The sequence below is a fragment of the Triplophysa rosa genome, linkage group LG8, assembly GCF_024868665.1.
Source record: "Triplophysa rosa linkage group LG8, Trosa_1v2, whole genome shotgun sequence".
Taxonomy (NCBI): domain Eukaryota; kingdom Metazoa; phylum Chordata; class Actinopteri; order Cypriniformes; family Nemacheilidae; genus Triplophysa; species Triplophysa rosa.
Genome location: NC_079897.1, coordinates 18,237,341 through 18,379,075, shown reverse-complemented (window position 1 = coordinate 18,379,075; position 141,735 = coordinate 18,237,341). Strand labels below are relative to the sequence as shown.

Genomic DNA, 141,735 nt, shown 5'->3' with positions numbered 1-141,735 from the left:
GACAGTTTAGTGCTCTGAAAAATTCTGATTCATGAGTGAACTGTTCTGTTTGTGTGAATGTTAACACTCACGGTATTCATTAGAGCTCTTTTGCTTTAGTAAAGCGACGAACGAGCGCGGCGGGGTGTCTACAGCAGCCGCAACAACTGCTTGTTTGCCCTGATGGGATGAAGTGCCCCCCCGGGTGAAATCAATCAATTCACTTTTCTTCATTTAGCAGACACTTTCATCAAAATGACTTACTAATCAGAAATGTGTTATCTGATTGTTGTGTGGATTCGTAGATGCTGTCTGTTTGTTTTACTTAATCTGTTTTTGGTACTACATCGATAATAACTGTGATTCTTTTAAGCAGTCAAATATTTCTCGGGTTGCCTTTTTACCATATGACATATTGAAATAATATCGACATGATACTGAACATATTGAAATATTAGAATGTTGTCAGTATTGAGCTAACAATAACATCCGTTTATTACAACATTCTTTTTTTAGCTAGAGAGGAATAGAAAAATGTTTAAATGTTGTGTAGCTGGCAACTTTCATATATTTACCTTATGCATATACAGCCGCGGAAAAATTAAGAGACCATTTTGTAAAATGGTCATTTTTGTTTCATTCTGTGAACTGCTAACGATATTTCTCCCAAATTTCATATAAAATTTGTATCACAGTTTTCAATTCAATTTTATTTATATAGCGCTTTTCACAATGTGCATTGTTCCAAAGCAGCTTTACGGGAGAAAATAAGAAAAACTGAAAAACACAAAAAAAAGGTAAAACATCGCACAGTGCATGGTGTTTATAGAACAAGCAAGATTATTCTAGTAAATAAGTAAGGAATAATTGACGACGGGCCGTTCAATTATCGAAAGTTAATGCACACCCCGAGGTGGTAATGCGGCCACGACGCTATATTTCTACATTTGACGCTATAGTATCTATATTTGATTTGTTTTCGTCTTATTTAACACCCCTGTCGTATAAGAAAAGCATTAAGAGAAAAAAGTGACTCGGAGGTTTCTGTGCCAGCTGCGGTTCTCGCAGTGGCATAGAAAGCTTCCTGCTGTGTGTTTTAAGTCCTGTTTACCCATTCCACAGGCGAATTTAAGATGTTGTTGTTGTTATTTTTGTGCTTCGTTTTTATCTTTAACCCACTGATTGTGTCATGTAGTTTGCTGTTACCTTTGATATATGCTTTAGTTTTTCGTCTGAACAGTCCTGTACAGTGCTCTCGCCATTGTTGTTCAAATGTTCATGCTGTCCATAAATATTAATAGTTATTTCTTCTCAGACAATAGAATTTGCCTGTCACTTTGTCTGTTGTTAGATACGTATTCACTGGTGGACAGTAGGCTACATTTAAGTTAAACTTGGCGAAGTGATATGGAACTGTAATGCGGTCAGCAGACCTGGAACACCTTCATAGGTGTGCATTTACCGAAAGTTAATGCATACCCATAGAAAGTTTGTCAGCCAATCAGATTGAAGCATTCAACAGCCCCGCAGTATAATATCTAATAAATGCAGTCTCCCGGTGGTTTATTTAGCATATTTTGCGTTAAGTGAATGCTTGGCTGAAGAGATGTGTCTTTAATCTAGATTTAAATTGGGAGAGTGTGTCTGACCCTCGAATAGTATCGGGAAGGCTATTCCAGAGTTTAGGTGCTACGCATGAGAAAGCTCGGGTAGAGATCCTTTGGTGGATTTAGTTATTCTAGGTGTTATCAAAAGTCTGGAGTTTTGAGATCTTAGAGAGCGTGATGGGTTGTAGTGTGGTAGAAGCTCTGTTATGTAGGTAGGGGCTAAACCGTTTAAGGCTTTATAAATAATTAAAAGAACTTCAAAGTCCATACGATACTTAATGGGTAACCAGTGAAGGCTTGATAACATTGGGGTTATGTGATCGTATTTTCTGGACCTGGTTAGAACTCTGGCAGCTGCATTCTGAACTAACTGTAGTTTGTTTATTGATGATGCAGGACAACCACTAAGCAGTGCATTACAGTAGTCAAGTCTTGAGATCACAAATGCATGAATAAGCTTCTCTGCATCAGCCACACATAAAATATTTCGTAATTTGGCAACATTTCTTAGGTGGAAGAAGGTTGTTTTTGTGACATTTGAGATGTGACTTTTAAATGACAGGTTGCTGTCTAATATAACGCCTAGGTTTTTAACTGTATTTGTTGGAGTAACAGTGCAGCCTTCAACTTGCAGGTTATAATCCGAAATATTTGTCTTTGGTCCGATAAGTAATATTTTTGTTTTATTAGAATTTAAAAGAAGGAAATTACAAGACATCCAATGTTTTATATCTTTGATGCACTCTGCCAATTTGGATAGTTGGAAGGAATCATCTGGTCTTGATGAGATATATAGCTGAGTATCATCTGCATAACAGTGGAAGCTAATTCCATGTTTTCTAATAATGTTTCCAAGGGGCAGCATGTATTGGAGAATAGCAAGGGTCGTAAAACCGATCCCTGAGGTAATCCATAATTTACTTGCGTTAGATTTGATGATTCCCCATTTAAATGGACAAATTGATGTCTGTCTGATAAGTAAGATCTGAACCATTGTAGTGCCTGTCCCTGAATACCGGTATAATTGTGTAAGTGATCTAGAAGTATTTTATGGTCTACAGTATCGAACGCAGCACTAAGGTCTAGCAGGACTAGGAGTGAGATGTTACCTTTATCTGATGCTATAAGCAGGTCGTTTGTAATTTTAACGAGCGCAGTTTCAGTACTATGATGCGGTCTAAAGCTTGACTGTAATTTTTCGTGTATGTCATTATTTTGTAAGAAAGAGCACAACTGAGTGGACACTACTTTTTCTAGTATTTTACACAGGTAAGGGAGATTTGAAATCGGTCTAGTTTCCTAGTTCATTGGGGTCTAAGTTTGGTTTCTTGATAAGAGGCTTAATGACGGCCAGTTTAAAGGGTCCTGGTACATGGCTTAGATTAATTGACGAGTTGATAATGTTATAAATGGGCTCAATTGCAACGGGTAATAACTCTTTTAATAATTTAGTTGGTATGGGGTCTAATAAGCAAGTTGTAGGTTTAGATGCTGCAATAAGTTTAATTAAATCTTCTTGTTTCATAGGTGAAAAACACTGTAGCTTTTCTTTTGGGGCGATGGTTGGTACTAATTCATAGGACAGACTTGGAGTTTTGTCTGTATGTTTTCAACTTTCTCTGTGAAAAAATTCATGAATTCATTGCTACCAAGGTGCGGCGGAATACCCAGGTCAGGTGATGTCTGTTTATTTGTTAATTTAGCAACTGTACTAAATAAAAACCTTGGATTGTTTTTGTTAGTTTCTATGAGGTTACGGAGGTGCTCAGCCTTTGCTGCTTTTAGTGCCTTTTTATAACAGTTTGCACTCTCTTTCCACGCAATTTTAAAGACCTCTAATCGGGTTTGTTTCCATTTGCGCTCCAGTTTACGTATTTCTCTTTTAAGGGTGCGAGTGGTGCTATTGTACCATGGTGCTACGTTTTTCTCATTAATCTTTTTTGACTTCATAGGTGCGGCAGCTTCTAATGTATTAGAGATAATAGTGCCCAATTTGCTGGTCATGTCATCGAGTGATTCTGTATTTATTGGTATGGATTAAACGAGTCAGATCTGACAAGCTCTTTGCGAAACTATCTGTAGTAGTCGAGGTAATTGTTCTACCCTGTCGATAGCGAGTTAAACGGCTGATTTCTGCAGTGCGCAGTGTACATGTTATAAGATAGTGATCAGTGACATCGTCGCTTTGAGGTATAATATTTATATTGGTTAGATCGGCTCCGTGAGATATAATCAAGTTTAGTGTATGATTAAATCGATGAGTGGGTCCATTGATGTGTTGTGTTACTCCAAAAGAGTGTAGTAGCTCTGTAAATGCCACTGCTAATGCATCGTTAGCACTATCTACGTGGATATTAAAATCTCTGACAATTAGTACTTTATCAACGTTAACCAATAGGTCCGATAAGAAGTCCGCAAACTCTTTCAGAAAAAAGTGTAGGGACCAGGGGTCTATACACAGTAGCCAATGTAAAAGAAAGCAATGGTTTTTTACTTTAATTTGGAACAATTATTTTCAACGCAAGCGCGTACACTCATTTAAACTGTATAATTTGGTTTAAGCCAGGTTTCGGTAAGGCAAAGTAAATCAAAACTGTTGTCTGTGATCATTTCATTTACAATACAGTAACTGCCTTTGAATCTAATATTAAGTAGGCCGAACTTTATGAGTTGGTTTTGGTCGTTTATTACATTGTCTTCAGGTCAGAGTTTTGCCTAAATTATTATTTTGTAGTATTATTCGGGGGACAGAAAGGGTCTCTATACATTTGGAAGCAGTAACATTTATAACAGATGAGTGGGAGGAACACAGACTATGGTTAAAGTTTTGACTTACCGGTGGGAGACGTAGTCAAACGGTGCGTAGCGTCTTTGAGATGTTGTCAGACAGAAGATCTGCTCCGATGCTGCTGGGGTGCAGGCCATCGGGGCGGAAGAGCCTAGGTCGCTCCCAGAACAGATCAAAATTATTAACAAAGAGCAGCTTCTGTTCAATACACCATGACATCAACCATTTATTTAGTGCAAATAGTCTACTGAACTTTTCATTCCCTCGTCGGTAGGTAGGAAGTGGCCCTGATACGATGATCCTCGTTGTGGGCGATGCGTTGCGTACCTTCTCGATCAGACTCCTGAAGTCCCTCAGTTGTCATGCGTCTTTCATGTGAGCTGTTGAATGACTTTGTGTCACTCCTGAGGTTTGATTTTGACTGGAATGACCACAATACATCTAGAAATGCTGCTTAAATGAAAATTTGGAATGGTCTCTTGTTTTTTCATGGCTGTATGTCCTAAACAATGCTGTTCAACATGCACAAACCCCTTACGAAAATTAACCATATTAATGTAGTAACAATGTTTTTTTGGTGTATTGGCAATGGCTACCATTGAAAAAACCATGGTTAGTTTTTGTAAGGGATGTCCAGGGAAGCATGATTTACCCACTTATGATTGGTCTGTGGGATTTACTCTAATGACAACATGGACTGGTACAAACGAGAAATAATAGACTACTTAAATGAAACAACGGTGTAAAAGTGAACTATAAAATTACTCATCTGTAGACTTTTTAAGTCTCAGCATCAGTTCAGTTGCTGAGAGTGGGTTGATCTGATTCAGAAAGGCAATAAAACCTCTGTTGAGCCATGTGCACAAACGTTTTCATTACAGCCCATTTCCCCCCAACACTCGGGATCATTTAGCCATTAAGTCTTTAATATTTAAGTCTGTACGTGCCTCACTCAGAAGTCTAGGGTGCACTTCATATAAACTCAAATAAACTAATATATTACTGTGAATTACAGTCAAATAAATTGCTGACTTTTTACATAAAAACAGGGGGAAAAACTTGATTGCCACTCCAACCGTTTCCAAAAGAAATTTCTAGAAGGTAGAAAAAGGCAATGGAAAACGGCTGCTTCTTTTTGAAGCTTTCTTCGTGACAGTAATGATAGCCCTTTACCCCATCAAGAAAAAAATCTAATATTGAAGAGAAAAAAACAGTTCTGAGTCATGGTAATGCTTTTGAAGTGCTTTTGCTTTAGAGAAAATACACTGGTCAACCTCTGCTTTTCATTTTGTTCAGAACTGGCCAATCAGGTGGTGTCACAATTAAAATCAATCTTCCATTAAGAACAAGTGGCTGTGTCTGTCTGAAGCTTCTACCTGTGGGCCCTCATTTCAGCTCGGCTCTGAAAAAGATCCATCTTTATTAGTCCTTCACACTGCTAAATCAATGGAAACCCTCTTTCATAAGGGAACTGAATGCGGGCAGACTCGGGTTCTCACGTCTCTGCACTTTAAGGCCTCACCTATATCACCCTGAAAACTCGCTTTATACAAGTAGAGTGGTTCGAATGGAGGTCTAAGAAAGTCCTGAAATGGTTAGAAAAGCTAATGAAATGTAGGTTATTGGACAGTACAATAAAGGTTTTATAGGATTTAAACCTTGCTCACGCCGTGATTTTATCATTGGAGTAGGCGTCCCTGCCACTCAATGCCCTTAGTTTGGCCATCGCAAATGAGGTGTATTGCCGGTAAAAATAAGATATCATTCTTTTTGTACGGCGAATTAGTTTTTGCTAATTTGCATTTTGCTGGGGAATGTGTTTGTGTATAAATTCCAGCGTTTTCCTGGCTCAAAATGAGGCAGAGGTGGTGCCATCCTGATCTTGTACACACACACGTAGGCCTACCGTACCTTTAAGTGGCTTAACCAAAGTGACTTTGACATATTAAAAGTTCTAATAAAATTAGCTAGGGTCTAGCTGCAGCCGATGGGGCGAGTGGAGCTCCACTCTCGAACAGGAAATATGTCACCTCCACTCAATAATAAAGAAGGGGCAAAATGGCGTTGCTGAGCTCTCCGAAGTTCAAACTTTAACTCGGGTAATCCCTACACTACTTGCAGACTGACGCTGTCTTAACGTGCAATGCAAGCACAACGCATATGGCTTCTGTGAAATTACGCAAAAAGGATGAATAAACACAATGGATTTATATTTTTGACGATCAATATTTATTTCTCGCCAATGTTATCTGGTGTTGCAAGAATTTCTTTAAAATACAGGTTTAGAAAATCCGATTTTTTTATATAATCCACCGAAGTACTGAAAACCCTGATGTTACACCTAAACATGTTGGTTGCGACTCGCCATTAAAAGGACAGAAGAAGAACGTTCGTTGATCGTTATTTACTGTTACTTGCAGTTGATGTGTTTTGTAAATATAGTTTGTTTTTTACTAAAAAAAAAATTTTTTAAACTTAATTTGTGGAAATTATTCAACATTTTACTGTGGTTGTTTTGTATGTTATTTTGCTTTAAATATAAAGTTCCTAAATTATTTGTGTTCACATTTTTCATTTTTATAAAAATTAATTTAATTGATGTTTCATTTATTGTTCACTATTATAATGTTTACTTTCTAAATACAAACCTGGAAGCAATGTCTGGATTTAGTAACATTAAAGGTATTTAATAACATTTAAACAATAATTTTGTAGCATTAAAACATTACAAGTATTTATTGACATTAAAACAGCGCCGTTTCATGAATTACTTCTGGGTTGAGGTCAGAACTAGGTGACGTATATCCGCTTAGGGCTTCAAGTGGAGGTGACGTATTTCCGCTTTTGAGTGAAGCTCCACTCGCCCCATCGGCTGCTGCCAACCCCTGTTGCTTATATTCGCTAGTGACTAAATTGTTCAATAGTTTAAATGAATCGGTTCAAATGAGTCATTCGTGTGCGAGTCGTTCTGAACGCAATGTGCATCCATACTGGCGAACTCGCTGTGTACAGTATACGCTGATTCAACGATCCAACTGCACAGCTAAAAACATTACAATGATGTACGTCATGTTAATTTTAAGAAATTTCAAGAAATTAAACGTACAGTTGGGGACACAAATATTACCCCCCTTTGTAAATATGAGTGGCCAAAGACTCTCCAAAGATCACAGATGGAGAGTTTAATTTTGGGGTCAGAAAGCATTTAATAAAAATAAAGGAAAACTGCACCTCCATCACCACAAGTTTTTTTTGGGACACTGTTCAAGAAACAAATCTTCTGCTCTCATGCAAAAATAAACTCCACCATATTAATTTGCCATACTGGAACTTCAACCAGGACTGGGTTCTATGGCCATATGAAATGAAAAAGAGTTTTTTTGGCTTGTTTTTTTGACTTGTTGTAGCTGCAATACACTCTCAGTCTGAATAGGGCTTTAGAAAAACAGTAAGTTCCATGGTGGAGTCACAGTCTAATGCCTAAATTGCAAAAGCTGACTTTCTAAACCAGACAAAGAGTCCAATGTTGGGTCACCCAGCTCCCATTGTTGACTAAAGCAATCTGTCTCATCTCAATAGCCGTCAAGAGTAAATCTCAGGACTCCACAAACAGAACACACCCAACCTCTCTGCACATCCCAAAAGCCCCACTGTAAATATGGCTTTTTCACAATTGCAGATGTCATACAGGGAGAAAATATTACACGAGTCTGATCTTGAGCATGGCTCGTGAGCGTGCCACAGTTTCCACCATAGACTTGCTCTATAGTAAACAATGAGAGAGATAATACAACTATCTGTGCCGGAGTGTTTGAGCCCTGCAGGAGCAGGAGTAATTTGCAGGTTCTGCAAACGTAGCCCCAGGGAGCTTCTGACTGGACAGTGCTTTGAAGTGCCTCGCATTGGGGTCTAATCCATAAACATGAGCTGTGTTTGCTTTCAAGTAAATCAGCGAGAGAAATGGGCACATGCTCTGAAGTGTTTGCCGCTGTGCTGGCGTTTGTCGGTACATGTTGCGTTTGATGGCCACAGGTCGCAGTGTTGCCTCTAATAATGTCATTTTCCCCAAAGAGAACAGAATCATCTCCATACTTGGCACGGCTTCGGTTGCTCTTGACTAAATGTCAACCGAGTTGAACCGCATTACGGTTTTTCCCACTCTACAATCTCCTCGCAAGGTCAGGGAAGACTGTCTTCTTATAATGAAGTCTCCTTGAGATGAAATGAGCTCATATGTTGTTCTCGCCGGCGTCTGACCGCAATGTTTTACAGTGTTGTTAATCTATTTCACACCCTTGTTTCATTTTCTCTCTCGCTTTAAAGCGTACAGTAGCACTATACTTGGAGCTGTATGCTCCACTGAAAGTCATAGAAGTCAATAAGCACTGTTTTGATCAACAATGTGGGTCCATTCATGTGTATGTTGAGCGTGCGTCTAGCTGTCCGTCAAATTACTCAAGCAGTTAAACGTACTTGGCATCTGTCACAAACATTTGAGTCGAGTCCTTCTGAACACCATGTTCTGATGCTTCCCCCTCAGGTTAATAAGCAGGTTGTGGTGTTCACAGTATGCTGTTGTTTGATTGCAAACAGCTGGATACGTCTCCATCGTGCGGGGACCTCCATCATCGATTGACATTTGCAACCCGGCGAGTCCGAGACAGCTGTCACACCACGTTATGGATACGGCCGCAGGGTTTGACAATCCGAGTTAAGTGGTGCAAATGTGTAAGGTGGCGACTGTCACCGCGAGTCTGGTCTTTAATTAGCCTGGCCCATCAGCGTGTGCCCACGCTGAATTATTTATCCTTGTGAGACATTTACACGCAGGGTAGATTCATTTAAATGACACGGAGAGGGCAGTGACCGCATCTGTGGGAATGGTGAGGTTATCCTCTACCTAGTATTTGCTGCGACCTGATCCTTTGGTGTGTCACTTTTGCCGCGTTTCCACTGAGTGGTACGGTTCAGTACGGTTCACTACGGTACACAATTTTTTCTGTTTCCACTGTGAATGGTACCAAAATAGCGAACCGTACCGTACCACTTTTTTGGGACCCTTTCGTAAGGGTACCTAGCACAGTAGTACCAATAGTACCGGAACCTAATGGGTGGAGCTAGTCTCACTGCAGAATGCTGATTGGTTTACAGAGAATCGTCACTTGCGCGTGCTACAAGGGGAACCAAAGAGTATACATACCAAGAGGCGAAACTCAATAGAACGTTTCATTGCGACTACTGCGCCCTGAGTTTCCGCCATTTTGGGGTGAAAGCGACTCTGCTTTCTGCTGTGGCGATGGCAATATCAGCTGCTTTGTTTAAAAAATAAAACATTAAAGCTGAAATTCAACCTGAATGATGATAATACATGACGACAAAAGCCTTGGCTCGCTAGAAACCTTGTCAGATATCAAGCATTTTCACCCCAAAATGGCAGCCGCGCTGTTTTCTCTCAAAGTTGCGCCTCTTGGTATCTACAGTATACTCTTTGGGGGAATGGTAAAACAGGAAGCGCCATTGTCATTTACAGATTGCTTTGTTGCGTGAGAATGACGTCGATCGCTACTTTCCGGCGTACACCAAGCCTACCTGTTGTCAGTGGAAACGCAAGCCTGATAATGGTTACCCGTAACGAAGCGTACCATACTGTACTGTAAAAAAAACGATGCATCCTTTTTACACACGTCAGAGTTTCTTTTCATATGGGTGGATGTATCCGCGAATGTGGCGTTTTGACAGATTTAGTCATGGTAAAGATTGTTTTGATGGGTTACAGTGTGAGTTTGTGTAAATACTGCATGTCTTCTAGTCGGAAATATTTGAGATCTTTATTTTAGATCTTTCAAGGGCTTTAATGTCTTTATGGAGATACAGTTCTGCACTAATACTGCATACATATCTTTAATATAACGTCTGATTATAAACTCATCCCTCGCTACCTCTTTGTGCTTTAATTTAAGTCTTCAGCTCTACTGTTTTCTCCCCTCCAGCTTTCTCTCTCATACACACACATCTCCCCTCATCACATGCCTCAGCTACCATTATTATCTTTATCTATCTTCCTTCCCTTCAACTTCGAAACCCCCCTGCACGTACCGATACATTATATCTGTTATACTATGTACACTGAAGAGAAGATTCAGTACATTGAGCAGAAAAATGTTCTACATTTAATGACTTAGTAAACTTGAAAACATTAAGCATTATAAGGTATTAGTCAAGTCAAGCATATTAAAGCTCTAATGTATTTTAAATAAAATTTGTTTATTATATTGTAGCTTCTAATACAAAATGCTACAGATATAAAGCCGCAGAAAAAAACAAGAGACCGTTTCAAAATTATTTTAAATTTTTCTGAATTTACTATTTATTTTAGGGCTGTCTGTCACATTGCTGTTGGATGACTTTGTCACTCCTGAGGTTTGATTTTGTTGAAATTCAACAGACACTGGAATGACCACAATACATCTAGAAAATTTTTGAATGGTCTCTTATTACTCTTTTTTTCCATGGCTTTATCTCAAGGCAGTGAGTCAAAGGTCCAGCAACACAACTGTGTTTCCACTTTTAACTGGCTTGCATAAAGCCCAAAGCTGAACCCCACTGAATGTCTCTGGGATAATTTCGAATGGCATCGGCCAGCAAGGCCCCCAGCATCAGTGCCTGACCTCACTGCGGCTCTTGAATCTGAATGGGAGCAAATCACTGCAGCTGTTTTAGCATCACAGGGAGAATCACTTACATGTAAGTGTGTTATATTGGTGTCCACATACTTTTGGCCATGAAGTTAGGAGGTTTCTGACATCACAAATGATATTAACTTGATGTGTTGTCTAAAGGCTGGTAGAAAGATTTTAATCTATTAAAAATGTAAATATTTACTTGTGCTGATGGTGTTCATATTCCTGGAATGCACTGGGTCATGAATAATCAAATGTGGCTGTATTGTTTGTCTGTTCGTCATTGTTATTTACACGTTTTGTTGTCACTTGTTGTTTTGTGATATCTGGAGCTGGAAGACATTTTAAAATGACCAGGTTGGTGATGTGTTGTCGTGTTTCTCGTACCAAATGTTGAGCTCTGTGTGTTTGTGTCAGAACTAGAAAATCTGTTGAACTCTGTCTCACTTTGCAAGAAACTGTTGTCGTATGAAATTAAAGGGCAGAAGATTATTTTGTTAGAAAAGTATTCAACCAGAACATAATGTAGATTGATAGAACCCATTTGTAGTTATAGCTTACTTTTGTTCAATGTATAGTTCACCCCAGTAGCGTAGCCACGAGGGGGCCTGAGGGGACCTAAGCCCCCTCATTTACATGTAGGGCCCCCTCAGATCTTTGATTGCTTAAAATAAAAAATAAGGAATTGTTGATTTGTTACTCTGGTTGATCGACCAATCAGTGCTCCCCACTGTTTTCAAAGTTATTGGTTTAATTATGTCACGTGTTGTGCGTAGCATCTTTTGTGCCAAGAGTTTAATTTATATGCTGTGATGGCGGGTGCACACTAGTCTGTTTTTATATATATTACGAAAAGATGAGCAAGAAGAAAATGAGTAGACTGCTAAAGATAACGATTACACTGCATATGACTTGTAGTGTCGAAAGACTTTTCTCAACAGAAACTTTTCTCACCCTCGAACACTCCGCATTGTCATGTAAAAGGTAAGCAAATGGTTTTTGACTGGTAGCCGCCGAGCTACTGTGGTTCAATGCTGATCCTTACGACCCCCCGCTCTGCACATTTTCTTTGCTTCTCTTACCGCTTCAGAGGTTTGCGAAGTAGACATAAAAGGCATTGAAGTGCACGAACCGTGACTACTACGCAAATCTCATGATTGAGGTTAAATAACACTTCAAATTTCCATAGTAAGTTTTGTCCCTGTGTGAAGACGCTGCAGACAATCGTGTAGCGCAAATTCGTGTTCTGAACTGAAGTTTAGTTATAGAAAAATATAAATGGCTATATACATATACGTAATGGCCCCCTCATTTACTGACAGGCCCCCTCAAAAACAAAATTCTGGCTACGCCACTGGTTCACCCCCCCCCAAAAAAACTCTCATTTATTCACTCTCATGTCAAATCAAATGACTTTCTTTCTTCTGCAGAACACAAAAGAAGATATTTTGAAGAGGAAAACAAACAACACTGGCCCATATTGCCTTCCAAAAAAACCCTGAGACATGAATGAACAAATTATGACAGAATTTTCATTTTTGTGTGAACTATCCCTTTAAGTATAATTACTTGTCATCATTTACTCACCCTCAGGTTGTGCCAAACCTGTATAAAATTATTTGTTCTGCTAAACAGGAAGGAAGATTTTCGGAAGAATATCAGTAACCAAACAGATCTCATCCCCCATTAACTGCCATAGTAGGGAACATAAATACTATGGGAGTCAATGGGGGATGACATCTGTTTGGTTACTGACATTCTTCCAAATATCTTCTGTTGTGTTCAGCAGAACAAAGAAATGGTTTGGAACAATCAGAGGTATGATGAGTACAGTAAATGATGACAGAATTGAACTATCCCTTTAAAATCTCAAAAGTCTTAATATAGATGTAATGGATTGCTTTATTTTTGGCTTAATTTTATACCTGTAAAACTGACTGCATGCCAACATGCAAATCCAACCACACGTTTAATTGCTGTTTGCTCGGCTGCACACTGAGATTAAATAAAGACTCACACATGTTCCTTAAGCTTCAGCAAATCAACCTCAATTTCTTCCTCTATCTTATTTTTTGTTCTGTTCGCTTGCCCCGTCCTCCCTTTTCCCTCGTCCTTTACAACATTCCATTTGCATGTTCTGCGAGAGGGTTTATTGAAGTCTAACCCTGTGAATTTCCTCATTAAGCCTCAACAGCAGTCGTGAAGTTTACTGTACCTCACTGTTCCTTTAAATTCTTCCTTTACGCATCCTGATTTGATTCCCTCCTCCACTCCTCCTTTCTCCCTGTATCGTGTTGTTTTGTCCCCTGATGTTTTCAGGGTTAATAAATAATTTTTGTGCTGATACCATTTCTCCCAAATTTCTCTCTCTCACTGGCCCTGTTTATTGAGATCGAGGAGGCTGCTGGGGCCCCAGAGCCCTGAAGTGTGGTGTAACAGAGAGAGATGCAGTAAATCAAACTGAAGGGAAAATAGCACCCCTTTATTTAGTGTGCCCTCCTCTCCAGGTCTGTCTGTCCTTCACCTCTGTCCAGGAGGGGGAAGGAGGGAGATGATGGGGGTGAGAGAGGGCGGAGCTGTGTGGGGCAGCTGGGGTAAAATATTACACGCAAACAGAATAATAGGTACAAAGTAGGGATGTAACGATTCACTCAGCTCACGATGCGATGCGAGTCACGATTCTGATCTCACGATGCGATTTATTCACGATTTACTCACGATTTATTTTTACAAAATGAGTTGAAACAAATTAGAAATGAACAACTTCCCTTGCATTATTTCTTAAATGCTTCACGTTTCTTTGTATAATAAAATAATGTTTTATTTCAAATAACAAAACTAAACTGCAATTTTATAACAAATTAATAATAGAAAAAGTCTCTTTAATATAAACAAACTAATTCTGTTTGAGCTTTTCTTGGATTTTTTGCATTTAAGAAATATCAGCATGTCCACGTTTAGATTTGCAGTGAAAATAGCGGCCCCTGCTGTTCAAAAAATGTATTGCGAGTCAGTTCACACCTCAACCGATTTGAATCGTCACTCATTATAACCGGCTAAATTATTTTATATTTATAAAATAAATTTTCAACCGGTTCACGGTGAATCGTTACATCCCTAGCACAAAGCATGATATGACACAGGTCAACATGTCATGAATGCATTAATAATAGACATATGTACATCTTAACCAGCTATGCCATTTTAATCTTCTATTTTTCATTTATTATGTAATTTAATTGTGCTCCAGTTTAATGCTTCTTTGGTGTTTAATTGTTCATTGTATCTCATTATAGGGTTGGCACACATTCAAGCGTTATGTCATTTGACATTTGTTTCCAGGTGTCAGGCCTCTCTCATCTTTAGGCCTCTGGCAGTTAAAGGCCCTAGGGCACTTGCCTCATCGGCCTGGCCCATGATCCATTCCCTGTGTGTGTATTTAAAATTATGTTAGTGTGCTTCAGCGGTCTTGTTCATTGTGTCCTTCCGCCTCTGTCATTGTGTTGGTCCGAGGGACGTGAATTTGTGCGCGTGTGTGTGTGGCTTGTTCTCTTGTCCTCTAACGCAGTGGTTCTCAAACTTTTTCATTGTAAGGCCCCCTTTGTGTTAAGTGCATCGCTTTGCGGCCCCCCCATATAAAGACGTATAATCTTAAACTTAGAATTTTTATTAAACCAAAAACATTCAGTTATACAATGCTGGAACCTCAATTCTTTTGGTTGGTGGTGTCATTTTTCTGATGTTTGATTGCAAAAAATATATGATAAATTTCTATATTTCATAAAATGCCACAAATCTGTGGTCCCCCTGGATCCATCTTGGGGCCCCCAGTTTGAGAACCACTGCTCTAACGGTGTGCAGAACTGGAAGGCCTGCAGCGGCAGCAGTGACACAGGAATTTACATATGTTAACAAAGAGAAAAAATGATTCACTTCAGAACAGCCAGCAAAAAGAACAACCTCACATAAGTTTGGCATCGGGCCAAAAAAACTAATTCAGCGCTAGATGGCGGGCCAGAGCATAGCCAAAGGATAATTTAAGAAATTAATTGATGAAAAATGCAAAAACAATAGCCTACTTTTAAAAATGTAGTTATTATATAATTATATATAATTACATAATAGTTATTTAATTATTTAACGTAGCCTATTTTTTACACTCCTCACGTACTAAAATGCATTTTTTTGCCTGCTGTAGGTACGCTATTACGCTGTGTGCAGAGTGATGTTAACATTTAAGCTAGCTAATATGACAATGAAATGTACTAAATGGGTTTAGTTTTCACAGATATGAATGTACGCAATTTCAGCAATAAATATGTAAATTTTTCTAAAAGGAAACAAATTAGTTTTTTAATACACCATATTTCTTGACGGCTATTTTAGAAGTGTGTCTAGCGATCGACAGACTCCTTAGAGTATATTTCAGAAGTTTTCAAATTAAAAGCTCTTAATTAATTTCAAAATAAAACATTGCTGCAAAAACATTATCGTACTTTTATTTTGTAGGCAAATTCACTAAATACGTGAGCTGCAGCTATCGATTATTTTAGTAATCGAGTATTCTACTGATTTTCCATCGATTAATCGGGTATAGACATGTGCCCGGTTAACCGCGGTTACCACCAAATCCTGCTGAAACCGAGCTGGCTGCGATAATGCAAGGTATCGTTTATTTTATTGATGCGTAGCTTGTCCGTGAAGCACGGCTCTGGGATCAGTAGAAATGCTGCTCGATCTAAAAGCAGTGCGAGTTTGAGTCGCTTATATCGTGCATTTGAAAAAGCAACACCCGTCAAACATGATCATTATAAATATACTTTATTATCATAAAAATCCCATGAGGAGGCTTGAGGATCGGTGATAAAAACATGTCCTTAGGCATTTCCTACTACTACTACGTGTGTTATGGTCTTCTTCTGCAGTGCGTATTTGGAGTTTCTGCACGAGAGCGTCCTCTGGCTTTCGGATGCAGCAGCATTTTACCATACTTCACTCACAAGTTGTGCATAAATCACGTGATATATATTTTCGGTTAACCGGGCATATGTCTAATCGGGTATTCGGATAATAAGTTCTTTTTCTTTATTAAAGAAAATTTATTAAAGAAAATAAGACAGGTCTCTTAAAATGAGTAAAACAACTAATTTGTTTCCTTTTTAGAACAATTAAAGTTTTTATTGCTGAAATTGCATTCATTAATATCTGTGAAAACTAAACCCATTTAGTACATTCCATTGCCATATTAAATTCAAAATGCAATATAATACTAATAATATAAATAAGAAACATGATTAAAAATAGAAAGAATAATTTCAAAGGTAAACGACTAACTTCAGCTGATGCATTTAGTTTATATAAATTAGTTTGTTTCTTTTTTTACTATTAAATAGTAATACATAGCCAATGACTTTTATTTTGGCAGGTTGTCGGAAGACGCTTATTTTTTAGTATGTCTGTTTCTTCACTCAAACAATAACATGTTCATGAAATAAACTCTCAGAGCAACTCTGGAGGTGAAGTTCATGTCCTCATTCAGCGCAGACGCAGACAAATGTATGAGCATCACGCATGTAGTACGTTAAACTGTGCAGTTCATTCACGCAGACACGCAGAACAGACAGATGGCATGTGTAAATAACAGGATTCGGTGTCCACAAGTCCGCATCTAGTTTGATGGACTCAATGCAGCCGGAAAACAAGTTTCACTCGCAAAATAGACTAAAACTAAGTAAAATAGCAGTTCACCATTTCAAGCTATCACTCATTTATCAGCATGAGAAATACATGTGAGCGTGTGAACAGACTTAAATGCGTGTGTCTCACGGTGAATGCGTGAGACTTGAGAGCCCTGTAACATGAATAGAGTTTAGCGGACTGTGCGTCAGTTATAACGGTCCGTGGGGAAGCACAGTGCTCCGTGGGTACTGTAGTTAAATGGATTAAACTAAGCTTCGAGGCAACAAAATTGGCCTCAATGATTTTTTGTATTTGAATAACTCGATTTACTCGAGGAATCGTTTCAGCCCTAATTGTGACAGATCTATTTCAGAACCAGCTGCGGGCAAAATAATGCTGCTGGCGCGGGTTACAGACCCATATATAAATAGCTGCATTTTGTTGTGTTTATTTATTTTCGTTGGCACATATTATCGCTCGCCATCCCACCTTTGTCCCTGAATATCATTTCATATCTGATAGGTGCAACAAGAGTTATAAAAAAATTACTAATAAAATACAGTTAGAAAGATCCACAATGAAATGATGGAGACAGACTCATGTCACATCACTCAGTGTCCCTCATGCTGTGGCAGACAGGCACATAATGTGCTGCTATCACACAGCAGTCTTTGTGTCCCTATAATAAGAAGGGCAATTTTTTGGTGTTAAGTAAATGGGCAAATGTGCTGTGTGTGTTTGTGTGTTTTATGGTTATTTTATGCATTCTGTCAGAAAGTGCAGGCCTCTATTTGATCTCAATGTGGACACAACCTTTCTTCCCGTGTAAACCATGTTTTTCTGTGCCTGTTGGTGTGGCAATTTTGTGAGTGTGTACCTGTTCAAGGTTTTTCTGCCATTTTGTATTCTTGTTTTAAGGCCACGATTTTACTCTGGTCTTGTGTTTGAGTTGATATAATTCAGTTTCATTTTTCTTGTAATTTGGTTGAATCTAATTAGTTTGACAGTATTGTTCTTGCCCGGAGCATCAGTGTAATGAGGGTCAGGAGATGTTGGTGAAACATCACAACTAAAACTCTTGGACCAGATGAGAGAGAGGACTTAAAACATAAAAGTTATAAACACATAAAATCCGCTTTGGACGTCACAATCGGAGCGAAATCTGAACGGCTCGATTTCTCACATGCTTGCAGGGAAAGGCACACCAAAACAAACTTACTGGGTTCTTATTTTTCACATTTTCTGGGTTGCTAGATGCACCAGGGACCTGATTATAGCACTTCAACACAGAAAAAGTGGGGTCTTCATCTGATGTCTCCTTTAAATGTCTTAAACACTAATTTACGCTCTCTCTCTCACACACACGCACACACGCATACACACACACTCTCACCCACCCAAACAGAACTGATTCGCTTCATCTAATCACGAATTTAAAAACATGACCGTGATTTCTGTATTTCAGAACGTCTAATCTCCACTGATGTCACAGCCCATTACAAATAAAGTGTTCGAGGAATTAAAGCAGCATGTTAATATTGAAGGAGCTTCAGTAGGAGGATTATTTAAAGTTATGTGATTACGTCTTTCACAGCTCTCACGCAGCTTGGCGACATGTTAACCTTCAGCTCACACGATGTTAACTTAAAACCGTTTGAGGCTATTTCACACTTTTGCTTACTTCAGCCAAAGCAGAGAAGTAGGTTGAAATTATAGGAGCATTTCATGAATGAGAGATTTAAAAATCAACTCAGACCTATCTCTGAGGACACACAAATTATACATATTCAAAAACATACACGGCTGGAACATTTAGTTACATAGTACTAGGCAAATCCCCTGGCGCACATACTGTATATACAAGGATTGCCACACTTTATTTAATACTACAATATTGACTCAGGTTTGAGGTGCAGTATCAGCCTCTGGTGCCTCTGGAATGATACTATATTGATACCTTAAAGCAGGGGTCTGCGGCCCATAGGGGGTCTGCAGTGGAACTGAAAGGGGTCCGCTAATGACTGTTTACTCACAGGCAACTTTTTGTTAAAAATGTAAAGCTGTCTCCCTTCCGATAAAAGTACGCATGAAAGGAGTTGCGTGCAAATAAAGTGAATTCTCATATGTTTCTAAACTTCTGTTCAAATTTGTTAATGCTGTAAAGCGCTAATTTGACAGCCAAGTGACACCACAACACTTCTGCATTGTAAACTCTGACAGAACTATCGTACGTGTTTAAAATCAATGAAACGCGCACTGTGTAGTGTTGATGGTGCTCGTCAAACAAGTTTCCCCGAAAATAACGCGGACTCATTGCATCATGATGCTCTCCTTAATCTGATATGATGCTCTGCAAAACTGAAAATGTTTGATGCTGCAAATCCCTTAAAATAATCAAGCAATCTATATTAAAAGCAAAAATAATACACAGAAAAGTATTTAGCCTATGTGCAACAATAACATAATAGTGCTAATGTAATGTCTTAACATAATATTGCTGTGACAATAGGGTTGTTTCTATTTAAATAGCTCCGTTTACACATTTAGTATAAGGGGATCCCTGCTCCATGCATCACTCATCTAAGGGGTCCTTGCCCCGAAAAACGTTGAAGACCCCTACCTTAAAGGGACAGTTCACCCAAGATAAAAAAAGTTTTTTAAATCAATTCCTCATCCTCGAGTTGTTCCAAATGTGTATAAATGTCTTTTTTCCAATGAACACAGAGAAAGAAATTTGGAAGAATGCTTGTAACCAAACAGTTTTTGGCCACCATTGACTACCATAGTAGAAAAAAATACAATAGTAGTATACTGTTTTGCTTTCTTGGAAGTTCCACCTACTATGGAAGTCAATGGTGGCCAAGAAATGTTTAGTTGCGAGCATTCTTCCAAATATCTTTCTCTGTGTTCATCAGAACAAAGACATTTTTACAGATTTGGAACAACCGGAGGGTGAGTAAATGAAGACAGAATTTTTACTTTTGGGTCCCTTTAGGCCCGATTCACAATTCGCGTCTTTTCAGGCGCGTGGAAATAGGGGGCGACGCGGTTGCGACACGGTCGCGACACGCTCTTTTTTTCAGGCGCGTCGGCGCCGCATCGAGATGAAAAAATCTCAACTTTTCAGAAAGCCGCAAGCTTTCACAACCGCAGGTGTGACAAGAACCACATAGACATGCTCAATGAAGATGGAGACACAGATGATTACAGCATAACTAAATCTAGTAGCAGAGTTATTGCAAGGTATTTTCAGTGCATATAATCCATATATCCTTTGTTTATACCTCCTCGTCTCAACAGCTATCGTGGCCCATGGTTGCTTAGCAACGACAGATGCCAGGAGAGCGCAAAGTCCAGGCACTTTGGAAAAAAAGGAGAACGCAGTGCAGCTTGCATTTTCCACACGGTTTTAGACACGAAATGTGAATCGGGCCTTATGCTAAAAAAGCAACTAGGACTGGCAATAGATGTAAAGACTTAACAATTTGCAGTATATGTAATAATAAAACATAGTAGTATATATAATACATAAAATGAAAAAAAAAAATTTTACTCACTTTTTTAAAATATGTAGCAAAAATGTTTTGCCATGTTGTGTGATAGCCGCAACATTTTATATTGTGAGCTTCTATGATCATTAAATGCCACTCTACAAGTGACTTTTCTGTGACAAATTTGGCAATTACAGATTTATACGCCAACACATCAGCTGCCGTAATTTGTAAAATAATAAGATAGTGGCTAGATAGTAGTACCCCTATGCCACATGATACCAGCATGATTCCTATAATATTCACTGTCTGTACTGTTACCAAGAATGTTGCTGGACATTGTCCAAGAACTGAAAATAGGAACATACTATATAATCAAATCCACTCTAAGTACAACTATACAACACAATTGCGAAAGTATGGATAGTAATATCAAACCTAAAAGAAAGAAGCAAAAAGTTGTTGGAACTTCCTCAACACACATACACAATCTGTACTTTATTCAGTTCCTGTACACCCCACTGTCACTTCTGTCGGGTGCTTTGATGGAGTGTGAACATGCCTTACTCAAACAAAGGTGACTCTACCCTTTCATGTGGCTCTCTCTCTCTCACTCCCTCTGCCTCTGTCAGCATACATTTCTCAACAGAGGAGCATCTCTGTACTTTAATCTCTCTCTCTCTCTCTCTCTCTCTCTCTCTCTCTCTCTCTCTCTCTCTCTNAATAAGTGTTTATATTTTTGTATGTGGATGTGTGGATGCATGAAAGTGTGTGTGTTCATGTGTGTGAGGCAGATGGTGTGGCACGGCAGCTTTGCCAATCTTTCAAATATATTCAGTGTTGTGCTCCATCTGTGTGTGCTAGACCCTGACCCTGCATGCCAAATCTTAACTTGACCCCACATGACCCCAAATGACCCCGATCCATGCTTTGGTCAGAATTATCTATCTTAAATATTCTCTCTCTCTCTCTCTCTCTCTCTCTCTCTCATTCCCCCACCTCAGGCTCGATCACACCCACTGGAGTTTATTTCTGCTCCTGTAGATTTGAGCCCCTCTGCTCTGATATCTCTCTGGATTTCTGTGTCCGTCTCTCTCCATCCCCGCTTTCTTTCCACATGAAGAATCTGAAGCACCTTGTTCCATATAATCATTTCTAGGGTCCTCAGGAATCCATTGTTCTGTTTTCCCCACGTTCACTTTTTTCTGTGTCATATTTCACGTTTTTTTCTGTTAATTTAAGAAATGACATGAAATTTCAAAGCGAGCGCTAAAAGCGGATCGCTGTCGAGGAACACTCTTGCTTTTGACAACTTCTGAGGGCATTGTAATACGGACTTGGCATTTCTCATGAGTAATGAACCATCCTGCGAACAACAAAAACTCCAGCTGTGAGCCAGTAATGTGTTGTGCCAGTGGTGTACCGATGAATCATAAAGATTTGTGTATATATCTCAGTATATACAGTATATACATAAAGACAAACACGCTCTAGTAATAGATGCTCAGTATGTCTACGTGGGTTTGAGTTGGAGAGCTTTTAGTGGTTTGGTGTTGAGAGAGGTGTTATTCTAAGGGAAACATTGTACTGGACATCAGCGCAGTGAGTATTTTACCATATATGGCATGAGTCAAGACATCTCTCCCTCTTTCTTTTTCATCCATTAGTGAAAAGTAGGACAGTTTGTTTTTTATATCTCCCATATTTGGATCTGATCAAGCGTTAGTATTCCTCCAGCCTTGTGCCTCAAACTTCAACCAAATGCTTTTATCCGAAACAACCTTTTGGCTCTCATTATCTCTGTTTCCCTGTTGCTTTGTCTGTCCATCCCTATATCATACTGTCTTCGTGTAGCGTACACTGGGTTCATTATACCTTTAAATGGCTGAAATAGGACGTCAGCTTAGTCCGCATGGTAGCATACTTGTTGAGAGTAGATCTGAGAGAAAAGCAACTCATTCGTATGCAGTCTAGTCAGTGGAAATTTATATCCACAGATTGCCACCAGCTGTGAAACAGTCCAGTGAGTTCATCACAGTGCAAGCATAAAGTGAATTAATCCTAAAACACATTGATATTATTACTCTATTAAAGAGACAGTGCACCCAAAATGAACATTCTGATTACTCACCCAAGCTGCATGACTTTTGTTCTTCTGAGCAACACAAATGGTGAATTCTGAAAATATATGTATTACATGCATTCTTAGATCCTTCAGCGAAAAGGACAACAAAATGTAGTAGGCCCTATGCATTTTAGGTTAAACTAGATAGGTACATTTTCTGAAGAAAATGTGAGTGATGCTTTGTGGCAAACCGCGGAACTGGGCACTAGAGTGATAACACATTAAGCCACGAATGAATCTAACCAATCCCCATGTCTCTACGATGTTCTGATGCAGAGATATACATATTGCTAAACTGTTGCTAGGCTAATATGTTTGGTTTCTATGGGCGTGGCTTGGCATCTGCACTTAATAATACTCTAACCTATGAGTGAATTGAACCTCCCCCCGTGTCTCTAGGAAGTTCTTATGCAGAGATATAGGTTTTGCTAAATGGTTGCTAGGCTAACCTGTTTGGTTGCTATGGGCGTGGCTTAGCATCTGCCAAGTGATGATGCTCTAAGCTATGTGTGTAAAGAACCAACCCCCGTCTCTCTAAGATGTTCCAATGCAGATATATAGGTATTGCTAAACGGTTGCTAGGCTGACATGTTTTGTTGCTATGGGCGTGGCTTCGAAGCTTCATGATGATCCTGGGACACTGATTGGTTGCCTGAGTAAAACGAGCCCGCCCCCTTGTCTCTATGACACTGTGTTGCAAAGATATCCACCTGAACCTTTTATAATGGTAGTCTATGGGATCGGTTGCTAGGTTGCTGTAAATGGTTGCTATGGGCGTGGCTTAATAGCTTCAAGATGATCCTGTGACACTGATTGGTTGTGTGAGTCAAATGAGCCCACCCCCTTGTCTCTACGACACTGTGTTGCAAAGATATCCACATGGACTTTTTGTAATGGGAGTCTATGGGATCGGTTGCTAGGTTGCTGTAAATGGTTGCTATGGGCGTGGCTTAATAACTTCATAATGATCATGTCACACTGATTGGTAGCCTGAGTAAAATGAGCCCACCCCCTTGTCTGTAAGTGGTTGTACTGCTAAGATATTCAACACGGGACGTTTTACACCTTACATGGGCATGCTTCCTGTGATTGGGAAATTTTGGGGGGCTCTCACACCCCAGGGGTGCAACTTATACCCCATTGTGAGTGATGTTCTTATAGAGCCTGATAACCCCTTCAAATCGTGTATTATTTTCATGTTTCTACGATATCCTCGCTCGGAGCTACGATCCCTCTAAGTTGGGCGCAATGTTAAGTCAATGGGATTTTTCAGGTGGTTTTTCGCCCCCCTGATAGGACCCCCTACCCTCTCATTAAGACCCCCCACCCGATCACTTATAAAAGTCATAGCACACCATTCCCGAATAGGCCCGTCGATGTGATGTATTCATTCATGGGTCTACATCAAAGGCTGCGAAGTAGCGTGTCAAACTTTTGGCGGAACAAGAATAATTATAAGAAGTACGTATGTTCGAATAACAATAGTAATGCTTTTTCAAAGCATCACTAATAAAGTATAGCTGAAGTTCATGTTGAATGACGTAATTGCTGTTTTTGTGTACAGTACAGATCTGATCATCCGGTTTAAACTGCTTTTTATTCACTGACCTACAGTACATGCCCCATCCCTCAACCTCCATTTCTAAAGCCCACCATTAAAGCTCCCCCTCGTAATGAGCCTAATCTGGCCCTCCATGGCCTCCTCTATCTCTCTTTCCCAGAGATTAAAATGGCCGCTTCACCTGCAGGCTTCATTACTCTTGGCCACGTGACGCTGTATTATGGTGAGTGAACTCATTTGGTCAGAGATAAATGCCGTCATTTAGAGGTGGTGTCTCTTGAAATGAAAGTGATGTAGGAAGCCGTTGTGTTGCTGGTGAGAGTGTAGCGCTTAATCTTTGCCTGTTAGAGACTTATTAAGAACACTATTACCTCAGTGTACGATGACATTTCTGCTGTTTGATAGAGTGGGCCAAGCATTGGGTTTAAAGTTACAGCGCTCACCACAGCGGAGCAGAAACTGCGGTTTTGATACAGCTTTAATGAAGGCTGCCGATTGCCATTAGCCACTGACCTTTAAATACAGTTGAACAGTTAACAGTGTTTCAGTGTGGTGAGCTAAATGAAAGCACTTAATTGATCCCAGATGCATGTTTTATCACATTTAAAGTATTTATTGGGTATTTGTAATATTTGTAAGTACAGCAAAGTTAACAAATCTCATGTTCTCATTTAATTTAAAATTGCATTTATTTTATTTTATTAATTTATTTTCAAATCAACAACCTAAACAAACGTTACTGCACGTGTGCGCTGCACATTTGTGGCCCAAGCTTAACTTCCGGGTACACATCTGCACCGAATAGAGTACCTGTAGATTTTTTCTGATAACAAGCCAAAGAAATAACAAGTAAATTACATTAGCTAGTATGGTGGTTTTTGGTTTTTCTAATATAGTATTGGGTTTTCTAATATAAAATGATACATTTAGTTAGTTATAGGTCTCATGTATTTTTCTGATATAATATGGGCTATGGGCCTCATGTATGAGTTTGAGCACTTGAACACCTGCACACACACCAAATATTTTATCACACGAAGACAGGAACTGCACGTACACCACACATACTTTTGTAGACAAGTCTAATTTATCGCATACAGTCACGGACACTGGGTTGCTCATTATTACGCTAAACCATGAGCTCATTATTACACTAAATCATGTGCCAGAGTAAAACTGATGATAAATCATGTATCGTCCGAAAGCCCCGGAAAGGTGTCCGGAAAAGTGTAGGTTAAAGGGCACATGATATATGTGTTTTTGTGAGGCGCTCGCCATGGAAAATCCTAATAAGGTAAACCGGAAAATCCTAATTAAGTAAGCCGGAAAATCCTAATAAGGTAAGCCGGAAACATAACTGTAGGCGAGCGCAAGATGGATGGGCCAGCTGGGCATGAGTGAAATATAATAGTGTCAGATAAGAAGGGGAGGGGCTAACAAAAAGATGATATCATGTGAAACCTGATTGGCTAACACTGTGAAAAACCACCTGAGATTTCTGTATAAAGCATGGAGTCAGATGTGTATTGGTTAGATCACTTCAGATGAACTCTGAATATCTCACTTTGCTTGCCCGGGCAAATAAAGTTTAAACTCTCGGCATCTGAACCCTTGTCTCTGAGATTTTTTTCTGCGATGGAAGGCCGATTCGCCACAACACTAGCAAGTTAAAAGTATGTCTAGCCCAGTGGCGGCGTTTCACCAAAACCTAGGGTATGGCAAAATGTCCTCTGGCCATACAACAACGACATTCCAAAGTAACGGAACCATAAATTATACCACATCATATCTAAACAGAACGTGTACAAGAATCCACGAAACTGAATGAATGCATGAACAGGCACAAAGAATTACAGATAACAAACCCTACCCATCGTTTAAAATGTGGTTTTCGAAGCTCCAATTTCTGCATCGAAAGGTCGACTCCAACAAAATATCTACTAAACCATCTGCCATTTATACTGTGTGTGACAATCGCTTCAAACCCACAGCCAGATGTTGTCATTAAAGCACCATCGATAACGTTAATTGGGTACGAGTCTAAAATAAAGGCCGAACATGAAATTAACAGCAAACAGGATTAAAAATAAAACATGTTTTACCTTTTCGCAGTTAAGTTTATTGCATAAGTAGCAGCGAGGTTGAAGCAGTGCAAAATCTGTGACAAATTCATCCAAATGAAAACACAGGTAACGTTAATCCAAAAGACGCGCGGATATTTAGTGCAGTAAACTGCGACTGCGCAACCCTGGCACATGGAGTAGCCTACATTTTTTAATTATTCACAGATAATGTAATAAATATTATTCATCATGCAATATTTATACATCTGGCTTGGGCAGATGAGACTGTAATGTGTCTGTTAAAATAAAAAATAATAATTGCCAATTTATTGGCATATGTCGATAATAAAGACCTCCTTACTTACCTTACTATACACTTTATTATTAAACACCTGTCAGGCATTTTTTAAATAGTTTCTTCATTTTGTTGAAAATAAATGCCTGTATGATCTATGTAATGTGAAAATGTAGACAAGCTAAAGATGGATTCAAACCTGCAACGCGATAGTGTGAAAAATTGCTAGTCACGCGTCTTGCCCAGTACACCATTGAAGCCGTTGATGACTAGTGACGTTTTTTCACTCTAAAATATACATGCTTCCGACGCCCATGCTAAAAGTATACAGTTCTCTAAAATATTTTGATTATCTTTATTGAGCATCAATATGCACACTTTGTTTCCACTGTTTTGTCTGAATGCTAGGGTATGGAAACTGCCATACGCAAACGCCGCCCCGGGTCTAGCCGGTATTATTTTGAGTTACCAGCAGAAGAGCCGTTACCTGGCTACACTTAAATGCAACAAAGTTACCCGACCAAATTCAACAAATTGTTTGTTAATAAAATTAATATACACTAAAATTTAACAAATAGTTTATTTAATACAATTATTATACAATACAAGATTAATATCATTACTTGGCTAAACTTAAATGCAACAAACATTACATGACCAATTCAACAAATTGTTTATTTAATAAAATTAGTACACAATAAAATTCAATAAATTGTTTATTTAATGAAACCATAAATAGGCATACATGTAAAAAATACTAAATATCACATTTTTACTGTAATTCCAAATGTCATTTTAGTCGTACTAGAAACATTTGCTATTTGATGAAACCTTTTATCTTCAAAGATAGTACTTGCACATTTTGGATATGTTTTAGAATGAATGTCGATGTTATACCCTTAAATCATAATATTCTTAACACATTTATGTAATTGCACCATGGATTTATTCATAAAAGATTTCTGAATTTCGAGCAATAAATATTTTTATTGCAGTTCAGCAATGATGCTGCATCTTTCCAATCTCCCTGATTTTTCTTAATTCTAGTTTTGTGTCCTTACTTTGATGTGTTTGACATGTTAAGTTTAGTTATCCTTAAATCTACTAACTGTTCGCTTTAAAATATTTAACAAAGTGTAATCTATATAGTATAATCCACCAATTTTTACCACAATAGCTGCACTGAGCACAGCCAGATCAAAAACAATACCATTATAATTGTGTTTATTTATTCCAATACCTTTTCTGCTGTTCTATGTGCTTTTTAATGCATTTACACATGCCTCTTTTTTTGAACCTCAAATGAGATGCTATTTTGTTGATAAAATCCTCTGTAGACTATTCCTTAGTAATTCAGCTCTATGTTTTGAGTGCCACGAAGTTTTGAAATAGAACTGTACGCCAGGGCCGTTGTCAGTGTGGGACAACCGGCAACATTGTACGGGGACCTTTTTAGCATTACGTGGTTTAGCATTATATCTGTATTCTTGAAAGTCTCACAGGAATTAATCAGCGAGGTACAGTGTGACATAAAAACACACCCGACCCAACACTCCTCATATCTCGGAAACATTCTCCGGCTGAATTTTGATGCGTTTTATTCTCAGCATCGGCTACCTGGCCCTCCAGGCTGCTCGGGGATAGCTGCTCTCAGCTGGGGGCTGAAGCGTGGAGTTAGCACAGACACAGGTTGTTTATTGTTTACGGTCTCTCACCAGAGACTAACAAACAAAGAAGCATCAGTTCCTCTCCGTGACCCTTCCCTGCTGTTCCCACAGAGCATCACTACCCTGCTTTTATTCGCTTCCAGCTGATTTATACAGGATGAGTAAACACGCGGCCGCTCAGCGTAACACATGTAGAGTATGTTTCCTGTGCGCTGAACCTGCTGCGTATACAGTACTTGCATAAATATTCCCTGGTGAGGTGGACTGCGAGTTGTAGCAGTCTGCTGAAGGTTTTTGGATCGTAAAGGCTGATGGATTTTTCTGCACTATGAGCTCGGTGTTATTTTTGATGCCTGCTTGGACGCGTGGCCAACAAAGAGATGCCTTTATTCGTTTCATAATGTTGGCACGAGTTGCGGAAGAAACCTCTCGTAACGGTTAAACACCTCGGTGAATGTTAAAAGTGCTTTCATGTGCTGGTTTGGTTTGGTTACCATGACTGTACGAGTTAAGTAGTCAAACACAACAGTATGATCTCTCACTTGTATTCTATAACCCTGCAGTTATATATAGAATCCTCCATCGCCACCCACACTTCCACCCTCCTGCTCTCTCTATCTTTCTCTCCAAACTAACTCCCTCTTCACTCTTTCCATCACATCCTCTTTCATTCGTGTTCTCGCTCTTGGACATGATTTACACTTTCCTATTCCTGCCCGTTACTTAATTACTTGGTTAACAGCGGGACGGCACCCATTTTTGTTCTCCTCCTATACACTTTTCTTTTCTGAAGCTTTGTTAGCTCTGTTCTTTGCCTGCTGTATGTAAACCCCTGTCACTGTATTGTGTGATGTCAGGTGACGAGTTATTGATTGTATACTTGGCTGTAAGGCCATGTGATTAAATGCAATGAATGGGTGGAGAGGAGAGCAAGATAAATCAGCTGTATGCGTGTGTGGGGGTTTGGGTTTGATTAAAAGAGACTTGAGTCTTTTCCTGTCTGTGGCGCTTTGTATTCGGGGATTTTTAATATGGCTTGTATCATTAGGAATTAAATTCACCTTGATCTTATGAGATGAAAGAGCCTTATGAAACCAAGTTTTGTGTATGAACTTTCACGATTCAAAAATTTCCCACCAGTCCAAAAAAAAAAAAGTCTAAAAATAAAAAAGAGTCTAAAATATAATTATTGTTGTTATCCATAATTTTTTCCAATTTACTTTTTTTCAGATGCCCAAATACAGTAATTTACTTGCAGTCATTAATAAAAAAAGTTTTAATGCATATTACGCTTGCTCAGTGTTGGGTAAGTTACTCTGAAAAAGTAATTAATTACTAGTTACTAATTACATATTCAATAGTGTAATTAGATTACTGTACAAATTACTCTCTCCAAAAAGTATTTAGTTACTTATTACTAATTACTTTCTATATCCTACATCAACCTTGATGAGTTAAGTGATTGAAGGACATGAAACGGCTCTTTTAATTCATTCAAATAAATAATATTAAACTACATAAAGTAGTATTATTAACTGACCAAAGTATTACAAATGTGAGAATTATACATTAAAGCAAGGATTTTAAAGTTAGACTCTGAATTTTGAGGTCAATTCCACTATTGCACACACATATTACACAAAGTATTTAGTTTAATTACATCAGAAGTAACTGTAATTAAATTACAGAAAAAATTACAGTAATCCCTTACTTTACTTTTTCAAGGGAAAAGTAGTTAAATTACAGTAACTAATTACTTAGTAACTAGTTACACCCAACACTGCGCTTGATTCATTTCTGATGTCTGAGAGAAGTTGAGTGTGCTGCCTCAAATTGAGGTACAAAAACATAAGACTATTTAGTCGTTTCAGTTTGTTATTTGCCCAATAAATTGCAATACATTTTTTTTGACAGATTCCTAAAATATTTGTGTTTAAATTTGTTATGCACTGTACAAAGAGGTTGATTATTTCTAGACTTTTCCGTTAATTCTTCCGTTAATTGCCGTAAAAGCAATATACTGTATGAGAACAATTTAGTAAAAAAAGTTTTCACCATAGGGGAAAAATTAAAGCAAGAAATGTAGTGAAAAAGCGATTGGGATACTTCTAAGGAAAATATCCAGGGGCTGGCACAGCAAACACAGGCTCGGTTATAATCGCCATGAAATTCGTGTGTTAATCGTTTCTGTGATCATCCTCTGATCTGTTATGAAAGCTTGAAGTTTTTAAGAAAGACACACACGCACACCCACCTCCTACACATACACATACAGATATACAGTATGCATTATGGATGTGTTCAAACCCTTAGTCCCGACTCACTGAGCTATGAAACGAGGCCATGCTAATCTCACGTTAAATGTTTGTGCTTCCATAAATACCAAGCCTTTTTGCTTATTTGGTTTTTCATTTTAGCATATGGCCAATTACCATAATGACACATCACTGGTGGCCTGATAAACATTTTAGCTGTAAAATCTCCAGAGTCATATCCGTGGAACTTGATCCTAGCCTAATAAGCTATCTGGAACTCTACCTGGGATTCAGCTGGTTTAGCTGAGCTTAATTAGACCTCAGTGAGCTTGATAACTAGATTTCATCAAGCTTGCACTGATTTAATGAGATTCTATTGGGCATGCTAACAGGTGTCCCATGCGTTTATCCGGCGAACATCCAGGAATACTCGGAGGAAGTCGGCAATAACCCTGCAGGTCTATTCCAGCCTAATGAGATTCTTAAACAAAGGAGTTGCTTTAATAGTGTGTGATGAGCTTGGTGTTGCCTAATTCAGATAAGAGCCCTGGGGGTTTAGCGTCTTTCTGCAAAGTAAAGAGAGATTCGTGTTCTCGGAGGTCAAAAGGTATTTAAGATAATAAGTACATGTGTCTGTTTATGCTATGTACTCGATTTAGTGAAGCTGAACTTATGATGATATAAGAAGAGAGTGGTAAGAGTGTTTTTAACACTCCGTTTCAGGCACTTTCGGTAGACTAAAATGTAGAAACAACAGCAGCGTCACATCAATACGACTGGAAAGCGCAAACAATAATCCCAGAGAAGCCTGTAATCATATTCAGTTTCATGCCAAGTGAAAAGATCAAAATTCACTGTGTTCCATTTCCATACTGATGAACTTCAAAGGTGGAAGATGAAAAACCAACATTAACTTACTGCAATATCAGACGCAATCCAATCCCATCTCGTCCTGTTGCCACAGCAGCATAACTACTAGAGAAAGGCATGGATGAAGCAAATGTCGTCTGACTCATTTAATGTTGGTGTCAATGTGTGCGCGAGCGTTTGTGTGAATGTCACAAAGTATCATGAAAACCATCGGTTGATCTGCGTCTTAACTTCATCATGAACACACGGTATGTGGCCTTTTCTTTAAGGCCTAATAAAAAGTTCATAAAATAAATATTGCTAGTGTTTGTAAAGGTTCGGTATAATCCAGTGAAGCACAAAGCCAGTTATAGCCCTGACAAAACATATACTGTAGCAGACAGCATGCACCGTCTTTTTTTTTAAGAGGTCACAGTTCTGGGTCATTTGGTGCCCTATAGCTGCTATGAAACATAACCGAAGGAAAAGCACATTTTAACTGCTTAACTTGTTATGGAGTGCTGCTGTCATGATGTACTTTTGTAGGCCACAACCCTAGAAATGAGTTGGCAATGGGTTTTTGGTTGAATGACTGAAATGTTTTATTCTGCAAAATAAAACACACCACAGATGTTGTCTGAGACTTTAGCGTACACGTACAAATACTTTACAAGCTCTCAATTTAAAATCTACAAGCTCTCAGATTTCGCTACTGATTTACCTTCATATTTAAACGGCATCAAGCATAAAAATTTCAAAAATATTGCAAAATGGATTCCCAAAATAATGGTGATGGAGAGACTCATCCACAGAGTAGTTCCTTATCAGGAAACATGTTTTTAATAAAGTTAGTTGGAAGCAGTGGTGGTGATGTTAAAGTTGAGTCACCATGTATTTTTTTACAGCCTGGGGTTAGCTTTTTATGTCTGGCGGATTACATTTAGGCTTCAAAAATCATTTAAAAAAATCTGTTCATTTCTGAAGAATATTAGTAAGACATACAGACAAAGCATTTCATAAACTTGTGTTGATCACAGAGGTTATTTTTTTTATATATCCCATTTTCTGATGTCTGGGTTGGCCAGGTTGGCCTACAAAAATACTTAATCACTGCAGCACTCTTTGTGTAAGAGGATATTTAGAAGGACCTGGGTTCAATCGTAATCTAATTAATGTTTTTATTGAGCAAAATTGCAACTGAATTTAACATTCCAGAACATAACATTAGCAAAGTCATTACTATGCACCAAGCAGCGTTTTATGGAAATGTACAGGCTTGACATTTAGTTTTTAAAGGAAAAGCTATACAAGTTTGGTGATCTGCGGGAGAAACTCAATTGGACTGTTCAAACTGTTGGGCTGACCACGTGATTGGGTGATTTCTGGCAAAGTGTTTTTGACAATCGCCCATCTTATTTTTCACAGTTGAATCAATTCTCTTTAGAAGTTGCAATCAATCAAGTTGCACTTGACGTATGTCCTTATTAATGTAGTGGTGAAATCATTCGCATGTGTTTGGAAGTGGTTTTGTGCACGTTTTTGGATATGCCGCACCTTAACCGCGGCCTGCACCTTGCTTGCCAATGTAAACTCCCCAGTCTCAAAGTGTCACGGCTCTAGAGAACATCCTCAGATGTCATTCCTGGAGGAATCATCGTGTTTGTTTATTTTGCCAAAGGGAATGCTGAAAAAGCCGTGGAGCTGAAATGCTCTCATTTAAATCTGTTGGCACAGCAGGGTGGGTTAAATCATTCATCTGACACAAAGAACAAGCTTTCACACTGACATAAGCCTTTCATCTTCATATCTTATCACGCAGTGTAAAAAAGTGTTAAAGCAAAATCAAATATTCAACAGCGACTGACCACACCTGCGTTTAAACACTGTCTGTGAAATCCTGCCAAGGAAATGTTCATCTCTTATTGGCACGACCACAACTGCTGGATGACGGGCTTCGATCAGTCTTAATTTCATGGCGTTGATGTGCGAGTGGGCTGAAAGTCAATTGCTTTCTGCCGCGAGGCGACTCTTTGTCCGGCAGTCTAAAGCCTGCGCTGATCACTTGTCCATTTGCTCATCTGTGCACCCACCATGTATGCTGGATTTGACGTAGATGTTTGCATTGCACCCAGGGTGGCTCTCATTAATGTTTGCTAGTTAAATCGACCCTTTTCAAAGATTTAGAAGTGTGTGTGTGTGTGCGCTTGTATACATGGTTTACGAGGACACAAAACTGTGTAATGACATGTGTATAACAACGTAAACATGGTTTACGGGGACACTTCCTGTGTCCTCGTAAACTAAAATGCTTAATTTTTATTGCTTAAAATGCTTAATTTTTAAACTAATAATTTTTTTTAAAGAAAAAAAGACAAAGGTTTTATGTGATATTAGGGTTAGGGTTAGAGGTTAGAGTTAGGGAATAGAATATACAGTTTGTTCGGTATAAAAATCATTACGTCTATGGAGAGTGCTCGTAAACCACATATGCAAGTATGTGTGTGTGTGTGTGTGTGTGTGTGTGTGTGTGTGTGTGTGTGTGTGTGTGTGTGTGAGTGAGAGAGGTCTGTAGAAAAGCTAAGACATGTAGGATCAGAAGGCGGTTAAAAAAGGAAGGATAGACTGTCAAGCTGGTGGATTTTCTCTTTGTAAGAGTTAGCGTGCACATGTGTGTTTGATTCAGAGCCGGTTAAAGACCAAGTAAGAGGCTCAGAGCACTAAAAGATTGTCAAAGGAGAAGGAAAGCTGACTGAATCAACTGTCAGAAGCTGAAAAGGAGAGAAGAAGGAAAGGACATGGCATCTCTGATTTGTTCCCGTGATGGAAGACGACTCTGCACGTAATGTTTGCATGTGTGTGTGTGTGTGTGTTTGCCATTGAGTCCAGACCTTTGATGGAGAGGGCTTTTGATGGTTTTATTAAGCTCTTGTGGTTTCGGCTTGTGGAGCGTCAGGGGGGACGCATCACGGGCGTCTTTTTCTGCCACCGTTCTGGAATCTTTCCATGCTGGTTCCAGGCTCAAAGTGGGAAGGGAAAGATAAGAAAGGGAAAAGGCTTCCCTCTACGTTCAAGAGAAGCCAGCTGTCTTAATCTCAATGTGTCGGCATCAGCTGGTTCTGGCAACGCGCGCATCCAACATTCTCGTTTCACAATCCAAATCAATTAAGAAGAATGAATCAGTATGCTATTATTATAACTGTCAGATTCACTTCGTACTTACAAAGATGAAAAAGTAACAAATTAAGCAGTTTCTGCTATCTACCCCTCCCTTTCCCTGAGGGCCCCTCTTTAAGCGTATTCTGTCTCTCTGTGCCGCTCTCATTTTCCTCATTTATTTCTCTCTTTCAGTCTCCTTCTTTCTGTCATTCTCTGCATTTCTTCTGTCATTTCTTCTCTCTGTCTTTCCTTTCCCCTTAACCATCACAAATTCACAGTTTATGTGCAGACTGATAAGATTATATTTATTTACACATGGTGAAATGCAAACAGCGGGTGTGTACTTCAGATTTATATTTGCAGTCATTAGTGTTAGAAAATGAGTGCATAATGTTTTATTATGGCTGGAAAATAATGGCATTCTTATTGCTAGTACGTCAGGCATCTTCAACCTTATTCGTGTTAATGGCCCATGGGTGGGTAGGGAATTGATACGGGAACCCCGTTTACATTTACATCAATTATAATTTTTGTAGTTTTGTAAAGTCACACTTGTAATACAATTAAATGTGGAAGCACCAATGAAACAAGCTCAGCTTCAGAAACGCTGTAGTTAATACAAAAAATATTAAATTATCTTCAACTATTCTGTGGCTGAAGTTGAGCTACATGTTTAATTGGTGCTCCCACATTAAACTGTATGCCGTGAAAATAAATTCTAAGTGTGGTACAGTGTTTTATTTACTTTCCCAACACACAATAGGTTCCAGCACCACCTCCGACTCGCTTTACGCACACACAAACACATTTCTGTTTATTTTCTCTCTCGCATTTCCTCACTCTGCTGACATATTCAAAATGACTGAGATAAGGGGGGCTGAACAAAGAGCGAGGAGGCGAAGTATATCCATTCCTTCCTCCCTGGGGTCAAATAAATCTTGTAAGCTGTTTAAAGGTCAGAGTTCACTAACATTGTATCGTGCCGTGCGTGAGATAGTGAGAAGCATCATAGACATCAGGTGTTTGAATGTCAGCAAGATTTCCCTGTGCTGCTGTTAGGGATGAGTGTGACACGGTCATGACCTGCGTCAGCAAATTGTCATCGGACTGATTCATGATGATGCTTTGCACCACCACGGTTGGGTCCAATATAACACCAACCTGCGTATGAGTGTGTATGGAGGTTATACCATTGTGTTTGGAAATGAAAAAAATAGTGTTGTGTTTGGCAGTACACTATCACATGGTGACAGTATGTGTTTGTCTTTTGTTCTTTTAGGCGGTGCTATAGGCAGCAGAAGGCATCTCCATGAGGAGCGGTAGAAGATGCCGGAACTGCCAGCGCTCCTGCTGTCGATTTACTTCCGCTTCCTGTTAGTTACCGTGGTTACCATGCCGCTGTCTTCCCTAAGTCAGACCTCTGTTCTGTCATCTGTACGGATGGGTAAGTGGCACACAATTGTTTTTTGGATCAGGGATTTTAAAGCCAGTTTATTTCCATAACTCTTAGATTTCTTGTGATGATTTCTCTCTTCTTCTCTGTCTATCTCTTGTTCTCTCCTGTCTGTTAGCGGCGATTCTGGATGACAGCTCTGTCTGTGGACGTGGGGAGCGTTTAGCGTTGGCATTGGCACGTGAGAACATTAACAGCATGATGGAGGGCTCAGCTCGTGCTCGCGTGGAGGTCGACATCTTTGATCTCCAGAAAGACTCTCAGTATGAAACTACAGATACCAGTGAGTCATACATACACATCATCACATCTCTCGACACTGTATACTTTAAAAAAAGAAGAAATAGAGTGGAGAGAGTGAATTTAATTAAAAGGACTTCCATTTTGCGTAGTGTGCCAGATTCTGCCGAAGGGTGTGGTCTCTGTGATTGGCCCCGCCTCCAGTCCCGCCTCTGGTTCCATAGTTAGTCACATTTGTGGGGAAAAGGAGGTGAGCCTCATTTGCAAATTCGATTGATATTTGTTATTGCACCAACACTGTTAATTGTTTCTCTGTTGTGCTCTTTCTTTCAGATCCCGCATGTTAAAATTGGTCCAGAGGAAACTCCACGACTTCCTTACCTGCGCTTTGCATCTGTGACTCTGTATCCTAGCAACGAGGATCTGAGCCTTGCCATCGGATCCATCCTACGCTCGTTCAACTACCCATCGGCTAGTCTGGTCTGTGCTAAGGCTGAATGTGAGTTTAAGATCTCACTCTACCCGTCAGTTTTGGTCTTCCCTCAAGCCTGAATATGCTAAATTATTTCACATGGAGAACAACAATAAAGAAAAAATGGGTAATTCAGAGGGTCAATTCTGATTGGATGAGCTGCAAGTCATTGCAAAATGACTTTAAATGCACATTCTGTATTAAAGCACCATGTTTCTTCATTGCTAAGCAAACTCCCACAGAAATGAAAGTGCAACCGTATATTAAAAGAATTGTTGATCTTATAGCCATTTTATAAAAGCATCACATTGTGCCAATAACACCCCATTCCCTCAATGAAATCACTCCACTCGTGCATTATTGCTTTAGTTATGGGACTCTTAAAGGGGTAAAAATGTCATGATAATTCACTCACCCACATGTCATACATGTCCGTGTGTTTATTTCTTCTGTCGAAAACAAATCGAGGCTTTTTAGGAAAGCTTTCCAGGGTTCTTATCCATATGAACAGGGGGCTGTTAGTTAAGGTTCAAATGTCAGTTTCATCGCAGCTTCAAAAGGCCGATGACTAAGGGTGTTGTCTAGCAAAACGATTGGTCATTTTCAAAGAAAACGAAAAAATGATATACTTAAGAAACATAAATATTTGGCTTGCTCTGCCTCGGAGGTCCCTCATGACTTCCGTATTACGCAATTACGTTGGAAAGGTAACGCGTGACGTAGATTTCAAAAGATTTAAACATCCCTGATATGCACACGAACTGACCATTTTAAACAGTAGCCTTGCACAAAGACATATAACGTGTCATTCAACATCCAAGAACTTTTGTCTTCTTCTCCACACTCGTAAACACTGGGTCGAAACTTCCGTTTCAGAGCAAGGCACACATTTATGATTAAAAAGTGTATCATTTTTTCATTTTCTTGGACTTTAACTAACAGGCCGCTGTTCATATGGATAAGAACCCTGGAAAGCTTTCCTCAAAAGCCTCGATTTGTTTTCGACAGAAGAAATAAACACACGAACGGCTTGTATGCCATGTGGGTGAGTGAATTATCATGACATTTTTATTTGATGGTGATCTGTACTCCTTTAAGAGGTGCGTCCTCTTTTCAACTGTGAACATAAAACAGATCATTTAAAATAACACCAGAACATCTCCCAAGTGCCCATGCTTCATATTAGAACAAACATTCGAGTGTAATGTTAATGCCGAACCACTGTCAGATTATTGGAATATGTATTCAAGGCTGATGAGCTCGATAGTATCACAAGAAGTACAAGAGTACAAATGATAACGCAGAGCTTCTTTACTGCAAGCACTAACAATTACTCTGCTCTGTCGTGTAATAGGTGGTTGTGCCAATAACATACTGCTGGGCAATTACGCAGCATAATGTTCACGTAATCTGAGAATAAATCTCTCCCTGCTGCGCGTGTTAACGCGTGAGACATCGAGCGCGTGTATGTTTGTGCGCCTGGACGTTTATGCGTGTTGGAGAGGGCACCGCTACATTCCGCTCGGCTCTGACCCAGTTGGCTGCACTATGGTTGCTATGGCAGCAGAGTAGGTGCAACTTGCCACTCATCAAGCTCATTTAAAATGGTGGCGAGAGATGGAGAGAGGACGGCTCGCTGCAGCGCTAAAGCTTCTCGTTAAACAGATAGAAAGAGGTTTCCTCGCCTTTGTGTCCGTGCGCCTGAATCTCATTGGAATTCATTTGTGAAACTGCGCACTTGGGTGGCTTTTCTCTTCAGTGGTGACCTCAGGTCTGTCAAACTACACAAGCACATGGAAAAACAAACACAAAGCTGGTGTTTTAAATGGATTTGAAAACATGTTAAAGGGATAGTTCAACCGAAAAGGACAATTCTGTCATCATTTACTCCCCTTCAGATTGTTCCAAACATGTATATATGTCTTTGTTCTGCTGAACGCAACGGAAGATATTTGGAAGAATGTCAGTAACCAAATAGATCTCATCCCCCATTGGCTGCCATATATTTTTTTCCCTAATATGGCAGTAAATGGGGGATGAGATCTGTTTGGTCACTGACATTCTTCCAAACATCTTCCTTAGTGTTCAGCAAAACAAAGAAACTTCAATAGGTTTGGAACAATCTGAGGGTGAGTAAATGATGACAGAATTTTCATTTTTGGGTGAGCTATCCCCTTTAAAGGAACAGTTTATAAAAAATGAATATTCTGTCATTAGTTACCCACTCTCATATTTGTGCTGGTCATTCATCTGTGAAGCAAAACAACAACAACAAAAACAACAAAAGCACCATAACGGTCCATAAAAGCAGTGTGTATAATTTATGAGCTGCATTCCAGCTTTGTGCGAGGAATTTTTGTAAATATACTGTTTACTATAATAAAGATAACACCATACAGCTTTAAATCGGCAGGATGGTGAGTAAATAATTGTTTCATTACTCTTTTTTCAAAGGAATCGTGAAATCCTGAGAAAGAGGCACATTTACTGTTCAAAACTGAGTGAAGTGAAAAGAACTAAGTGGTGAAACTAAGAATTAAAAAGGGAAATCAGTGAAAGAAAGAAAAGGAGGTAGTGCGAGTGAGAGAGAATGAGAGTGTGGAGAGCATTGATTTCTCTTCTGCCTCAAGCTAATTAAAGTTTGGCACTGGCTTTACTGGCTCGCTCTGTGCATGCACGCTCCCTTGAGAGCACAGCTAGTTATTTACATTTTCGCCGGCTTTGTGTCGCCAGACACCCGCACTTTCTTCAAAACATCATTTCAAATGGACACATGTTGTTTTCCGACAACCTCACACGCCCCGTTGTACTGTATAACTCACTTTACTTGCAAGCCCTGAATGTACCTTATGTACCTTTATCTTGTCCTGTTCTTACCCGCAGGTTTGCTGAGACTCGAGGAGCTGATAAGGCGTTTTCTGATCTCTCGCGAGACGCTGTCAATCAGGATGCTGGACGATAACCTTGACCCCACGCCTCTGCTTAAGGAGATTCGTGACGACAAAATAGCTACAATTATTATCGATGCTAACGCGTCTATATCGTACCTTATACTGAAAAAGGTATGTAACACACATGCGCGGTTGCGTTTTTTTCGAACGCTGCTAGTTTGTTTTCCTTCCATTCATGATATATATTCTGTGAGCATCTCTCACATTTTTCTCCCTCTCACATTTCTGCTGGTCTGATTTCTTTCATTTCTTTCCCGGGCCCCAGTTTCACTTATTATACAAGAGTAATTCAGCTTTCTTCAATATACCTGTGTTTTAATTTATAGGCACCATAAATATCAGTATACCGCTCAAGGTCTATTCTGCAATGAGCTCTTAAATGTTCTGCTTTACCATGCAGCTTTTTCTCGCTCATTCACACACACACTCACTCTTGTTCATTGTCTCCTTTCTTTTGCCTTCTTTTCAGGCATCGGAGTTGGGAATGACATCAGCATTTTACAAGTACATTCTCACCACTATGGTAAGAGGAGGAGCTCTTGGCCTATTTTCCTCCAGATATATTCATGCCTGGAGCCCATATTCTGTATTAACAATTTATCTTTATTACGCAAAACCCCGCTTACATTTTTTTCAATCTAGCACACTGCCATCCAAAGCTTACAGATACTACTAAAACCTCTTGTTACTAATTTAGTAATTCAGCCAAAAATCTAATCTCTGCAGTTTTTTTACTCACCTCTGTGTCATTCCAAATCTGTATTACTTTCTTTTCCGAAACACAAAAAAAGAGATAAATGAATGGCAGCGGCTATAGATACTATAGCAGTGACAGATGCTATTTACACTAAGTTGAAATAGTAGTAGATTCCATTTACACTAAATGAAAGTAACTATATTTTCTTTGGATTAAGTGTAAATAGTTGTTAGATGCTATTTATACTTAGAATAAATAGTGGCAGTTACTATTTGCACCTCAGTACTGTTGTGCATTAAACATTATACAATAATAACAGTGTAAATGATTGTATTTATTAAAATTACTACTTCTACTACTACTACTACCATAGTAGGAAGAAATACAATGGTAGTCAAAAGTCCTACATTCTTCAAAAAATTATTTTGTGTTCAACAGAACAAAGACATTTAGCGTATAAAGAAACTATTCCTACCACGGTAGTCAATGGTGGCCAAGAACTGTTTAGTTACAAGCATTTTTCAAAATATCTTTCTGTGTTCATCAGAACATAGAAATTTATACAGATTTGGAACAATTTGAGGGGTGAGTAAATGGTGACAGAATTTTCATTTTTGGGTGACTATTCCTTTAAGGTTACATTCAAATCTCACAACTAAATTCTTAACTATTCAAAAAAAAAGAAATTAGTCTAAAATAACTCTTCATTAAATAATAAATAATTAAGTGATTTTTTTATGTTCAGCAATAACCAGCCAAATGTCTTCTTTCATAAGAGACCAGCTTTAGATCTGTAAGCATTTATGAATTTCAAGCGTTTGTGGAGTTACAAGTGTAGATTGTGCTTTTTCATGTGTATTTTTTTATCAATTCAGTGACACTTAAGGGTTAAGTCACTCAAACCACACTAAATCTCTATTAAATAGTCCAACCTAACACATCATTCACCTCACGCAGACTATTAAGTATTAAAACATCACACACAACAGTAACCGTTTATTCAGGTTACGTGCATGCTACTCATAGGTAGCAATTATTACAAAAAACATTAATTATATACTATTACACATATACTTATGCTCCATTTACCCTCATTGCCGCTGTTTAATGTCATTCGTTTTTTCTGTCTGTGTGTGGTTGCAGGACTTTCCCTTACTATGGTTAGATGATATAGTAGATGATCAGTCAAACATTGTGGGCTTCTCCATGTTCAACACCTCCCACCCATTTTACCTGGAGTTTATCAGGAGCCTTAACTTGTCCTGGAGAGAGGGCTGTGATATCAACCCTTATCCAGGACCTGCGGTGAGACACGCACAAATACAAAACAGGACAGGAAAGCCTCTGTTATGTTTTTCACACGCAGTGTTTCTGTGTTCACCTGCGTTGTCAGCTATCGGCGGCCCTGCTGTTTGATGCCGTGCATGTGGTGGTGAGCGCAGTGCAAGAATTGAACCGCAGTCAGGAGATTGGCGTCAAACCTCTGAGCTGCACGTCTCCTCAGATCTGGCAGCACGGAACCAGCCTCATGAACTATCTGCGGATGGTCAGTGTGTGAACCCTGCATTGCTCTCAGTGTCCGTTACGATTCAATTGTGTGTGTGTTTGTGTAAGTGCTGTAACATAACTGTTGTCTCTTGCTCTCTGTTCTAATGGTTTTGATCAGGTGGAGTATGATGGATTGACAGGTCGGGTTGAGTTCAACAGCAAAGGCCAGAGGACCAATTACACCCTCCACATCTTGGAGAAGCACAGAAGAGGCCACAAAGAGGTTACACACAGTTTTGTATAATGGAGTCAAATGGTTGTTTTGGTTGATTCACTTTCACGTTGTTTTGATTCATTTTTTGTTAGATTGGGATCTGGTACTCCAATAATACTCTACTAATGAACTCCACCAGTCTGGATATCAACGTCTCAGAGACTTTGGCTAACAAGAGCCTCATCGTCACCACAATACTGGTGAGATCCAACTGCTCTTTACAGAACATCATGTTTAAAGTCAAAGTTCACATGAGCACTTGCAAGACGGCTTTTTTACCAGTCAAATGATCCAAGAAAGTTTTCCAGTGATTGACAGATTAGTATTGACCAGTGCTGTCAAAACGATTAATTGTGATGAATAGATTTCTAAATAAATGTTTGTCTTTATATAATACTGTATGTGTGTGTGTGTGTGTGTTATATGTATTATATATAATTCCATATACTGTGTATTTAAATGCACACACATAATGCACAAGTACGTACGTCAAATATTTACATTTACTATTTATAGGTATGTGTTTAATTTTTTGTTTCATTCTGTATACTACCAACATTTCTTCCACAATTTCAAATGAAAATATTGTTTCTATTTGCATTTATTTGCAGAAAATGAAAACTGGAGAAACAGGTCAAAATAACAGAAAAGATGATGTATTGTTTCAGATCTCAAATACTGCAAAGAAAACAAGATTCACTTTTAAGCAATACTACAGTAATATTTGTACGTATATAGGAAAAGTTCAAAATTATTTAAAAAAAAAATTACCTGGATTTTTATCACAGTTTTCATTTGTTTTGTCATGCTATCCATCTTTCACAGTGCTGTTGGATGACTTTGTCACTCCTGAGGTTTGATTGTGTTAAAATTCAACAAACACTGGACTGGAATGTTCACCATGCATCTAGAAATGCTAATTAAATGAAAATTGGAATGGTCTCTGAATATGTATTTAAATATAAGTAATATTATGTATAACTACTACAAATATATTACACATATTTTGTAAATATAAACATTTATTTATATACACGCCACACACACATACATTATATAAACAAACATGTTTAAAACAAACACGATGAATCGATTTGACACACATAGTTTTTACCTTATGTAGACAAGAAAGTGCAGTATTCAGTTCTCTTTGCTTATTTCAATGAGTTTTTGATGGAAAGTGTGAGTAGAAAGAGTGATCGTACAGCTGATTCGGCTGAGAAACAAATGTGATAATATTTTTAGATTCATGCGACTTACATTGGCATAAATAATATCACTTAGTCACGTGTTCGAAGGATTCGCTTAATTTTTTGATTCATGTTTTCAGACCGCTTCAAATGGTTGTATCTTCCTGTGTCAATCCAATGCGCTCAGGGTTGATTTTATTTCAACGTTTACGCAATTCCAAATGTTGTTTATTTGGCTGTCACTGTTTGTTGTACAAAACTCTCATGCAGTTTCACTGAAAGGCAGTTTGTGGACGGGAGTTTTCCTCCTGCTGTCACCATGTTTTAAACAATATGTTCGTTATTTGTTTTCATGTAAGGATTTTAAAGCTGACTGGATATTGTTGATGCCTTTCTTGGCCAAGTCTCTCTTGTAAATCTCTCTTGATTTCGATCTCAAACCCACACAGTTACAAGGTTTAGAAAAATAGTAAAATCAGTCATGTGATACATGACAGAGACTAGTAGGAAAAATGATCACTTGTCAATACACCCCAGTTCACACAAATATTAACCCCATCTACATCTTGTGTATGTGCAGGAAAACCCATATGTGATGAGAAAAGTAAATTACCAGGAGTTTGAGGGGAACAATCAGTATGAAGGTTTTTGTGTAGACATGTTAAGAGAGCTGTCTGATATCCTTAAATTCACCTACCGCATCAAACTGGTGGATGATGGTCTGTACGGAGCACCTGAACCCAACGGCTCGTGGACGGGGATGGTGGGCGAGCTGATCAACAGGGTATGTGCTCATACACATCTGCTGTCCTTTCTAAATTAATTACGGAAATTGTCCAGTTTCATTTAATTCTGCTTAATCTGCTTATTGTGTCTTGATGCGGCTTTCCAAGTGCATTTCTGCCTTTAAATGGTTTCGTCTAGCTCTCTTTCTCTTTTGTTCTTTGGAGCAGAAAGCTGATTTGGCAGTTGCTTCTTTTACCATCACATCGGAGAGAGAGAAAGTCATTGACTTCTCAAAACCCTTTATGACCTTGGGCATCAGTATTCTCTACAGGGTTAATATAGTAAGTTACACACACACGCACACATATTGTTTCCATGTTTTAGAGGGTCTTTCCATAGAAAATAGTCTATCCCCTAACCCCATCCCTAAACCTAACCCTCACACAAACCTTTCTGCATTTGTGCATTTTCAAATAAGCATCATTTAACTTAATTATTGTGGGGACCGCTGGCCATGGTTAAGACTTTTACCATTGTTTAGAAAGATGTAAAAACACTTCCATTGTTTCAACCCAAGCGTTTTTATCCCATCACTCTCACATCAACCTGTTGACATTATTACACATTATCAGATTTAACTTTTAACATAATGTGCTCGATTTTTGCCTTTTTACCGATGACCACTGCTAGAATTGTCATTGAGAATCAAACTAAAATGGTTAAATCTTACATTATGCTGCTTTACCTTTGCTCAGTAAACACAGCAGATTGTATTTCTGACAGAAATGCATTAAAAAGCTCTCAGGCAAATCGGTTTTGGTCAATAGCGCCCTCTTGTGGTGAGAGATAAACATGCAATCATAAAACTAATGAATGGAGAGGATAAAATCTGATGCTTTTGGTGTCAATTGTTGAAATTATAATCCCACATTACAGACAGTTTAGAGAGTATTAATATTTGATAGTAGAAAACATATAACTGTAATTTTAGTATCAAAAATGTTTATATGTTATGTTACAATGCTAAACCGTACAACATTTACATAATACAATAGAAATTATTTTATAACATAGTACTACTGAATATTCACACAGTATTTATTATCCATTTGACTTTAGATTTTATGTTTGAGTTTAATTATTGTACCTCTTTATCTCTTCCATTGTCTCTCAGAGCAGGAAGCCAGGTTATTTCTCCTTCCTGGATCCCTTCTCACCGGCTGTTTGGCTCTTCATGCTGCTGGTTTACCTTGCTGTCAGCTGTGTGCTTTTTCTTTCTGCGAGGTACACACAAGCACACGCTGACACCCACACCTATACACACGAGCACACAATGACAAACAACAGTATAATTGCTTGCGTGCATTAAGCGGGACGTCTCTGTACTTGTCGCAGATTGAGTCCGTATGAATGGTACAATCCTCACCCATGCCTACGTGAGCGCAGAGACCTGCTGGAGAATCAGTATACACTGGGAAACAGCCTGTGGTTTCCTGTTGGGGGTTTTATGCAGCAGGGATCAGAGATCATGCCCCGAGCTCTCTCCACACGCTGCGTCAGCGGAGTCTGGTGAGTACGAGCATGTGCCGGGGGTCCGTACGTGTTGATGCTCCTTTCAAGATGAACATTAGAGTCACCAAACAATGTTGCACTGCACAGCTTTGGGTTTCCCCTTTCTGATGTTCTTTCTCTCTCTTTTGGTCTGTTGATGGCTTTTATAGGTGGGCTTTTACTCTTATAATCATCTCCTCATACACAGCAAATCTTGCTGCTTTTTTGACCGTGCAGAGAATGGAGGTACCCATCGATTCACCTGATGACCTGGCCGATCAAACCAATATTCAGTATGGCACCATTCATGGTGGAAGCACTATGACATTTTTTATGGTACATTTTGTCTAATATGTATAAAAATCATACTCAAACACATAAGCGCACGAACCCACAAAGGCTATGAAACAAAAATATGGGGAAAAAGTGTAGTTGTGTAAAATAAAAAATAGAAATGGTGAAAAGAACAAGAACTAAACTGAAAACTGATAAATGTGTTCTGTATCAAAAACTAAATAAAATTACTTAAGCTCTTATTATATTTTCAATCAGTGTTGGATGATTTGCTTTCATTCTTCAGACAAAAAGAACCACCCAGTTAAACAAGAAGCTTCACTTCAATTGAACAACCAGTTCAATCGTTGTTTAAAAGTGTTTATCATATGTGATCCAGTCTGAGAAAACCAGGCTGAATTCTCGGAATGTAATTCGAAGATAACGGGCATCAAAGCTGGACTTTAACCATTAATGTCACTATGATTTCAATACTTGACCTGGCCTTACTAAGTCAATATCAAGGATAAATATCAAGTCAATATTAAAGATATTATGATTATATTTTCCCAGATTGTTATTTACATTACATTACAAATCACAAAAAAATGACTGGGTATATGTGATACCTAATCATACATAATGATATAACCTATCCGTCTCCGCAGAACTCTCGATATCAAACGTATCAGCGGATGTGGAACTACATGTACTCTAAGCAGCCCAGTGTGTTTGTCAAGAGCACAGAGGAAGGCATTGCTCGAGTCCTAAACTCCAAATATGCTTTCCTCCTCGAGAGCACCATGAATGAGTATCATCGCAGCCTCAACTGCAACCTCACCCAGATCGGAGGCCTGCTGGACACCAAGGGTTACGGCATCGGCATGCCTCTGGGTGAGAGACAAAGAGACACTGTACATGGGCAGCGATGCAAAAATGAGTAATTGGTGATAATGTAGTGTAATTAATGACAGGATTTTCATTTATGTATCCCTTGAAAAAAGAAAGAAAAAACAAATCAGTGGTTTTAAAGTGGTGTCATACATGTTAAACCCACTCTACTGGATATTCTCAGACAGCGTTTTTTTGCAGAAGTACAACTCATTTACACTTCCTCATTTCACCAAATCCCTCCGTCTGCATTATTCTCTCTCGCAGGTTCTCCTTTCAGAGATGAGATCAGCCTGGCCGTGTTACAGCTGCAGGAAAATAACAGGTTGGAGATCCTGAAGAGAAGGTGGTGGGAGGGAGGGCAGTGTCCCAAAGAAGAGGACCACCGTGCCAAAGGCATGAACCCTCCTCCCAGACTCGTTTCACACACCATTCTGTGGTTTCGTTTGAAAAAGTCCTCAACGGTACCAAAAATAAACAAGTGTACATCATTTTTTACATGAGGAGGTAAACGTGTTAAACTGTTGCAGGTCTTGGGATGGAGAACATCGGCGGTATATTTGTGGTGTTGATCTGTGGGCTGATTATTGCCGTGTTTGTGGCTGTGATGGAGTTTGTGTGGTCCACACGCCGATCAGCTGAAACAGACGAGGTACGGCCTCTCTCCTGCGATCGCCAATATCACAGTCACACTACAGTAGGTTACCAAGGCAACCCGCCGACTCGTCAGCTTAGTGTGTGTCGTAGTGAAGTCCAAGTCAGTGTTTGTGCCACGGTGTGCATGTCTACTTGTGCACGTCTCGAGTACATATTTTTTAAACCGTCCTTTGTTAATACTGTACATTTTTTTAAATTTAGGTGTCCGTGTGCCAGGAGATGTTGACGGAATTTCGAAACGCTGTCTCTTGCAAGAAAAGTTCCCGTCTGCGCCGCCGTCGTCCGCTCTCCAGCTCTTTGGCCCTTCGTCATCCCACTCGCATCACGTTAGGGGCACCCCGGCCTCTGCGCCTTGTCAGAGAGATGCGCCTCAGCAACGGAAAGCTCTACAGCGGCACCGGACCCCTAACAGGAAGTTCAGGGGCCGGACTCTCAGACATGGGCCCCGGCCCTCAACGGCTCCTGGAGGACCCATTGGGTGCCAACAGCACCCCTACAGTGGCGCTAGGTCCGCCCGCAGTGACAGTGCCTCTGCCACGAGGCTGTACTCACGTGCGCATCTGCCAGGAATGCAGGCGCATCCAGAGCCTCCGCACAACCTCCTGCACACGCATCCCGCCCTCCTCAGCCCCCTTGCCACGCCTGGCCCCGCCCCCTCCACACTCATCATCCAATACAGACAGCGAAGGAGGAGGCGGGCCCAGCCCGTGCCGGATAGGCCACTCGCCACCGGCGAAAGGCTGCACTTTACCGCCACCTCAGTCTAGCATCAACACAGACCTACCAGGAGAACAAAAATGAGAGAGCTAGAGGGAGAGAGAGAATGGCCAAAAGTGGGATCATTTGATGCCCTTGTTTATAATCATAAAATAGGCTTGGAATATTCTCATTTTCTTTTCAACTCCAGCCATTGGCGTCATATCAATAAAGATGTTTTTGTACTTCTGAAGTATGTATTATAACACTCTGGACTGTCTGGAATAAATTTGTAAAATGCAATGGTAAAGATCCGTGTGAGATATAGGCATCTGGATTTGGTGATGGTTGCTGACTTCCTCGGCAGACAGAACAGAGATTTTCTCTCCCTTTGGCCGAACTCTGTTGTGATCAGAGCCCAACGATGGCACAGACTCTCCATCCCTCTCAGACTCTGAACTCTCTCTCTCTCTCTCTCTCTCTCTCTCTCTCTCTGGTAGGAGGGAGGTCACACATTGGAAGTAGCACAGAGACTCTCTTTTGGATGTCATTGTCTTAATGATGCCATTAAGATCCGAGCCAGACAGCAGCAGAACGAGAGCACACTCTTTTAATGGTGGACAATGTAAAAGTTGTTAATTAAAAGATATTCTAAACAGATATTCTTACTTTTCTGTACTATACTTATTTTTAAATTTGCCGTCTGTGTAATTTAATTCTGGGGTTGTGATGTCTGGATTGGAAATTATAAATAGAGATACTTTATTGATACCGAGGAGATCAACTCTGAATATGACCGAATATGTATGTTAACAGAATTAAGGAGCTGTGTGTTCATTAAAATGTGGACTTTGATCTAGATCAAACTGGTACTTTAAATACTATAACAAGAGTGTTCTGTACATCACACACCATAAACCAAATGTTCACATGTAAACGATTGCATTTACCAGAGAGCAGAAAACAATTCAATGGACACGATGACACACACAAACAAAAAGCTAAATTAAAATGAATTTCGTTTATATTTATAATTTTTTCTTGGCTTTGTTCCTTGATGTCTACATGAGGAGCTTGTCTGTAATATAATCCTTTTCTTTTTAAAGGTGTCCATACTCATTTGAATTATCTTTTTTTTTTTATAGAACAGATGTATAGTATTGAAGCAATTATAACAGGGTTATTACAATATACCTCTTTCAGTTTTTAAATGATGCATCTTTTTTGCTGTAAGTCCCACTGTTGTTCAGCCTACACTGGTGTTCTTCGGTTTTCTGCAGACAGTTGTTTTATCATTTGAATCAAAGTCAACATTTTTATTTGAAGAAGCTCATTACCAAATGAACAAAGACAAACAATTACATGCAGGGGTAAATGTTTACAGGATCAAGAGTAATGCATGTACAGTATGTATTTTAAGTAGTACATTTCTTCTTTTTTAATTTGAGAAGTTGGTGTCAGACTCGAGGTTGTTGCATTAACTACATACATGTAGTATTGTTACAGCATAGTCATCAGTTTCTGGACTATTTTGGCAGAATAATCGTATATAATTACAATATAATATCAGTGCAATTGTTTTGTATCAGGACCCACACAGTAATGTTTTTTGTATGTTTTTAAAAAAGACTTCATTTAACTAAAGGCCTAGTACTGGCTTAAGCTATTCCCCTGTCTGGGAAACCACCCCTTTATCATTTTTTGTTCACAGATCCACGCTCTGCTGTGTGTACATCAAATGCCAGCTGACTGGGGCTTTCTTCAATACTCCTGACCAGGCACTGAAGGTAACCATGGTGTATTCACTGTCTTCCATCAGTTCCATCACTTCTTCCTACATGTAAAAAGGAGTATGTTCACATTTAGCCATTTAGTACACTTTTATCCAAAGTGACTTACCAAAAAAAAGGATAAAAATAACCCATCACCCAAAAATAAAAGCATCTCTCATCTTTTATTCACATTCATGTTGTTTAAAAGCTGCATATGACTTTTCTGTTGAACACAAAGCAAGATATTTTGATAAATGTGTCAGTGTCTCGGAACACATGGGATATTGCGGGAAATGTCTCAGAAATGTTGTTTGGTTACCAGCATACTTCAAAGTATCTTCTGTATTCTCCAGAAGAATAGTTAATGGTGCGATTCACATATGTTCACACCTGATCCGCAATGAATAACCATATAACAATCAAGAGCTATTTACAGCAGCACTGGCCCTAATCATATACTTTTTTTGATATAAAATAATGATATTTCTTAACTTCCCTTTCTCACAGTGAAAGGTATCAATCTAAGGTAAAAGATGGTCTCACCTGTTGTAGATCACCAGGGTTCTGGGCCATACCTTGAAAAATTGGCAAAGACTATCAACTGACATAATAATACAGACCGTAAGTGGCCTTATAGGATGAACATTATAGGTTTCTGAACAACATAGCGGCGCTTCACACAAACGCTATTTCTAAACACATCATTAAAGTCAGAAAAGAGGTTTTAAAGAGAATGTGTTAAGTGTTTACTCACAATAAGCAGAAATACTGGCACCCCGTTTAAAGAAACATAAAATGAGAAATGTTTAAAGAGGTCAAGGATCTCAACATCATTTAAAATACGGTGTATTTTATATTTAATATGTGTATTAAAATAGGTATTCAACAATATTATTCAAAATAATTAGCCTAATTTCGTTGTGTTTTATATTGAAGTAAAATGTCTAATGCTGGCACAACACATCACTTATTTGATAAAACAAATAAAAAGTAACACATTTGAGTTCTACAATTTAATAATTTGTAACATGCTTTAAGATCACATACCGTCTTGTATTCAGGAGTAAAAAGCTCACAGAAACTAGAATTACAGTGACCATCACTACAGTCACAATCCCTGCAGTCACAGCAGTGGACAGACCAGCAGGCTTTCCTGTCGAGAGACCAAAAGAGGAGCATTCAATAACCTGTAGTTCAGTGAAACCCACTGATGAAAGAGCATGACTGAAATAGCCACCGTCTATCTTGCTTTATTATTAATTTATTAATAACATTTTTTTAGATTTTGGGGTATTTTTGCATGACCTGCATTTACCTTCTTTCACTTTAAGAGTGGTTACTCCTGTTTTTGTCCCACTAGGGTAGGTTGTGTAGACACAGCTGTAGACTCCCTGATCAGTAATTTTCACATCTTTGATGATGATGGAGCCATCAGGGGTCAGTTTGGGTCTTTCTATAAAACTGACTCTTTCTTTCAGGGATGTTTTATACACAGACGTGCCATATTCCTGATGATTGATTATGATTACTATAGGATCATGTTTATGGGAATGATTTTGCCAGGTCCACTGAACTTGAATTAAATTGTCCTCTGTTTTTCCGAGGATGTAGTGGCATGGCAGTGTGACATTGTGATTCTGGTACCCAATGACTTCACCATCAGTGTCAACTCTCTGACCCCGAAGAACTGTGTTAAAAGAGAGAAATGTATGTATTTTCTTAAGGAAAAGGCAGTGTCTTTTCATGCAGTATTACAACGCTTTAAAAATGTCATGTTAAAAATGTTCATTTAAGCATCATTTTCTTGAAGTCTTAATATCACACAATTAATAATAACAAATTATTCATGTTTACAATGGACTTCGTCATTTGATTAAGTTATTTACAAAATGGTAAGCAAAATCTGTTGAAACTATATATATAGAGGAGAAACTTGTCGAAGGATAAAGAGGGTTAAAAAGAAACTACTTCATAATTTAAATTAATTACGGATAGTGATGTTGATGTTGTGCTCCAAAAACAAGGCAAACTTTTCACATAGAATATTCCTCATATACTAGTAACTGTTCATACTGCCACCCGAAAACAAAAAAATATGCTTTTACTGTACAATTATATAAACGTCAATGATAATAAAATATATCAATTAAAATGATAATAACAGATTAGTAAAAAATCACTCACCTGCAAAGAATGTGGTACATGACAGTAGTAAAAAAATTAACTTACTATTGGCATCCATCATAAGCTTTCATTTACTTAAAGAAGCTAACAGTAATTTAACACTTATTAAATGTTGACAGGATTTCCTGGTAGCTGCATTTGTGCTGAAGTAATGGTTCTGTGGTTTTTGCTTGACAAACTCTGTGTTGTTCTGTATTTTATTAAAGGGATAGTTCGTCCAAAAAGTAAAATTCTGTCATCATTTACTCACCCTCTTGTCATTTCAAACTTGTATGACTTCTTCAGAAGAACATAAATGAAGAGATTTTGAAGGATGTTGGTAACCAAACACCTCTGGAACCTATTGACTTCCATTGTATGGACACAAAACCATTCAGTGCAAGTCAATGGGTACCAACGATTTCTTACTAACATCCTTCAAAATATCTTACTTTTATGTTGTTCATTTTGGTGAATCAATATTGCATTATAATGTAACATTACGTTCAATCTAACTGACTAATAAATGTATTTGTAACCTATACTGTTCAACTGTGGATACATAGTGTTACTTATGTTATGCTATTTACAGAAATTGCAGCAATGAATACAAATCCTTGAGGTTTTAAGTTTATTTGTCATATCGAAATATCATAATACAGACATAATACAACATTACAAAATTAGGAATAAAGAGTATAAGTTTTGAGAAGTTGTTGTCAGACATGAGCTCTTGCATAGATTACATACAGACAGATATGTTGCTTTAGTCATCGTGTTTTAAAGACCATGTCTACCACTTAAAGAGCAAACGGGATCATTTGAGAGTGTCCGCAGTCAGCATCTGGATTTTTATGCCAACATTTTAAAAACACATTGTTTTGTGATGAAATCTTGTGTTTTACGCAAAAACATGTGGTTGGATATAAGAACTTAATCTTTTTTCACCTCTGCATACACAGATCCATGCTCTTCTGTTTGCGCACCACAAGCAAGCTGATTGGCTGATCCTTGCTGTGATGTCATTCTTGAACGCCCGCTAAAGGAAACAGCAGCGTATTCAATGTCTCCTGTCAGCAAGGTGTTTCTGTTGACTTTGTCCGGCCTCAGTATCGTGACATCAGCATATGTGACTTCTCCCTACAGGTAAACAGGAGTAAACAATAGATAAGCAGGCAAAACATTAGTTAATCAAAAGCTATGTAGCAGCACTGTCCTACTTAACACACACAACATTATTTTATGATTATTGCATCCCTCAATAAAGAATTTACATTTATTAACTTCCTTCCCGACAGGGAGATGTGTTTGTCTCAGCAGTAGATACAACAGTTTTACCTTGTTAAGTTCATCAGGTTTCTGGGTAACATCTAGTAAAAAGACAAAGAATTGGTCAACTATTAATAAAAAAGGTCAAGATTAGAATTATTTTGACTACATTATATTATAGCATGTTATAAGATTTACTGGACCAATACTGTAAAGAGCTACATAGTTCATAGTTAAATAAAACGCTTAAATTTTAGCACAGCATGTAAGCTTTTTATAGAAATGTTTTTTATAAACATATACTAACAAGTGACATTTACTATATGTGATAAATAGGATTTTAAAGAGCTCATGCAAAGTGTTTTCTCACAATTTGCAGAAGTACTGGCAGCACGTCTGTAGGAACATGAAAAGAGAAGTAAAGGGGTTATTGTTGATATGTTGTAATAAAAACTTGACGCTGTCTACTGATATTAACGACAGTGCAGCTGACCAGGGTCAGACATTTCCCAGAATAGACCTTTTTCACAAGACTGTGATGACGTGTCCAGCGGTCATCAACATCGTAAATAATAAAAAAAAGAAAAGTATTTTTATATTTTCAATTTTTTGTTGAAAGTAGTGAAAAGGTCATTAAAATATTAAGGGCAGTCTCTGAAAATCAATTGTGGAGGTGAATATTGAACTAATTTTGAATCTAGAACTACACCATTTGTACAATTTAATAATTACCAAATGCATTTTCTATTTATATACCGTTTCTTAAGTAGAAGTAAATAGCTCGCAGAAGCCAGAAGAATAATGATGATCACTACAGTCACAATTCCAGCAATCGCAGCAGTGGACAGAGCAGCAGGCTTTCCTGTGGAGAGATCACAAGAGATGGTTTTAATAATCTGCAGTTCAGTTCTACCTGCTGAAGAATCAGTATAAACTCACTTTACAAACACTGGTGATACAGAACACATCCATCAGTCTTATTAGAATTCATTCATAGGTATTACTGAAAAGCCTCTTGTGAATGAAATCATATGAAAGAATCTCACTAAGGTTGATGTACTCGATGTACTTATTCACCAGTGTATGAAAGAGGCACTTGAGTAATTTACGCTATGCCCATAAATAATTCCACAAGTTGTGTGGATTGTTGTGTAGATATGTCCTATAATTTTCAAAGTGACATTTTTCCACTTACGAACAATAAAACGGGCGAAAGAAAATATTATGTCTTATGTAACCACCTACTACAAACCACCAAGATCATCCTAACTGCACATGTAGCAATCCCCACATCACCCTAGCATTGTATTTTAAAGGAAAATCCCTCAGTTCTAAAAATGTTGTGAAAAATTCAATAAGCTGCACTTGCCTTCTTTCACTTTAAGAGTGGTTACTCCTGTTTTTGTCCCACTAGGGTAGGTTGTGTAGTCACAGCTGTAGACTCCCTGATCAGTCATTTTCACATCTTTGATGATGATGGAGGCATCAGGGGTCAGTTTGGGTCTTTCTATAAAACTGACTCTTTCTTTCAGGGATGTATTATGCACGGTCGTGCCATATTCCTGATGATTGATTATGATTACTATAGGATCATGTTTATGGGAATGATTTTGCCAGGTCCACTGAACTTGACTTAAATTGTCCTCTGTTTTTCCGTGGATGTAGTGGCATGTCAGTGTGACATCGTGATTCTGGTACCCAATGACTTCACCATCAGTGTCAACTCTCTGACCCTGAAGAACTGTGTTAAAAGACAGTTTAAAAGACATGTTTATTACCTAACTGACAAGACAGATTACACGTAGTATCACAATGCACATTTTAAGCAATATTTCCAAGTCAATATTATGAGTCAAGTCTGTTAACACAGGAAGTTTCTCAAGAGAACATGACAGGAAATGCTTAACCAAAGAGTAAATTAACAGAAATATACTATGTATAATTAACTGTAAATATACATTCGAGTAGAATATAAAGTATTCACACCAAAACCCTATTATCCATGTTTACAGTAGACAATTCAAGGGCCCAGTTGGTTTCTAAAATGCAGTGTGTGATATCAAAATTGCAAATAAATTCCTTAAAAAGACGTTTCAGAAACTATCACTTCTATGGGATAGTTGATGTTGATCTTGTGTTCAAAGCAAACATTTCACTTCCTGTATGCTCATAGCACTGAGAATACAACAAAGTTAAATTATTATTATTTAAATATTTGTTTTCCTTCAGTTTCTGAAAAATAAAATAAAAAGATAAACAGTAAATAATCACTTACCCTTCAACAGTGTGGTGCAAAACAGCAGTAAAGGAATAAACGTACCATGCAACTCCATTTTAAGCTCTAATTTCAGTTGCGCAAGCTATCGTGTTAGAGTTCATTTTCTAAAACCAGACGTTCAAAGTTAAAAGGAAAAAGGAAGTTAAAAGCATAGTTGGACAGTATCTACCTCCCTATTGCGCTGGCAATGTTTAAAGACTTTAAAAAGTTGAAAACGCAGAAATGTTGACAGTCGTTGAGTCATATCTCCCAGTCGCAGAATTTGTGCTGGTTAAGTAATGATGTTCTGTTTTTAGCTTGAAATGTTAAAGTGATAGTTCACAAATCTAAATTCTGTCATCATTTATTTACCATAATAATTTATTTATTTATTTATTCTATATTGAGAGATGTAATAATCATAAAGTTTCTTATCAATTAATTGTTTATTTACATTTATTTTCAAAACCTGCAAACCACTGTCTTGAACAAAAAAGATATTTGGAGTGGTTTTGTGTCCATATAATGAATGTCAAAGGGGGCCTTCCATAAATAAAATTAAGCATATGCTCAACAACAGTGCTGTGTAGTTATCAACATTTATGTTTTTGTGACTTTTTCAATATCAGCATTGACAGCTGTGGACCGACAGTGCTGGTGCTGTATTTACAGAAACCACAGTGACGACTATAAACCTTTTAAAAGTTTCTGCTTGTGCTATACAATCCTGTAAAATTAGATCCTGGGGAGATAATGAGAGAGATGGGATAAGAGTCTAAACAGCGGGTAAGAGCATGTCATTCTCTCCACAGTTGCAATGGAGTCAATTGTCCAATCATACTGTTTTGATTTCCACACTGGTTAGATAATCATGTAAAGAGCAAGGGCTTACGTTTATTTCTTGGCTAATTAAAGCATTACCAGATACCAGTGTTGGGGGTAACGTGTTACAAGTAATGTGCGTTACGTAATAAGATTACTTTTTCGAGTAATGTAACGCAGTTACTTTATAAATTTACATATCAATACTCGAGTTACTTTGTTTTTCAAGTAACTCGAGTTACTTTTCAGTGTAATCATTGATTTATGAACATCTTGCACAGAAACAGTCGCTAGTCAGACATAGGCAGTGTTGTTTGCAGTGCTGCAGTGTTCCGGCTTCATTTTTGTTATGCAAATCTGGCAACCCTTGACACAGTGAATCAGCGATGGGAGGCCAGAGCTCAGATGCGGAGCTATAGTGTGGCCGCATTCGCCACCATGGACAAAATGCCTGCAAATGCCGGTCATGCTCAATGGATAACTTTCAGATCGTGAAATTAGCGCGAGTCACGAGTCGCAACAGCAATCAATTGTTCTGCAAATGCCGGTCATGTTTGGAAGGTAACTTTCAGATTGTGAAATTAGCGCAAGTCATGACATGCAACAGCAATCAATGGTCTCATGCCTCGTGAATGTAAACATAAGCTGTGTTCGACTGTTTGTGGTGCTCCACGCACTGACAGATCTGCAGATTTAAATGGGCATGGTCACTGTTAGAAGAAGGGTTGGGGAGTGGGCGGAGCACGGCAGAAAGAGAGGAAACAACTGTCATCTGTTAGTCTCTTCACCAAATACCAGCATATATACAACATAATATGTTAAATGTAATTTTCCCCTCAAAATTATATAATATTAGAAATATATTATATATTTGATTAATCATAATTTCGTATAACACTATCGAGTTGTTTTGGCTCAATGAAGTGCTCAGCAATGCAGAGAGGCTCTATCATATCCCTTATATATTACTTTTTTAAATCTAAAAAAACCCACCCACATTTGCCGGCCAAAAATCCTCCTTTTCCCACACAGTGTTATACGACTGGAAACGACTCTGCCGTCCCAAAAGCTCATCGGCATCATCTTGTGCAACTAGCCCCGCTGTCAAAACACAATAAATATGGAGAGTGACACCGAAGTTAGCAGTGTCTACAGTAAGCAGAGCTCTGATGAGGTGGAGGACTACTGGTCAGGAAATATTTGAAATGTGTTTTTTAAAGAAAATAAAGGTGTGTTATAGGCTATATAGGATTGTTAAATGCATTACAGTGTTAAACACTAAAGAACAGCAAAGTCTGGAAAAGCATGAGCATCAGTTAGGTGAGAAATAGTAACGCAAAAGTAACGCAAAAAGTACTTTCAGTTACTTTCCACAAAAAGTACTCAAGTACCGAATTTAGTTACTTTTTTATAGAGTAACTCAATATTGTACCTTTAAAAGTAACTTTCCCCAACACTGCCAGGTACTGTAGGCAATATCTAAGTTATACTGAAATATGCGTTCAATTCAATTTTATTTATATAGCGGTTTTCACAATGTGCATTGTTCCAAAGCAGCTTTACAGGAGAAAATAAGAAAAACTGAAAAACACAAAAAAAAGTAAAAAAACAGCACGGTGCATGGTGTTTATAGAACAATCAAGATTATTCTAGTAAATAATAACTAATAAATGCAGTCTCCCGGTGGTTTATTTAGCATATTTTGCATTAAGTGAATGCTTGGCTGAAGAGATGTGTCTTTAATCTAGATTTAAATTGGGAGAGTGTGTCTGACCCTCGAATAGTATCGGGAAGGCTATTCCAGAGTTTAGGTGCTACGTATGAGAAAGCTCTCCCCCTTTGGTGGATTTAGTTATTCTTTGTGTTATCAAAAGTCTGGAGTTTTGAGATCTTAGAGAGCGTGATGGGTTGTAGTGTGGTAGAAGCTCTGTTATGTAGGTAGGGGCTAAACCGTTTAAGGCTTTATAAATAATTAAAAGAACTTTAAAGTCCATACGATACTTAATGGGTAACCATGAAGGCTTGATAACATTGCGGTTATGTGATCGTATTTTCTGGACCTGGTTAGAACTCTGGCAGCTGCATTCTGAACTAACTGTAGTTTGTTTATTGATGATGCAGGACAACCACTAAGCAGTGCATTACAGTAGTCAAGTCTTAAGATCACAAATGCATGAATAAGCTTCTCTGCATCAGCAACACATAAAATATTTCGTAATTTGGCAACGTTTCTAAGGTGGAAGAAGGTTGTTTTTGTGACATTTGAGATGTGATTTTTAAATGACAGGTTGCTGTCTAATATAACGCCTAGGTTTTTAACTGTTGGAGTAACAGTGCAGCCTTCAACTTGCAGGTTATAATCCGAAATATTCTGCTCACGTGTCTTTGGTCCGATAAGTAATATTTCTGTTTTATTAGAATTTAATAGAAGGAAATTACAAGTCATCCAATGTTTTATATCGTCAATGCACTCTGCCAATTTGGATAGCTGGAAGGAATCATCTGGTCTTGATGAGATATACTGTATAGCTGAGTATCATCTGCATAACAGTGGAAGCTAATTCCATGTTTTCTAATAATGTTTCCAAGGGGCAGCATGTATATGGAGAATAGCAAGGGTCCTAAAACCGAGCTCTGAGGAAATCCATAATTTACTTGCGTTAGATTTGATGATTCCCCATTTAAGTGGACAAATTGATGATAAGTAAGTCTGATAAGTGAGTCTGATAAGTAAGATCTGAACCATTGTAGTGCCTGTCCCTGAATACCGGTATAATTGTGTAAGTGATCTAGAAGTATTTTATGGTCTACAGTATCGAACGCAGCACTAAGGTCGAGCAGGACTAGGAGTGAGATGTTACCTTTATCTGATGCTATAAGCAGGTCGTTTGTAATTTTAACGAGCGCAGTTTCAGTACTATGATGCAGTCTAAAGCTTGACTGAAATTTTTCGTGTATGTCATTATTTTGTAAGAAAGAGCACAACTGAGTGGGCACTACTTTTTCTAGTATTTTACACAGGTAAGGGAGATTTGAAATCGGTCTATAGTTTCTTAGTTCATTGGGGTCTAAGTTTGGTTTCTTGATAAGAGGCTTAATGATGGCCAGTTTAAAGGGTGTTGGGACATGGCCTAGATTAATTGACGAGTTGATAATGTTATAAATGGGCTCAATTGTAACGGGTAATAACTCTTTTAATAATTTAGTTGGTATGGGGTCTAATAAGCAAGTTGTAGGTTTAGATGTTGCAATAAGTTTAATTAAATCTTCCTGCTTTATAGGTGAAAAACACTGTAGCTTTTCTTTTGGGGCGATGGTTGGTACTAATTCATAGGACAGACTTGGAGGTTGAGTTTTTACTATTTTGTCTGTATGTTTTCAATTTTCTCTGTAAAAAAATTATGAATTCATTGCTGCCAAGGTGCGGCGGAATAACCAGGTCAGGTGATGTCTGTTTATTTGTTAATTTAGCAACTGTACTAAATAAAAACCTTGGATTGTTTTTGTTAGTTTCTATGAGGTTTCGGAGGTGCTCAGCCTTTGCTGCTTTTAGTGCCTTTTTATAACAGTTTGCACTGTCTTTCCACGCAATTTTAATGACCTCTAATCGGGTTTGTTTCCATTTGCTCTCCAGTTTACATATCTTTAGTAGTCGAGGTAATTGCTCTACCCTGTCAATAACGAGTTGAACGGCTGGTTTCTGCAGTGCGCAGTGTACATGCTATAAGATAGTGATCGGTGACATCGTCGCTTTGAGGTATAATATCTATATTGGTTAGATCGGCTCCGTGAGATATAATCAAGTCTAGTGTATGATTAAATCGATGAGTGGGTCCATTGATGTGTTGTGTTACTCCAAAAGAGTGTATTAGCTCTGTAAACGCCACTGCTAATGCATCGTTAGCACTATCTATTCTACGTGGATATTAAAATCTCTGACAATTAGTACTTTATCAACGTTAACCAATAGGTCCGATAAGAAGTCTGCGAACTCTTTCAGAAAATCAGTGTAGGGACCAGGGGGTCTATACACAGTAGCCAACGTAAAAGAAAGCAATGGTTTTTTACTTTAATTTGGAACAATTATTTTCAACGCAAGCACTTCAAATTATTTAAATGTATGCTCTGTTCTCTGAGTTATAGTAAGAAAGTCTCTAAAGATTGTTGCGACACCACCACCTCGACCATCCAGACGTGGCTCATGCATATAACAGTAGCTTGGTGGGGTACACTCATTTAGACCATAATAATCATTTGGTTTAAGACAGGTTTCGGTAAGGCAAAGTATATCAAAACTGTTGTCTGTGATCATTTCATTTACAATAACTGCTTTTGAATTTAGTGATCTAATATTAAGTAGGCCGAACTTTATGAGTTGGTTTTTATTACATTGTCTTCAGGTTTAATCACGATCCAATTTTTTCTCTGGGTTTTGCCTAAATTATTATTTTGTAGTATTATTCGGGGGACAGATACGGTCTCTATGCATTTGGAAGCATTAACATTTATAACAGATGAGTGGGAGGAACACAGACTATGGTTAAAGTTTTGACTTATCGGTGGGAGACGTAGTCAAAGGGTGCGTAGCGTCTTTGAGATGTTGTCAGACAGAAGAGCCGCTCCGATGCTGCTGGGGTGCAGGCCGTCAGGGCGGAAGAGCCTAGGTCGCTCCCAGAACAGATTAAAATTATTAACAAAGAGCAGCTTCTGTTCCATACACCATGACATCAACCATTTATTTAGCGCAAATAGTCTACTGAACTTTTCATTCCCTCGTCGGTAGGTAGGAATACGTGATACGTATTCCCCTGATGATCCTCGCCGTGGGCGAATATTTGCGTACCGTCTCGATCAGACTCCTACAGTCCCTCTTCAGGATCTCCGACTGCCGCATCCTGACGTCATTCACCCCTGCGTGCAGCACGATAGCTCCGACGTTAGCGTCGTCCTTCAGGATCGCAGGTACCTGCGCAGAGACATCAAGAACACGGGCGCCAGGAAAACAATGAGCTCCAAATGGCGTTCAAATGGAGGTTACAATTTTATATCTACTCACAGCTCAAAATGTAAGCTCTATAGGTTTCGATGTTAATGATTTGAATCTGTATGAACACAAATGTCTGTATCTGGTCTGTCTTCAACTCTTTATAAAATTTGAGATGTTGCGCAGTGAAGCCACAACCTAAAAGTATGATGTTTACACATGCTTTTACTATCCTTCGTTGTGTGTCCACATTTCTGGGCTGGGGTTGTAATGGTGCCAAGATGTCTGCGGAATGTGGATACACAGAAATGAACTTTTAAACAAAGCTCCACCCTATGGTTATTGAAATGAAAAGAAAGGTTTAATTGTCTAGCCCCAGTTTTAACAATTTCCATTATTTTCAATTGATTTAAAATTCAAGATTTTTTTGTTCACACACTATTAAAACATGCTTCATATATTCCTGCATCACGTGTTGTTCTTAATTGATTCAAAATATAAAAAGCCGAAAAAGCAACATTGGATAATTTATTTAATGTAATAAAACCAGTTAATTTTTAATTTAGGTGTTGGCAAAAGTGTTGTGCGTGAAGTAAAAATGACTCTTTCAAACAAGTTAACATCTCGTGCCGACTCCGTATCCAGCGCTGGGTGGCACAATGAGTTCTCTTCATTTTACAACGTTAGTTTATCATTAACCGAAGACTGTCCTGGAAATATATATAAAGATCACTTGCTATTTCTATGAACTGAGAGCTCAATCATGATGCTTCCTTACTGTTTGTATTTGACCTTATGGATGTTGTGCATTGGTAAGCCTTTTAAACAATGATATAATGTCTGTAGAGATAAATATATTAACTTTACTGAACTATTTAACAAATTGTATTGCAGTTGTTCAACATCTTTCATTCATCTTTTTTTACTGTTTCGCAAACAGGACAATGTATGGGTCAAGTTTTGCAGTTTCCTGACTCATATGATGGGGCAGTAGGAGAAAGCATAGTGTTTGCCCCTGACAATCCACCACCCACTTCTTCAGCGTTTTGGCTAATTAGATGGAGTTTTGGAGAACAACCTGTACTTACCTCAACCCCTGCTGAAACTAACATACCACCAGCATATACAGACAGAGTCACTGTGGACACCACCACTCATGCTTTGATGCTCATGAACCTGACATTCAGTGATGCTGGGACATATGAGCTGTCTGTACAAACTGACACAATCTATAAAGGACAAACTTCACTGGTAGTCTACAGTAAGTCTGTTTCTGAAACTGTTACTTGTGCATAAGCTATATAAGTGCCTTATTCTGTATGTGCTGATAAAAGATTGGGCTATTTTAAAAAGCCACATGTGTCAGCATTACAGTCATTTCATATAATTGCTTACATTACATTAAATGTAATAATGCAATGTCTAGACTTAAGTATGCTTTACAGGATGAATAAACTGGACACACTGTACCTTTCCGTCTCATGGTACAGTTGTACGTCTTTTGTACCCCTAACATTTAACTGTGCATTATTTGCAAATTGGACTTTAATTATTTCATTTAGTGCGTAGATGCAGTACTTTAGTTTTTTCTCTTTGTGGTTTTTCTCCCATCAGAAAAGGTGTCTAACGCCACACTTATTGGTCCAGGAGAGTTATTAATAGAGCGGAAATCAATTGCTAAGATAACCTGTGAAGGAAACGGTGACATCACCTCTGTGCAGTGGATAAAAGATAATGATCCACTGAATCCCAGCGTCAGCGTCATCTTCTCATCTGATAACAGATCAGTTTCCATCGATCCAGTGTTCAGATCCGACAGCGGGGAATACCAGTGTACTTTGAGAAATCCTGTCAGCTTTGAGACCAAAAAACTCACCCTTATCATCAACTGTAAGTATACGCAGCTAAACATCAAGATTTGTGCTGATGAAATATAAACAATAGACTTTGTTTCTTTCCCTTTGTGTTATAGATGGACCAGAAAATGTTTTGATTGAGGGTCCAAATGAGGCGGGTTTAGGGAGTCTGGTGTCATTGTATTGCTTTGCCACATCTGTACCTTCTGCTTCATTCACCTGGAAGTTTAATGGAACAGACACCAGTGTAACCACAGAAAAATTCACCATAGAAAAGACCACCCTCACACACAGCGGAGACTATATCTGCACAGCCAGGAATCATGTCACAGACCAAAACGTTGACTCTCAAAGCCATATTTTAGAAGTTAAAGGTAAGAGTTACCTTGTTTTATAGAAACAATGCTTTGAACACAATTCACAATATAATATAATAATACAGTATAATACATTACAGAGAGTATTACATGACTATTACATGTTGTCTGTTGTTTTTGTATTTTCGTTGCTATATAAGGTGGTGATGGAGGAGGAGGGCTGACAACAAGTGCAATAGTTGTGATTGTGATTGGTGTTTTAGTGGCAGTTGGAGGCATTTGATTGTCTACAAAAACTAAGAAAATGTTATGTTGATTGTTCTGTCATTTGTACTGTAATTACATATATTACACATCACTTAGGGAGATTTTGTGAGTGTATGTTGTTTAACAGCAAATCCACATCTGATCTGCAACCACAATCTAAAACAAATATCTTTACTATACTGTGTTGTAATTTATGCATTTCTAAAAGGTTCTGGGCTGGGCAATAAACCTTTTCTTGTCAAATTGGTCTGTTAAAGCGGCACTAACACACGCGGTTTCTGCCAATCTCATATTAATCTTGAGTACCTATAGAGTATTGCATACTTCGTATCTTCGAAGAGTATTTAGTTTGATCACATTTATAAAAGGTAGATACAGCTGTACGATTATTTCCGAAAGCATACGGCGCGTGCGGGGGGAGGAGTAAGCTGAACTAAAGGACATTGCCAACAAAACACAGACATCAGTTTCACTCACCGCATGCGGTTCATGTCTGGCATCTTTTAGCGCTGGGACGGCTCCATATATCAGTTTCAAACGATCTCCAAATCCAGCGTTATATCCACCGTTTATATAACATTCATCACCCAAATGCAGTGAACAAACAAACACCTGAACTTCGCGAACGTATGCGCTCTCTCTCCTGCACACAAGTGAAAGTGACGTCTGCGCATGCTCCTTCTCCTTCTTCAGTTTTATATGTTCGAAAAAAAACGTTCCGAAACCTGTACGATTGCTGGGGGAGTGTATCGAGCACAGAAATACTACGTAATACTCCCAACTCAACGCATGAGAAGACAGCACGTTCAACATTGTAAAGAAGTCAGAATGCATGACGCATCTTGCAGCACCCCTTTAAAATAAACTATTATATCCTTTGTTACAAAGAAAAGTCCTTGTGTGTTTATTATATTATGTATAGCTTTAACATACGGGAGAAATTGCCTGTATGGATATGATACAAGATGTGATTTACCTCTGCATACAAGGCAAGTCAAAGGTGATATTGGCTTGCTGTCTATATGTGTATACACATACATTACACTGTGTTAAAAATAACACTGAAGCAGTGCTGAAAATGACTGAAAACATGGTTCTCCAGGACTCAATAAGTTTTGTGCGGATTTCATTTTGGCCAAGCCTCCATAAATTGCAAGAATCAGTAGGCGAGACATACCCAGATGGTCTGCTACTTCTGCCGATATTCTTGAGTGTGGATCAGATGGACACTTCTCTATCCCATGATGCCACTGGAGCTGAGCAACGGTCAAATTTCAAAAGTAAGTCAAATAAATATAGCGTAAAACTTTAAATGCTTAAATACACTACAAGACTTTTGCTTAGATTTTGCCAAGATTTTCAGTCTGGACTTGTTGCAGAAAGTCTGTATCAGTCTGCAGATTTCATCAGTTAGTGTGTTTCTATCTGAAACTTTCAAAAAGTCTGCAAGTGTATGATGTCTAGTTTAAAAACAATTGTTTCCGATTTTAAAAGTCTTGTAGTGTATTCCAGCCATAAGGCAGACGTCCATTTTTTATGTAAGTGCCAATACATGAATTTCTTGTGACTAAATTATGTTTTTATCAACGTTCATGTAAAGGTTGTTGTTAATACGTCATAGGTCAAAGAGCATATGGGTCACATGACCATAAAACATGGCGGACGCAGTATGTCCGAAATGTATTCATACTACTCCCACTCATACTATATAGAACATACCGTTTTAACGGCCGATAGGTAGGTACTTATTCAAATTCAGTACGTACTGTCACAGTATGCAACTTTGGATGCAGCGACACAGTTCACGAGTCACCATGGAAACGGCCGGGAAGCTTAAAGTTTTTCACTGTAAAACAACGTTATAAATCATCGGTGTATAAAGTGCGGGATTAAAAACCATAGAAATCATATTATTTAATGTATATGTTAAACGCCTTAAATTAATTATTTAACTAAATATATAAATAGTTTAAATATATGTTCTATTTTTATACTGAAATATTTAAAATATATAGGCCTACTCATCATGGCTATCTTTGTTACATAAAGTGTAGATTTGTTGAGATGTTTGTAACTGTTATTTTAATGTGTATTCCATGGTATTTTACCAAAATTGTGTTGTGTATGTATTTTATTACACCACTAACCTCTTTTTTGTTCCTTCCCTGTATGGTCCTTAAAAAAATCTACCTTTATTTGGTTTTCTGAAAACTGACTTTGTATTGTATCAGCTTTATATTCAACTGACGTAGTCATATTAATTCAAAATGATTTATTAATTGTAGAAACTGCTACAGTTTTCATAATTTTGGAAAAACTTGTGTGATGCTTTTCATTACACTACACTATGTATGATAATCAATTTGGAGTAGAGGCTGAAGGTCTGCTGTGACAGAGGTAGAGGTTTAAAATGTTAGGCCCAGTCACATGTCCAATATGTAATAATATATATCCCTTTCAAATACATATACATTTTCTTTTCTTTGTTTCTTTTGACTTTGTTTGCTAAAAGGCCATGGCTTTCCAAATGTTAAATGAGGTGTAAAAGGCCTATCTTCAAAGACCAAGAACAAACTGTAATTTGGCTTTCTTATACCGAATAGGAATAAATTATTAAGAAATACAGATGGTATGAAAACACTTTTAAAAAAGTATTTTAATGTAGTTTATTATGTATCTGAATTAAAGTGATAAAGGGACATTAAATCTGTAAAAACTATGCCATAGGTGATAACCTATAATTAAACTTATCCTGGGAATCAGGCCTGGCAGACAGGACTCAAACGTGCAACCTTTGGGTTATACGTCTATCTCTCTAACCATTACACCACAACTGCCCTGAGATGCGTCAAATATTTTATAGTTAGTGGGGAAGAGTAATGAGATGCAAATTCTTAATAAATTGTTCTGAAGCAACAAGAATTGTAAGGTGTGCATACTATTTATGCATCCAATCATATGTGACCCTGGATCACAAAACCAGTCTTAAGTAGCACGGGAACATTTTTAGTAAAAGACAAAATTACATTGTGTGGGTCAAAATTATCGATTTTTCTTTTATGCCCAAAATCATTAGGATATTAAGTAAAGATCATGTTCCATGAAGATATTTTGTAAATTTCCTACCTTAAATATATAAAAACTTTATTTTTGTGAGTGGATGGTCTGCCACAGTGCCTCTGATTAACAACTTCAAAGGCAATTTTCTCAATATTTTGATTTTTTTGCGCTCTCAGATTCCTGAGTTTTAAACGGTTGTATCTCAGTCAGATATTGTCCTATTCTAACAACTCATGTATCTATAGAAAGTTTATTTATTCAGCTTTCAGATTGTGTAAAAATCTCAATTTCGAAAAATTGACCCATAAAACTGGTTTTGTTGTCCAGGGTCACATATTTGGAGATTTAATAATAAACCTAATTAAAAGTATGTACAGTATTCAATGTAAACACATAAAGCCTTAAATGTATTGAGAACAGCTCACGTTATTTTATTTAAAGATTATTTTATTTTAAAAAGGTTACAAATCATAAAATTAGCTTAATATATTAATGTAGCTATAAATGTACTTATAGTAATACTGTAAAATTAAAATATATTATAATTTGACACTTGGCTCTCATCAAAAGTGCAACTAACCCTGGAACATATAACCTGCCCCGTAGCAGGTTATCTTCAGAGAGTGAGTTGCTATGGTTACTTACATACCCAGAAAGTAACCTCCGTTTTTGGAACCGAAAGTTGAGGTTATCAGCTAACCTACCCTTAAATTTACCCGGGTATGTCACATAACCAGCTTTCTGGAATACCCCCCAGATCAAGTAAAATCAACACAACTAAGATCTCACAAGAGGAAATTGATTTCCAAAAACAGCATTGGGTGGCACAAGCTTTTGTTAAATCACTCTCTTTATCCATTCGCCTTCACTAAGAACTAATAAAATGTATGGTAAATTTTGTTGTGATTACTTCACTTTAAGGTTGTGGTTACTTTTTTTGTCCACCACTAGGGTGGGTTGTGTTGTCAGTCATTTTCACGTCTTTGATAAAGATGTAGTGATCAGAGGTCAGCCTGGGGCTTTTTATAAAGCGGACTCTGTCTTTCATGCACAGAAGGATTCTCAAGATCGATTTTGCTAGATTTTCTTTTGCCTAGCCCACTCCAGTTTATCGTCTTTGGTTTGATGGTATGTCTCTGGCATCCAATGACCAGACAAGTGACAACTCTCTAACCCTGAGGTACTGGATTAAAAGAAGTCAATTTCAACCGCCATTTTCTTGGGAGTTCATAGGTGGCACATGCTGTATATTAGTTTTACAACAGGAGTTTATCATTAACTAAAAACTGGATGTGCATAGGCTAGTACTAACTGTTTATCACTCCTAACAACTCAGAGCTCACTCATGATGTTTGCTTGTGGTTTATATGGGATCCTATTGATATTGTGCATTGGTAAGTCTTTCAAGCAATATATAAGCTGTTATATATAAATTATTTAACTGCAGAACAAATGTAAGTGTTCCTTTTACTACACTTGTTCGAAATCTTTTTTATTATTTTCATAACAGGACAATGTATGGGTCAAGTTTTGCAGTTTCCTGACTCATTTGATGGGGCAGTAGGAGAAAGCATAGTGTTTGCCCCTGACAATCCACCACCCACTTCTTCAGCGTTTTGGCTAATTAGATGGATTTTTGGAGATCAACCTGTATTTACCTCAACCCCTGCTGAAACTAACATACCACCAGCATATACAGACAGAGTCACTGTGGACACCACCACTCATGCTTTGATGCTCATGAACCTGACATTCAGTGATACTGGGACATATGAGCTGTCTGTACAAACTGACAAAATCTATACAGGACAAACTTCACTCCTGGTCTATGGTGAGTGTGCTGCTGAAACCAATATTTAAGCATTGATCACACATCATGTGTTGATAGTGTGAGTCATAATTCCATTCTATGAGTAGTTTAAAGATGATTAAAAAGAAACATAGAGTTCATACAGTAATGGCCAAAAGTGATGTCCGGGGAGTGGGGGTGGGTATGTTTGCACAATAGTTGCTTTTAGTGCCTTCTCAGGTTCGATTAAACCATCAAAGTAGTGTATGGTACAAAATGGACAAAACACTAAAATTTTAAGGTCTTTATTGGAGACAGTTATTTGGAAAAAAGCAAGTATTTCAGGTAATAGGGGCTTTATTGGAATATGCAAAAATATATTGCATTGTACTACACATTTGTTTCTGACTATGTGCAATCCCCTGGGATTGAACCCGTGATCTTGGCATTGCACCATGCTCTAACCACTGAGCCAGCTATTAAACTTCAATACAATGTTTTTAATACAAATTAAATAATGTAATGCATATTAAAAACACATTTAATGTTAGCTTGTAAATTAAACAAGATTTATGAGTGTAAGAAAAAATTGTGTCATAGCATCAGAACAGTTGTGTGGCAAACAGTAGATAACGTGAATGTGATACTGAATAAGTTTTTAAGTGCCTTTACTTTGTTTATTACGCAGTGGAAAGCCACTTGAAAAGGGGACAGGAGTATTGTGTGTAGCTTGTTGTCTCATGTTTGTCGTACCGTTTACTGCTGTGAAGTGACAGTTGTGTACTGTAGATTCACAGTAAATTACTTTGATATCAAAACATTGTTCTGTAAAATCACAATGATTAGCAATACAGTAATTTCTTATACTATATTTGCTTATTTACACGCACACTCTTTTTTTGAAAGAGTAGGAAAGAGATAGAAGTCAGAGCTGATCAGTCAGGTGTTGACGGAAGAGATGTGTTTTCAGACGGTTTTTAAAGATGGCTACAGATTCTGCATATATGCAAAATATATATATGTTACAGGTCCCGGTCAAAGGGAGGAACTGTATTGAGATTAAACTCTTTTTCAATAAAAGAGTAAGAGAGACGAGAGTTTGCTGTTAGTCAAGCGGTCCTCTGTGTTGTCTTTATTAATAAACAGTTAAAACCATAAAGAAAATGCCATTCGTAAACTGAATAGATTCATAAACACTTAAATAACAAATAGATCAATAAATAGATAAAATCATCCAATAACTTCTATATAAATGGTTCAGACTCTCACACAGCTCTTTTACACAGTAAACTTAACTTGTATTATATTATAATACAAGTTAATATATATAATATATAATAATATATTATATATAATATATATAATATATTATATATAATAACTTGTTATTGTATATAATGTGTTACTTACACTCAGGTAAGTAACACATTACAATATTATTAAGCAGTTCGTTAAAACATTTTAGTCAATTTGATTTCATTTGTTCAAATGTCACTTTTACTATAAAATGTAAGACACTAGTGAACCTCTTTCTGACAAAACATCTATTTAAAATAATAATACAATAACTACTCAATATAAATAAACATTCATTTGACATTAAAGCATATGAATTTCAGATTTTATCTCAAATTGGTCATTTTATCCAACCTTTTTCAATAAAAGAGTAAGAGAGACGAGAAGTTGCCATTAGTCAAGCGGTCCTCTGTGTTGTCTGAAGAAGCACCAAAGTTGTCATGGTAACTCAAGCTCTCAACTGCCACCAAGAACTTAAAAGATGCAGCTCTACACTCTTAGTAACACTATCTATCATTGCTATTAACACAATCTCATATGAATGTTAATATAAATAAATAATAAATATATACACGTATACAAATCATTTCATGTCATTGTGACCCAAAAATAGCAGGGGGTCACATACTGTATATATATATACAGTATACAGTATACAGTATACATAGTATATAGTCTATTTATATATAATGCAATGTCCACAGTGCTGTCCATTAGATTTTCAGTGTACAGTACAGGATTTTATTTATTTATAATAAACTGTTATAAAAGATAATTGTTAAATGTGTGTTTGTTGCCACATACACTGTAAATTGTAATGAATGTGCTAACTTATTTTTTTGAGTTGACTTCACTTAATGTGCAACTGCTTGTTGAGATTAATAATGTAGATTAAGTAACGGGTACTATTTGGGTTAAAATTCTTAGTTACTTAAATATCCCTAGTTGAATTAATGCAATTTGAATGAGTGCCATTTTGTTCTGCTAACTGATAAGTGTTTTAAGAGAGTAGAGGTTTCCAAATGTTATATAAACGTAACTAAACACAAAATATTGTGTTAATAATTAGCGTTGATACAATATGAGGTATAAATGGTTTGATTTAAATTAAGAATGTGTGGTATGTTTTTTAAATAAGTGAAAATAGAACATAAAAAGTCTTAAAAGCATTTGTTATACTTATGTAATTTGTCATTTGACTTTATGTAATGGTTGTTAAAATATTATTTAAGTAGGTTTCACGTCAGCACGAATTTACTACGAATTCTGCTTTTAAGACTATATAACACAAACATTAAGTTGTCGCCTCTGCAGTACCGTATTTGCCTCTAGGGGTCAATACGCACAGGCGGGATTCAGGCTGAAACATGAGAAGAAACTCAACGGTCGTCGGACGTCAACCTCGTGCAGATGCTGCTGACACGCAGGCTCGTGCGGCGCCACTTTCAACCGCGGCGAAATATTTCTGTCAGCATCAGACATCAGAAACATCAGTCTGAGGTAATTATCTCACAAAACAGCAACTATTAATGTATTCTAGAAAAAATGGCATCCCCTTGGCCGTGCAAGTACTGTTCATATTCCACAGGCAAAAGAGTGCTTTTATTGAAGCATTACAGATTAAAACATGGAAACTACACTCGTGTATCACCAGTGCCGTGTTTATACAAAGACTGTTTGTGCACATTTAAGTCGTTCAGTGCTGTAAAGGTGCATTTATCCACTCATCACGCATCAGATTCTGTGAAAACAAATGTCGTAAAGGAGGTAACGTTTTTCAGTGTGAGTTATGCGATTTTGTGGAACCCTGTACAAAGGCAGATTTGAGGAGGTATTAGCGAACACAACATGTGATCTCATTTTATATGTATTCTTGTTTCAGGAATCTCTGGTGACTCTTCAACACACTACAGTTCTTCGTTGCATCCCTGTTCTTCTTGGAGACAAGGCCTCAGATTTTTTCAAACTCTGCTTTGTAAGTAGCCATAATGAATATTATGATAAATATTGCTAATTTTTTATGTGGTTAAAGTGATAGTTCACCCTAAAAATGAAAATTTTGTCATCATTTATTCACCCTCTTGTCATTTTAAAACTGTATGATTTTCCTCCTTCCACAGAACACAAAAGAAAATATTTTCAAGAATATTGGTAACTGGCACCCATTCACTTGCATTGGTTTTGAGTCAAACAAATAGAAGTGAATGGGTGCCAGCGCTGTTCTGCTACCAACTTTCTTCAAAATATCTTTTTTTGTGTTCTGCGCAAGGTCGTACAGGTTTGAAGAAGATGAGTAAATGACACAATTTTCATTTTTGGGTGAACTGTCACTTTAACTGTATTGCAGTGTTTGTTGTTTTTGTCAGGTTTTTGTATAAAACTGCTTGCAGAATCTAGAAAATGCTGATTATTGAATAAAATATAAAAATGTGTTTCATATAACAGATATGTACGTATAGTCCACAACACATAATAATTGACAGAAATAACCAAGCTCAAAAGTTTATATGCAGTTGATTCTTAACACTATGTGATGTTACTTGGATCATCAACAACTCTTTGTATGATGTGATGTCTCAGAACAAACATGTGACTTGTGAAAAACTATTACAACAGTTGTTGACTCTGTGTAACATCAGAGTATTAGAACCGCGTATGTAAACATTTCAACGGGGTCATTTTTGTTAATTCAGTTATTAGTCTGTCTTGTGGATAATATGTAAACATGTTATGTTAAATAGCTTGTTAGTAGCATTACAAAATTAAAAACTTTTCATTTTTCATTCCTCTTATTCTTTAATTGTCAACATTTAATGGATTCTGAAATATGCATATATAAACTTAAGACCACAACTGTGTAAATAGTTCTTTATTTAATTGTTTTGAATAATCTCTTTTCAGGACTCGGATAAGAACGACTTTGAGCACATTGCTGTTGGCATTCTGACAGTCATCAATGAAGATTCTCCTCACTCTTCTTCGCTAATCCATGCAGATCCTGTCTCCACATCATAGAGGGAGATATCGCAATGGATGAAGTCTGAGATATGCCTCTTGCTGTTTGTCTCTTGTTTGGACTGTCGTATGCACTCCATCTTGATTACCCGAAGTGCATGAAGAACACATTCAACTTTATCCAGCAAGTTCTGCTTGTTTTATACTGTTTCAGATATGCAAGAAATGTAATCATTTTTTATGCCTCACAATGCATTAACATTGTGAAAAATAAATGTTTTGAAACGTTATGATTTGAGATCTGTGGCTTTTTTATTACCATATGGATTAAACAAAAAAGACTATAAAAGAATGTAAAGAAAAACATGTTACATTTGCTTTAACTGTTTAAGTAAGCTTTACTGAACATGTTGGAGTAGGTTACTGTCACTGCTTCACAGATCACAGATTAAATTTAGTTACTTTAACTTAATGTATTTAAGTAAATGCGAGTTTGAACTAGTAAAGGAAACATTTAATATTTTAGTAAATTGGACTTGATACAATTAAGTTAAGTTTACTTAATTGAAACGAGGCAACGAGTTTGCATGATTGAATTGAGTAAAGTCAACAAATTACTTTTTACAGTGTATGTTGTATGACAGTTATCCATGAATACCACCACATAAAGCTAATAGTCAGCTCACTAGAATAATAATAAACTGTAAATGTCAATGATTTCTCGTAACTATAACTTGTATCTACATATAGGGGAAATAATCAATTAAGTCAAAACAATAGACACAAGATGCCCATTATAGCTGCTTGTTATTTACCAGTGTTTCCCAGAATTTCAAACCACAGGTTTTCTTTTTTTGTTTTCCCTCTCACCCACACAGAAAAAGTGACTGACACCAGTCTTACTGGTCCAGGAGAGTTATTAATAGAGCGGAAATCAATTGCTAACATAACCTGTGAAGGAAATGGCAACATCACCTCTGTGCAGTGGATAAAAGATAATAATCCACTGAATCCCAGCGTCAGCATCATCTTCTCATCTGATAACAGATCAGTTTCCATCAATCCAGTGTTCAGATCCGACAGTGGAGAATATCAATGTACTCTGAGAAATCCTGTCAGCTCTGAGACCAAAAAACTCAACCTTATCGTCAACTGTAAGTACAAACAGCTAAACATCAAGATTTGTGGTCACGCCTGATGAAATCGCTCTATTTTTTCCCTTTGTGTTATAGATGGACCAGAAAATGTTTTGATTGAGGGTCCAAATGAGGCGGGTTTAGGGAGTCTGGTGTCATTGTCTTGCTTTGCCACATCTTTACCTTCTGCTTCATTTACCTGGAAGTTTAATGGAACAGACACCAGTGTAACCACAGAAAAATTCACCATAGAAAAGACCAACCTCACAAACAGCGGAGACTATGTCTGCACAGCCAGGAATCATGTCACAAACCAAAACGTTGACTCTCAAAGCCATATTTTAGAAGTTAAAGGTAAGAGTTACCTTGTTTTATATAAATATATCATGTCAAACAATACTTTGACTAACTCACGATTGATAGTAGAGTATTAATATTTTCAAACATTTCTATTTAATAATAAAGCATACTCCTTTTCTCTTAGTTACAGCTTGTAGTCTAGAATTTTCTCTTTCTTTAGATAACGCCTGCTAAATAGACACATGAAACACATTGGCAATGTAATTATCTTTGTAACTTTGTAATTTTGTTGTTATTTATGTTATGCTGTTTATGTTTAATTTGTACAGTATTGTGTACAGTACATGACTCTTGTTTCTTGTATTTTTGCTATAGAAGGTGGTGGTGGAGATAATGGTGGTGATGGAGGAGGAGGGCTGACAACAGGTGCAATAGTTGGGATTGTCATTGGTGTTTTAGTGGCAGTTGCAGGCATTTGTGGTTTGATTGTCTACCTTACAAAAACTAAAACAATGTGAGTAATTTAGAGTCATAGTGTCATTTGTTTTAAACGCCACTATGTGTAGTGAATACGCACAGCAATGAATGATTTGACCTTAAATGATTCACGACATTTCTCAAATGATCGTGATCTCAAACTGTTATGAGTTTTTGTAACATTTTTATTTACATTTTAGCCCAAAAGTAAGTCTGGGAAAAAACAAACCAACCAATGAAGGTATGATAATTAATTTATAATGCATATACTGTATGTTCTGAGTAAAACAACATACTCAGTACATTTGTCTTTTCAACTTCAATTCAATTCAGTTATGTTTGTTTCTTTAAACAGCACCACCCAGAAGACAAGAGCATGTGAGTGACTTTTAATTGTTTTCAACCCAAAGACATATGTGGAGATACAAAATAACCAGGCATTAACAGTATTTTATCACACTTTAAGTTGTAATTGCATGTTAAAGTGATAGTTCACCCAAAAATGATTTCAAACCTTTATGACTTTCTTTCTTCCGCAGAAAAAGAAAATATATTTCGAAGAAAGTTGTTAACTGAACAGCACTGGACCCCATTCAGTTCTATTGTATGGACACAAAACCAATGCAAGTGAATAGGGTCTAGTTAACAACATTTTTCAAAATATCCTCTTTTGTATTCTGCGGAATAAAGAAAGTCATACAGGTTTGAAATGACAAGAGGGTGAGTAAATGGTGACAGAATTATGTTGTTGCTGAACAATCACTTTATGGCAAACATACAACTGCTAGCTGATCAGTATTTTTTCCATGTAGGAGTTGAACTATGCAGAAATCAGTCATGAACGGAAGTCTAGAGGAGAGGGGGTGATTCCAAGGAATATGAATGAATCTATGACAGAATATGCACAAATAATGCATGGAGCTTCAGCTAAACCACAAGCTCCCCCACCACCCTATGAAAGCCAGGTGAGTAATATGTAAATCTAGCCCTTTAACAAACATGATAAATGTGCTTTAGCTGCCATAATAGCTTATCGCATCACAAAATAGACTGCTGTCCTTTAGCCTTGCAGTAAAATAATAAGGAAGTAATTTGGTTTGTTTATTGTATGACATGCTTGTCCAATGTCTACATTCAGGAATCGAAACCCTCCTCCTTACCAGAAGGGGTTACCTATGCACAGGTTATGAAACGCAGCTGACGCGCCTTCCCGACAGTGTCCTGCATATTGCACATTTTTAATTTTGTGACATTTCTAAAGAAACATTTTGTTGTTGTGTAAGTGAGATAGACTCTAAAGAAATAGTGCTATATAGCACCATATTTTGGTGCTTCGGTGGTTCTTCAGCAGTTCTTTGGAATGACTGAGGTGCTATATAGAAACACTGTAGAACCATACGGTGCTATATAGCACCTCGGTCACCCCAAAAGAACCTCTGAAGAACCTCTGAAGCACCAAGATATGGTGCTATATAGCACTAAAAGTGGTTCCCCTATGATTACAAGCAAATAACCACTTTTCGTGCTACATAGCACCATTTTTTTAGAGTGTATAACATTTTAAGTATGGTATATGATTAAATGCTGTGACCTGCCAGGCTGTATAAAATCTTCTAATTTCTAAATGTTAAAGAGACTGCAAACTTGCTGTATATATTACGAAAATCCATTTTCATCATATAAAAAATCCACTGTGTGCTCAATGTTTAACCAGTGTCGTTTTATTATAACTTGTGTATCATTTGTAAATACAATGCAACTACACATTGTGGTGACAACAGAAGAAAGAGATTCAGAGCCATTGTCATACACTGGCGCACTTTAGTTACGTTAGATAACGTTTAATGAGAGGAAATATTTTATTTCTTTACGAAGACCATGAATGACACGCAATAATACATCCTAAACAAGACAATACAGGTATTAAAATGCAAATTCAAAAAGTAGTTTTCTACAGGACTGAAATCCATTAAGATTATTGACAGTATACCTGACTTCATAGGCCCGGTTTCACAGACAAGGCTTAGTTTAAACAAGGGCCCAGTTGCATAAAGCTGCTAAATTAAGACTGCGTCTTAACAACTAGTCTCATTGACTAGCAATTAGTAAGGACTAATGAGTCTTACTTTTCATATTTCAATAAACCCAATCTACCGTTTTATGTAACTGATTTAAAGAAGTTATGACCAGTCTTTAAGAAAAAAATTAGAAGACTAACTTCTAAAACTAGTCTGAGCAGTTTATGCAACCGGCCCCTGGACTATGTCTTAGTTGGATTAGGATAGAAACATTACTTGTGTGTGCACCTTTAGACAAAACAATGGCACTGACATATTTTAAGATATGTTAGAGCAAGTTATTTTTAGTTGAGACAGCTCAAACATTAATTTAAGTCTCGGACTAGCCTTATGCCTTGTCTGTGAAACATTAGAGTTTTACAATGTGTACGTGTTCATGGCAAATGATTATTGACACCATCCAAAGTTCAGATCATTATATATCAAACCATTTATTTAGAAATGATAGCTCTTCCTCGTTGTTTTGTGTTTATGATAAAAAGAATGTAAAACCATATAGTAGGTAATAAAGTGCAGAGGTTGCATTCATGACTATCTTGACTGTAAATATATACCTAATCATAAAAATAACTACACTCTTTTCATTTATAATATGTATACCAGTAGTTCTCAAGCTTTTTCGTTGTAAGGCCCCCTTTGTGTAGAGTGCATCGCTTTGCGGCCCCCCCCCAAATAAAAACATATAATCTTAAATTTAGAATTTTAATGAAACCAAAAACAAATTCTGTTATACAATGCTAGAACATCAATACATCAATTTTCTGATGGTTGATTGCATAAAATCTATGATATATTTCATATAATGCCACAAAATTTGTGACCACCCCCTAGATCCAGTTTGAGAACCACTGAGTTGCCATATACTGTCCTTGTCCAATGACAAAATAAAAAGTCATTTCATTTCCTTATTTCAACTTCTGGTTCTGGTTTTCAGTGATAACGTGAACAGGATCCCAAAAGCAACATTATAATTACACTACAACATTGCAAGTAACATAATAAGAAAACAGGAAAATAAGAGTAGAGGGAACTGTATTCAAAGAAACAACATGATTTGCTCATCCTTGATATATCTATTCCTGTATTAGTCTGGATTAAACAGCAAGCAGGTATGACAACTGCATGTACTCTAAAGCAAAACATATAGTTTGGCAATGTACTGCTGCCACCTTATGGTCATTGATGATCTGGTAGGGGTATGTTATCATGTGTTCTTTGGTCTTTACCTTTTATTTTGTTTATCGTTTTTCCTGTTCACAGAATAATTTATAATAAGCTATTTAATGGTTTGTTTCCATTTGAGACATTATTGCCCGGTTTCACACACAAGGTTTAAGACTAGTCCCAGACTAAAATAAAAGTTTGAGCTGTCTTAACTGAAAATAAATAGCCCGGACATATCTTAAAATATGTCGTTGCCATTGTTTTGTTTCAAGATGCACATCAGCAGTATTTTTATCCAAGGCATTTTAATAAAAGTGATTTAAATACCCTAATTAAACTAAGGCATAGTCCTGGTTTAAGCTAAGCCTTGTCTGTGAAACCGGGCCTATAGTTTTTTTTAATAAATGTAATAATATATTTGAATTTGAAGATGTCAGTTGTCAGAAGTTGGACATCCCTTTTGGGTACTATACTATATAGGCCTATTTAAGGTTGTAATCCTTTTTAATAGTGGAGCTAAGGTTGTGGGTTCGAGTCCGTTAAGACACAACACCTTTTTCAATCCTATATTTCACTGCAAGTTGTATCCGGCTGTGCATAACTGTTTATGTGACAAATTGAAAATTGAAATGAACAGAAATGGACTACAGTTCAGCCTAACGTGGTGTGATGATCAGTTTAGCCTTGAGAGGGCGCCATTTAATATTTGAAACTTCTGATTTCTCATTGAAGAAACAGTAGTATTATCCAGTAGATAGTAAACAGTAGATATCGCCTTACCTTATTTGCTTTTGACACATCTGATGTGCAGAACTCACCATGCCTATATAATGATCATTTTATATATAATGTATAGGCCTAGATCGCTTAGAAACAGAGTCAGTTGTGTAGTCGGGGCCTCGCGCACGTCATACACCCATGCAAGTTCAGTTTTCCCACAGAGCTGTTTGCGATTTATAAGGATTAAATAGCGTACAGTAGGCTTTTAGTATACCCACTTGTTTGTTGTTCAAACGCCCACAGTCTGCTTTTGTTTAACTGTATCGCGTGTTTCTTTATTTTTTCCTCGAATTTGATTCTTTGTTGTTTTCCCTTTTTATTCGCTACCCGTCCCTGACAACTGCGTCAAAAAAACCGCGTTCAAGCGCGTCATCAGGTGTCTGCAGTGAGGAGTGGATGCTGTCTTTCGGTGACTAAAAACACGGTGCCGTTTATGTAACATCAATAAAAGTGTACATGTGAGTACCGGTGTTGTGCCGAAAAATGACTCCTGCCAAATTATGACTCCCCCATTCCCCACTAACATTAGGTGTTAGGATTTTCAAATCAATGAGGGGAGTCGTAATCTGGCGGGGAGTCAAAATTCGGCACAACACCGGAAATGATTCTTTTCCCTTCTGTCACAGTTTGAGAGACTCTTGCGCTGCATTAATCTGAATGAAACCGGTCACTTACATGTTATAGCCTCTTTCTCTTGGAAGGTTTACGCGAAGGGATGCTCTTATCACCGTTTTCTGCGCATTCTCCTTTTACACACACACACGCACACACACACGCGCACACACACACACACACACACACTCAACATGTGTATATAAACTTTTCTTCACTCAATTGATTACAAATAAATAGGCCTGTTAGTCCTGTGGATTAAAATTACTTGCTGGTGTTTCTTAATTGATGTTTATTTAAAGGTGGTCAAACCTTGGATGTCCAAATTTGCTGTTTTACTGGAAATGGAAAAACACATTTGATATTTGTAAAAACCAGTGACAAACATGATTTGTTAACAGCTATAATTTGTCACAGTTGTGCTGTGCTGTTGTATGTGTTTGTGTGTTTTTATCAGGCAGGCCTCAAATCCAGTTTAGCGAGTCTAATCCACATCTCTGCTGTTGATTAATATAGACTTGGACGGTAGACCTACAGTAGATGTGATTTCAGCAAATGCCCACAGTTTTACATGCTGGGTGATGGGGGTTAATCGTAAACCACTTTTTTAGTATTACATCACTGTTCTGAGCACGGTTTCCATTGTGTTGCACACAGCGACTGCTTTGAATGCTCAATATCTGGTGCTCTTTTTAAAAAGTTTTATAAAAGGCATATACGCAAGCACAAATAAAAGAGAACATGAGACAAAACAGTAGACGAGTTTACCCAAGGTGTGTGCAGGAGTGGTGGCAGATTATGACAAATAGAGATAAAGAATGTTAGGTGGTTTCGATGAAGGGAAAAATGGGAGAAGGGGTATGTGCCCAGTGTTTTGCACAATGGCACTGCACAGCTGTTCAAACAGACTCTCTATAGTTTCACATTTAACATGATACTGTAGCAATATTAAACAGACAGCATCATGTATATGAGACCACACTTCCCTTCTGCAGTCCATTCATCAAATTTTTATTTTGAATTGAGAGTAATATAACTAAGCTGATTTGAATATGTTATAAAGTATTTTTCTCATTTCTGATCATATTTTCCACATGCTAAAGAGTTGACATCCTTGTTGCGTTGTGACCGTCTTGCGAAATGCAATTTACTGGTTTACACTTAGCAAATTTAAATATCATTTACAAGGCAAATAAAGCGATTAACCAGAGAATCTCATCCTGCTGAGATTTTGTTTTAGTTTCGTGTTGTAATTTTACAAGAATACATTGATGTTTTATTAAAACGGTAAATAAAGGATAGACAGAATAAATACATTACCTTAAGGTAATATATCTGACATCAGTACACATTTCACAAGTCCATGCATTTCCTGGAAATCAGACCTCTCACTCTGGCATCCTCGGTTGAGAAACCTACCACAGGCAGAAGAAACAAACTGGATTTTTTTTATTTCCAATCAGTGATTGGACTACAACTGTGTGCCTATAATTAATTTGTGTTAGTGCCGTCAGCGAGAAGAGTTACATTAGAGTGACACAAACATAGGAGTGTATTTCTTCATACAGTGTTTAAATAATCACAAAACAAATTACTAGAACCCACCAAAAGGGTGTTAAGTGTAAAGTGTACTTTAGGAAGTTATGAGAATTGTTTTATGTTTTGGTAACTACATAGATACATTACTTTGGAAATTTACACTAAGTGTAGCTGGCCCTCGGGGGATGCTGGGAGCAGGTGTTAATCAAAAACATTGAACTGTAATCGAACATGTAATCATGAGTTGCTGACATCAATTTAGTGTTGACAGTCCACAATTTTTACTAAACACAAATGATTTCCTTCCACATAGGAACTATTCAAATACGTATGGCTTGACCTTCCATTTGTGAAGCACATCACCTGGGTACCAGCAGCTTGGTTTCAGATTAAGGTTAACCACAACGACACACCCTTGTCTCGGTATGTTTGTGTGTGTGTATGTCATGGTAAAAAGAGGTGTACCTTTTTTGTCACACGCATTCTTCTTTGAATGCCAAGTCATTGATGTAGCAAGGTAAATATCAGGAAAATGGAAGTGTAGTGACCATATAAATAGTTTTCCGTTTGTTTTCACGCTGTAAGAAGGTCATTTGTCTGCGGTGAGGTGAAGACTTCTTGTTTGGATTTCCAAAATGGGATTTAAATTACTCGCCTTCTTCATCTTGATTTTTCCAGAAGGTAAATGTTTTCACTTTTTGTTCTCAATTTTCAATTATTTTTTTGCGTTTTTAAACAACAATGTAGAAACGAGAACTTTTGTTACTGTGATCATCAGGATGATTTTTGGAGACAATTACACATCGTCGCTGTCCTTCTGAAACCTTGTATGTTCAAATTAGCTGTTTTTCAGGAAATGGAAAAAACCCAATGCCAAACATAAAGGGTGACTAAAAATAATAATGATTTATGGAAAAAATATAAAAATCATGAAGCGATACAAGGTTTCAGAAGGAGAGCAGCGATATTAATCTTATATATACAATATTATTATAACTGTTTTTTGAAGGCTTAACCTAATCAATAGATTTCACTTTTCTAGATTTTCAAGTTTATGAAAATACAAATACACATATAGTACATGTACTTTGTGTGTACAGATACACACTACACTACGTTGTACAATGCTTCATGTTGGATTTCACTCATACTTCTAAAAACGGAGATGCCTACAAAGAATTTTGCAGCAATATTGTGTAATACTCCACATATGCTAATATTGTAAAGCATTCAATATTTAAATTGGTATTGCTACACTATTCTTATTGTAAATAGTTTGGGCCACAATAATGGTGTAGTGAAAATCAGATTCTAGTATGGCATAATGACATGGGGAAAACACATTTGTTGGGTGGGAGATTGCGTTAGAAGACCTATCTTTTCTTATTTTTTATAGTCAACAGAACCTTTTTCACTAAGACTTCACAATTAGGCTCCATTCATTACCATTACCTACAGTAGATGAATAACAATAAGCTATATTTTTTTACAGCGTTAGCTTATCCTTAATGTTGGTTAATGCCACTTGTTTATTGTTCGTTCATGTTAGTTCATTGTAGATTATAACTAATGTTTTTACACAGCGCTCTGGAATACTTGATTCTGATACTGGATTCTGTTATTTTCAACCCAACATTGGGTCAAAAAGGGATAAATCCAACTCTTGGGTTATAAATTATCCTATACTAGGTTGTTTCAACCCCAAATGCTGGGTTGTTTAAGCCATGGTTGGGTCAAATATAAACATTTTCTGGGTTAATGTATAAATAGAAGACCTTGGAATCTCACGACTACACTCCTAAAAGATGCTGGCTTTTTTTCAACCCAGTGTTGGGTAAAAAGGGACAAAACCCATCATGGTTGAAAATAACCCAGCATCTTTTGGAGTTTAATGGCAAGATTCCAAGGTCTTTTATTCCCCGATAACTGCTCAAAACTAATAATACATGGTATTGTGAGTCATTTTGACCGGTGCAGTTTAATATCACACATAAATTCAATTTAAATATGCCTAATTTCTAACATACATTATGTTTACAAATGATGAATCCAAATTTTATGTTCATTTCATTTGAACTTTGTGACGTGCCTTTAACTAAAAGACAATGGGTTTTCCTCTGGAAATGAAATGAATACAAATGAGCTAATAAAATGTTTTTAATCAATATTTCATATCTAATAATTTACTTATGAGGCAAGCAGCTGTGTAATAAGTGTGATAATGTACAGGCAGCCAGTTGTTATCGCAAAATATAAACCCCTTTGCGTCGGGTCCTGATCCCCTGTCGAGGTTTATTCTGCGATAACAACCGGCTGCCTGTACATTCTCCCTTATTCAATGGATACAGTATGATTTTAGAAATATTTTTGTAATTTGAATTAATAAATTGAAATGAATAAATTAGAATTTATGTTGGCACAAATGCATTGGGAAGGTATCATGGATGTTACAGGTACGTCATTGAGACACACCCTGTTTAGAAGCCATTTGATCATTTCAACCAGATAACCACATATTTGTGATTTGAGAACAAGCGTTGACGTCACCACCTGCTGATAGAGACACACTGAAGAGGTTGTCTTCACTCACACATAAACATTTATATAAGCATATCAAATGTGTTTATTCATGTTTTTTTTTATAGATTATTCATATACCAAAACAGTGTGTATATAGTTATCAGCGATCAGTTCCATCAGCACAAGGTTACTTTTTCCCATCTCACGCAATAAAAAGTTACAGCATCGGGTCAGTAGAGGATTCAAAAGTCACAGCTAAAAGGGTTAATAACATTTGTTTTTAAGACAGTGTACACCTGTTCTTATGTCTGAACAGTCTAAAGGCACCAGTAATAATTTCCAGTAGCTGTCAGTTAAAAATGTAATGCCTTACCACTTACACACTATCATCACTTACAGTACATTTATGTGTCAAAGGCACACAAATTACACATTAAATATGACTGACAACAACAAAATTGACAATGTTAATTTACAGGGTGTTTTACGAAATAAATGACATTAACTTTGTGCTGTTTATTTGTATAACTCAGTTCTCCCTTATCTTATTACAATGATCATGGACACTATGTACGGTACTCTAAAATCTGACATCACATTACTTTGTTGTTGTGAAAAATAAACATTTTAAATTGTAAAATACATTTATGATTGAAATTAAATATAAATGTGTAGACTAATCTCTTTTCTTATGATCAGCCTTTGATGTGTCACCCTTTGTTATTATTAAAGAGCTTATTGGGTGTGCGTGTTATCAATAAAAACATATGCGGTATACAAACACATACACACTCAAAACCTGGAAGGAATCTGGATCCAACTAGCCTACATGGTTTCTGACAGTGTAGTTAATTATTTATTTTTTCGATATACAGTTTTGTTTTGCAGCAAATGCTTACAGTGACATTGCCTTTTCTTTTCTAGGTCTTACTGCACTAACCCTGCAACCATCAGCAAACCCTGTACCTGTGGGCACCAACGTCACAATCAGTGTAAACAATCCCCCAGTCATTTCATTTGGTGCCTGGTTGTTTGGACCGAGTGTTTTGTTTCTGTGGTCACCAACAGTGATCTTCAATGGCAGTGCCTACTCGACTGGAATCACATTTAACAGTGCTTCATATGCGCTCACCATATCCAACGTAAATCTGAACAGTTCTGGTCTGTATGTATTGGAGTCCATGGGAAGCATTGGGGGCAGAGGAGAGCTGACTTTAGATGTTCAGGGTGAGTGGTCCCTTTTATCATATGTTAACACCTATTACCACATGCTCTTTAAGTAACAAAACATCGTCGAAAAAAACGTAACCATTTATGTTTAGTCCTTCTGTTTACTTGCAGAACCTGTAAGTGATGTGTCTTCCAGTGTAAGCAAGACAAACCTGGTGGAGTTTAACGAAAGCGTGACATTCACATGCTCTGCCAGAGGAACGCCGATGTGGATTTCATGGCAGAACAGCAGTTCTCTGGTCACAGCATGGGAAAGAATTGCTCTCAGTAACGACGGAAAAGTTTTCACCATTAATCCTGTCACGCGGTATGACCAAGGACCATTCACGTGTATTGTGGCAAACAACGTCAGTAGAGTGGAGAGTACACAAATGAACCTTAATATAAGCTGTGAGTATATGACATCATGAAAAAATTGCCTACGTGTATGTGTTAAACACTTGATTTTTCAACATAATGTAGGATATGATCCCTTTAAAGGGCGTGGTGAGCTGATTTGAATTCATGACTGAATTGTTTTATTTGTTTAGATGGGCCCAGTAACCTGACATTGACAGTCTCGCCACAGAGTATAGCATATGCGTCTGGCTCTGTTATATCTCTGTCATGCTCAGTCGACTCCAAGCCAACAGCTTCTATTTCCTGGACATACAATGGTGTTCCTCTAAATGTCGTTGGACCAAATCTCGTACTTACTAGCACTACTTGGAACAAAACAGGACAATATGCTTGCATTGCCCATAATGCAGCGACACTCAGATATGCTACGATGACAAAAAGCATTCGCATACTTGGTGAGCGGACACTCATAGTGTAGTTTTCTGTATTTGCTCTTGTGACGATTTGTATCTCATCTTGTATAAAATTATCCCCTTTGTTAATTTAGATCCAATAACAGAAGTGACGGTGAATCCTCAAGCAGGCTACCCAAAAGAAAACATGTCCTTTAGTCTAACCTGTAATATTGTGGGCTCAATGGGCTCCATTCAGTGGATGAAGAATAACATGCACCTGGTCGGCGACAGCAGGATTACTTTCTCGAATCAAAACTCAACCCTACTTTTTACCCAACTCAATATCAATGATAATGGACAATACAAGTGTGTAGCCAGCAATGATGTCAGCATCATGAACAGCCTGGTCTACAACCTCACGGTCAACTGTGAGTAACACAAAGTAACATAGATATCTACATATGGATGCAATGAAATGTTCAAATCAATATTTAATTGTCAGCACTTTTGATTCTTATCCTGTGATCACGAAATATTATTGCAGCAGAATACGAAATGAGGCTTTAATCCGTGTGTTTGTCAGATGGCCCAAGAAATGTGGCAATCTCTGGCCCAAGTGTAACTGCAGTAGGATCCAGCGTGACCTTGAACTGTTCTGCTGACTCTTATCCTCAAAGTCACTACAGCTGGTATTTCAAAGGCTCAAAAGTATGGGACAGATCAGTGTACATAACTGGAGCTCTCTTGGTCAACAATAGCGGACAATACACCTGCTCAGCCATGAATAACATCACAGGCCTAACCAGCAATGCCTCAATGGAATTAACTGTAATTGGTGAGTTATTTATACAGTAAGTCAACCAATTAACAGAACAACCGCATGTGCTGAAATAACCATGAGTTAGCCTATACACGCCTATACAATAAAGATGGTTGTACAGTTTGGTTAACCCTTATGCAGATACTAGCTTTCCTCTCATGTCACTCTTTTTCTGTGTGAAACGTAGTTCCTGTCAGCGCCATTACGGTGAACGTCACCAATCAGCAACCGGTCTACAATCAGTCATTTACACTAACCTGCAATGTTGTTGGAGATTTTTACTCTATTCATTGGCTAAAGAATGGTGGGCGCCTGCTCCCCAACAACAGAACCACATTCTCCAATAACAACTCAACCGTGACGATTAACCAACTCGCTCTCAATGATGGTGGACTTTACCAGTGTGCTGCTTGGAACCCTGTCAGTAACATGACCAGTGTGGCCTACAACCTTACAGTCAACTGTGAGTAACAAAACTTACTTAAAATTGTAGTAGACCTGAAGACATAAATGCTGTAAAGAATTTCCAGACGTTTTTGGGTTCTGACAAAAATAATAGATGAGCCACTGCTATTAATATAAATGGGGAGGGAGTGCAACACTCAAAATGGCCACTCTAGCCAACGTAGCCCCACCTTCCAGTAAAAAGAGCCAATCGATAAAGAATGACGATTGTCTGGGGCGGGGCTCAGCCTGTGAACAGCTGCTGAAGTCACCTCGAAAGAGGTTGTTTTTAGCGCAATTTGAGCTAAACCAAAGTTAAGGTACAGTTCATGTCAGGTTTAATTGTTGGCCTACAATATACGGTTTAAATCTCATTTTTATCATGTGGTTTTAGAGAAATCTGTCCTTACCATTTCAAGTAGCTATGTAGTCTTCTTTGAAATAGCGGCCTGGAGGCGTTTCAAACATGTCTGCCGAGTGGCATAACCTTCCTAAAGGGACTGTGGTTCTGCTTACAGTAGAATCTTGGTTTTAATGTTTTAATAAATTGACAAATAACACATCCTTAAATGACCTAGAGTAGATAGTAACCTGTGCTTTATCCGTGTTTTCAGATGGTCCATGGAACACAGCCATCTCTGGTCCTGCTATAGGAGCCGTAGGGTCCAGCGTGACCTTCAGCTGCTCAGCAAACTCTCAGCCCCCCAGTCAATACAGCTGGTTCTTCAGTGGCTCAAAGATGTCAGATAGTTCGGTTTACGTGATCAGCAGTTTAACAATGAACAACGGAGGACAGTACACCTGCATGGCCTACAATAACATCACAAGGATCAGCAGCAATGCTACAGTGGATTTAACCGTATTTAGTGAGTTTTTACAAAATACAGTATACATAGAGTATACATCTCTTTCATAGTTTGTTTTAAATCCAAAATATATTTTTTTAAATCAATAATTTCTTAAATGATGTCATCTGTTTGAATTTCAGATCCAATCAGCTCCGTTACATTGAACGTCAACAATCAGCAACCGGTCTTCAATCAGACATTCACACTAACCTGCAATGTCAATGGAAATGTTTCCTCCATTCATTGGATGAAGAATAGCATGCACATGCTGCCCAACAACAGAACCACACTCTCCAATAACAACTCAACTTTGACTATTAACACACTCGCTCTCAGTGATTGTGGACAATATCAGTGTGCAGCTCGTAACCCTGTCAGCAACATGACCAGCGTGGCCTACAACCTTACGGTTAACTGTGAGCAACAAATCTTTAAAGCTGAGGCCTGTAGATATGTAGACATTAAGTCTTCGTAGAACTTTTAAAACGTTTTTAATTAGTTTAAAAGTGACAAGTGACTTTAAATGACCCAAGTCCAGAGACTGACCTGTGCTTTATCCGTGTTTTCAGATGGTCCATGGAACACAGCCATCTCTGGTCCTACTGTAGGAGCCGTAGGCTCCAGCGTGACCTACAGCTGCTCAGCAAACTCTCAGCCTCCCAGTCAATACAGCTGGTTCTTCCGCGGCTCAAAGATGTCAAATAGTTCGGTTTTAGTCATCAGCAGTTTAACAACGAACAACGGAGGACAGTACACTTGCATGGCCTACAATAACATCACAACGATCAGCAGCAATGCTACAGTGGATTTAACCGTATTTAGTGAGTTTTTTCATGAAAGGGCTTTTACAAAATATGCATATCTTTGATAGTTTGTCCTAATCTTTAAATAATGTCATCTGTTTGAATTTCAGATCTAATCAGTGCTGTTACAGTGAATATAAACAATCAGCAACCGATCAACAATCAGCCGTTCACACTAACCTGCAATGTCAATGGCGATTTTACCTCCATTCAGTGGATGAAGAATGGCATGAACATGCTCCTCAACAACAGAACCACACTCTCCAATAACAACTCAACCTTGACGATTAACACACTCGCTCTCAGTGATGAAGGACAATACCAGTGTGCAGCTCATAACCCTGTCAGCAACATGACCAGTGTGGCCTACAACCTATTGATCAACTGTATGTATCAATGAAACATATTCCCTTTGATCGGTTTTCTGTTAGAAACTCTTTTGTGTGAGAAAAGTACTGTAGAAAAACATAAACAAACTTGGTTTCAGATGGTCCATGGAACACATCAATCACGGGTCCAACCATAGCAGAGACGGGGTACAATGTGACCTTCAGATGTTCTGCTTCCTCTCGTCCTGAAAGTCAATACACCTGGTTCTTCAACGGCTCATGGGTGGCAAACACCTCAGTCTATGTGATAGATACTGTCACACTAAACAATACAGGAAGGTACACTTGCAGTGCCTTCAATAGCATCACAGGCATCAGAAGCAATGCCACATTGGACTTTACTGTATATGGTAAGCTGTAATTCAAAGCATCTACGTCTGTTTGGGTTATTTTTTTTCCAGTTCAATTGTTTAAAATGTAGCACCTTGTTTAGGTTTGTCCCTTAGATGTCATCAAACAAAGTCAAGGTTTTGAAATATGTTTAAGATACATTTAATAGTCAATACTTATGGAATACTGGTCCTATTCATTCTGTATTCAGACTTTCCTTTTAAAGGTCCAGTGTATTAAATTTAGCGGTGATGTTTGCGAATTGCAACTAATGGCTCACCCCACCGCTCCCCCCTCCCTTTCGAAGCACTACGGTGGCTGACACGGGACTAAGATGTCGTCATGTTTTTGCTTCTTTGCCTAGATTCATATTTACGAAACGCGTTGTGTAGAGCAGTTTGTCCATTTAGGGCTACTGTTGAGTTGATACACAATATTAACTGGGTAATATCTGTATCTTCAGTGGGCATCTCCGCCGTGCACGTAAGCTCCATTCCAAGCATCCCAGAGGTTGCCGAAAACCTGCAGCTCATGTGTCACGTGACTGGACCCTACAACAGCATCCACTGGCTGAGAAACAACGAGACTCTACTGCCATCCAACAGAATCACAATTATCAACAATAATACCACGCTGATGTTCATGCCCCTGCAAAGTGCTGACAATGGAAATTACCAGTGTGTCGCCACGAATGTGTTCAGAGGTCATAAGAGTCAACCATACCACCTTGTGGCCAACTGTGAGTACCATTCTTACTTCTTATTAAATCTCTAAAGTACGCTGTAAACTTGTAATCTTGCAAAAACATTAAAAACTATGCATTTATGAATTAAAACACCACCCCAACCCGTTCAATTATGCCTACAAATTTACACAACTAGCTTGAGGTAAATTCAAAGTGCATGCCCCCTAACACTTCCTCTTTATCTTTATTGAACAGTTGGACCGGTTAATGTGCAGATCATAGTAAAACCAGGGTATACGACTACCCTCACGTGTAAAGCCGAATCCCAGCCACCGGCTGTGTATCAGTGGATCGTAGACCACAATAACACCGTAGTGGCAAATCAACCCATTATAGAAGTTGCCCTTCAGTATATCCTGGGCTACAACTTTACCTGTGTGGCCAGAAACCCCTTGACCAATGTGACAGTCTACACCAGCCACTTCATCAGTGGTGAGCGTTATCCCAAACTGACACGAAGCAATTAAGATGTTAAATATATATTTGCATTGGTTGTTTTGATCTGTTTTCGAGATGTAGTAACAGGTTTTCTCTGTTTTTCCGCAGACTCTAATGCGGGTGCCAGTGTCCATTCGGGCGTCATGCTGACCACTCTCCTTGTGCTCCTGCTGGCTGTGGTGAATGAATGGATGTAATGTTGACATTAACATTAGGCTATTAAGAGGACTGACTGTCCGATTAAGGCTTATGGGTAAATATGAAGGTACAGCTAAAAAAAAAGGTCACAGTCTATAATCCAGATTATATGAATGTATCGTAATTCATTTGAGCACTTTAGTACATTATTTAGAAAAAATGTGGGGGAAGGACAGAGATGCATTTATGGATTATAAATGGTTTGGGGACTTTTGATAGCACCATACTACATTATTTGCCTATGAATTTACAATGAGTACATATGTGCTGTATTTATTAGTATCACTAATTTAAATCTAATTTAATTTTAAAATAATTGCTATTTTAATAGATCTACGTTTGCAATATCAACTTGGGTGAAGTATACATAGGCTATAATATGTACATAGGTAGTTCTGAGTTTTAAACATAATGATATTCTTCTGGACAGGCAATCAAGTTACTTTATGAATTGTTTTACAAATGTTCCATATATTTAGACTGTGATATGTTTGATAATCATACAATCTAATGAGATTACTTCCAAAAACAAATGGAAGTCAAATTATTTAAAGATTTAATCATTTAAAGACCAAAATGTGAAATGTGTTATTTTCTTTATTAAACAAAATAAAAGCCAGTTATACAAAAAACATTCAGCACACTGTTTTATTGGTATACACTTTAGGATACTTTATGAAGATATGAGTTTAAAATGTTAGAATAAATGAAATACTACATACGAAAAATTGATTAAAAGGCTTTGTACTGTCTACACCATTAGTTTGTAATATTGTGTAAAAAGGGCCACAGGTAAAAAGGGAGATGGTTAAATTGGAGTACTAATGACTGTTTTTCCTTTCGTCTCCTTCCCACTTCTTCTGTAAAACAGCTGTTGACATCTTTTTCTCTCAATCTTTTTCTTTTTGCAAAAGGCATTCTGTCCTTTACTAAGGGATGCTGGAAATATGAAATGAAAGAACAAGACAGTATATGTCTTATAGCCAGGAAAGTTGGCAATTTATGCATAATAATTAAACATTTTTGTGACATGATATATGTTTAAAATAACAACAGGATGATCTGGGTAAACACAGATTGCGTGACTTACTGCGTCGAGGTGGTGGCACACAGGGACATTTCAGCTTCTGGCCACTTCTTCCCTCTGTACAGTATAACAACACATCCATCAATGACTCAAACATGACTGTCTCATTTAACATGAATGCATTGTCAAGCGTTGTTATTCAAAACATTACATGTTGACAGTACAAGCTGAGCTTAAACCTCTATCTTCATAATACTGTTTTCAGACATGTCCATCTGCATATATGATGATCATTATATGATCATAACCTACCAATGCAGTTACATAACCTGCCCTGTTGCCTGGACATCTGACCTTTATTCACTGGAGACGTATCTGAATCCCCCGGCTGAGGTTGTGCTGCACCGATGACAGAGACATGAAATATTGACATTGATCACCTTAAATATTTATGAGATAGACAGACTTACATACAGTATACAGCCTTAGTCATAGTTGAGAAAATGTTAAATTAAACACAAAACTTTGTTACTATATTTAACTAGATAAACTAGATGTAAGTGATGTAATTTAACAGGAAAATCTGGCTGCATTTATTACACAGGTATGTGTTGAAAAGATACGGCTGGTTCGTTCAGTAAATAAACCGTTTTTGAAAATTAACTAATACAAATTGCAACAATGAGGAGATGGCAAAACAAGCAATATTGTTATAAAAATACATGGTTTGGTATCATTATGTTTATGATACTGTTTTTGAGTTCTTTTTGGATTACAAGAAGTTCTCTTAAATTGTATCCCTATTTCACACATTATAATACTGTTTACCATGTAACCTAATAACAATGCAATTTATAAATATACCTATATTAATCTGTCACAAATAAATAAAAAATAAGTACCTTGACAGTAGACAATCACAACGACAATAGCCAGCAGAACCTGGAACTTCATTTCTCTTTCCCTTTGAGGTACGCTATCTAAAAGATGGCTTTAAGTCTTAGAAAACACGGTTGCTTCTTAAGGACTATCAGGCGGTCTATTCAAATCTAGGGTTACACTCTATTTATACAGCAAAGCTCTGATTTCTGGGTCTCAAAAACTATGTCTTATTTTGTCCCAACTTGCCGTGTAAAATTTAAGATGGTGGGTGTGAATGAAATGTTGACAACACATCTCATTTGCTTGGAACTGCCAAGATCTGTGATGAGGGATGCATGCAGCTTGGGAAAAGAATGCTATTATTCTTTTGAATTTCCGTGTCTCTGTCATAATTTAAACTCTGACCCTGACAGAAAATCTTATGTACTCTTATTCATTCACATTAATGACTGAGTTCAATTCAAAGGTGATTTGGTCCTGTACCAAATATTCCACACTGAAACTGCATGCTCCTAAAAAGGTTCAGGTTTCACTAAACTTTACAAGAAACAAACACTGCCAAACATTAAAGCATTTCATGCATTTAATGTGGCACCTACCTGTGTATTGATTTAAGGCCACGGAAGAAATGTGATGGATGATCTTGCAGACAAGCACACCTGGCTGACATGGAAAAACATACTTTGACCGTTAAAAGATATCAAGCGTGCATGTATTCCTGTAATCAATCTTGCATTCAGATCTGTAACCTGAGACAGTTATGTGGATATGGCAAGTTATGTAGATGCATTTCCACACTTGCACACCAAAACGTAAGAAAGATTTCCTATATTGCAGTATATACATATGCCATGAACATCAGGGCTTTGAGAAGGCATACTGGTATAATTTTCTGTAACTTACTCAGGTGACATTTTATGGATACCACACCATTATATCAATGCTATTTCGCAACATAAAAATAATTAAGATATCTTAACTGACTTTAAACATATTAACAAAGAGGCATGTTATCTCTAGGTTCATTTAAGTGTTAAAAAACGAAAGGCGACAAGGGTTGTCTTAACACTCATGATCTACAGATAACTTGGAACCTAAATCACTCAGGCTCAACTATCATGAGTCATCTGAACTTGAAACTCCTTTGTGTACATCATAACATGTCCCACCCAAGTGCTAATTTTCTGATGTTTATCTCCCGAAAGTGCCAGGACTTCTTCAACCGTATATGTGCAGTGACACAACATCAACGACTCGTATTGCTAAAAAGACCTGCTGTTCTTAGTGTGGCAGTCGGGTATTTCTGAATTATACATATTTCACAACATGGTAACTCGTACAATTAGATGACTTCTTAGCTGCTTCATTAACAATAAGAGAAAAAAGATATGTCCTAACTTTATAGCTAGATTCTGAATTCAAAGTTAATTTTATATTTTTTGACACTATTGTCTTGATAAACTAAAACATAACTTAAGTTTTAATAAAATACCAAGTACAGCTCAAACAGTTTCTCAGGTTTTATTCCACCATTGAGATATTTTACAATGTAGCAAGGTTTATCACAGTGCCACTTTCATACTACATCAAATTGAAGGAATGCAGTTGCAAGAGCATCACTTAATTACTGGAAGATGACAATGTTCACAAACATCCTTAAAGACAAGGCAAGTATGATTACAAACACCAGGACAGAGCAGCAGATAAACCACATACAAGAGAATAACAATGTGATCACCATCACTTAAAAGTATGTAGTTTTAACACCCCTAGAAATGAAATTATGGATTGATTCCCTACCATTTGAATTTCGTGTTTATTAGAAATTGACAATAGATTTGCTGTAATTTAAAGAGCATTCACTGCTTGACTTTAGTTACAAGATTTTTTTAATTTCATTCACATCGTGTAACTCTTTCAAACACCCCAGAGGCAAAGGTACATAAAAATTACCTGCCGACTCTTGCTTAAAAAGAACAGCTGACCACAAACTAAAATAAAACACTACACCAAAACATAAAAACATGAAGACATATATGGAGACCCACTTTGTTCCCAAAATAACAACAAATACAAAATTACTGAGATAGACAATGCGGCTAAATCAATATTTGACAACAAATCATCAGTGAAAGATGCAAAACAACCTTATGGAATCATATAGAGTTAAGGCATGCAATCCTAAAACATCTCAGAAAAGTTCTTATAGTAAAGTACTCTCAGAAAAAGGTACAAAAGCTGTCACTGGAACGAGACCTTTAAAAAGGTACAAACATGTACAGTTTAGGTACAGATACATGCATTTGCACTCTTGAGGTGTAACGTGCACTTTTTGAAAGGGTACCGCCCCAGGAACAGCTGTATATGAGAACTGATATTAGCCCATATTGTTCTATTCAGCAAATAAACAGATAGTTCTCAATGCCAGAAAAGGCTATATAGAATGTTTATTTAGTTCTGTTTCCTACACAAACATGAAAGGAAATTTGTCATGACCTTAACCATGATAGCAGCATGTAGCCCTTATGTACACTTCAATATTTGTTACACATCAGAGGTCATAAAGATTATATCAATATATCATCATTAAACTAGAATATATCAGGCTGTGTCATGGCAGTCCTTTTGATGTATGTGCAGACCTTTAGAATGTCCTAACCAATTTGCATATAGAGAGTAAATCCAAATTCACAACAAAAACAAAGACTTATTTTTAGTAAAACGAGGAATGTAATAACACGTATTGATGAAAAGCGTGTGACGCTGTGTCTATTAAACAGTCATGAATTTCCTGAGGGTGTTTTAACATGGGCTCTGTTTAGCACACAGGTAATGTGCGATACAGGGTGGCTGTGCTGAATATTGTTGTATTCGTGTTTGCAGGGCCTATTTATCTAACAGAGACCTGATGCGTTCGTGTAGTGGCTCACACACCCTCTGATAGGCCTGGGGTGTGAGGTGCAGATAATCGTACATATCCTGATGTGAGATGGAACCGTCTGACTGAATGAACCCAGGATCCACATCCAGAAATGAGAAATGAGACAGGGATGCTATCTCAGACCGCACTAGAGCGTTCACACTCGCATTACGCTCACGAAGCGGGTTTGGACTCTTACCTCTCGGCAGCACACCCTAGAGGTAACAAAACAGCAAATTAATAGGTTTCAATTTTCTCTGCTGACATTAAAGGCCCATGTGTGATTTTTTTTAGGGGGTCTATTGACAGAAGTGCAATATAATATACATAACTAGGTCTTCAAAGGTGTATAAAGACCTTACATAATGAAGAGTTGGGTTTTTATTACCTTAGAATGAGCTATTTCTATCTTCACATCGGGTCCCCTTACATGGAAATAACCATGTTGCTTCTACAGTAGCCCTAAACGGACAATCTGCTCTACAGAACGCGTTTCGTAAATATGTTATCTCCTTCGGAAAAGAGACGAAAAGATGACGGCATCTTAGTCCTGTGTCAGCCACCGTAAAGCCAAATTTATGGTTCTGCGTAGGACCTACGGCGTAGCCTACGCAGAGCCGCATACCCTGTGCGTACCCTACGCCGTAGCCTGACGCGCACCTCTCCAAAAATGTAGTCAGCTCCAACTCCGTTAAGATGCGATCAGCATTCCATCGCTTGCAAACACTAGCATACACACAAAACATCGGCCAAGAAGAGCAAACCCGTGAAAACACAAAGAGCCAACTAGCGTTTCGGCGGTGTAATTGCAGTACGACGCATACTCTCAACGCAGAACCATAAATATTCACAACGGCGTCGTCTACGTACGTAGGTCCTACGCACGACTATAACTTAAGCTTAAGGCTTCGAAAGTGAGGGGCGAAGGGTGCAGTGAGCCGTAGGGTGCAATTTGCAACCCCACTGCTAGATGTCGCTAAATGTCATACACTAGACCTTTACCACTGACTTTCACAGAATTGGATGATGTCAAAATAGGTTTAACCAATGAAGTGAGTTTAAAGGTAGTTTAAAGCAACTAACCAATATGAGAGTGTGAGCATGGGGCAGCTTCTTATGAATCACATTGATGATAGCCATGATGCCTCCACAGATCTGTTCCGGGGTGTGACCATGATTATTAGTGCCCACCCACAATATTACCACCTGTAAAAAATGTTTTTATTTTTTTTTACTTAGAATGATTTGCTAAAAATAAAAGAGTATCATGCATCTGATACACATAATTTTAGTTGCCAAAACAATATAATAATTTTCCTTGACGTCACATGGCAAGAAATACACAAACAAAAAACATATTCATTTCTAAGCATCTATACAATACATCCACAGAATTGTTTACATGTACATACTGCATTCTGTAATATCTTGTATAAGTTGATAAAGGTCCATGGTTCAACTAAAATATATAGCTTGAACAACATTTAGTAGCTACATTTAGCATACAGGGGAGTACGTTTTTGAAAATTATGTCAGTGTGAATTTACGTGAATTATTAATTTATGCAGTTTTCAGTCAAAGTGACTTATTGTACACTTGCTGTAAACAGGAAATGTCTTTAGTTGAATTTCAGGGAACATTGTAGAGTAGCGAGTACCTAATTTAAGGAGGTTGTGATATACTGTACAAAAGCCATTTACCTTTGGGCTGATATGGTCCAGTTCCCCATTACTGAGTCTCCATAGTACATGCTGTGTAGCATCTCCTCCGATTCCAAAGTTCAAGGCATGAAGAGGAGAAAACAATTTTCTCCAAACCTGCCAAAAACATAAATAACAAGGTAAACGTATGGCAATAACACGACCTAAAGCCTAAAAATATGTGTGCCGTCTAGGCATGGGCCAAAAACTGGTTTCAAGGTATACCGAGGTTTGAAAGAGTCAAGGTTTCAAAACCACTCCAATTTTCTGTGATACCGTTTCTAAGGCATGAGCTGTGTTTACACAAAAATACATAATTAAGTCATGTAATGCAATGTTTGATGTTTAGGCCTAATATATGGGCTATGACAAAAATATATATTTTTTGAAAGAGTATTATAATTTTAAGGCTTTATTTTTTCCTGACATATATGTTCTATGAATGTTGGTTAAAAATAAAATGTATTTGTGTCCAGTTGAAAAGCTGTTGTTAGTATACAGACATTTGAAAATAGCACATCTCAGCGTTGTAATTGCAATACCGTGAAGCGTTTACGTAATGTTATCATATCGTCCAAGTCTCATACCGGCCCATGCCTAGTGCCGACCTTGCTAATAGGCCTATCGAATGAAGCAGATTCTGAGTACCTCGAACTCATGCAGAAGCTGTACGAGTGAATCTCCAACAAACAGAACATCAGGCTCTTTTCCCTTACTGTCTGACACAAAGCGATTGTGCTGCAAGAATAAAATGTTTTCATTTGATCATTTCGGCTAATTACAACAACAAAAAAATACAGAAAGCACTGGACACACATAAAAAAAAGAAAATACATAAGCACATTGATAGTACACAGAATATAATTTGACAGAACACACACCAATGACATCCATCGACCGTCTCCCTGTGCGTCCTGACAGGGGGTGGGTGTGGCTGCAGGGTTACAATCTTCACCACTCATTACTTTCTGAAAGACATAGTTAAAATTGAGGACAAAGATAATTTAATCCCAAAATGAGAACGATTCCACCTTGAATGTGGATTCTAAGCATATAATGCCTTACAAAACAACCCCTTAAAAAAGGTCCACCATACGATGGTTGTGCCACTGCAAGTTTACATTACAGCTAATCCTAAAAACCGATGCAAAATTAATGTACAAATAAAACGTGTGGCTTTTAAAATACGATTCGCGTAACAGTTGTTAACAGTGGTCATAACTGAGCAGCTAACATGGCTAAAGTAGCACTTAGCACATTAAATGCTTTCCACTGGGAAGAACACAGCACAAGACGAGTTAAAACAATGCGTAAATATTACACTTATGTCCATACACACTTATAACACATGTTAACACTTGAGTCGATTCATAACTGACTTAAAATTGGTTAATATCTTTACCAACAAATGTAACCAAAACAGAGTTGTGTGTTCAATCAAACAGCCAGCCCTCAGCTGCCCAACCCCGGAAGCTGGAACACCGGAACCAGGCATTACTGTCAGATCGCCGAGCACGTCGACCTATAGGAATTTCATTAAAACTTAATTAAGATGAAAACGCCAGAACGTCGTCTTCGTTTTCTTTTTTGATGGGTTTTATATGTATGAATAAGCTATTTAAACATTGCTAACAGCTTCATACCAATTGTAAACATTTTGGCTTTTTTTCTTCTTGGTGCAGGTGGAAATTCTGCGTTTGAAGCATGTTGCTACGCAACGGAACGTTAAATGTAACTGCCATGACATTATATCGTGAAGACTCTACATTTACAAGCGTTTTAACTATATTTCTAATATTGCAGGTTTGACATTTGACAACGAAGAATGCACTGTTGACATTTGACATCACTTTATTTGAGGTAGGCTACGTTCAAAACCTGTATCTAAAACGTAAACGTGTATAAGAAAAAAGAAAGTACTCACTTTACCCATTACCCATGCAATACTTGGCACTCGTCTTTTATTTGGAAATGTAATTCTTTGACAAAATACGTTTTTGTGTCCGTATTTTACAGTAAACTCGTGAATACACAATGAGCCACCTCACCTGCATGAGCTTACCACGTAAACGCAACGTGCTGAAATCTTCCTGCAACCTCGGCACGTGCAAAGCTCAGTCTTCATCTCATACAGCCATTGTTAATGCAGTACGCTATAGCAGCATTAAGACATCTGCACACAACTCTTCGCCCCGCAAAGTAAAGTGTCTCAAAACCAGGAAGGAGAGGAATCAGATACGAGGTCAGGAGAGAATCTGGTCTCACACATGCCTTCAGCACAGTAGAAAAGTTGGCAGCGAGAAAGCACAGCATAATGGGTGCCATTCAGTAGTTTCTTCCAGAAAAGACAAGTCATTTGCTAAGCCATTTCTTCCCCACAAGCCGAGCATCATAACAGAAGGACGCCTCACCTCCATCCGAGGTCTCTTTAGCCACGAGGTGAGATCTATAGACATTGAGAGGGTCGTAAGTGAGCAACTAAAGACAGAGAAGCAGAGAAAAGATAAAAGAAAACGGTCTGTGATGCATGTTACACCACCATTACCTCGTCATCCGCCATTAATGCCTGAATCAGACCAGGACTGCATCCTCGATGCAGAAGTACAGGAACCACTCCAGGAACCAGAAAAAACTACGAGAGACTCAAGAAAAGAGCTTAGGAAACCTCCAAGTGCTTTACAGACTAATAAAGAAGACCCAGTGCCTAAGGAATTATCTAGACAAGATGAGAAGCATTACAGAAGTGCCAACACCGTGAAGAAAGATACAAATAATAAATCAAGGCCACACAGTTCGAGCAGCCTGAAAGGAACTTGTGAACTTATGGTTTTGTCATTGCCAGAAAATCAACTGGCACATCAGTTTTGTTCCACTCCAGCTGACAATCATTTTTTATATTTCCAAGAAATAGACTCGCCCAAATCACAAAACGAAAACAACAGAACTGGCACTATTGATGAAGACACTTGTGCAAAGAAGATCCAAAGATTTGAATCAACTTCTGCCATGGAAAGATTGCGTGAAGATGATGTTCGACAAAGCAAGAGTGATCCTTTTTCATCTGAACTGGACTCTGGGACTGGTACATTGACAGAAAATGACAGAGTGCAGATATCAGTGTCTGTTAGGGAAGTTGTCAACAAACTGGCTGCACGTTTGGAGCTCCACGTGCCACGGCGCCCCCTGCTGGCGGAATGCAGAGATGTGCTACTGCAGGCTCTACAAAAAACCCACAGCTTCCATTTACAGCATAACCTGCGCAAGCTACATTCATTTATTGATGGAAAGCAAACAAGCAGTTTTGGTTCAGGACAGACACATGAAGACTGCTCACAAATATGTTTCAGCCATGCACTGGGCAATGAAGAGAGTGAACCCAACGGGAACACAGATATATGGACAGGTAATGCAAATTAATTTTTAGCGCTGTTAGTTTACTTAATATCTTTGAACACACGCTTAGAGCTGTGGTATAGTTGTGGATTTTATTTATTGACCTGTGCACAGAGAATGCCATACAGCAGGAATATATAGCTGAGAAGGTTAAGCAGTACTCGGGCAGAGGTGCTTCAATGAAGAAGCGAAGAGTACAAGCCGAGAGGAGATTTTCCCCTCCGGTCTCTTTAATACAACCTCTACAGTCAAACAAAGATATGGTAAGTCCATGAATCTAAAATATAATAAGACAATTTCATTTCTCACCACAAACAAAAGCTATTTTTTTATGACTGGATATCTAGTAAATTGTATTGACCATTCTTTGTAGTTTGACCAGTCGAGGCCAGCTAGGTTGTCTCAGGATTGCTTCAAAACTCAGCATTATCCCAGCACAACGCTCTTTCAGCAGGATGAGGCTTTTTCCCAACTACCCACTCTCCAACCCTGCACCCCACCTTGGGCGAATCCTTATTATAAACCCTGTTCTCAGCAGCTATTGGGGGATTTACCAAGAAGAGGTGAAAGTATGAAAAATGAAGGTTTAGATCTCATCTCTCACCAGTCGGAAGAAAAAACAGATCCTATGTTTAATTTAAATCCTGAATATGAGAATAGGAAACAAAAAGCGCAGGAGACATTTTTGGGAGAATCCAGTTTTTGGTCCAATCAGCTGCAAGTTCAGGATGTTAGAGACCGATGGGCTCCACTCTCATTCTCAACATCCTTTCCCTCGGAATGCTTTCAATATAAGCCATTTTTTCGCTATCCACATCCGTCTAACTCCCGAGACAGGTCAGATTGGCATAGTATGACTCTTTGTGTCAGATCAAACACACCAGATAAGGTATTTTATCATCATTGGGAATGATATGGTTAGACTAAACACAGGACACATGTGGATATACAAATGTCTGCTTACTATATTTGTATGAGCAACATGTTATATTACTTCTAAAGACATCCACATGTAAATCACTTCTAAGTGTCATATAGAATTGAGAGTTCACCTGATTCACATTATGTATAATTGTGATTTGTCAAGTTTATTGATAGCACAGCTAATAAAGGTGAATGAAAAGAATGCTGTTGCTGGCACTTCTTAAGAGCAGACCTCTCTCTGTGATGCACATTAGTTTTCTTTTGAGGTAAAAAAAGTCTGTATGCAAAGATGCATCTTAATTTTAAAGCAATTTTCATTTTTTTAATTTCTTACAGATTCTTGACAGTTTTTGTATCAATATATTATAACATTTCTGTGGAAAATAAGATGTGATTTTGTGATATTATTTTATAAAGCAGGTGGATTTTGATTGATATGTAGACAATTTACTAGAGATTTGAATGTGACTCATTTCACAATTTATGTACAATAAATGTATCTGATTAAACATTTTGTATAGTAAACAGAAAATCAAAGCACACAATTGTATAATTGGGAAGGTAAATAGATCACAGCTGGTCTACTTGTTTTGTTTAAAAGCCATTATACTGTACATGTATATTGTCACCATAAATGCATAATAAAAAATGTAAATATGTTTTTCGCGAGTTGGTATTAGTATGGTAGTTAGTATTAGTATTGGTCCATTAGTATGGTAGTTGTAGTTGTATGATTAGTATTATTACCGCATAAATGAAGTAGATAAAATACATGTTTAGGTAGTAAATTAGGGCATCTGGTAATATATTGCATCATCTGTAGGTGTCTGATTGAGAAAATATTCTCTTTCCTCCACACCCACACCTGTTTTCTCTTGTCTTCTCTGATCATTGTCCTCTTTCAACTTCTGCTCCTCTTGGCCTGCAGTGTTGCTGCTCCTCAGTGCTCTCTTAAGCTGGCTCCAGAACAGTTCTTTTGCGCTGGTTGGATCTGAACAATTTCCCCCAGGCCACTGTAAATAGGTCTTTTTGAGCATGACCTTCCTCATACGGTGATAAGCGGACACTTGCCGCTCCGAAATAGGTTCCAGGAAGACCAGCAATAGCACATCTTGCATTTCTTGAAAAAGCCGGTAGCTGGCTAGCTGGATCTCCAAAGAGCACCATTCGCTGCGAAGGAAGCTCTGACTGACCACGCAGATCGTTTTGCGGCTGCCGTATACAGCAGCCACGATGTTGTCAACGATATCCCATCCAAGCTCAAAGTCTCTGTGGTGGAGGCAGAGGCGAAATGAAGAGCCCTCCAGGTTCGGCAACAGTTGTTCCATGACCCAGTTTTCATCTGCTGAGTTATAGGAAACAAAAGCATCAAACTTGTATTTCTCCTCCTGGTCCCGTAAACGACGCCACTGTTCTCCAAACCACGATCGAAAGACGTAGTAACCATACTTAAATTTCCAGTAAAGTCTGACGTAGAGAAGTGGTATAACGGTTAGTAAAATTGTAAATGCGTAGGTTGAAGAAAACAGATAGAGTCCTAAGTCTAAATAGCAAACATTGGTGTCAAAGTTGTGAAAGTATGACCCTGTATGGTCTTGGCATATAATGTTGTAAAGATACGGAAACTGGAGTCTTTGGTTGCTTATGGTCCAGTTCTGCAATTCAGTATTTTGGCAACCACAACTTAGAGGGCAACTGCGCAGGTCAATATATGTAAGATGGATTAGCTTTTCCAACAAACCTATGTCCAACGTCAACATGGCGTTGCGATTGAGATGTAAAACCTTTAGTCCTGTGAGATTTCCGAAGACCTCTTTGGAGAAAAATTTAATGCCCATGTTCTCAGCATATAAAGTTGTCAGTTTTTTGAGGTTTTTGAAAATACCTGGCTTGAGCTGGGCGATACCAACACATGAGTTGTCCAGAGTTAAGAACTCCAAGTTTTCCAGGTCATCAAACGTTTCGGCACCGAATCCAGTGATATGGTTGTTGGTGAGGTAAAGTTGTTTCAGAGATGTGAGACCGCGGAAAAACGCACGAGGCAACAAGTTTATACCATTCGGCACCTGCGCATCGAGTTTCAGGTCAAGCAGTTTTGTTAGATTTATGAATGGAGAGTGTGTGTGTTCTGTGTAATACTGAATCTGGTTCTCCTGTAAATCCAGCACCAGCAGAGTGCCGTTAAGTTTCCCAAAGAGCGTGCCGTCTATCTTTTTCAGACGATTTCTATCTAAATAGAGTTTGGTTAAGCTATCCAGTCCTGTAAAGGCGTGCAACTTGAGCTGTGCGATCTTGTTCCCACCTAGATCTAAAATTGTCAGCTTTTTGAGAGACTTAAAGGCGTCGTTAAAAATCACAGCTAACTGGTTGTTGCGCAAGTTCAGGGTCTTCAAGCTGATGAGATCTTCAAAGCTGTCTTCATAGACATCAGTCAAGAGGTTGTTGTCTAGTCGTAGTGTTACGAGATCTCTGAGTCCACTCAAAGCTTTGTGGTCCATATAAGCAATAATGTTAATGTTCAGCTGAAGGTTTGTCAATCTGGGTGTGTGACTGAAGGCAAAACCGTTGACCTCTAAAATACGGTTGTATCGAAAGCTCACGTTTCTCAAGCTGTAAAACTTCTCTTTTGCTTCTCTGCAGGAAAATAGCTTGGTCAAATGGTTGTGCTCTATCCTGAGACTTTTTAGTTTGTTTTGACCATTCAGAAACTCTAAGCAGCCTGCCTCCTTTATCTCATTCCGTGAGAGGTCCAAGACACCGGTGATACTGGGGCATAGATTAAGCGTGTTGTTTTTGATAGATTTAATGGAATTGTCCTGGCAGATCAATTTAGGTATTTGTTTCTTTTGATGGCTTTGGGATCTCAGAAGATAACAGAGTGAATGCAGTGCTTGATCGTCCTTCAGTTTCAACCCTGAGAAGTCAACATGCCAGGGTCGTACATTGGTATAATTTAGAAGCTTGATGATAGAGACCTTGGTAAAACGCAAGCGCAGGTAGGTTATGTTCCCCAGATTCAGCCCTTGAAAATCCTGGAATGACAGTAATGTATTGTTTGAGAAATCTAGCACTTTGACATACATCAGGAAAGCGGCATCACATCCCAGCGTGTGCAGTTTATTATTACCAACATAAAGGGTGGCAAGTGACTGTGGCAAAGGGGCGGAGTGATGCAGGGTGGTTAGATGGTTGAAAGAAAGGTCCAGTTTTGTCAAGCTGGGCAGGTGTGTTATGCTTTCAACCAAAGCGCTGAAATGATTCAGGCGGTTCCTACGTAAGTCAAGCGTCTTCAGGTTTGTCAAATTGGAAAACAGTAACGAGTCAATGTCAGTGAGCTTGTTACTTCCCAGGAGCAGCTCTCTGATGTTATACACATCGCCAAAGACATCACGATGGAGAGATGACAAGTTATTGCAGGACAAATTCAAAGTCTTTAGTTCTGTCAGATTAATGAAAGCACCTTTGTCAATGTTACCAAGTTGGTTATTATTCAGAACTAGAGAACTCAGATTAGGCAGATGTTGGAACGCTTGTTCTGGGATTTTTTCAAAGCTGCCTAGAGACACTGTAAGGTTTGTTGCTGTGGACAACAAATCTCTCACTATTAAAGTTATGTCGGGCTCATGCGGTTTGATGCATCTGTAGGTTGTGTGGCTATTATCTGGTACCTGCATGCAATTCCTGAAACTGTAGCTGAAGGCAAATTTAATCAGGCATGTAAATGTTGCCTTTATGATGAATTCACGACATGGAGAATTTGCCATATTTTTTCAGACAGATAAGTTAAATTGCAGTTTTAAACGTTTCCCATCAGTTGCATTCAATACAAAACAACATTAGGCAGTTGTGTGGGTGTCCCTCATACAGTGTGAGCAGCTCTTAATCCAATTTACAGCCAGCTGGGAAAATAAAGGATTAAAAAAAGAAAAAGATTATAAACAGTTTAAATCTGACAGAACCATTTTTATTACAGTTAACTTGCAATACAACTGACTTTATCTAAGCATCTAGTGTCTATGTCTATTAAAACAAATGTTCTCCAAAATCGTATTGCAGTATACATGTGACTGAAATCAGGAAATGTGGTCATGTTAAGCCCTCAAGATTTAATTTTCCTTTTTTATTAACATCAACTTTCTTAAAATAACCTAAAGTAATGCGATACAAGTAATATATATGTATGATTCCATAAGAAAAAAAATATTTACAGGCTTGCATTTAGATTCACATTTCACAATTCTCCTGCTCAACATACAGTGTCTAAATCACATAAGGCTTATTATTGTCATGTTAAAGAGAGTAAACGGATTATCAAACATCAAAATAATTTCAGTTTGGTTTGGATTGTTCAACTATTAACAGGTTAGCAGTCAAATGCAAATAAATCTCACTCGTTCATTTCATAATGAGCAGAAGAGATATTCAATTTTCTTTAAGTAATTTTACTTAAAATGAATCATTTAGATTTACAGTAAATGTTTCCATTATTCAGTACCTACCTTCATAAAATCATTCCTGTTTCTAACTATTTCAAACTTTTTGTCTCTCATGCGCTTTTAAATGCGGGTTCTCTTTTCACAAGAACAAAAAGAGGAACAAAATGGCTCCGGGTTTCAGAACAGAAGCAAAGCCTCTCATCATAGCCCGATCAAACTTTTGATTATTCAAAAAAAATCTTGTAAGCAAATGTATATATATATATATATATACAAAAAAGTAAAGGGTAATTTATGCAGTTGTTTTTAGTCTGGGAAATAAAAACAATAAATCAATCAATGCATCCATCCATCCAGGATTTTTTCACTTTTCTAATTATTATCCCCTCATCTTCTGTTCCCGAGCCATCTGGCAGAGTCCACACGGGGCGAGGCAGGACATGATGAGCCAGTCATCACACAAAGTGCCCTGTAAAAAGACATACAGTGTGAAGGTGGAAGCACTCATACAGTATTTGCATGAAACAATTAGTTCAATAAAGAACATGTCATTGGTTATTAGTAGTGGCCTACATTGATTTGATATTTGTTACGGATGCTGGTTCTCAATGCAACCATAGCTCCAGGTAAGAAGGGCAAACAGCAGGTTTCATCGTGATCCTGTGCCACCTTACAACCCAAGACGCAGGGAATAAAAGTACCACACAGACCTGAGGAGCAAACCAGCGTCAGAATTCACACTACTTTATAACCTGGGACTATTCTGACAATTTTTATTACAGCCCATGTATGTATTAAATTACAGTACACTTATCTTTAATAGCATAACTAGATTCAGCGATAAATTGTCCTTTGTTTTTTTTTTTATCTTATTTGTGTTTTTTCTGTCTCCAGCGAGCACACTCACAGATGCCACAGTCGTCACAGCAGTCACAGACACCAGAGCTCCAGTCGGTGGAACCAGAGGAGACGGTGAAACTAGTAACAGTCACCTGAGGCTGCGAAGTGATTATTTCTGTCTGATATGACATGACTAATACAAACAACAGATGACACATTTTGTCAATACTTGAGAATTTCTCATTCTAAGGTCCTACAGTTTCAAGTTTTTTTATTTCATGACATTGAAATTGCAAGTACATTTATGCATATAACAAATGAAATTGACTGAAAGTCCATGTAAGGTATATTTTTATTAGTTATATGTTGGTTTTATCTGAATTGGTTAGGACATACACAGTATCTAATGCTATTCCTAGACCATCAAGCGTATGGTTTAAATGTCGCCATCTCTCTTACCTGTTTCCAAAATTTGCTTTAAATTCCAGTTTCTCTTGTCCAGGAGAAGTGGTGGTCAGTTTTCGGTTGAACCCAGTGAAGTGGAAAATAATCGCAAGGAAAAGAAGGGGAGGAGAAACCTTACCTTAGGTGTTTATACCTGTGCTGATGTCATTTCTTTCATCCTACACAGGAAATGTGCTCATGGTGTGGACTGGTGGGTACTTCATGAGTGTTGTACTCCGAAAGGTAAAGTATTTGATTTTTAGGCGTGGACTTTTCCACTCTTTTGGGTCGTCAAGACACAGTATAGACATGTTACATACAGTATAAGCCATAAAAAACACTTAGATGAGAACACTGTGTCTGTTTGTACACCTCAATATAATGTATGTGTGTGCATTTACCTGTTTGACAAACCCAACAGTGACAGATGCCCTCACAGCACGAATCAATGGTCACACAAGGATTTCTGACCTCACTAATACCACTCTTTAATGAAGATGTTGATAGATTAAGTAACATTTACATAGAATGTTGAACATTGAAATATGAATTATGAAATTTTGCTTGCAATGCTTGTTCAGCTCGCATGTTAATGTCCAAATACTGTTGAATAAACACACTTTATGTTACTGTACTTATACTGTCATGTCTGTCAAACAGTTTTTTCTGCTGCTGTGCCCTTATTTTAAAGCAAACATTGGTTCAAGCATTTGGGCTTTGTGACTTCAGCTCAATTATACGACAGTGGTTACCGCCATGAATTTGTTAAATAATTCTTGATCAGTAAACAGTGTTCAGTTGTGTGGCAATGACATCTCACAATGTACACAATTAGTTTTTAAAGCAAAAATCCACACACAGATTCTATAAATGCATGATGAGATCTTATATTTACATGTAGGCATTTAGCATATGCTTTTATCCAAAGTGACTTACAAGGGAAACATCAAAGTGATTCATGATAGGGAGGTAATACAAGTGAAATCACAAGTTTCAACAATGCTAGACAATACCTGAGAATGGTTATGTTATTAAGTAAAAAAAAACATTTGCATGATCCTGTCAAGTATTTACCAAAATATTTTAACTGTTTTTTTTTTCAATATTCAGGCTGACCAGACTGAATATGAAAGATCTTTCCACCTTGTTTTTGAAGGTACAAGGCACTGCTCATTTCAAGATCATAGGTTCACCCTGGAGGTGCGTAAATCTTTTTCATTATTTGAAATTCTTGGACGTAATGAAGAAGGAGTGGATTTTTGTAAGTACAAAGGTTGTTTGTATCAGTTCAAAGAATCAGTTGAGTTGTTTGACTTCAGCACATAAAATGTGATGACCTGAATGAACGCCCTCTTTGTTTGCTTTTCCATGTAAGTCTGTGAAATCAGGTCAAGCCCCTGCAGTGAATGGTCTCTTTACCATATCATACCAAGCCCTCTATAAATAGTCACAAAGTTCTATACTATTTGTATTAAACCAATAATCATTACTATACTGTAAATGTAAGAATAAATATGAGAAGAATTATCCTTTAATGAAATGAAAATATTTCATATACATTTCATCCACGGCAGTTTGTTTATTTGATGGCTTATCTGCGGATTGTTTTTTTGGATTCTGAAGTCAGTTTCTCTCATATTCAAACCACTGTAACCACATAGACATGCATATGAAACCAGATAGCCCAATATCTGAAAATACAATCGGCATAAGTTTCCCTTTGAGTGTATGTACCACTGTTTTATACACCTTGTGCCTTTATATGTTTGACTTTATTTCTGTAAATCATCACACTAGGAAAATAAAGAGAAAGGACATCAAAATTTAAAGGGAATTAAAATAAAGATGAAAATGAAGTTCAGACCGCCATTGTTGTGTGTTGCTGGTCTCTTGCGACGAGGTCATTAGAAGGGGTTCCTAGTTTTTGTTGCTCTAGTAACATTTATAAACAAACCCTGCAGTAACTGACGAGAGACAGGTGACGTGAGCTCAGCTGAAAAAGAGCTGAAAATAGAGCGAAGCCACTGGACTAATGGCTGGAATACACTACATGACTTTTAAAATCTGAACAGATTTTTTTTAATTAGACATCATACACTTGCAGACTTTCTGAAAGTTTCAGATAGAAACACACTAACTGATCTAACCTGCAGACTGGCACAGACTTTCTGCAACAAGTCTGAGCAAGTCTTGTAGTGTATTTTAGCCTTTAAATAGACATGGGCCAGTGGAAAAGCAGACATATGTCTAACTATTCTTTATAGACCATTAAGACATTAACAACACTGGTCCTAGAGCAATTACTGTTTCAGTTTTTAACACTAAACAAACATTAGATCGATTTTTAAGACTTAATTAACTATGTAAAAGAAAAATTGTTTATTGTTTGTGATCAATAACCAATTATTGTAATCAATATAGTATTAAGGTATTTTAAACGTATTTAAATTTGAAATTAATATACTTAAATAGTTTGTCAATTTTCTGAAAAAGCAATAAGCAATTGCTTTGTCATTAAAGCAATAAGCCCCAAGAAGCAGTGGGTTTCAGTGCATGTTATAACAGCTAAGGGGCGTTGCATGATGCAAAGCTGTCATAAAATGCATTAAAATTCATAAAATAATACACAGCAAATAAGATAAAATAATACAAATATTATTCTTCTATCACACAAATTAGTTTCTCAGAAACAGCTGTGCCTGCAACAGAGCAGTTGCCAAGCAACACACACACACACACAACAACAACGGTGCATGGTGCAGTGATCCTTAATGCGGTTAGCAGTTACAAATAGGGATATTTTATATCAGAATCAAGGACAAATCTGTTCTTGTATTTCAGCATAGTGACTTTTATTGACGTTGTAAACTGTGAATCACTTAGCCTACAGAACTTAGATTAAATATGAAACACACACAATTCAGACTGGAGGAATACTGGTCCGTTTTAGTTATTGCTGAAAACTTTTGAATTTATAAAGTAAGATCTTTATATGCTGGACTTTAAAAAGAAATTGATAGAGATAACGGTCTGTGTTCACAATGAAATGTAAATGTTTTGTCGCTTTTTAATTTACAATACATAAAATGTGATTACAAGAGAGCTTTTCAAACTGTGACCGAACCTCAGATTTGACTTTGGCAGATGATTTAGATTGTTCTATAAAGTCAAGATATATTTTGAGTTAGATAGATAAACCTTTATTTTCTTATTTGTTTATCATTCAATTGTTCATAATTGTGTTAATATATGTGTTTTTTAGGTTATGTGATGAGTGCTATGCTTTTGACAATTATGGTCCCATCTATGATTTTAAAACTATGTGCAGCCGAGTAAAATACAGCATACAGTATATGAAACTCCACCAAAGTATGCTTTTGACTTTGCAAATAGAACGCTCTCTGCTTGGAAGTTGGTTTTGGTAAGAAGTCGTCTTCTAGGATCATAAACATAAATAGACTAAGATGTTTAAAAATGTGAAATATTTCCAGTTGATTTGTGGAAAGAGCAAAACGAGAAACAAGAGAGAGAGAGCGAGGGGGGGGCAGGAAACAAGATGAATGTATTTCCTGAACTCTTAGAAATAGTCAGACCATCATTTTATCAGAGCCATTCAGCCCCCATACAGACTGCAGAACAAGAGCAGGTAAGAGAACACATTTTTGCTTCCAGTGTTTTCTTTTATTGAATTTTTTATGTGAGTTCTTGATACACCTTAGATAGAGAAGCTTTTTTTTTTGTTTTTACATTCCAACTTTTCCAACTAGCTTCAATGTTTTTTTTAAGTAATTTTTTAAATGATCTAAAATAGAAACGCAAATTTGCAACCTCCAAGTTGCAGCAAGTTTCCTTGTGTTTTCTATGTTACTGCAATATAAATATACGTTTGTCAAATAATGAAAAAATGATCAAAACAATAGTTATTTTCAATGTTCCATAGTAAGACTTGTAGTCTCACTTCCCTGCAGTTGTACTACTATACCTGCTTTTTACAACACGACTCCTTCAGCCTAAAAGCCTACACAACATTCCTCTTTATAACGCCATTTGTACAACATTTCAACTTTACCAACCTGTCACAGCCACCTGTTTCTCCTTTACAGATTATGAAATCGCATGTTTTTTTTTCTGAGAACCCAGAAGATTTAGCAATTTCTCCATCCTCAGCAAACTGGGGATTTCAAAATGATGCTTTTGTCAAATTAATGCAGTTTTGCTTCCCTTTGGACACAACCGTCAGTTCCCCTTTGCACTGTTTGTATAGAGGTACCTTAAATTTAGTTTCAGTGATCTTCACTTCTCTAAACTGCTTTACTCCCCATCCCTTTATTTTTCTCTCTTTCAGTTTTACCAAAAGAGGAGAGACATACTGCAAGCAAGATAGCGTGAGAGACGAGTGCATCTCGTGCCCACTATTCTACTGCATGTCTCACTGTTTAAAAGTTCACCATGAGCAATTCAATCACAACCATTGACCCCTGGGTGAGTACTTATAGGCATTAAAGGCATTTAGCAACGTCAAACGTGTGATATATACTTTACAGTGCAACTGTGAAAATAACCAACCCGCTAAAATGTAGTTTCCTCTTTCTTACTGTAGGATTACAGTGAGGACTACAATGATAGCAGTTCTGTCTTTAAAGATGATGACAGCGCTGCCCCCTGTGGCCTGACAAGCACATGGACCTTTGTCGGACGCTTTGCCCCCGTGTCGTACATCCTGGTCTTCCTCTTGGCACTAGTGGGTAACATTCTAGTGCTGTGTGTGATCCGCCGCTATAGGCAATCTCGGCACAGCCCATGCTCCTTCTCACTGACAGACACCTTCCTGCTTCATTTGGCCATCTCTGACCTCCTATTGGCTATAACGCTGCCATTTTTTGCCGTGCAGTGGATCAGCGATTGGATGTTTGGCGTGTTTATGTGTAAGATGGCCGGAGCTCTGTTTTCACTTAACGTCTACTGCGGCGTGCTGTTCCTGGCCTGCATCAGCTTCGACCGCTACCTGGCTATCGTACACGCCATCAATATCAGCTGGAGACGCAAAACCTGCCACGCTCAGCTGGCATGTGCCGTAATCTGGGTCACATGCCTCGGCATGGCCTGTGTGGATGTGCACCACCGTTATGTGGTGCCCCTGGTTGGCAGCGGTAAGCGGGTGTGCCAAACAGTGATTTCCCAACAATGGCAGATTAGCATGCAGTTGATTAGCCTGTTTCTTGGATTTGTACTTCCTCTCTTAGTCATGCTGTATTGCTACATTCGCATTTTCAAAGCATTGTGCCATGCCACCACGCGCAGGCAGAAACGACGCTCGCTGAGGCTCATCATCTCTTTAGTGGTTGTGTTTGTGGTAAGTTGGGCACCTTATAACGCCCTGCGGACGACTGACAGCCTACGGACACTGGGGGTCATTGCTGACACCTGTGGGTTGAACAAGGTGCTTGATGTGGGCATTCTGGTGACAGAAAGTATGGGGCTAGCACACTGTGCTTTAAATCCTCTACTGTACGGCCTTGTGGGGGTTAAGTTCCGTCGTGAGCTTGCCCAGATGTGCAAAGCTCTGTTAGGACCCAAGGTGTACCTTGGATCAACAGGATCTTCCCATGGTCGGGGATCAAACCGCAGGCCTACTGGATCATTCAGCTCGATGGATAGTGAGAATACCTCATATTTCTCTGCCATGGCCTGAAAGACTGTAAAAGATAGAGAAGCGAAAGAAGAAATCAATTATGAGGTGATGAAAGAATGACGTGAATTTAAAGAGAAAAAAGAAACTGAACAGTAACAGCATTTCAGGTGAAAAATGATTGATGATTAAAAAATCGTAGTTGACGTGCTCGTCTGTGCAAAACATTGTCTGATATACAGCATTGACCTTTTTGACCTTAAGGTAAACAACATTTTATTTTATTTTTTCTGTTAAAGATATATCTGTACATTTGAATGTGGGTTGAAAACTGCTTCATCATAGCTTTGAGTTCAACTTTTATAGGGTAAATTGCAGTTATATTCAACTGTGGTAGATTTTTCAGTTTCAAACTTTTTGTATTTCAGAAATTCTGCTTTGCTGTTATAACCACGAAAATGAATTGGCCCCTGGGTTGTCTGGGATTATTGTCACAAACAAGAACTGAAACCATTTCTTGAGAAACTGCATCTATTTTCTTCACTTTATTTAACACCCCCGTAAGATGTTTTAGTTTCTCTTACACTGTCATTTTGAACTTGTTCATTGATATTTTAAATGAATACACAAAGTAGTCATGGACATAACTTGTTGTTTTTTTCTTATTCTTTTTTGTTATTTCTGTGTTTTCCTTCCTGATAAAGTGTATTCCAGTTAAATTGTAATAAAAAATTAGACACATGTGACTCGTTTTCTTAAATGAAAGACTTCCTTTATTGCAAGTGAGGAACAGGTGTGTATTTATGTTGAAATACATTTTAAAACCGTTTCTAGAAATTAACTTTACTTAACAGAGTAAGATAGATCATACCCTATAGTAAATTAATACTATAGGAAAGTGTGGTAAATTTGTGTATAGTTCTGAAACAATTTCTGACAGTCAAACAGATTTTAGGGTTAAGAGCTTTTACACTATTCTTGTTAACATGTCACAGTTTACCCAAAAACGAAACTTCATTTACTCACCCTCTTGTCATTTCAAACACGTATGAAAGTCATGAAATGACAAGAGGATTAGTAAACGATGACTTCATTTTTGTGTAAACTATCCCTTTAAACCAGACTAAATCGCAAAAAAAAAGGTTTTTCAAAAACATTATCACAAATATATTTAACAATATATTCAATATTTAACAATTATTCGTGCATACAACTGTTGGCATGTAGATCAATGACTAAATATTTGAACACGCACGCACCCTTGCGGAAAGGGAAAATATGTGCATTTATTTTAAGCATTAGGGGAGGTGACCAGTTATCTTTGACAAAGCAGCGAATTGGTTCGATGTAAATTAACCAATAAATAAGCTATAAGACATACAAACGACATATAAACATCTGAGACATTTCTCAAAATATGTGTTTTAAAAGTGTGACCGGGTTTTTTGTGCGGTGTGCGCTAGAACTGTACTTTAGAACATTAACCACCAGAGGTCGATGTTGTCACACCTCATCTACAGAAATCACCATGGTTGAAGTGCGCACTATCAAGTGTGTGGGATATTGTGAGCAGGGGCAAGAGTGCTCGGGGTTGTCGGTAGGAGGGAGCTAGAGAGCTACTAAGATCAAGCGATAACCTTCAAACTTGAGGTAAAGACGAAGAAAACTAGCACAACAACACGGTGATCACCATCGTTACGTACTGTACATTTTTTACCCCATCAAAGCAAACAAATGTCTCAACTGAACAGATAAGCACAAAGAAGAGATAGTTTTAAAGAGGAGGAGAGAATGATATAGAGCGAGATAGACATCTTGAGTGAGAAACAGGAACATGACCACACTTGTAAGTGCAAGTTTGGCTTCTTCTTAAAAGTCAGCGAGACATTTAACGTTAACGTTTTATGATTAATTATCCCGCTTTTTATTTAATTCCAGTCTTTTCTGCCGTTGTCCTGTTCTCGGGTCCGCCATATGGTCTGCTGTGTTATCAATCGCGTTTGATGTTTTTTATTACACGGCTTTCAGAGAGAAACAATACAACTTCTATAGCCAACGTTAACAAAACAAACTGCGCAGCTGTCTTAACTGCTTCAATATCTCAGACCGAACCTAAAAGTCAATGTATGAGAAACATTCAAGACGTTTCTTAAACAAACACAACAAAAACACATGTCTGTTTATTTAGCCACCTCATATAAGATAACGATTCATATTGCCTCACTGACAGGACAATGCTGTACATATTACGTCATTTAATTTGTGCTCGCGCATTCACCTCATTTTTAACTGCAGCTGTAAATGGAAAACTCCGCTTTCGTTATTGTTGCGACATCATGTGAAACCCCAGCATGTGACTCTTTGCTTATAAGAAAACGTATCTGCTCACAACTCTGCTCAAGTTATAGACAGATGTTAATATACATGTATTTTTTACAGTGCCTTGGTGAAAGTCTGATTTGATTGTGGTTAGACATGGACGTAGAACTGCACGGACTCTTTGAGCATAACAATTCCTTTGATTATGGCGATTATTATGTGTATACGGAGGAGGAGGACAATCATTCCAGCAGCCGCATATGTAGCTTCGTGGCAGTCTTCATCCCACTACTGTATTCTGTGGCGCTGTTATTTGGACTGCTTGGAAACGGACTGCTGTTGGTAACATTGTGGCGTAAAAGACGAAACTTGAGTGTGATGGACGTGTTCATCCTGCATCTGGGTGTAGTTGATGTTCTGCTGATGCTGACGCTCATCTTCTGGGCTGTAGATGCAGTGAAGGGATGGATCATCGGCACAGGGCTCTGCAAACTCACGGGAGCTTTGTTCAAGGTGAGAGTTTAGGTCTTGGCTTTATTTGTCTTAGGGTATTCAGCCTCGTGATGTATTGGCATAATATGAATGTTTACATCTATGTATTTGGCAGGTGCTTAATCCAAATTCACTTACATTGCATTTAAAGGTATAGTTCACCCAAAAACGAAAATGTTCATCATTTACTTAATTTCTTGACTTTCTTTCTTCTGCAAAACACAAAAGATATTTTGAAGAATGTCGGTAACCAAAAATCATTGGTCCCTATTGCCTTTTATTTTATGGACACAAAACCATTGCAAGTCAAAGGGCACCAATGGTTTCTGTTGCCAATGCGTCTGGTGTGTAGACACGGTGTGAAGAAGAAAGTAAGTGATGCAGTTTTGAAATGACAAGTGGGTAGATAATGTCAGAATTTCATTTTTGGGTGAACTATTCCTTTAAGGTATACATATTTTATTAGTAAGGGGGTTCCCTGGGAACTTGAACCCATGACCTTTGCGCTGCTCACACAATGCTCAACCAATTGAGCTACATAAATGTAGTTTTTGTACTAAAACGATGATTTTCAAATTATTTCGATGGGGGGAAAAATTAGCCAATACTATATATATTTGTATCATGTAATTATATATAATTATTAGGGCTGTCAATAGATTAAAATATTTAATCGCGATTAATCGCATGATTGTAATGAGTTAACTCGTGATTAATCGCAACTTAATCGCACATTTTTATCTATTATAAATGTACCTTAAATGAATACTTTTCAAGTTTTTAATACTCTAATCAACATGGGCATGGACAAATATTGATGCTTTATGCAAATGTATATTGTTTATTATTAGTGAAACCATACTCAACATAGAGCATGGAGACTAGACATGTTTCAAAGGTCATAGATGTTTTTCAAAGAACTTGTACATGTCTATTAAACACATGAAAAAAAACTGGAAAAACACAGGTTCCCATTACTTCTTTCTCTGCACTGAGCTATTTACTTACACAAGCATGTTTACATTTTCGCAACTGTGATAGCTCGGTGGAGGCTGTGTGCAATGCAAGGCATATGCTCGAACGGAAGCTGCCTGGCCGCGGCAATCATGTTGCGTGCACTATCGGTGGTCAGTGGGCTAATTTTGAATTCAATATTCCACTGTCTGGCTACCTGCAGAAAGTGCTCAGCGCAAACGTCAGCATAGTGCCTCTCGTCTGTCTTCATGACAGTCAAAGCGTGCGACCGTAGTTTCCAGTGTGTGTCAAAATAATGAGCCGTGACCCCCAGGTAGCTATGGTTGCTGAGGGAAGTCCAGTAATCTCTGGTGAGCGCAACCGTGTTTGTCTGTCTTATCGCCTCCTCGACTTTCGCTTTCTCCTCTTCGTAAGAGTCGTGAATCTTGCTTGTAACAGTGGCTCTCGAAGGTAGTTCATATGTGTAATCGTTAGATGCGATGCGAATAATTTCAAGTAGACCCTCGTCCTCCACTACATTAACTGGCCTACATGCTGTAGCCACCCATTTAGTTAACGATGTGGTGAGTCTGTTGCTTGTGAAGTTGTCCATCCGTCTCTGCTGAAAACAATCTAAGCTCTCTGCGTCAGAGCTCTCTGCGTCAGTTGTTTGCTTCGCTTCAAGTGATATTTTAAACTCGACGTGCTGCGGTGATAGCTTAATTCACATTGACAATAAATGCAGATCACTTTAGTCTTGTCGACAGAACCATCAGACATCGTTTTATATATGAGTTTTACGTTCAGAAGACCTATTTATTTCTCCATTTCTGTTTTTTTGCTGCTGCATCGTTTACTTTCTCAAACTACGGGCAAGGCCAAGGTTCAAACAGAAAATGCGCGCTGCGTTAATCGCACGTTAATAAAATTAGTGCCGGTAAAAGGAATTTGCGTTAACGTGTTATTAACGCGTTAATTTTGACAGCCCTAATAATTATACTACACTGCCCATCCAAAAATAAAGTCACCACTTGGATTTAACTAAGCAAATAGGTAACAGCCTCCCATTGGATTGGACATCTAAGTTCAGCAAGGTTATGTGCCCAAAGAATGAGGTCAGCTGACCACCCGAATATACTGAATGACCAGGTTATTCCATCAATGGGTACTTTCTTCCCTGATGGCACGGGCATATTCCAAGATGACAATGCCAGGAGTCATCGGGCTCAAATTGTGAAAGAGTAGTTCAGGGAGCATGAGACATCATTTTCACACATGGATTGGCCACCACAGAGTCCAGACCTTCCCCCCACATTGAGAATCTTTGGGATGTGCTGGAGAAGACTTTGCGCAGCGGTCGGACTTTCCCATCTTGGCGAAAAATAAATGCAACTCTGGACGGGAAAAAATTCTGGACACAGAATCTTATCGAAACGATGCCACAGCGAATGTATGCTGTAATCAAAATTAAAGGCGGTCCAACGAAATATTAGTGTGTGTGAGTTTTTTATTTGGAGGGGCAGTGTATATGCTTGTCTAATTGTCATGCAAGTTAATAACTTTTGTAGTAACCAACCTTTCCCCAAAATCTTCTTTCATCAGATTAATTTGCACTGTGGCATCTTCATGCTGGCCCTCATCGGTCTCGAAATGTACCTGTCCATCGTCCGTGACATTCAAATGTTCTCTCGTAAAAATCCCACGGTGATTCACCTCACCTGCTTGATCATCTGGATTATCTGCCTGCTCCTTTCCACTCCTGACTGGATGTATCTGAAAGCCACTGTAGATCCACATAAAAACTTGTGCGATTATGTTTACCCCAGTAATGACTTGCGTGTTGCCATCCGTCTTTTATTAATTGTTGTGGGCGTCATTTTACCTTTGCTGGTGCTGCTGTTCTGTTGTTCCTGCATCTTGCTGTATATGCGGAACAGATCCAGAGGACCGCAGAAGAAGAAGGACAGAAGAACACGTGTCTTTGCCGCGGTGGTGCTAGCTTTTCTCATCAGCTGGACGCCCTACAACATTACCTTCATTGCGGACACTGTTTCCGTAACAGCATCAAAATGGTGTGATGGAAAGCTATGGACAGCTAGTGGTGCAACAGGCATTGTGGGCCTCCTACACTGTGTGATAAAACCTGTGATTTATTTCGTTTTCTCCAAAGAGTTCAGGCATCGAACTGTGACTATGGTGACGTTTAGGGGTTGTGAGACAGACAGCAGCGATGTTTCGTTGTGGGACTGTGGTGAAGTGGGTGGAAGTGTCCAACAGGAGGAACAGAATTCACTTCGTCCGATGTCGAATGACATTAATCAAACAACAATAACTCAGGATGAGAATATATAAAGAAGCATGAATCGTGAAGAATCAAGTGTGGAGAATACCGTGTCTCTTTTATTTAATTTATCATATTTATAATTATAAACATAAAAGCTTTAAAATAAATTGCACAGGTATGGAATAGCTTATTTTTGGTTGATGGAGATACCCCAGGAATTTCTTTGTGTTGTTTTAAGCACAGGAACAGAAACTGACTGACAATTTTAATGGGTTTGATATAAGGAAGTTAAATCTGGATAGTACTGTATCACAAAGCATCTGTCAATTGCATTAATGTTTAGGTACAGTGAATTTATACTTACAGTAAAGATGATAAACAGTAATGCTTTATTGAACAATGACATAAATGTCCAGTTATTTCCTTTTTTGCACTTTAATACCATTTAATCTTATCAGTGTAGTTATGCTGGTGCTTATGGAATTTTTTGTCTAGTCAAATACTGAAACAATTTTTCTTTGGGTTGGCTTGCCTAAAGTGTTGTAGATAATGTGAAAAGTGGGGTACATGTAATAAACCTTATAAGATTTGCCACGGGCTTGGTCTTCAATGCTAACATTGGATAGACTAATCTGACAATATTTGGTTGTTTTGAGATCATCTTTCTGCTTTAGTTAATAACTGCGTTCACGCAGCCGATTAGCAGATGTGTGTTATTTCCCATGTTCATTTTAAAATTTCCTAATGGCCTTGTTTTTCTTACATGTTTGTGAAACAAATGTTTTTGTATCAACATAAAGTGTCAGGTATTTTTTTTGAATATTTGCTTAAGGTGCTTAATAACTTAATTATATATTTTATTACTGTATGTCAGTATATATCGGCATCAGTCATCCTGCGCATGAAATGTGTTTGGGAATGTCTAGATTTGTCATTGTTTTATCAGATGTTGTACAACTTTCATTGGTCAAACACAATATGAATGTCTATAATATACAGTACAATGTAACTCATATCTCATGGTTTGGTTAATTTGGTGGTACTGTGGAGAAAAAATATTTTTATACATACAGTTACAAATAATGATTTCATAACTGCACAGAAATAGCCCAAGCATGAGACAATTGTGAAATTCTCTTCAAAGCTGTTGTGGGCGATGGGGTTACTGACAGGAAACAACTGGCCTGTGTTAATGAATACGTTTGTCATAGAGGGCCACATGATTTATTAGTTTTTTACCAGTCAATGTGCTAAAGGGAAAGTGAAAACGAATGTCGGTTATGTTGATAGGTAAATGGTTGTGTTTGCGATGGGAAAAATGATATAATAAACTTGTCATTTCTGTGATTTATTGGCATTTGTTCATTGTTGAATGAAATGGCATTTCCTGTTGGTTAGGGTCATGAGGGATTCTTTTCCCACATTACGCAACATTTCCTTCCCCAAATTATTAGAGACTTTTAGATTTTTAGAAGTTTTGTTTTCCGAATAGCTCTTCGTGTACAGGTTGAAACATAATGGAGAAAACCCTTGTTGGGATTTTCAGGCCTGTATTTTTTGCATGACTCATGAGTGGAAGAAAAGTAGTGATATCACACAACAGTACAGGAAGAGGGAGAGAGAGGTTCATTGTGTTTACACCAGTCTTTGTGCGGAGTGTCCTTTTGAATACTTGAATATTTCATTATGGAAACAACAGAAGGCTCTGTGTTGTGAACAAAGTAATGGGGCGTAAGTGTAAACGATTGTTCTCTCTGAACAATCAGTCTAAACATGTGTAACACGTGGCTTAAAATGAGCATGTTTTCATAGATCATATAGTTTGGATAGAATTAACCAAAACACTAGAAAGTTGGTAACAATGCTATTGTTAAAGACACTTTGCCCTAAGTCGCAACGCCATATATTAAACGATACATTTCCATGAACTGAAGTGCTTGTATTTTTCAAGTCAAGTGGCAATGGATTCTTGTAATATATTAACAAAGTATTATACTATGTATTTTCTAATATGTTAAATTATTTAATATCACCTGTTAATATATAAAGAAATGTATTTTTGTTGTGTAAGGGTGCAGTCGATAAATATAACCACACATCTAAGCACCCCACCCTGGGTTCCTCTTCTCAATCTTGGTTAAAAAGACAGTCATTACAAAGTCATGAGATTTGATATCACCAATATTCCGTCACATATTTTCCCCATTAGTCATATGACAAAACAAGAGAACATGATTTTGAATTTACGGATTTACTTTATTGAAACTATTTACACTATGAATGTGTGAAGTGTTCACACTCTCAGTTAGGGACAGGAAGTTGCATACATTAGGTTTGTGTTTGCTGTTGGTGAGAGAGAGAGAAAGAGAGAACACTGTGTTCATTTGTCTTTTTGTGTTGCCATTTAAAAAAAATATTTGTGAACTAAAACTTAGCTAATTTTTATGTAAATGTTTCTGGAGGATGACCGAAATTTGACACTTGTACAAACCCCTCAATTAAACATCTTTTTATGCAACATTTTATGTCTGCTTGCATTTCTGTCTGCCTCAGCAGCATGTGTTGTGGACTGATGGTTAGTGCTCTTGGTTGAGGATTTGCATACAGTCTTTTCAAATTTGTTTTTGTTTTGGACCAGTAACTAACTACCTAAGAAAATAGAATAGTGTGTACTACAGACGTTGTGGGTGAGGTAAGGAATGACAGAATACATTGCATGTACATCTACACAAATATTTTGACATGTCTGCTTAGACTGGTTTGTCAACTTTTGATTGCTGAGTCACGTTGGATCACACCACTGGTGAGTTAATGTCTTGTGCAAATATAACGTGCGACAACTGCCGTTAAGGTGACATCTCGTGGTCATTTTGAGTAAAGTAATTTTTTTTCTGGGGGGGTTTGATCTCCAAAACCAGCCTGTTACATATTATATGTGAGGTTTTCGCATTTAATATATTAATAAATGAATACATTTATTTCTTTTTATTTGTTGGTATTGAAATCTTTCAAAAGACGCACATTAACACAGTAACGTATTTGATCTTTTAGTGGATTTATTGCAGTTTATAAAGAAACACCTCCTGTAGCTGTGCATAACTTAAAGTAAAAAGTTAGATTTAGAGCTTATTAAAGTCATTGAACAAAATTATGCATATGTTAGATTAATATCTTTCATTAAACAGCAAAGGAGATTTTAAAAACATTGATGGCCTCCTAAGAAAACAGGAAAACGAAACAAAAAAACAAGCAATTGTTAGAAAACAATTCTCAGGAACAACTTTCTTAGAACAACATTCTAACTTTGGACTAAATTGCTAAGAACCAACTCTTCTGTATAAACACACAAAACCAAACATTTGTTAACACTTTCCATTTTAACAGCCCAGAGTGGATCCAGCTAATATCTTGCAGAAAAAAAATCTTATTTGCCTTTCTGAAATGTATGTATGCATCTTGTAAAATGTGTTTCACTGCACCAGCATCAGTTATCTGAAACATATTGTTTCTGGTGGGTTTATGCTGATTTGGTATTTACAAATCCCAAAAATATCACAAATTTTGCCATGTGTTCTGTAATCTATGAAAGTTTAATTAAACCAGCAGGTGCTTCCGAAACGTTCCGGCCTCGAAAGCGTAAAGCACTGGGGTGATGCACCAGTTTAGAAAGCCCAAAGCAGAAGTAACTGTTAGGGCTCTATTTAATGCTGTAGTGTTGGCACACGATGTTTGGTCACTGGAATTAGCACTTCTGATAGTGTCAATGATGAGGGTGATATTATAGGGCGTCCAGCTGATTAAAAAGGACAGTACTAGGGCTACAATGACACGCAAGGCCCGTTTCTTCTGCATGTAATGGGATCCACACTTCAACCGCAGCAGGATGCAAGTGAAACAATAAAGAAGGATTATTGCAGGCAGAGCGAAGCCCACCACATGATAGAGCAGACGAGGAGCCAGATACGAAAATTTTGAAGGGCACAAGCTAACACATTCTTTTTTATCTTGATGTCTATCATTTACAAAGACCTGGAGGAACATCCATTTGGGAATGGAGAGCAGTAGACAGAAAATCCAGATGGTCAGACAGCAACAATGTATCACCATGGGCTTCATCTGCACTGCGTGGATGACTGACAGGTAGAGGTCAAGACTGATGCAGACCAGCATGAAAACACCACATTGCAAACTGATCTGATGGAGAAAGATGTGATATTGACACTTTCTGAAGAATAGTGGGCAGTTTGATGTCTCAGAACTCACAAACCACTATCACAAAACATAAAAAAGTTGATCGAAGTAACATCACACAGTGTACTTTATGTATGCCTCACCGTGAACAAAGCTCCTGTGAGTTTGCAGAGTCCCGTGCCAAAGCTCCATCCTTTCACCGCCTCTACCGCCCACAGTGGCAGCGTCAGCAGCAGCAGAACATCAGCTAAACTCAGATGAAGAATGAAGATGTCCGTGACATTCCAGCTCATCCTTTTCTTCCACAGCACTACAAGCACCAGACCATTTCCCACCAGCCCCACTACCAGTGCCAGACAGTAAAAGACTAGAATAAAAATGGAATCAAAGTGCATGCTGGACTCCGGACCACACACATCACCACCAGAATAGTTATAATCATAGCTGTAGGTGTAGAAGTCATCATAATAAAAAATAGTAAAATCACTTATATTGATGACTTCTGTGTGGAAATCCATCTTCTGCAAAAAGAGAGTAAGAGAAAACATAGATTATTATAGAGTATTTATATTTATTGTTTCATACATTATTCATACTTTTGCATGCACAATACTACAAATGCTTTCTTGACAGTTATGATGGTAAACAAATTTGACTTGCTTCCTTGAAGATCTTGGTCCTAAGTCTTGGCTCAAGGTCATGAGCTAAAAAACTTAGATTTAGGGACAGCAAGTTTGGTCATTTTTGTTGACAGAAAAAATGGGTGAATATATAAAAGATGTGTCTTGATAACATCACATTGAGTAAAAGTTGATAATAGGGTGGAAGAGTTTGAAGAGTTGAAATCCATTTCTGAGACACCATGATTGTATCTTTTTATTTTTGCTCTGTTCAACACAAAATTAGATATTGTGAAGAATTTAGGAAAGCAAAATGTTCTAGGGCACCTTTTAACTTCCCTACTATGGTAGTCAATGATGTCCCAGAGATGTCAGTTACTAACATTTTTCCAAATATCTCTCTTTGTGTTCAACAGAACAAAGGAATTTTTCCAGGTTTGGAACAACTTGAGGGTGAGTAAATAATGACAGAATTATAATTTTTGGGATGGAGTATTCATTTCATTTCCTGTCTCTGTTAAATCAATTAGCAATTTCCTCCTCTAGATGGCATCCTAACACTCTCCCTAAATATAATGTGAACCTGTTGTTCATGAATGAAGTAATTTTTGAAGAGGTGAACCAAATGTCTGGGTGGAAACCCTAGCAAACAATGTTGTGTCACATTTTCTCCTAAGTGCAAAAATGTTTGACAGAGCATTTATCATTTTTAAGAAGACTATTTGAGTCGGGTGAAACTGGTATTCAGTTACGGTCTTTTTTTGAGAATAAAGTAATAAACAGTCACCTGTTATTTATTTATTTTATGGAGTCACATATCAAGAAAATAAACGCATTCTAAACTTCTAAATTAAATAATTTATATTGGGCACAGGCAGTGGATTCTGTATTTGTGGTCATTTGAAATACTGTACATTTGTAAGACTGTGTAACTGTGTATGGAAATTTCATAAAATAACATGTCTGTAACATAAACGCCTGCCCAAACATTTTTTTTGTGCCAACTTTAAAAAAAAGGTGCTTTAAAGGTGTCCTGAACTGGGCTTGTTTATTGTTTTATATTGTTGTATGAGGTCTACTTGTGACGTTCGCGTGGTTTTTACATTGGAAAACATCAAAATCAATAAGTAATAGGCTATTTTCTACTCGAGTTTTGAGGCCGTCTCGTCAAACGCTCTGTTTAAATGGGTGGGCCGCATTGAAGACTTAGAACAAGTCCTCACTTTGCACATATGACACGGGGCTAGCCGCCCTCGAGAGCCCTTCGCTAAAGTGACAGGGTTGCTAGATCTTCACAGAAAAAATAAGCAAATAAAGACAAGACAAAAACTAACCTTAAAATGCAAATTGTTTATATATTTTATAAGACTAAAATTTCTTAAAATCTGCAACAGACCATTTATTAAGACCTAAGTGCCGAGGCTTTTGGATCTAAGATCGAACAACAAGCATAAAAGCGCTTATTAATAACAAACATGGCAACACAGCAAAAGAGCGCTGTGTGATGGAGCCTTCCGAGCATAAACACAACACAGCGCATATCAGCAGTTTAGTTTAAACTGACAGACAAACGAATCTTTAGCCGAAAAACATGTCGCTATGGTTACCAGTTTGTCGATCATCACAAATGCGGGAGTGTGTACTATGTGTGGGTAAAGTCCATTCGCGAACCAGTGGGTGGGTCTAGAGAAGTAGTCCTTGATATTTTTCTGTGGAGGCGGTGTTCAACCTGTCATAGATAGGTGGATTCCAGGACCTGGCGTTCGCTGAGCCTGGTGTCAATAACAGTTGTAATTTCAGTAACAAGGGCGTTTTCAGGTCTGACACTTAAAGGATGTTTGCTTGAATACGATTCCCTCTTATACAACAAAATCTCGGCTTAAAATTGTGGTTTTAATTCATGGCTCCTTTAAAGGTTCTTCAGAGCGATGCCATGAAGAAAAGATTTTTTTGTGAAACCATTTAGATGAAGAAAGGGTTCTTCTATGGCATTGTTAAGCCCCTTTAATTTTAAGAGTGTGTACAGTAGTTTTTTATGGTCGTATCAGGGTTCAAGTTTCTGCCTGGAATGCCACAAGACAAGACATAACTGAAAAATACAATTTTCTTTAACTTAGTGGACTGAATTAAATAATGTCACTACCAAGTCATATATTTACTAATAATAAATATTGACATTTCTGAATGGTAATTACTAACTACATTTTAAATGTTGGCTGATGATGCTATGCGATTAATATATTCCAGGGTCTAATTTTTCATTAAGTCTCAGACTCAAAACAAACCTGAAGCTTCTGTGCTTATAATTTATTAAAAAGATTACTTACAACCACGGCTTGATTAATATCTGCTGAAGTCCTTGATCTAACCTCCTTGCTCAAAATATAGGTCTATAACTGAAAAGAGGTATTGGTTTTAAGCAATAAAGCCAGAGCAGTAACCAATAGCCTCACACTAGAACTGCTTCATAAACATAAAAGTAAACGATAGTGAAACTGAAGAGCAAAAGCTTGTAGCAAGAGGAATTGTCATTTGCCACTCATTGGGAAATATTGAAATGAAAGCACTGCTGTGGTCATAAACAAACTTATTTATACAGACTTATTCTGTCATGGTCCTGCCTTCTTGTTCAGGATTTTCTAGTCTCGTGGCAGGATCGTGACAGATCCCTTATGTTTAGTGTGTGAAAGTCATGGGGTGTTTACCTTTGACATCCCATGTGCTTTCTCGTGTCTCGTCATTGGCCCTCTCGTTTCCCGTATCACTTCCTGGCCGTGTTTGCCCCTGTGTTATCATCCCTCGTTTGTGTTCCCTTTATATAGTCCTCATGTTTCTTTGTCCTGTGTTCGGTCATTGTGTGTGTTGTGGTTGTGTCATTGTGGTGAGTTCCTGTCAGTCTAGTGGTTAATGTCCAGTGTTGTTATTATCTCAGTCTAGTTTGTCCTTGTTTCCATGTTATGTTCCCCATCGTGGGTCTTTGTTTTGTATTATTATTTTATTAAAAGTCTTGTTTAACCCCTTACCTCCCGTCTTCACTTGGGTCCTCTGTCCGTGTATCTTTGTGTCTTACACCAATCCTGACATATTCCTTTTCAAATAGCCAAATGTAATCCTTTTTAAATTAGCAACAGGTTTGAAAATATGGTAGCATAACATCTGAGACTGTCTCAGATGACGGACCTACTCTGCTCATACTCAACACACATCACAAGCACCGACTTGGAGCTTTTGCCGTAGACCTTGGAAATCTGTCCGTACCAACAAAATGTTGTTTGGAGTCAGCTTGCCTCTAGTCGTGAGTTGTGAGCATGTCAGTGAGAAAACATGGCAGAAGCAATGAATGGTGTTTGTTTTGACGGTAAATATGTGCAAATTATCAATGTTTACTCAACCTCAAGAGTCGATTATAGTGATTTTGTGCTTTTGCAAGATATAAAAAAAGAAATGGTACAGTATGTTGTTTAATTTAGTCTTTGTTTTATTAAGAGTCTTGTTTGCTTCTCATGTCAGCAGCCAGGGCACCTGCGTCTGTGTGCCCAGCACGTTAAGCAAAGCTAACAGGGTTTTGCTATGCTCCCACGGAAGGTGACACTGAAGTGGGACAATGTATTAATATGCTTTTGGACATAACAGTGAATGGACGTTCGTTAAAAGCTTTACTGGACACTGGCAGTTCACTGTCACTAATTAAATCATGCCATGTTACAAATGTCGATTATGCTGTTACCACTGATGTACAATGGGTCCACAGGGATGCAAAAATGTATTCCAAAGCAGAGGTCTTAGTGGGGGTACAAGACCAAATGTATCTGTTATATGTAGCTGTGGTCCCAACATTACCTGCAGACATGATCTTGGGGAGAGATCTCCCAGTATTAAGTGAACTGATTAATGCCAGTGCAGATGGAGGCAGTGATGGTATGACTCCCATAGAACCGCAAAGTTAATTTCCTGTTGTGATAAGGGCCCAAGCCAATGCGGGTCTGCAGCCTCTGCCAGATTTGGATGGTAGTCTGCTGCAAGGCGGGACCAAAGGCCCAAGAAAAACCCGTCCCCAAAAACGATTGTTGAAATACTTGGGTACTCCAGCCCTCAAACCCTCCACTAAGGGACTTGAGGCGCATGGCTGGCAAGTCCCTGAAAACATTGCAATGTTACAAAGGGAAGATGAAACCTTGAAACCTTTGTTTGACAAAGCTGAAGGAACCAAAGTGTCTGATGAGCTGTATGTTGTTCAAGATGATGTATTGTATGTTCAATCTGGTGATGTTAACGTTTGGTAGAACCCCGGTCTTGTCGACCCCTTGTTCTTCATCTGGCACACACAGTTCCATGGGCAGGACACTTAGAGCAACAGAAAAGTTACACACGAATTAGTACCCATTTCTTTTGGCCTACCATGTTCACTGACGTTTAGACATATTGCACTACATGTACCACATGTCAAAAGACCAGCGCTGTGCGTCAGCGGGGTAAGGCCCCTTTACACCTATTACCCATCATATCCACCCCTTTCCGACGAAATTGTGGGGCCTCTGGAGAAGAACAGTGCAGGGCACAGATACATTTTTGTCATCGGCGACTACAGTATGTCACCCGTTACCCAGAAGCGTTCCCACTTCGCACCATCACTGCACCCAAGGTTGTTCATGTTCTCATCCAGCTGTTTTCCAGGGTAGGCATCCCAGACGAGATACTCACAGACCAAGGAACAAATTTTATGTCGCACCTGATGGAACAACTGCAGCAGCAACTGGGCATTACAGCGCTAAGGACCATTCCATATCACCCACAGATGGATGGGCTTGTTGAACGTTTCAACCAAACGCTGAAGGGTATGTTGCAGCATTTTTTTGTCGCAGACACTGGCCGTGACTGGGATAAGTGTCTTCCTTTTGTTCGCTTCGCCTACAGATATGTACCTCAGGCGTTCAGGGGGTTTTCACTATTTGAACTCCTGTACCGCGGGCAAGTACAAGGACCACTAGACGTTCTGAGAAAGACCTGGACAAAGCCAAATAAATAATCGGAGGAGAGAAGCATTGTGCAGTTTATCCTGGAAATGAGAGAATGCCTTGAGACATACAGAGAACAGGCAAAGGTGAATCTCCAAGAAGCACAGACAGCACAGAAACGATGGTATGACCATCATGCCAGAATGCACCAGTTTGAACCAGGACAGAAAGTGTTGCTGCTGTTAGCCACCTCAAAGAAATAAGCTTCTTGCCAAATGGCAAAGTCCGTATAGCATTGTGCGGAAGATGGGGCTAGTAACCTATGAGATCCATCATCCTGACAAGAAGAAATCTCACCAGACTTACCATGTAAATTTTCTGAAAGAGTGCAAGGAAAAAGTCCTGGTTGTACCCATGGGAACATCATTGCTGGTGAGAAATGTGGGGGAGGAGAAAGATGAGCCTACACCAGAAATGTAACAGCAGAAAGATCCTGCAGCTGTGACCCTAGATCATTTAGACAAGCCCCACCAAGATGAACTGCAAGAACTACTCAACAGATTCCCATCACTGTTCCAGTCTATGGTGTGATGTAGAGAGACAGAGCTTGTACATCACACCATCCACCTTAATGATGCTACACCCTCCAGAAAAAGACCCTACCTTATCCCTGAAAGACTCTTGATCCCATTAAAGGCAGAGATTGAAATGATGAAAGAACTAGGGGTCATTGAAGCCTCCAACAGTGAGTGGAGCAGTCCGTACCAAAGAGGGATGGATTGTTGAAGGTCTGTGTTGACTTCCGCAAATTAAATGCCCAGTCAAAGTTCAATACCTACCCTATGCCAAGGATTGACAATCTGTTGGAGCACATTGGACAGGCCCTGTACATCACAACACTGGATCTGTGTATCTGTGGCAGGTACCCCTCAATTCAGACTCCAAACCCCTTACAGCCTTCAGGACACCTGTTGGGCTATACCAGTTTACTGTCCTTCCCTTTGGACTGCACGGGGTGCCTGCAACCTTTAAACGCCTAATGGATCAAGTTCTCCAGGGTTGTGAAGAGTGGGTAGCTGCTTACTTGGATGACGTCGTCATTTACAGCCATAACTGAGCAGACCACCTAAACCATCTAAGGCAAACCCTTGAGAAGATCCAAGCAGTGGGCCTGTCTTTAAATGTTGTTAAGTGTGAGTGGGCCAAGCATGAGACCAACTACTTGGGATACCAACTGGGTAATGGGGAACTGCGACCACAAGTCTGCAAGGTGGAAGCAATCTGATGTAGTCCTAGACATACGACAAAGAAGGAGGTTCAGGGCTGGTATCGCAGATTTATACCGGACTTTGCTACAATTGCAGCCCTGTTGACGGATCTGTTATCAAAGTCAGGAAATAACCCAGTGAAGTGAACCGAGGCTTGTGGAAGGGCATTCAATACCGTGATGAATAAGATGTGTTCTGAACCTGTATTACAGAGCCCTGACTTTAACCGTCTATTCTTGGTGCAAGTGGATGCTTCAGACAAAGGGATCGGAGCAGTTCTGGCTCAAGGGCAGACAGGAGCTGAGAAGCCTGTGGTGTTCCTGAGTAGGAAGCTGGTACCCAGAGAGACGCGGTATTCGACCATGGAAAAATAGTGCTTTGCAATCAAGTGGTCAATGGAAGCCCTGCGCTATTAACTTTTGGGGTGAGAGTTTGACCTCGAGACGGACCATCGTGCACTTACATGGTTTCACACCATGAAAGATCATAATGCCCGAATTACCAGATTGTATCTGGCTCTCCAATCCTACACCTTCCATATCCGACATTGCCCTGGGAAGAGGAACCTTGTAGCCGACTACCTGACTAGGTTCCCAGACAGTACGTGGCCTGGAGAGGGAGGAGGTGATGTGAAGAAGTGATCTTCTTCATCGCTGCAAGCGGCAGCGCTGGCAACACACACACATCCACACTCGCATTTCCTTTACCTGTTAACACCGCTTAGAGGACACGCAATTCCAATGGCGCTTGGTCATACAGTACATTCATTTTCCATATCCCCTATCTGTTAATGCTTACGAGACATATCAGACATACTCGTTTGTCATGTTTAATGTTTTCTGTCTAAACATTGAGTTTAAAAGTTTTGTTTGTTTGCTTGTTTAAGTGTTTATTGTTTAAAAGTCTGGTTGCTGGGAGTGAGACCAGCGAACTTGAGCTCACGTTGGGCTTGTGGTTATGATTTCATCAAACCGCGCTGCGCCGGCTCAGTGGGCCGTGAGCTCGATGAAACCATTTGTTTGCCCCGTAGGGGTACCCAGAAGTTTCTATCTTTATAGAAAACGGATACATGTTAAATAATTAAACATGCATTATTAATGTATTATTAATTAATATGATATTAACAACAAATTTATTAAGAATGCATAATCACTATTTATATTTCATATAGAAATACATAATACTTATAACCTTACCTTTTGATGGTATTGCCTGAAAGAATGGGCGGTGTCTGGCCTTTATAAGCTTTGCCCAGACTTCAGATCATTGCTTGTTTACCTAGTCGAACTACGTCCTACTGCTGTGCCGTGCATTACTCTGTTGTATACTGTGGATACTACAAGGTTGTGTGCTCATTTGGTACAGCGATTTGATACAATTTCCCCCCTTTTGTTGGTTTTTTTTTGTTTGTTTGTTTTTGGTACTTTGGTCTTTTTGTTAACTCTTCACTGCTGGTTTACTGGATTTCGGTGCACATGTAAATAAAACACCATCTTACTGAGAAGTATTCACAGGTCAAGCCATAATTTTTTCCCCTACCTGATACCTTAACACGTCTCGCAGTAGCCTGCTCGAAGTCTACTGTATCACACTTGTCAAAACGAGAAGAGTTTATTTATGATTTATTACTAATAATTCATTTCTCATTGTATGCTTTAAAATTTGTAATATCTTGATAATTACCACCTCACTGATCTCACTGTGGTGCATGTACAAATCAAATACAGAATAAAAAAACACAGAAACTTTTATTGGATTCGTGGTTGTACCATATAAAAGACAAACTTCTCTTGTTGTAGCTATGTACAAGAAATCACTTGACAACATGTATAAAAGAATTATGCTAAAGCAACTAAAAATAGATACAGTCGAGGGCCTAGTCATACCAAAATTAATCAAATTTAAACACATACAGTAAAAAAGATGACACATGCAGTAAAATAGAAAACATCAATGACATCATAACAAAAGTGAGGTCATTAACACCATATGTTTAAGAGTGGTATTTTTTTGTAAAAAATAAAACTATTAGCTGCCATGTGTGCAATGAAAAGTTTAAACAAACTCTTCGGCATAGTATTGCAGTCTTTAAACTATACAGCAAAGCCATTAGTTAAGGTTTCTGTTCTTAAAATCTTACACCTCTGACGTAAGACTAGTACAACAGTGAAACTTTGCAGAAAAAGAAGCTATGTAAATATTCCAATCTGATGGCAGATTTGAAAGTTTCAGAAAGCAGAAGTATGTGAGGTGTCCACCGACTCTGACCATGCCGAGCTCCTCCGTGACATCAGCCCTGCTGGGCGCTTGATTGTAATTCCTAGTGGCCTCAGCATGTCCAGCACCTGCTGCCGAAATTTCACCCCCACGAAAGCGTAAAGCACTGGGTTGACACAGCAGTGTAAGTAGGCCAAGGTGGAAGTAGCTGTGAGTGCTACATCCAATGCTGTTCGGCCGGCACAGGATGTTTGGTTATAGATATTGTCATTGATATTGTGAACGGTGTCAATCATGAGGGTGATGTTATATGGTGTCCAACTGATAAAGAAGGCCAGTACCAGGGCTACGATGACATGCATGGCCCGCTTCTTCTGAACGCACTGGGAGCCACTCTTCAACCGCAGCAGGATGCGAGTGTAACAGAACAAAAGCATTGCTGCGGGCAGAGCAAAGCCCACCACATGATAGAGCACATGAGAGGCCAGGCGCAATTTACGATTAGGTATTGAACATTCTGTTTTATCCTGACGTCTAGAGTCCATGGTGGCCTTGAGGAACATCCAGTCAGGAATTGAGAGCAATAGGCAGAACAGCCAGACGGTCAGACAGCAATAGTGTATCACCATGGGCTTCTTACGAGAATACATCTGCACTGCGTGGATGATGGACAGGTAGCGGTCAAAACTGATGCAGGCCAGCATGAAAATTCCACAGTAGAAATTGATCTGATGGAGAAAGAGAGAATATTGTGAAAGATAAGCATAAATATTTTTATTAAGATAAGCACAAATATCCCTGTTCAACTCATTCAGCAGATATTTATATGCTGTATGGCAACATTCTATTACTTTCTCAGGACTGCACTGTTTTGTAAATATTCAGTGAAATCTTTCCCCACCCTGAACAGAGCTCCTGTGAGTTTGCAGAGTCCCGTGCCAAAGCTCCATCCTTTCACTGCCTCTACCGCCCACAGTGGCAGCGTCAGCAGCAGCAGAACATCAGCTAAACTCAGATGAAGAATGAAGATGTCCGTGACATTCCAGCTCATCCTTTTCTTCCACAGCACTACAAGCACCAGACCATTTCCCACCAGCCCCACTACCAGCGCCAGAGAGTAAAGGACTGGAATAAAAATGGAATCAAAGTGCATGCTGGACTCCGGACCACACACATCACCACCAGAATAGTTATAATCATAGCTGTAGTTGTAGCTGGAGTTGTAATCAGGAGACAAGTCAAGATCAGTTGCTATAATGGTGACTTTTCTGTCAAAAACCATTGTCTGGAATTAAAAGAAGTGGAAAAAGAGTGAAATTAGATTCTATTTAATCCATTAAGAAGACATTTACATTTATTCATTTGGCAGACACTTTTATCCAAAGCGACTTACAAGGAGAGCATATAAACATTTTGTCAACACGCTAAACAGTAGTTTACTTAAAACTTTAAAGCTGGATCCAAAGCAATTTACATTGCATTAAACTATACATTTGCATCAGAGAATTTAGACAAAAACCTAGGCCAAGAGTCAAGCTTCAACTTGCATATTCTTACAAAATGCAATTTGCTTATTTCTAAGATGTTAGTTTAGATACTTATTTTTTATTACCAGAAGAGGGCAATGAGCTCTTGTCTGATATAATGCTGGATATAATGGCAGGGTGTTTCTCAATCCTTTTGTCTACATTAATTATATATTTAATATATTTATCTATGTATATATACAGTATATATAGATATATATATATACTGTATATAGCATTTATCTATACACTTTTTGTGAAATTACACAAATGCTTTTTTGCAGTCAAGTGCTTTCACGCTTAAGTAAATGATTCATTTAAACAGTCAAAGGGTAAAACCATCTTAAACCACACTCATCTTTGATTTCCCATCAGTCATAATACAATTCAGATGCACACCATTTTTGTAAACAAGATCAATCTTCTATGACCTTTATAGTTGTTGCTGATGTAACACCTTTCTCATATTACTAGAAAAAGTGCCATTTACGTTTTCATAAAGTGTATGAGTCTACTGAACCCATTGGGGTGGTTTCCCAGAAAAGACTTAGATTAAGCCAGGAGAAAGTCTTAGTTAAAATTAAGACATTTAGGTAACTTTTATAATTGTGCCTTACAAAAAAATACTGGTATACATCTTGAGACAAAACAACGGCACTGATATACTTTACTAGGATATGCCAGTGCAAGTTGATTTCAGTTAAACCAGTTTAAACATTTCTTTAAGTCTATTGTTTAACATGCCTTAAGCCATGTCAAACTACCCTGTCATGAACCTACTCTGTAACGGAAACTAAGTGTTTAACAATGTTCTTAGTTTGAAAGTTCACTTAAAAATGATTATTCTGTCAGGATTTATTCAGCCCCGTGTCATTCAGAATCTGTATATGGCTCTTTCTTCTGTAAAGCACAAAATATTTTTTGTGTCCATACAATGAAAGTCAATAGGGCTAATGTTGTTTAATTACCAACATTCTTCAAAATATTGTTTTTGGTACGCAGAAGTAATTTAGGTTATTTTATAAAGTAATATAGGTTTGGAATGACATGAGGACCCAAGTTTCGTTTTTTGGGTGACCTATCACTGTAAATCTTTAAACAATGATGGGACTGATGCTCATCATTGCACAAAAGCACAAGGTTAATAGAAGAAAATTCAAAGCTTTTTAAAACAATATATTGATCTGCAGGTGTGAAATAAATACAACAAAAATAATTTAGAAAACATAAGTTGAGCATGTACATTGAGCATGATACAATGTAAGAATTAACAAAAGAGATATAGTTTCCTCAAAAACAGACTGAAAAAGCCCTACCTATGTTAAATGTGAAATCTCTCAGAAGGTGACAGCTGGCCAAATGATTGACACATTGAGAGCTGCAGCTCAATTATAGTTGTAAAGTTCACTGGGGAGGAGACAATGATAGGGCACCGGGGTTTAGAGGAAATACTGTAAGATAAAAATCAGTAGTCAAGTCATTCACAATTCTATTTATAAATGTCATTTTACTTTCTCAATGAAATGTTTCACTCTGTGTAATCCAGATTTGTACGATTTGCACACAGTTGTTGTTTATTACTGATTATTTTTTTAAACTAAAAAATTAAACTTCTTAATCAGTCTGCTCATTCATCAAAATCCTAGATGCTTACATATTGCAAACTGCAAGTAAAAAACTACAAAGACAAGACAACTTGTCTAGTGTTCTGAACGGATCATTGGGGGTTTTGTACAGTATATGCAGTGCATTTTAAGATTTTTTCCAACATCAAACTATAATTAAACTGAAGTCCATTTTGTTTTTGTAGATAATTGTCTGTTGTTCTATTTTAAGTATTGCTGATTTGTTTTCTGTTAGTCTGATATGAAATTTTTCATTTGTCTAAAAAAGTGATTGGTACTGCAAACATACCTTTAGTTCTTTTTTTTTGCTTGTCTGATTCACCAGCACATGAGACGGGATGTTTTTTTCACACCTTCACACCACGTCCTGTAGGTCTATTCTCGATTTATTTTGTGAGCAGTGATGTGTGTCTTTATGCGCAAGTTTCATTCTTGGTTTTGGTTGTATAACTTTTTGTGCAGAGATTTAGCTCTGTGTGTCAGGATGAATCTGAATCATTGTCCTAATTCATTACATGAAATGTTATGTTTTGAAATCCAAACACAAATCCATCTACACTGTGTTCAATAATTAAAATTTTAAGCAAATATAAAAACCCAGCAATGGGTTGAAAAAGCCCCAGCTGAAACTGTAAAAAAATGTAATTTTACAGAATTGTACTGTATTTGAAATGCGGTCAAAAACAGTCAAAATACAGAAGAAGGCTACAAATTTACAAGAAAAACAGGGGAAACATGTAATTTTACAGGGGAAATTTTTATTTTTTACAGTGTAGATTTATTACAGTTTTTCTTGATTGCTAACACACAATTCATGAAACAATTTACCATTTTCTGACAACTATAAACACATTCTCATGACAATACACCACCTTGTACAAACCCTACACACAAACAGCATCATTTTGCAATGTTTTGACCATGTTCTCATTCAGATAACACAAACACACAATATAATGAACTGAAGTGTCAAGATGTAAACTCAAATAGCACACATTTGTCCATCAGTAAACGTTCAGTTGCAAAACTGATGACACACCAATCAGAAACTCAGGATAATATCAATAGGAGCACAGGTAAGTGTGTCCTGTCCTGTCTACTGGGCTTTATACTACTTACTGTAAACATACAGTATAATTACAGTACACACTTTATATGAGAGAAATTTCACTATTCTGTATCCAGTAAGCTGTAGCACGTGTACACCCTTTTTACCTGTTCTGTATTTTTGCAGAATATACAGAATACTTTTATGAAATTGGGCCAAAGGTGCAGAGGATGCCATATTTTTTACATTGCCTCCTATTGACAAATGGCTTCAATGTATTGTTTCCTTTATCGTCTCTGTAAGTGGCTTTGGATAAAAGCATCTGGTAAATGCCTGAATGTAAATGCGATTTGTGCAGTTTTGTACTGTATTGTGTTGCATATTGTTCTTTGGACTTTTCTTGTCTTGTAAGATTATCTTCATCTACTTTACAGTAGTGTAATGTTTTATTTTTTCCTAAAGCTCATTCTTGCACTTTGCTCTATCTGCACTCTTTTTTATGTTGTATATTCTAATAAACACTAAGCTGTCAAATTATTCTTGAATCTCACTATGAGGTATTAGTAACAGTGTTTTGAATTGATCTCACCAGTGTCTAAGACTATGTTGCAGTGTGGGTGTTTTTGAGGGCTTGTGTGTCATATCTGGGGGAACAGTTTGGTTTTTCAGCAAGTTTGAATGGTTTTGAGAAGAGAGCTTCATTTTGACCTGAAAATAAGATGTTTGTGGAATTGTGTGAGATGTTATGGATTTGTGTTTACTGTTTTGAGAATACGAGGCATAATTTCAAGAAATGTGTTTAAGCAATCGAGAGAAACTGTAATAACCTATGCTATTAGGGCTTACTGTGTTCAAGTGAAAGGTACAAAAATAAAAAAGAGAATAAAGAAGTGAAAAGAGAACTGAGAGAGGATAAACATTGATTTAATTTATACAGTTGATAGCTAAAGATACTGTACACAGGAACATCAGATGATCAGATTAGATCTGGACAAACTGAGATTCAAGAATGTAGAATTCTTACAATTTAAATTTTAAATTGCCACTCCTTACAAAACAAAAAGATATGGGAATGTACCGGAAAATATAATGCAATTAAAAATACATTTCCATATATTAGAACCACATGCTTATATTTCTCAATATATGAAAATCGGCAATTTGTATGCATTATTAAATATATTGTAATAATAACACAATTCACAAATATATTCAGCCTCAAATACTGTTTGATTTGCACCTTGTCCAATTAAGATGTCAATATCTAAAGACATCTTATTGGACAAAATAGCAATTGTCACGTTTAACAAATATTCTTCTCATGTATCTCTCATGTACAGTATGTGTTATCACTAATCCCTAGCACCGCAATCCTAACACATTCAAATTTTAGATCAGTCAATTTGTTAGACTGAGCCTTTTGACAGTTTTCTTTTTTTGCGTCCACATTGCTTTTTCATCATTTGCAAAAGTTCACTTTAAAGTTATTATTTATAAATCCTCATGTTGTTCCAATTTTTTTAATGAATATCCTGCTTACTCTTGAAAGTGAAAAAACTGAGACTGCATCTCAGAGACCTATTGCAGATGAGCAAAATACAATTGCAAAAAAGAAAATACATATTCATATATATATATATATACATATACTATATATCGTCGCTGTCGGGCGGAAACCTCCAATGTCCAAATTTGGTCAATTTCATATTTTTTCACAAATCGATGCTATTGGTCAGTCCCCATGTGGGTCTGTTATTTTTACAAACTATTAACCAATCTAAAGTGTTGAAAATAGCTTGAGATCAAATCTCTTAACTCCATTGGACACTTCAACTGTCTGAGAAGTCTCGTAACCACCTCTTCTTCACTCCGCGGGAGCTTCTCGGCATTACGTCTCCTGATTGAAAGTTTTTTAGACAATAACGAGTGAAAATAGTTGGGTTAGATACATTTGAGTAGGTCTGTTTTGTTAAAAATCGATAGCTGTAATGCTTCGGTGCAGAAGGAAGTCCGTGAGCCACGAAGGTAAATTTGCGAGCAGATTTGGCTACTTTCCGCCTATTAGACAGCCTAGTCAGCTCATCGTTTTTTGTATTATATCACTTATAGTTTTTAAACCTTTAAAATAGAGTTTAGGAAGATGTATGTAACCACAGTCGTTAGCTTTGGTTAACAATTGAAGCCTTTTCTCTTGTCAAGAGGCTCAACGCGACCGCCGACTTTATTTGCGTGCAGATTAATTTCCGCCTATATTAGACAGCCTGTTTAACGTTTTATTTTGGTATTGCATCACTCATAGCTCTAAAGTTTAAAATAGAGTTTAGGAAAATGTACTGTATGTAACCACAATCATTAGCTTTCATTAGCTCTTAAAGCCTTGTCTCTTGTCAAAAGGCTCAACGCGACCGCAGACTTGATGAACACTGCTGGCAGCAGCGACGTCTGTGTCCGTACCATTCTTATCAATGACAGCGTAATCTCGTATCTCCCTGCTCCCGATCCTTGTATCTCCGATTAAACATGGTTTTGGGGAAATGTTGTGTTAATGTTGGTACACATCAGTATATGATAGCAATATAAGGTATAATACCAACTTTAACGATACAATGTTTAATAACTAAAAAAATATGCAGTTTTTTTAAGTTCCTGAAAAATAATGGTTTTGGAGATACGAGGATTCCGCCCGACAGCGACGATATACTGTATGTCTTGCAGATGTAAATGCAGACATCAGATGTCTGCGTGTGTAACTAGTCTGCTGCAAGCAGGCCTCGAACCGGCAATCGGTCCAGCATGGGAGATGGGTGCCCTAAAAAAGAGGCTAAAGACCACAGCCTCTTACATCTGTCGCTAGAGCACCTCTTGAGGTCAGGGAGTGTTTTCCTTCACTATCATGTTGTTCCTAAAGTAATGCCAAAAGTAAAGTTGCTTAAGTAATGCCAAAAGTAAAGTAATCTGACATAAGTCCATCCTAAATGGATGTCAAAGAAGTTTTGTGTTTTGGAAAGATGGAAAAACAGGATGTTTTTATAATACAATGACCTGTTACGTGTCAAAAGATCATGAAAATCTTAATTTACTAATTCACGACCCTTTTAAATTAAACATGCCTCTATATTTATGTACTATATTATTTATATATTACTTTTAGGGAACTTGGCAGTTGGCAGCTAAACAAACACTTAACTAACAGAACATGCAGTAAATCACAAAACTCAAACCAAGTTCTGTAAGAAACTCTTTGCAGCAGTAAACTGATTTTTAAATGTTATGATATTTTGGTGGACTGCTGTAATTTGTTCTTTTCTATAATTTACACTTATAAATACTTATAATTTAAGAACAAAGGAAACACAAGGGGTGTAAATGCACAGAGAAATTAAGGCAAACAGGACACAGGTGGACACTATTAGAGTGGTGCAACAGGGACAGGACTACAACAAGTAACTGAAACAAATTTACAAGAGGAAGTAACAACTACTCAGGGGTGCGTTTCCCGAACAACGACATAACTCGCTGGTTAACCTCCATAGTACAATGCATCGTTGGGTAAATTAAAGATGTAGTTACGACTGTTTCCCGAAACCGTAGTAACTCTGTCGGAGATCATTGTTAGAACCAAGTTGGTTCAGTAATCTAGTTGATGACGCTACACAGGTGGTGGAGTAATGACGTCTACTAATAAATACGTTCAGATCGAATTAACATCAAATTCTTGCTGTCAATAACATACATTGCATTTAAGGACTACTTTTGTTATTCTATTTTTGTTAACTGTTGTTTTATTTCACAATATTTAATTCATTTTTAAGTGTCCTCCTATATCATTCCTGTAGCTCAGTGGTTAGAGCATGGCGTTAGCAACGCCAAGGTCGTGGGTTCAATCCCAGGGGATTACACATACTGTATTTAGAAACAAATGTATAGTATAATGCAATGTAAGTCGCTTTGGATAAAAGCATCTGCCAAATTCATAAATGTAAATGTCATTCCGCCCAGTGATTCCCCAGGGTCATAGAGCACGCAGGTCATGCGCATGCGCACTTTTCAAACAACAGCGCTTCTATTTTCTTGACAAACTAAAAGATGTAAACTTTACTTACTTACTTGGATCAAAAGCTTGATGCATGTAAGTCTACATGTCATAATAATAAGGAGCGATGCTTCTAACCAGCTCTAGACCTGTAGTTCCAACCACGCAACTCTGCGATGCTGCTTGCGATTGATCGTTGGAACGATGGTTTTGGGAAACACCTAAATCGTGGAACGACAGAACTTGCGACCATAGTTGGCTAACGATGCGTTTGGGAAATTCACCCCAGATTGTGAAACAGGACTAAATAAACACGCAGACATATGACATACTGTCAATGTTGGGTGTAACTAGTTACTAAGTAATTAGTTACTGTAATTTAATTACTTGTCTCTTGAAAAGGTTTTTTTTGTAATTTAATTACAATTACTTCTGATGTAATTAAACTAAATACTGTGTGTAATATATGTGTGCAATAGTGAAATTGGCATAAAAATTCAAAGTTTAATGTATAATTCTCACATTTGTAATACTTTGGTCAGTTAATAATAGTGCTTTATGTAGTTTTATATTATTTATTTGAATTAATTAAAAGAGCCATTTTATGTCTATTCTTGAATCACTTAACTAATCAAGGCTGATGTAGGGTATAGAAAAAGTAATTAAATACTTTGTGGAGCGAGTAATTTGTACAGTAATCTAATTACACTATTGAATATGTAACTAGTAATTAACTCATTACTTAACCTAACACTGTGTACTGTATATTTAAAACTATCTGTCCATCCAATATCAAAGTCCACTTGTCCTCTGTAGGGCTGCAGAAGGGTTGTGCAAGCCTCATCCCAGCCACATGCAAAAAAAAGTAAACAAATGGCCAGTCCATCACAGTACTTACTCTGAAAGAAACAACTAAAGGGAAAGAGCAGATTGGACACTTAATGCTTTTCTTATTGTTTATAACCTTTTATTTTCAGCACACATTTACAGTTCTGTGTCTTGATTGTAGTGTTTTGCCAGAATGATTGGTTGAAAATAACCCAGTTGTGAATAAGTGAAACATGCTGCAGGTGTCAGGTCTCGTTTCATTTGAGGAACTGAGAATACTAAAACGATAAATCATTTTCATGACACTGCACAACTTCCAAAAAAGATGCTCACTTGTGTAACAATTATACTGTCATTGTACTATTTTTGGGGGGGAAAACGACCCATTTATTTCCACACAGAGGAAATTCTTTTTAGTTGTCAAAACAAAAGTTGTGGGGTTAAAACAAGAAGCCTGTTAAGTCAAATAAAAAAAAGATATTAAAAAAGTATTAATCGCATGTTAGGTTTCTATTTAGGGAAAAGAGACTAAACAGCTGTTGCTAAGGAATCGTAACATCATATGTAACCAAGAAGTAGGTATACCTCCTGAGAAATAGGCCTACTTGATAAGCAGTAGATCATATAACATTTTACACTATAAAATGGTTAGTTCCAGCCCTTGATTGGTCTTAGCAGTGTTTGATCGTGATTAATAATAGTGACTAATAATAACTTTATGACCACTGCACCAGAGATACTCTATGATCTAATAATTACACATATAGCAAACTGCGTCGTTCAACAGCTAACTTGGATCACATGAGGTACTTTAGCATATCATATCATGGGAATGTGTCATGATTCTGCCTCATCTTGTCATGTCTTTCTTGATCTTGTGGCAGAATCACGGCAGGATCCCCTTTTTAATGTGGAGAGAAGCATTTTGGCCCACTTGGCCTTCCACATGCGCTCTCCAGGTCTCGTCTTTGCCCCGCCCTCTTGTATCCCTCGTTATTGATTGTTAATTAGTTCATGCCCCGCTCCTGTCCCTT

General features: G+C 37.9%; 13 protein-coding genes across 23 annotated transcripts in view; 7 read left to right on the top strand and 6 right to left on the bottom strand.

Moving 5' to 3' along the window:
* The window catches only part of grik5 (glutamate receptor, ionotropic, kainate 5), a 61,522-nt gene extending 12,583 nt beyond the window's left edge, over positions 1 to 48,939 (top strand). The window contains exons 4-22 of one of the 2 annotated variants that reach the window (XM_057340821.1): positions 35,475 to 35,639; positions 35,767 to 35,931; positions 36,041 to 36,138; positions 36,222 to 36,387; positions 39,244 to 39,422; positions 39,781 to 39,834; positions 41,152 to 41,313; positions 41,402 to 41,554; positions 41,675 to 41,779; positions 41,863 to 41,970; positions 43,541 to 43,744; positions 43,914 to 44,027; positions 44,861 to 44,970; positions 45,082 to 45,255; positions 45,408 to 45,573; positions 46,179 to 46,404; positions 46,669 to 46,797; positions 46,932 to 47,053; positions 47,260 to 48,939. In XM_057340821.1, coding sequence (XP_057196804.1) covers positions 35,522 to 35,639; positions 35,767 to 35,931; positions 36,041 to 36,138; positions 36,222 to 36,387; positions 39,244 to 39,422; positions 39,781 to 39,834; positions 41,152 to 41,313; positions 41,402 to 41,554; positions 41,675 to 41,779; positions 41,863 to 41,970; positions 43,541 to 43,744; positions 43,914 to 44,027; positions 44,861 to 44,970; positions 45,082 to 45,255; positions 45,408 to 45,573; positions 46,179 to 46,404; positions 46,669 to 46,797; positions 46,932 to 47,053; positions 47,260 to 47,859 — 3,153 coding nt within the window. In that variant the 5' untranslated portion in view covers positions 35,475 to 35,521 and the 3' untranslated portion in view covers positions 47,860 to 48,939. Of the gene's footprint in view, positions 1 to 35,474; positions 35,640 to 35,766; positions 35,932 to 36,040; positions 36,139 to 36,221; positions 36,388 to 39,243; positions 39,423 to 39,780; positions 39,835 to 41,151; positions 41,314 to 41,401; positions 41,555 to 41,674; positions 41,780 to 41,862; positions 41,971 to 43,540; positions 43,745 to 43,913; positions 44,028 to 44,860; positions 44,971 to 45,081; positions 45,256 to 45,407; positions 45,574 to 46,178; positions 46,405 to 46,668; positions 46,798 to 46,931; positions 47,099 to 47,259 lie in introns of both variants that reach the window. The other variant, XM_057340820.1, reaches the window with a different exon arrangement.
* A 110-nt stretch (positions 48,940 to 49,049) lies between these two features.
* LOC130558484 (nectin-2-like) lies at positions 49,050 to 55,522 on the bottom strand. 4 transcript variants are annotated; one of them, XM_057340917.1, is made up of 6 exons: positions 55,234 to 55,522; positions 50,842 to 51,213; positions 50,574 to 50,679; positions 50,281 to 50,294; positions 50,070 to 50,101; positions 49,050 to 49,588 (listed from the first exon to the last, which is right to left on the bottom strand). In XM_057340917.1, exons 1-6 carry the CDS (start codon positions 55,289 to 55,291, stop codon positions 49,460 to 49,462), a joined length of 711 nt encoding a protein of 236 aa, XP_057196900.1. In that variant the 5' UTR covers positions 55,292 to 55,522; the 3' UTR covers positions 49,050 to 49,459. The 4 variants fall into 4 exon arrangements, with proteins under 4 accessions (XP_057196900.1, XP_057196901.1, XP_057196899.1 ...); XM_057340918.1 differs by lacking the exon at positions 55,234 to 55,522 and adding an exon at positions 51,756 to 52,021; XM_057340916.1 differs by lacking the exon at positions 55,234 to 55,522 and adding an exon at positions 51,711 to 52,019.
* A 6,168-nt stretch (positions 55,523 to 61,690) lies between these two features.
* LOC130558378 (carcinoembryonic antigen-related cell adhesion molecule 20-like) lies at positions 61,691 to 63,477 on the top strand. Its single transcript, XM_057340748.1, has 5 exons — positions 61,691 to 61,833; positions 61,962 to 62,282; positions 62,636 to 62,911; positions 62,994 to 63,251; positions 63,395 to 63,477. The coding sequence occupies exons 1-5, from the start codon at positions 61,785 to 61,787 to the stop codon at positions 63,475 to 63,477; spliced, it is 987 nt and encodes a 328-aa protein (XP_057196731.1). The 5' UTR covers positions 61,691 to 61,784.
* Positions 63,478 to 67,651: 4,174 nt separating this feature from the next.
* On the top strand, positions 67,652 to 75,817 carry LOC130558377 (carcinoembryonic antigen-related cell adhesion molecule 6-like). Its single transcript, XM_057340745.1, has 9 exons — positions 67,652 to 67,679; positions 68,032 to 68,352; positions 73,440 to 73,715; positions 73,794 to 74,051; positions 74,373 to 74,511; positions 74,675 to 74,715; positions 74,830 to 74,852; positions 75,287 to 75,439; positions 75,613 to 75,817. Exons 1-9 carry the CDS (start codon positions 67,652 to 67,654, stop codon positions 75,673 to 75,675), a joined length of 1,302 nt encoding a protein of 433 aa, XP_057196728.1. The 3' UTR covers positions 75,676 to 75,817.
* Positions 75,818 to 81,120: 5,303 nt separating this feature from the next.
* Positions 81,121 to 90,607, top strand: ceacam1 (CEA cell adhesion molecule 1). The gene is made up of 15 exons (XM_057340819.1): positions 81,121 to 81,328; positions 84,092 to 84,394; positions 84,509 to 84,787; positions 84,928 to 85,191; positions 85,284 to 85,559; positions 85,715 to 85,966; positions 86,139 to 86,414; positions 87,010 to 87,261; positions 87,384 to 87,659; positions 87,813 to 88,064; positions 88,157 to 88,432; positions 88,534 to 88,785; positions 89,229 to 89,504; positions 89,706 to 89,942; positions 90,057 to 90,607. The coding sequence occupies exons 1-15, from the start codon at positions 81,283 to 81,285 to the stop codon at positions 90,143 to 90,145; spliced, it is 3,606 nt and encodes a 1,201-aa protein (XP_057196802.1). The 5' UTR covers positions 81,121 to 81,282; the 3' UTR covers positions 90,146 to 90,607.
* Positions 90,608 to 93,560: 2,953 nt separating this feature from the next.
* Positions 93,561 to 99,233, bottom strand: pafah1b3 (platelet-activating factor acetylhydrolase, isoform Ib, gamma subunit). Its single transcript, XM_057340912.1, has 7 exons — positions 99,087 to 99,233; positions 98,078 to 98,197; positions 97,557 to 97,643; positions 97,324 to 97,413; positions 96,676 to 96,792; positions 96,059 to 96,181; positions 93,561 to 95,190 (listed from the first exon to the last, which is right to left on the bottom strand). The coding sequence occupies exons 1-7, from the start codon at positions 99,129 to 99,131 to the stop codon at positions 94,942 to 94,944; spliced, it is 831 nt and encodes a 276-aa protein (XP_057196895.1). The 5' UTR covers positions 99,132 to 99,233; the 3' UTR covers positions 93,561 to 94,941.
* On the top strand, positions 98,242 to 100,988 carry LOC130558452 (uncharacterized). Of its 2 annotated transcripts, XM_057340848.1 has the most exons (6): positions 98,242 to 98,278; positions 98,358 to 98,406; positions 98,479 to 98,535; positions 98,692 to 100,078; positions 100,183 to 100,331; positions 100,442 to 100,988. In XM_057340848.1, exons 4-6 carry the CDS (start codon positions 98,710 to 98,712, stop codon positions 100,979 to 100,981), a joined length of 2,058 nt encoding a protein of 685 aa, XP_057196831.1. In that variant the 5' UTR covers positions 98,242 to 98,278; positions 98,358 to 98,406; positions 98,479 to 98,535; positions 98,692 to 98,709; the 3' UTR covers positions 100,982 to 100,988. The 2 variants fall into 2 exon arrangements, with proteins under 2 accessions (XP_057196831.1, XP_057196832.1); XM_057340849.1 differs by lacking the exon at positions 98,358 to 98,406 and having other exon boundaries at positions 98,260 to 98,278.
* Positions 100,989 to 101,780: 792 nt separating this feature from the next.
* On the bottom strand, positions 101,781 to 105,571 carry tlr21 (toll-like receptor 21). The gene is made up of 2 exons (XM_057340828.1): positions 105,492 to 105,571; positions 101,781 to 104,891 (listed from the first exon to the last, which is right to left on the bottom strand). Exon 2 carries the CDS (start codon positions 104,754 to 104,756, stop codon positions 101,781 to 101,783), a length of 2,976 nt encoding a protein of 991 aa, XP_057196811.1. The 5' UTR covers positions 104,757 to 104,891; positions 105,492 to 105,571.
* Positions 105,572 to 105,807: 236 nt separating this feature from the next.
* Positions 105,808 to 106,459, bottom strand: cnfn (cornifelin). The gene is made up of 3 exons (XM_057340934.1): positions 106,336 to 106,459; positions 106,002 to 106,138; positions 105,808 to 105,897 (listed from the first exon to the last, which is right to left on the bottom strand). Exons 1-3 carry the CDS (start codon positions 106,457 to 106,459, stop codon positions 105,808 to 105,810), a joined length of 351 nt encoding a protein of 116 aa, XP_057196917.1.
* Positions 106,460 to 110,310: 3,851 nt separating this feature from the next.
* Positions 110,311 to 113,076, top strand: cxcr3.2 (chemokine (C-X-C motif) receptor 3, tandem duplicate 2). Of its 3 annotated transcripts, none has more exons than XM_057340894.1 (4): positions 110,311 to 110,358; positions 110,816 to 110,978; positions 111,058 to 111,194; positions 111,313 to 113,076. In XM_057340894.1, the coding sequence occupies exons 3-4, from the start codon at positions 111,162 to 111,164 to the stop codon at positions 112,402 to 112,404; spliced, it is 1,125 nt and encodes a 374-aa protein (XP_057196877.1). In that variant the 5' UTR covers positions 110,311 to 110,358; positions 110,816 to 110,978; positions 111,058 to 111,161; the 3' UTR covers positions 112,405 to 113,076. The 3 variants fall into 3 exon arrangements, 2 of the variants coding, with proteins under 2 accessions (XP_057196877.1, XP_057196876.1); XR_008963430.1 differs by lacking the exon at positions 110,816 to 110,978 and having other exon boundaries at positions 110,313 to 110,358; positions 111,313 to 112,605; positions 112,770 to 113,076; XM_057340893.1 differs by lacking the exon at positions 110,816 to 110,978 and having other exon boundaries at positions 110,313 to 110,358.
* A 922-nt stretch (positions 113,077 to 113,998) lies between these two features.
* cxcr3.3 (chemokine (C-X-C motif) receptor 3, tandem duplicate 3) lies at positions 113,999 to 119,941 on the top strand. The gene is made up of 3 exons (XM_057340895.1): positions 113,999 to 114,187; positions 114,781 to 115,173; positions 117,709 to 119,941. The coding sequence occupies exons 2-3, from the start codon at positions 114,817 to 114,819 to the stop codon at positions 118,456 to 118,458; spliced, it is 1,107 nt and encodes a 368-aa protein (XP_057196878.1). The 5' UTR covers positions 113,999 to 114,187; positions 114,781 to 114,816; the 3' UTR covers positions 118,459 to 119,941.
* A 1,069-nt stretch (positions 119,942 to 121,010) lies between these two features.
* LOC130558479 (C-X-C chemokine receptor type 3-like) lies at positions 121,011 to 125,755 on the bottom strand. Of its 3 annotated transcripts, XM_057340907.1 has the most exons (4): positions 125,529 to 125,755; positions 123,069 to 123,102; positions 122,725 to 122,948; positions 121,011 to 122,584 (listed from the first exon to the last, which is right to left on the bottom strand). In XM_057340907.1, exons 2-4 carry the CDS (start codon positions 123,097 to 123,099, stop codon positions 121,985 to 121,987), a joined length of 855 nt encoding a protein of 284 aa, XP_057196890.1. In that variant the 5' UTR covers positions 123,100 to 123,102; positions 125,529 to 125,755; the 3' UTR covers positions 121,011 to 121,984. The 3 variants fall into 3 exon arrangements, with proteins under 3 accessions (XP_057196890.1, XP_057196889.1, XP_057196888.1); XM_057340906.1 differs by having other exon boundaries at positions 122,725 to 123,102; XM_057340905.1 differs by lacking the exon at positions 125,529 to 125,755 and having other exon boundaries at positions 122,725 to 125,445.
* Positions 125,756 to 131,167: 5,412 nt separating this feature from the next.
* The window catches only part of cxcr3.1 (chemokine (C-X-C motif) receptor 3, tandem duplicate 1), an 11,610-nt gene continuing 1,042 nt past the window's right edge, over positions 131,168 to 141,735 (bottom strand). The window contains exons 2-4 of one of the 2 annotated variants that reach the window (XM_057340897.1): positions 134,484 to 134,618; positions 132,543 to 132,926; positions 131,168 to 132,369 (exon numbers count right to left, since the gene is read on the bottom strand). In XM_057340897.1, coding sequence (XP_057196880.1) covers positions 131,653 to 132,369; positions 132,543 to 132,923 — 1,098 coding nt within the window. In that variant the 5' untranslated portion in view covers positions 132,924 to 132,926; positions 134,484 to 134,618 and the 3' untranslated portion in view covers positions 131,168 to 131,652. Of the gene's footprint in view, positions 132,370 to 132,542; positions 132,927 to 134,483; positions 135,374 to 141,735 lie in introns of those variants that run through there. The other variant, XM_057340896.1, reaches the window with a different exon arrangement.

Excerpts from the sequence above, each read along its gene's own strand:
- LOC130558484 (XM_057340915.1), bottom strand. The coding sequence starts at position 55,291 with ATGGAGTTGCATGGTACGTTTATTCCTTTACTGCTGTTTTGCACCACA. Across the intron at positions 54,700-55,233 it reads TTGCACCACACTGTTGAAGG|TTCTTCAGGGTCAGAGAGTT; the intron begins GTAAGTGATTAT and ends CTTTTAACACAG. Across the intron at positions 52,830-53,027 it reads AACCTGATGAACTTAACAAG|GGAGAAGTCACATATGCTGA; the intron begins GTAAAACTGTTG and ends GTTTACCTGTAG.
- LOC130558378 (XM_057340748.1), top strand. The coding sequence starts at position 61,785 with ATGATGCTTCCTTACTGTTTGTATTTGACCTTATGGATGTTGTGCATT. Across the intron at positions 62,912-62,993 it reads ACTCACCCTTATCATCAACT|ATGGACCAGAAAATGTTTTG; the intron begins GTAAGTATACGC and ends TTTGTGTTATAG. Across the intron at positions 63,252-63,394 it reads CCATATTTTAGAAGTTAAAG|GTGGTGATGGAGGAGGAGGG; the intron begins GTAAGAGTTACC and ends TTGCTATATAAG.
- LOC130558377 (XM_057340745.1), top strand. The coding sequence starts at position 67,652 with ATGTCTCTGGCATCCAATGACCAGACAA. Across the intron at positions 67,680-68,031 it reads GGCATCCAATGACCAGACAA|GACAATGTATGGGTCAAGTT; the intron begins GTGACAACTCTC and ends TTTTCATAACAG. Across the intron at positions 75,440-75,612 it reads CACCACCCTATGAAAGCCAG|GAATCGAAACCCTCCTCCTT; the intron begins GTGAGTAATATG and ends GTCTACATTCAG.
- ceacam1 (XM_057340819.1), top strand. The coding sequence starts at position 81,283 with ATGGGATTTAAATTACTCGCCTTCTTCATCTTGATTTTTCCAGAAG. Across the intron at positions 86,415-87,009 it reads CTACAACCTTACAGTCAACT|ATGGTCCATGGAACACAGCC; the intron begins GTGAGTAACAAA and ends CCGTGTTTTCAG. Across the intron at positions 87,660-87,812 it reads CTACAACCTTACGGTTAACT|ATGGTCCATGGAACACAGCC; the intron begins GTGAGCAACAAA and ends CCGTGTTTTCAG.
- LOC130558452 (XM_057340848.1), top strand. The coding sequence starts at position 98,710 with ATGAGCCACCTCACCTGCATGAGCTTACCACGTAAACGCAACGTGCTG. Across the intron at positions 100,079-100,182 it reads GAACACAGATATATGGACAG|AGAATGCCATACAGCAGGAA; the intron begins GTAATGCAAATT and ends ACCTGTGCACAG. Across the intron at positions 100,332-100,441 it reads TACAGTCAAACAAAGATATG|TTTGACCAGTCGAGGCCAGC; the intron begins GTAAGTCCATGA and ends CATTCTTTGTAG.
- pafah1b3 (XM_057340912.1), bottom strand. The coding sequence starts at position 99,131 with ATGTCTATAGATCTCACCTCGTGGCTAAAGAGACCTCGGATGGAG. Across the intron at positions 97,644-98,077 it reads TGTTTTGGTTACATTTGTTG|AAAGTAATGAGTGGTGAAGA; the intron begins GTAAAGATATTA and ends TATGTCTTTCAG. Across the intron at positions 97,414-97,556 it reads ACGGTCGATGGATGTCATTG|CACAATCGCTTTGTGTCAGA; the intron begins GTGTGTGTTCTG and ends TTATTCTTGCAG.
- tlr21 (XM_057340828.1), bottom strand. The coding sequence starts at position 104,756 with ATGGCAAATTCTCCATGTCGTGAATTCATCATAAAGGCAACATTTACA.
- cnfn (XM_057340934.1), bottom strand. The coding sequence starts at position 106,459 with ATGTCATATCAGACAGAAATAATCACTTCGCAGCCTCAGGTGACTGTT. Across the intron at positions 106,139-106,335 it reads CTGTGACGACTGTGGCATCT|GTCTGTGTGGTACTTTTATT; the intron begins GTGAGTGTGCTC and ends TTTGCTCCTCAG. Across the intron at positions 105,898-106,001 it reads GTAACAAATATCAAATCAAT|GGCACTTTGTGTGATGACTG; the intron begins GTAGGCCACTAC and ends GTCTTTTTACAG.
- cxcr3.2 (XM_057340894.1), top strand. The coding sequence starts at position 111,162 with ATGAGCAATTCAATCACAACCATTGACCCCTGG. Across the intron at positions 111,195-111,312 it reads TCACAACCATTGACCCCTGG|GATTACAGTGAGGACTACAA; the intron begins GTGAGTACTTAT and ends TTCTTACTGTAG.
- cxcr3.3 (XM_057340895.1), top strand. The coding sequence starts at position 114,817 with ATGGACGTAGAACTGCACGGACTCTTTGAGCATAACAATTCCTTTGAT. Across the intron at positions 115,174-117,708 it reads TCACGGGAGCTTTGTTCAAG|ATTAATTTGCACTGTGGCAT; the intron begins GTGAGAGTTTAG and ends TTCTTTCATCAG.
- LOC130558479 (XM_057340905.1), bottom strand. The coding sequence starts at position 123,129 with ATGTTTTCTCTTACTCTCTTTTTGCAGAAGATGGATTTCCACACAGAA. Across the intron at positions 122,585-122,724 it reads TCACAGGAGCTTTGTTCACG|ATCAGTTTGCAATGTGGTGT; the intron begins GTGAGGCATACA and ends TTTCTCCATCAG.